Genomic DNA, 144179 nt, shown 5'->3' on the forward strand with positions numbered 1-144179 from the left:
CCTACTTCGGCCATTTTCCAGTGTTCTTTCGCTGGGGGTCACGTGCAGGAAACATCTGTGGGAGTTCCTAGAAACCTGGTCTACAGCGCCCCCCTGTGGCCAGACGCACAAGGTAACTGATCGAATTGCATACCTGTTTGTAAACCATGCTTTATCTGTAACTGTACTCTGACATATGTATATTCTGTAGATTCCCTATTGTATATATTGTAGTTCTAGTGTGCTTTAGGCTGATTAAATTATATAATTAATCTTGGGCTGTTCTGTTATCTCGATCTTGAATCCCACGTCTGTGTGTTCGGCTAATAGTTACCGTGAAGCGGTTGGTGGCAGCGAGTTGTGCCAAGGATTATTGTGGGGAGGCCAGTGAGATTCGGGGAGGTTTTATATATTCCGCCCGCGGAGGTCGGGGGAATATATACCCTACTCTCACTGGGGACCCTTCAATAATCGGCATAAGTAGTATAGCGGCCTCCTTGCTTATTGTCGGGCAATTCCATAATTGGCCTGACTATAAGAGGGGCGCTAGAGAGCGCGTCACGTGCTCTGTCTGTCGGTCGGGAGGTATAAAGGAGGGGTGACCCCCACTTGTTACCCCCCGATTGTGACGTACTGGTAGCCAGCGCGGGGGATTTCTGAGTGACCCCCCCGGTGGTTTGTGACATATTGGTGGCAAGCGGTGGGATCGAGATAATAGTGTGTGTGAGTGTGAGACCCATACTCCCAGACACTAAAGACTGCCTGCAGCAGCTGTGGCTGCTGGGGTCTTCAGACTAGCTCAACACTAGAGTGTCAGAGTGCAGATACTGTAAGGTGTGTGGAGGCATCAGGTGTCAGTTCTGTGTCAGTGACCAAAGTCTGCAAGAATGGCTGAGAGCACCAGGAGCAAAGCCAAAGGAATGGCCGATGCTCAGGCCAGAGACGATGAGGAGGTTGTCCACGAGCCCTCCAAGAGCCCGACGCCAGAGAACAGCTCTGCAGAGGACATCGCACAACCTGGCACTGCTGGACAAAATGAGGAGGAGCTCGCCCAAGGGTCCTCAACGAGCCAGATGCCAGCCCTCCGCTCTGCAATGGACAGTGAATCACCAGGCTCCGCAGCGGGCCGCAGATCACCACGTGCCATTCCACCGAGCCTGGGAGGCTCGGATAGCCTTCTTCAAATGGCTATGGCCCTTCTCCAGGCTGGAGACCAGGAGGGCTACAAGGAACTCCTGGCAGAGCGCAGGGCAGAGCGGCAGGCAGCGCGTGAAGAGCGCCAGGCAGAGCGTGAGGCTGCGGAGCGACGGCAACAGGCAAACCGTGACCACCAGCTGCAGCTAGCTCAGCTCCGGCCCTCATCAGCCACACGTGACCTTCAAGACACCAAACTTCCAAAGGTCCGTGTTGAGGACTTCCCAGTGCTGGAGAAGGATGGAGACTTGGACTCTTTCTTGACTGCTTTTGAACGGACTTGCTTGCAGCACCATCTGGACAAGGAGCAGTGGGCCAAATACCTGACCCCCCGTTTAAGGGGTAAGGCCCTGGATATCCTTGGGGACTTGCCTGCTGAGGCAGATCAGGGCTACGACACCATCAAGCGGGCCCTGATCCAACAGTACAACCTCACCCCAGAGTCCTACCGCAAGAAGTTCCGGAGCCTACAGAAGGGACCAAAGGACTCCTGGGCTGACCACAGGCGGGCACTTGCCCGAGCTGCCGACCACTGGACCCAAGGCCTGCAGCTTTCCACCGGACCGGAGATCCTGGACTTGTTCATCACGGAGCAACTCTTGTGGAACTGCCCTGAGGATCTCCGCCAGTTCATCCGAGACCAGAAGCCAAAGGGGTCCACGGCTACAGCTGCCCTGGCCGATGACTACACCAACAATCGGGCTCCTGAAGCCAGGAGAGCAGCCACCAGCAGCACCTGGAGAGGGGGTAAGATGAATTCTGCGACTGCCCCACCTGCCCCTAGACTGCAGGGGGTGTCCCCCTCAACTCCCCTCTCCAGGCCCGTGGCAGAACCAAGACGGTGCCACCAGTGCAACCTACCTGGACACTTCAAGGCCATGTGCCCTCAGCGTCCCAAGGCCCCGGCTCCGTCCCCGTCCCAAGGGCCGCCCAAGGTGTATTGTGTGGGTGGGGGTGGTGGTAGGTCCCTGGACAGCTTCCAACCTGTCACCGTCGGCCGGTCTGTGACCATAGGACTGCGAGACAGCGCCTCGGAGGTGACTCTGGTGCGGCCTGAGATGGTGTCCCCCCAAGACTTGATCCCTGGAAAAACCCTCGCTGTCTCCGGGATTGGAGGCATTGACCCGGCGCTGCCTGTTGCTGACATTTATGTGGACTGGGGCGCAGGGCGAGGGGTGAGGGAGGTGGGGGTAACTGATCGGATCCCCGCAAACGTGCTACTTGGGACAGATTTGGGGCAGATAACCTCCCAGTTTGGGCCCCAACCAAGGGCTGAACCTTCAGCCAGTACTGACATGCCTCCGGACAATGTTAATGTGTTATCTATGAATGATGTAAGGGAGGAGGGAGTGAACTCTGATATTTCTGCTTGCATAGACACCATAGACACACACACAGCTGCAGCTGTGACAGGGGAGGGGGTCAGAGAAAGGTGTGACAATGCCTCTACAAGTAATCAGCCTGTGAGCTGGGATCTGCTGCCCTCTGCAGGGATAAGCAGAGAGCAGGGTGCTGCAGGGGGAGGACCAGTGTGTGGGGTGGGGGCTACCACAGCAAATGTGGGGTCCCCAGAGATTTCACAGCGGGGTTCTGTTGCTGCAGGAGGGGAACAGGCAGGTGAGATTGGGGCCGGTCCAGGAGCGGAAGTGCTCCCAGGTAAGATCTCGGTGCATGGTTCCCCCACAACCGGGGTGTCAGGAAGCCAGGTAGGTCTGCCTGAACCGGCGACTTGGTCAGGAACGGAGGAGGAGCAGGCACGACCCACGGTCGCAGCGGCTGTGGCCGCTGTCACCCGCAGTGGGAGTGCTGGAAGCCAAGGGGCCTCCCGGAGGTCCGATAGCTCTTCCCCTTCTGACCAAGTGGCAGCCGAGTCAGGTGGAGGCCAGGACACAGGTCCCGGGGTACTGACCGAAGATGTGACAGTCTCGTCGATTCTGGCCACATCTAGTCAGGGGTTTCAGGCAGCGTTAGAAGCTGACGACAGCCTGAAAGCTCTTAAGGAGCAGGCGGCCCAGCCTCCCTCGGACTCGGACCCGGAGCGAGTGGTCTGGGACCAAGGACGGCTGTACCGGGCCACGGTCCAGCAGGGTTCACCGGAGGCGTGGCCCAGGGACCGACAGTTGGTGGTACCCTATCCGTTCCGGACGGAGTTGTTGCGGATCGCACATGAGATTCCGATGGCCGGACACCTAGGGATCGCTAAGACCAAGGCCAGGTTAAACCAGCATTTCTACTGGCCAAAAATGGGGGCCGATGTGGCTGCCTACTGCCGTTCGTGTGAAACCTGTCAGAGAGTGGGGAAGGCGGGGCCACACCCCAAAGCCCCACTAGTATCTCTGCCAATCATCGATGAGCCTTTCAGGAGGGTGGCTGTGGATCTGGTCGGCCCGCTGGCCATCCCCAGCAGCTCCGGGAAACGCTTCATACTGACGGTAGTGGACTATGCCACCCGGTACCCAGAAGCAGTGGCCTTGTCGTCCATTCGGGCTGACAAGGTGGCCACCGCATTGCTGGAGATTTTCTCCCGAGTGGGTTTTCCCCAGGAAATGCTCACTGACCGGGGGACCCAATTCATGTCCCAGCTGATGGAGGCCCTCTGTAAGCAGGTCCAGGTGCGACATCTGGTGGCCAGCCCGTACCATCCACAGACTAATGGCCTGTGCGAGCGGTTCAATGGCACCTTAAAGCAGATGCTTAAGATGTTGGTCGACTCCCATGGGCGTGACTGGGAGCGGTATCTCCCACACCTGTTATTTGCTTACCGGGAGGTTCCACAGGCCTCAACAGGATTCTCACCGTTTGAGCTCCTGTACGGGCGACGTGTGCGGGGCCCCCTGGCTCTGGTGAAAGAGGCTTGGGAAGGGGATTTGGCCACCCCTGGAGTGTCGGTTATCGAGTATGTCATGCGCTTCCGGGACAAAATGCAGGCCTTGCCGCAACTGGTACACGACAATATGGCTCAAGCCCAGGCCGATCAGAAGCGTTGGTACGACCAGAACGCTTGTGAGAGGACCTACCAAGTGGGTCAAAAGGTGTGGGTACTGGTCCCCGTACCACAGGACAAGCTTCAGGCAGCCTGGGAAGGCCCATACCTCGTGTACCAGCAGCTCAACCCTGTGACGTACCTGGTCACCCTGGACCCTGCCCGTGGAAGGCGGAAGCCCTTCCATGTGAACATGATGAAGGCACATCATGAGCGGGAGGCATGTGCGCTCCCCGTGTGCAACCTGCCCGAGGAGGGAGAAGCGGAAACCCTCTTGGATATGCTAGCCCAGGTTAGGGCAGGCGGATCCATTGAGGATGTGGAGGTTGGCCACCAGCTCTTGGAGGACCAACGGTCCCAGCTGTGGGCCACCCTACACCCCTTCCGGGGGTTGTTTACCAACCAGCCCGGAAGGACTGACTTGGCTGTCCATCACGTGGACACTGGGGATCATCCCCCGATCCGGCGTTCAGCATATCGGGTCTCCCTGGAGGTGCAGCAACACATGCGCCAGGAGATTGACGAGATGCTGAAGCTGGGGGTGATCCAGGCATCCAACAGCGCTTGGGCCTCGCCTGTAGTCCTCGTCCCTAAGAAGGACAGAACCACTCGGTTCTGCGTGGACTACAGGGGGCTCAATGCTGTCACGGTCGCCGATGCGTACCCAATGCCACGCATCGATGACCTGCTCGATCAGTTGGCCGGGGCTCAGTACCTGACCATCATGGACCTGAGCCGGGGATATTGGCAGATCCCCCTGACTCGCAAGGCCAGGGAACGCTCTGCCTTTATTACCCCATTTGGACTGTACGAGTCCACGGTGATGCCATTCGGGATGAGGAATGCCCCTGCCACTTTCCAGCGGATGGTCAACACCCTGCTCAAGGGACTTGAAGGGTACGCGGCCGCGTACCTGGATGACATTGCCGTCTTCAGTCCCACCTGGGAAGATCACCTAGAGCATCTAGCACAGGTGCTCAGGCGGGTCCACCGGGCAGGTTTGACCATCAAGCCGGGCAAGTGTCAGCTGGCCATGAGCGAGGTCCCGTACCTCGGTCACCGGGTAGGCGGGGGAACACTGAAGCCCGAGCCTGAGAAAGTGGAGGCCATCGCATCCTGGCCCACCCCCAGGACCAAGAAGCAGGTGATGTCCTTCTTGGGGACCGCTGGGTACTATAGGAGGTTTGTTCCATGCTATAGTAGCCTGGCAAAGCCCCTGACGGACCTCACCAAGAAGAAGCTGCCCTCTGCAGTCGATTGGACAATGGACTGCGAGACAGCCTTCCGGGCCCTAAAGGACGCCCTGTCCAGCCCGCCCGTGCTACAGGCAGCCGACTTCACGCGGCCGTTTGTAGTACAGACCGACGCCAGTGACTTCGGCCTCGGTGCGGTGCTCAGCCAGGTGGACTCTGCGAGCCAAGAGCACCCAGTCTTGTACCTGAGCAGGAAGCTGTTACCGAGGGAAGTGGCCTATTCCACAATGGAGAAGGAGTGCCTGGCCATAGTGTGGGCCCTGCAGCGTCTGCAACCCTATCTATACGGGCGCCACTTCATCGTGGAGACGGACCACAACCCCCTCAGCTGGTTGCACACCGTCTCTGGGACGAATGGGCGACTGTTGCGATGGAGCCTTGCGCTCCAGCAATACAACTTCACCATTCGCCACAAAAGGGGCCGTGACCACGGTAACGCAGACGGGCTGTCCCGACAAGGAGAGGTCGCGGACGGGCGCACGGGGGAACACCGGAGTGTGCTGCCCCCTAGCGCCCTCAAAAGGGGGGAGGTGTGAGGTAAATCCGGAGATATGACGATAAATCATGATATTCAAGTTATGTCAGGAAGCCCTCTCCTGGTGTCACCCCCCCTTTCCTTCACACAACTTGTTTAGCAACCCATCCCATGGCCATCTCCTGTGATATGGAAATTAGGTGATGTGGGAACAAAGGACACAGGATGACTCCCTGCCGTCACCCTGTAACAAGAGTTGTATCTCATTATAAGGCTCTGGAACTAGCCAGACAGAACGACTCCAGTAAAAAAATGGTTCATATCTCGCAAGCCATATTTCCGATAAATACGGCAACCATAAAAATGGTGTTTTCGCATGCGGACGATGCTGGCACACCTTTTTTATGGGAGCGGGAGCTTGGGAAATACCCCAGGCGTGATATCAGCCAATGTGGAACTAGTAGACAAGTCATGAAACCTCTCATTCTGTAGCTAAATTCATAACTGTCACAATGAGAGCATTGGCGTCCGCCTACGACGCTCCCAGGCCAAGTTATGGCCATATTCCATGTTGTGGATTTTGTCCATAACTCCAGCCAGGGGTGGAGCAGTGCTCCCTCTGAGGTCACGAAGGTAGGAGGGGACCTGGATTTGTCCAGGTTGATAACCCTACTTCGGCCATTTTCCAGTGTTCTTTCGCTGGGGGTCACGTGCAGGAAACATCTGTGGGAGTTCCTAGAAACCTGGTCTACAGCGCCCCCCTGTGGCCAGACGCACAAGGTAACTGATCGAATTGCATACCTGTTTGTAAACCATGCTTTATCTGTAACTGTACTCTGACATATGTATATTCTGTAGATTCCCTATTGTATATATTGTAGTTCTAGTGTGCTTTAGGCTGATAAAATTATATAATTAATCTTGGGCTGTTCTGTTATCTCGATCTTGAATCCCACGTCTGTGTGTTCGGCTAATAGTTACCGTGAAGCGGTTGGTGGCAGCGAGTTGTGCCAAGGATTATTGTGGGGAGGCCAGTGAGATTCGGGGAGGTTTTATATATTCCGCCCGCGGAGGTCGGGGGAATATATACCCTACTCTCACTGGGGACCCTTCAATAATCGGCATAAGTAGTATAGCGGCCTCCTTGCTTATTGTCGGGCAATTCCATAATTGGCCTGACTATAAGAGGGGCGCTAGAGAGCGCGTCACGTGCTCTGTCTGTCGGTCGGAAGGTATAAAGGAGGGGTGACCCCCACTTGTTACCCCCCGATTGTGACGTACTGGTAGCCAGCGCGGGGGATTTCTGAGTGACCCCCCCGGTAGCGTGACAGTGCTGCTTTTTGTTTTTTCTTCATTGAATTGGTCGGTGGTTGACCTCCACCTTGCTTTGCACCCCAATTTGGGATGTATTCCATCTGTCTAGATTTTGGCGGTTGGTGACTGTTCACATTAAGTCATCAGGCTTTGTCCACAGGCTATTTACTTCATGCAGCATTTGCTTGGACCTGTCCCGCCCACAGCCATGACTCAGTCATGGGTACGGGATTGAAATAGACCAGGTGAGTGCTGCTGAGAGCAGTTCTACTATTCATATGTGAGGCCGTATGGCACATTTTATAAAAATATTTTAGTGTAGGACTGCTTCAAATGAGATTTGCCGTGACGTGGCGAAGCAGCTCAAGAAATTGCAATTTTTTGCCAAAAATCTCAAAAATTTTTTAAAATAAGTACAGTTTGGAATGTTTAGTGCTGTAGTGCACATTTGGTGCTGCTTTTTGTTTTTTCTTCATGGCAATCCAGATTGTAGACAGAGGGTAATCCAGCAACAAAGTCCAAGGGATATTAAAATCCAAAAATTTTATTAAATCAAATTAAAATCCATATAAAAAAAAGGTCCAAACAGGGTATAAACAACTGTCAAGAGAGGATGCATTTCGAACCCAATGGCTCTTAGTCAGTCTCTACTGAATGAATGGAAATGGACTAATTAAAATAAGCTGTGAACCCAGTGAGGACAGAAGTGGGAGGAGAGTAAAGAAGGCAGGATAAGGAAGAAAAGAGAAAAAAAAAAAAAAACACCAAAAAGAGAATCAATGTAAGGGGGTATTTACAGGGTATAAATGTTCATGACGCCACCTGCGGGTTGCAGTAAGGGGAGTACCGCCGCCGCCGAAGGGAGTACCAGGGCTAATAGTGTGGGGCAGCAAGGTGTCAGTCCCTCCGCAGGTAGGGAAGGCCCCGGATAGTGGGGGGTTTGGTGAACAGGTGGCTTGGCCTTGGAAAAGCAGGGTGCAGGGGTCAGATTAGTCACTACTGTGGTCATGGTGCTGGATTAGGTGAAATAAGCAGACACACAGATGGTAAACCAAAGTCTCTAGGTACTGCAGTCTCTGCGGGGGAGCCCATCCAGTTCTCGCTCCCACCTGTGTCAATTGGTAAGTCCGGAGCTCTACCTCCATGCACAAATTGATTGACCGTGGTGGCCCTTCGGCTTGAAGTGTGGCGCCCCTGAGGCTTCCGTCGCCACAGAGACATTGCACCCCAGTCAGAGGTGTGATGTCCCATCCTGGGTAAGGAAAGGGGTACATGCCAGTTCACAGGTAAAACTGCACTACACCCATTGCTAGGCACACACTGGGACCAGGGACAGTGGCAGCAACCCTCCCATGCTGCATGCTGGGAGGGGTCGTAAGACCCTTCCCTGCTCCCATAGGGTGGTAGCTTAGCAACCGGGGGGTGGGAAGAGCGAGCCGAGTGTAGAGCAGAGAGGAAGGTCAGAGTTTCAGTTTACCTCAGAGAGTGAGAGAGTGAGGAGACAGCATGTAGTTGTGAAAGAGAAAGGAGCTCTGTGAGTTCAGAGTGTCTGCAACAGAGAAAGAAAGCAACAGAGAAGGAGATAAACAGAGAGTAGAAAAAGAGCTCTAGTCAGGCAGGAGCTAAAGAAAGAAGAAAGTGACGCTTCCTGGTGAAGACCCTGGGACTCAGGGGGTCCAGGTGACACCAAGCAGGGAACGAAGGGATTCCAGGGCCACAGATAGCTTCAGAGTTGGTGGCCTGTTTCACAGGAACATCGGTGGAGGGATCAAGCTGCATCAGGGGACGGTCCCTAGTCACTAGAGGAGGAGAAGTCATCTCCAAAGGTTAAAAAACCGAGGTCCAGGGAAAGCTGCATGCTCCCCGGACCAAAGCCCACAGCAAGTATCTCTGGAAAACGGGCAAATACCGACAGACGAGCTCCCAGCCCGGAGGCTGCAGTGGAGGTCGAGCCAGGTTCAGCCACAAAAGGCAAGGCTAGTGAAGTCAGCTGAGAAAGGACACAATTAGAGGGGTGCACTGGCATCAACCCCCAGATCTACCCGGGATCGGCGGAGGTCCCTGATGGTGGTCCCAGCAGTCCAAAGGCTCCTGCAGGCCTTGACAAGAACTGTGAGTAAAGACCTTGAAACTGCACCCCTGGTGTTGCCTCAGTTATTTCTCTGCATAGACACTAATAAGCACCAACAGTGTCCCCGGGGCACCGCTCCACCTGTGGGGAGCAGTACCACCATTGCTGCCATATCATCACCCCGGAGGCCTCACACAGCAGCGGCGGCTTAATAGCCGCAAACCACAGGTGGTGTCACGAAATAAAAAAACTTTAATTACTCCCAAGTCACCAGCCATATTTTATTGACACCCACCAGGGCCACGGAGTCGGGCCCCGCCACCACCGACGACCCCCGGACTAGTCCGGCCCGGCACCGGGTGTCCCATAGCCCTGGGGTGGGCGAGTCAGAAGCTTTCGGGGTCCCGCTACTCGTGTGTATGGCAGCTGTGAGCTTGATGGCTGGCACTTGGGATTTTAGTAGGTTGTGTACTCTGGAGAACCCTACCCCCACGTTGTGCTGATGCCTTCAATCTCTGAGCTCTTGGGGAAAGTTCATAAAGAGACTATCCTTCACAGGTTAATTATCAAGGCGCCTGAAGCTCTTCCCTGATCTAGCGTCCTGTACCCCACCGTGCTCGGTATCGGTAAGTTCTTTAGGGCTTGCTGATGCCGACAGTCCTCCAAGACTATGTCCGTTGCACCCTTTTCCAATGTCACTCCTATTGGTCCCTGACTCCTGTGGTCCCGGACCACCATCTGCGACCCAACCTGTCGCCTCCCAAGGAGCTACAACTCCCCAGCTTCTCACTCTTTGAGGGCCAACTCTCAACAACCCTGTCTCCCATCCCACCAGTCTGCCTGACCACAAGGTGGGTGGCCGTGCTCCAACTTGACCAACCCACTGGAGTGTCTGTACAGGTCATGGTGTGAGGTGTTGTTGGGATTTGTAGTACGGATGTTAGTGACACCATTGTTGGGAACCTGGAACCATGGGGGTAGGCCCTGCACCCTGGGTGACAGGATGCAGTTCCCTGTAGCACCCTGATGTATTCAGGAGCACTACAGACGCCTCTGATAGTCCTCACAGCAGTGTCTTCATTAAAATGGCACCGAAGATCACAGTACATACATGCGCGGACTCCAGCGCCATTTTAATGAAGACAGAATCATTGTGGTAATGCGCACGCGCTTCCAACAACAGCAATGGCTGCGCGATATTCAAATAAAGAAAAGGGGGTAAGCCAGGAGCATGCCGGGGGAGGAGTTTACAGCGAAGACCCGACCCACAAAGGCCCGACCCCGTTGCACCCGTCAAAGTGCTGTACATTTCTGCATCTTTGATTAAAGATATTTCTGCAACCAAACAACCGATCTTTATACAACAGGTATGCCTGGATTCAGCATCTTACTGCCTGTATGGCACTGCCTTTAGTTCATATCACAAAATTCTGGTGATTGCTCCTCTTTAAGTCTTAAAATTTTGTGTACGCAGTTCCTATGCAAATAAACCCCATGTAGACTGGTCTTGCAGCCATATACATACTTTATCCAAAACGTCTTCATCACCTACTAAATGAACATTGCATTTCTCTTCTAGATCTGTTAGCTTTCAGTGCACAATGCTCTCTAGTGTGAACAGTGCCAAGTGTCCTTCCTGTTCACCTAAACTTTTATATTCAGAAATCTAGTGGAAATCCTTCATAGAAAACTGTCAGTACTGTTAGGGATTAGTGAGTTCAGCCTGCAGCTCAAGTATACTGAAGAATCCACAGCATAAATGATGCAACAAAAGTATTCTGTCCTCACGAATTTCAAGTACACAATTCTACAAAACTACAGAACACATAAGATTTAATATTACGGTAGTAAATACTGTGCCAAACTTCTCTGTAATTTACGCTGTGTGATAGATTTGGTGCATATTGCTAGACATATCAGACAGCTTTATTTACTGCAATCCTTGGATGCATTACCTCTGATCAATATGTGTGTTGTCAAATTTTAGGTAAGTTTAAAGGGAATCTTTCAGCAGGTTTTTGCTGTGTAATCTGAAGACAGCATGCTATAGGGGTTAACAGAGATTTCAGGGATGTGTATCTTATCACACTGTGTGCTATTGTTTACCTGCAACATTTGTTTTAGCTTCAGGAGATTATCATTGTCGCACTAGGTCAGTTAGAGGTCAGCTAGTCCTTTGCTTTGATTAGCAGCTCACTGTCTATAGACTTTATACATAGAGAGCATGGTGTGGGCTGTGTTCCTTTTCTCAACTCTGCTGCATTGCTAAATCTAAAAACTCTGATTGTGTCATAACAGCTGCTCCCAGTAATCTAAGTGATACATCGTTTGATTCAGGTATCTTTGCATACATCATGCTGCTCTTAAATGAGGAAGCAAAAACCTGCTGACAGATTGTCTTTAAGAATTACACTTTTAAAAATTGTCAGGTAAGAGTGTGTCTAAAGTTATAATAAATGTATAAAAGGCAGGGTTTTTTTTAACACAAATTAAGTCAGAGACCTAATTTGCTTTGCAAATCTTCCCAAATGTTTTTCTACTAATTTTTGCATACATAATAGACTAATTACAGTAACTTCACAGTTGGAAACTACAGAAAAATACCCTGCATCTTCGTTTTATCTACTTTTTCAATTATTTTCTATAGCAGGGGTTCTCAACCTGTGGCTGTAGCAGATCTGGATGCACATATACTATAAATATGGTATGCTGGAGATAGGATGATACTGCTAGACAGAGGGGTGTTTGAAACGGGACTTGATAGTGTGGTAGGAGTACTTGATGTGAGAATACCGAATGTGGAGTAAGGTGAGTAGCACTGGATGCAAGTATGCTGCCTAAAGGGAGAGGGAGGTACAAAGTCTTGGTGTTAATTCTGTGGGGAAGGTTTAGCTATCATTATACAAGTAATGGGGATCTGGATGTCACAACTGGGGTCGAGGGTCTGTATTTGATGCACTTGGCTCGTGACCACCTATCAGAGCTGAATGTTGCTGTCAAGGAAAGAAACTTGTTGATCACTGGTCTATTGGTTAGATAGTAGACCATAGCTCTTGACAGTATTGGACTATACCACGGGGCTCAAACATGCTTCTAAGGACACACATTTAACTGAAGTAAAGCACTGGCGTTGGTGGCACCCTGGACCGGTCCGCGATCGTCAAAGGGGTCTTTGGTGCCTCCATGCCACATGTGCAGAAAAGAGGGCACTGAGGGAATGGAGGACAGGTGAGAAGAATCTTTATTTTTATGTTCATGTCAAGAATGGTACAATAGGGGACATTACTACAGGATGGGGACATTTCTACTAAAAGGGGACCAGGATGGGGACATTACAACAAGAGGGGGATCAGGATGGGACATTACTACTAGATTAGGACCAGGATGGGACAATACTACAAGAAGGGAACAAGGATGAGCACGTTACTTTAAGAAGGGGACTAGAAATGGCACATTACTACAAGAAGGTGACCAGGATGGGGCACTTTACTACAAAATGAGGACCAGTATGAGGCACAATACTGCAAGAAGGGAACCAGGATAGGCACATTACTTCAAAGGGACCAGAATTGGGCATCAAAGGGACCAAGATTGGGCATTACTGCAAAATGGAGGCCAGGATGGGGCACATTACTACAAGAATGGGGCCAGGATAGACACAATACTACAAGGGGGCCAGAATTGGACATTAGTACAAGATGAGGACCAGGATGGGGCACATTACTACAAGAAGGGGACCAGGATAGACACATTACTACAAGGGACTCAGAATTGGACATTAGAACAAGATGAGGAACAGGATGGGGTGCATTACTACAAGAAGGGGACCAATATGGGGCATTACTGCAAGTAGAGGACCAGAATTGGCAAGTTACTAAAAGAAGGTGACAGGGAAGTGCATATTACAACAAGGGGACATTACTTCAAAGGGACCAGGATTGGGCATTACTACAAGATGAGAACCAAGATTGGGCACATTACTACAAGAAGGGGACCAGGATGGGGCACTTTACTACAAAATGAGGACCAGTATGGGGCACAATACTGCAAGAATGGAACCAGGATAGGCACATTACTTTAAAGGGACCAGAATTGGGCATCAAAGGGACCAGGATTGGGCATTACTGCAAGATGGGGGCCAGGACGGGGCACATTACTACAAGAAGGGGACCAGGATAGACACATTACTACAAGGTGACCAGAATTGGACATTAGAACAAGATAAGGATCAGGATGGGACGCATTACTACTGCAAGATGAGGACCAGAATTAGACAAGTTACTAAAAGAAGGTGACAAGGAAGTGCATATTACAACAAGGGGACATTACTTCAAAGGGACCAGGATTGGGCATTACTACAAGATGAGAACCAAGATTAGGCACATTACTACAAGAAGGGGACCAATATGGGGGAGATTACTTCAAGATGAGGAACAGGATGGGGGACATAACTACAAGATAGTGACTAGGATGGAGGCATTACTACAAGATGAGGACTAGACTGGGCACTTTACTACAAAATGCAATCATTTGTTCATTTGTATGATACACTTCCCCACTTCTGTATAGTAATGTACTCTTATGTTACCGTTCTCCTACAAACCCCGGTCTATGGCTGCATTTAGTAGGAGTGCTAATAAGTCAGCTAGGGGATCTATGACTGCAATGACAACACCATCAGCACCATATGATCTTGCACATGTTGTCAGTGCATCTGGCATATATATTCAGCGGATTTCACCACGGTGTTAAAAAAGGGAGAAATAGTTATCAGCATCCAAGAGATCCGTGTGGCCAGGAACGGCCTCATCCAAATCTTTCTATGGCACTAACACCTATGTGTTACAGCCCTGAAAATCTATTTATCTGTACTGTATATGCAGATACCCAAAGTCTTGGTTTGAAGCTTCAGCAATGTAGTCCTGCCTTTGCAGGGAGTACGCACATTTCCTAGATTGCAGCTAGTAAAGATCTAAGCTCATTTCAGTAACATTAACACAGGCTACTTGGGCAACTCGCCATTTTGTACTGAAATAAACAGATGCACTAATAAAAGTCATCTTGTTACTGTGAGTCATCAAGCGGAGATATCCACACATCTCATCTATCTTGGGCTGGAATGCCGTCTGGTTATGTACATGGGAGTGTGGCACCCCAGGGTTGCCACAGTAACAACACAAAGGGTTAACTCCCCACACACAACACCAAGACCTCCTGGCCAGAAGGGGGAGACCAAGCTGCTTCCCTGTATATTCTGGTGGAGGGAGGAAATGGTCAGGAGTAGTTTCAGTTTGGAAGTTCAGTGCAGAGCACTGAGGAGACAGGATCTCTGCAGGTTGGAAGCTGGCTTTAGCTCACCTCAGGATCCACTGACCAATTCCAGGCCCAGCTGAGGGTCTGAGGAAAGGAGACAGATTACACAAAGGAACATTCCTGGGAGACAGAGCATTGCTGAGCTCATCCCCAGTGGAGCACACAGAACGGATGCTGGATCCGAGACTGCAGGTTACATGCTGCACAGTTACCACCAGAGAAGTGAAGATTCCAGATCTTTCACCTGTACCACAGACACAAGCAACAAACGCAGAGTTCAGGAACATACTAGTAAGGACTCGAGTTGCCTGTCAGGTCGGTACCTAGGAGCAGAGCAGAGCAGAGCCAGCTGCATAGTTCACTCAGCAGCGGGGCCACAGACACACAGTGCAGGCAAGGAAGCCAAAACGGCCCGGCTGGGTGGGAGAAGCCCTGAACCCCTCACAGACTCCGTGGACAGTACTCTGCTGAATGCCATCTACAGTAAAGGACAAAGAAACTGCAAAACCGTGAGTCTGCCTGTTTATTGTGCTCGTGTCCTGCACTCCCCCCATAGACTAACACACTGCCCCGGGGAAAAGGCTCTACCCGTGGGGAGCCGTCCCATCTCAAGCTGCCTTCCATCACCCCGGAGGTTCTGCAGCAGCGGTGGTCATCTCTGATCACATTCCACGGGTGGCGTCACGAACATAACCCCCCTTTTTATTGTGGAACCAGGGAGCACGGACCGGGCCACGACACCGTGATCCCCTTTCCAGAAGCAACCCCTTGGCCCGGTTCTGGGTATCCCCTTAACCCCTGGCGACACAACTTTGGCGTCACGAACAGGATGCGGACTGGACCCGGCTGCAACCCGGGTGACGTGCGCCTGTAAAGACTTATTGCATCGCATAAAAGACTTGCACTGTGAATTGTTGCAACAAAGAACGGACTTTAAACTTTGCAAAGATACCTGGAAAAATCCAAAAACATCATTGGTAAAATTTTCCAGGCGCCATCTTTAATCACGCCATTAGCTGCTACGCGCGGGAAAACATCGCGCCTAAACTAAGACTCCGCCCACCGCTTGCAGAGGAGGTGCGCTCGGTGCTGCGACCCGAACGAAAACGCAGAAAAGAGTCCCAGGCTTGCTGTCAAAAAGACTGGTGAAATTAACTAAGGGGGCGCAAAGATGTCGCAGCAGGGAGACGCTGTTGTACCCGGCGGTGCAGCGGCACCTATCATGCCGTTCCTGATGCCGTACACCCCGGGTGCAGTGTGGCTGCCGCAGTACTCAGGTGAGCCCAACACACTTAATGACTTTATCGGAAAGCTAAAAATCTACTACAGCATGTACCCCCTGACAGAAGCTCAGCGTGTTGGTATGCTTATGGGACAGTTAACCGGCAATGCCCAGCGGGAGGCTACATCCTGGCCGGACGATGCAAAAGACACTGTAGAGCATATAATAGCTGGACTAAAAGCAGCTTTTGAATCCACTGCTGGCAGCCGGGCTAAAATGAGGTTCTTTGGATGCAAGCAAAAACCTAGAGAGAGCGCAAGAGACTTTGCCTTAAACTTGCAGGAGGCGCTCAGAGCACTTAAATTAGCAGAACCTGCCTTAGCCCCTGGAGCAGATAAGCTGCTGATAGACCAATTCCTGGATGGACTCTCATCCCCTTCCCACCGGGGACAACTGAGCATGATGGTGATCCAGGATCCAGGACTAACATTTGCCCAGCTAAAGGATAGAGCCATCCGCCTCCAGCAGGTGGAGGAGCCGCAGGATATAGACTCTGTTCAACACCTTACAGTGGCACCCCAGCAGCCGGTAGTGCTGGTGACATCGGCCATGTCAGCGGCTGCTGCTAACCACCTGGAGCCCATCACTAATGAGGCTCTCCATCAAAAGCTTGAAGCCCTTACAGACACTGTTGCTTCCATGGCTAGAATCGTCCAGGAGCTGCGTGGATCCAAGTCTGCACCCAAGATTGAGCTGGCGACCAGCAAGGAGGATGTCCCATGGATGAGGCCTAGGAGATACCAAGCGACGAGAGGACGACCCAGCGACCGCTACCAGCCGGATGGACAGCCCATTTGCCGCCGTTGCAATGAGCCAGGTCACTTTGCCCGTGAATGTGCTTTAAATGGGGATCCCCTGGGGAGGCGGGCCGCTCCTCAGGAATGAACTCTCAAGGTCCTTCACCCTGGCACGACAAGTATGTGGGGGGACGTCCAGTCATCCCCATCGTGCTGGATGGCATTCCGCTCAACGCCTTGCTGGACACTGGTTCCCAAATATCATCAATTCCGCATGTCCTTTATAAGAGGTACTGGGCTGATTCAGACGTTAGCAGTGGTCCATCTAATGTTGCATTGAATATATGGGCTAGCAATGGTGAATTAGTACCACAGGTTGGTTTCAGAGAAATGACCATTAAGATTGGGAGAGTAGAATTGCAGAATCAGGGTATTATCATTGTTGATGTTGACCGACGAGAACGTGAACCAACTATGCTGCTAGGAATGAATGTAATTGAAAATTGTTTTGCAGAGGTAATTACTGTCTTGCAGCAGATCGTCGAGACTGCCAAACCTGGGCAACAGAGAGTCCTGCAGAAGGAAATTAAAGCCTTGATGCTGAAGCAGCAGGTAGAAATGTCAGGAGGTGAAATTGGCAGTGCAAGGGTAAGTGACCCAATACCTATTGTAATTCCTCCCAAAACTGAAATGCTGGTCTGGTGTAGAGCCGCAATAGGCATCAGAGGGCGAGACTATCAGGCCCTGGTAGAACCCGTGTACTCAGACAGTAGGCCCACTGTACTGACGGCCAGAGGAATAGTTGAGGTACATCGGGGAAGAGTGCCAATACGCCTTCTAAATTGTGGGGAAGATGAGGTCACCCTACCAAAGTATGCTACCATGGCTAAGCTATATACGGTTGATAACAACGCCATCACCATCGTTGAGCCCTTGAAGCCGTCAAATCAGGCGGAGGACAATGGCTCAGGGGGAAAGCTGGAGGATTGGTGCCAAAAGCTACATGTAGGTACCAATTCTACACCCTCCCATCAAAAGCATGGAGTATACAGGGTAGTGAAAGAATATGAACAAATATTCAGCAAACACCCCTTAGACTTTGGGCAGATCAAAGGGGTAGAGCACACTATACCCACTGGTAACCATCCACCAATAAAGGAGAGGTATAGACCAGTACCACCGGCTCACTACCAATGCGCCAAAGACATGCTCAAAGAAATGAAAGAAGCAGGGGTAATAAGAGACAGTTGTAGCCCCTGGGCAGCCCCACTAGTGCTAGTTAGAAAAAAAGATGGGACCATGAGGATGTGTGTAGACTACCGACAGATCAACCGCATTACACACAAGGATGCATACCCATTACCTAGGATAGAAGAGTCATTGGCTGCATTAAAATCCGCTACTTACTTTTCCACCCTAGATCTGACTAGTGGGTATTGGCAAGTTCCTGTGGCAGAGGCTGATAAGGAGAAGACAGCATTCACCACGCCGATGGGCCTCTGTGAGTTCAATTGTATGCCGTTTGGACTCTGCAACGCACCTGGAACCTTCCAGCGAATGATGGAGTGCTGCCTAGGACATAAGAACTTTGAAACTGTCCTCCTGTACCTGGATGACGTCATAGTCTACTCCAAGACCTATGAACAGCATCTACAAGACCTGGCAGAAGTGTTTGAAGCCTTATCCGGCTATGGCATGAAAATCAAGCCATCCAAGTGTCACCTTCTAAAGCCAAGGGTACAGTACCTGGGACATGTCGTGAGCTCAGAAGGGGTAGCACCAGATCCTGAAAAAGTTACCGTGATAAGAGATTGGCCGAGACCCACCAGCGTGAAAGAGGTGAGGCAATTCCTGGGACTGGTGGGCTACTATAGAAGATTTATAAAAGGGTTCACGAAGCTAGCAGCTCCCCTACAAGACATCCTGGTAGGACAGTCAAAGAAGTCTGCAGCCCGAAATCCTCCTTTCCAGTGGAGTGATGAGAGAGAAGAGTCCTTTAAGAAGTTGAAGTGGGCACTGACAGGAGAAGAGATCCTGGCATATCCAGATTACCATCAACCCTTCATTTTGTACACAGATGCCAGCAACGTAGGACTGGGAGCGGTATTGTCTCAAAAGCAGGAAGGCAAGGAGAAAGTTATTGCCTTTGCAAGCAGGAAGCTCCGGCCTACAGAAAGAAACCCAGAGAATTACAGCTCCTTCAAGTTAGAACTACTGGCAGTAGTTTGGGCTGTAACAGAGCGTTTCAAACACTACCTGGCAGCTGCAGAATTTACCATCTTTACTGACAACAATCCGTTGACCCACCTGGACTCTGCAAAACTAGGTGCGCTGGAACAGCGATGGATAGCCCGACTGTCAAACTACAACTTTGTCATCAAGTACAGGGCAGGCCACAAGAATGGGAATGCAGATGCCTTATCCCGGATGCCACACTCGGGGAACGTGGAAGAGGAACCGGAGGGACTGGAAGAAATTGAGCTGCCGGCCTTTCACCGTCCTAAGGTGGGACAGTACCAACCGAGTGTCTACCAAAAACAACAGCAGGCAACTCTCAACCCATTAGCACACCACGGATGGGCTGACACACAAGACAGCGATCCAGCTGTGAAGCTAGTGAAAGAACTGCTTACACAACAAGGTGCATACCCTAATCAGAATGCCCCAGCTGAGACACAACATCTCTGGAAAGAGAGAGGTAAATTGTTCCTGTACCAAGGGAAGCTCTGTAGAAGGCACACCAATCCAAAAACGCATGAGTTGGTCTGGCAGATCATTGTGCCCAAGAGAGACGTCAAGATGGTTCTGGAAGCTTACCACAACGGTGCTGGTCATTTTGGTTGGAAAAAGTTGGAAGTGCTCTTAAGAGAAAGATTCTACTGGGTTGGCATGAGAAAATCAATTGAAGATTGGTATAGAAAATGCGGACCGTGCAACCTCAGAAGAAAGGATCAACAGAACCAGAGAGCTCCACTCCAGTCCATAGTAACCAAGCAACCACTCGAGCTAGTCGCATTAGACCACGTCAAGTTGTCACCAAGCCGGTCTGGCTATGTCTATGCCTTAACCATCGTGGACCATTACTCACGCTTCTTAGTGGTGGTACCCGTGAAAGACCTTACAGCTAGAACAGCAGCTAAAGCATTCCAGACGTACTTTTGCAGACCCCATGGTTACCCAGAACAAGTCCTTGCAGATCAAGGTCCAGCTTTCGAATCACAGATCTTCCAAGAATTCTGCAACATGTATGGCTGTAAAAAGATCCGCACAACAGCATACCATCCCCAAACAAATGGCTTATGCGAGAAGATGAACCATATTGTGATTGACCTGTTGAAGACCTTACCAGAGTCAGAAAGAAATCAATGGCCAGAGAAATTGCCAGACTTGGTGGACTTGTACAATCATGTCCCGGTGAGTTCTACAAACTGCACCCCCGCTTACCTTATGCGTGCAAGGCCCGGTAAACTGCCAATTGATTTAGATATGGGAATTCTGAAGCCAGATGCGGAAGTTCAAGAATCCAATTGGGATACCCTATGTCAGCAGCAGTATCGCCAAGTACAAGAGTGCGTAGAGAAAAGTCTCCAACAAGCTAGGGGAAGACAGGAGAGAACCTTCAACCAGCATGCTCTAGCAACCCCATTGCAACCTGGTGACCAAGTTCTCAAGAGGAAACGGCGCACAAACAAATTGGATAATCAGTGGGAAACCACCCCATATACAGTCTTACCATCCAGTATGGATAATCCCAAAGTGTGTCTCATCAGTAAGGATGAAGGAAGGACATCAGCTGTCGTTTCAAGAGATCAACTCAAACCGTGTCCTGAAACCCTGAAGACACCAGAAGTCACCTTACCCATACAGGTACAACCTGTCAAGAAGGAAGAAGATGTGTTCCATACAGTCTTAGGAGATTTCCCAAAAACATGGCCAAATTACTATGGAGCAGTAGTAGTCCCAATGATCGCCTTCCCTCAAGTGGTGGAACCACAATCAGAACCCATTCCACAAGAAGTCTCAAGACAAGAAGAACTGGAAGTCGAAACCGTAGAGGAAGAACAGATTCCTGGTCCCAGTGAGCTTGCCAGTCCTACAGTCAGCCCCCCATCCTCACAAGTACCAGAAACACCAAATAGGTACACTTCCACCCACACCATTATGCTAAGTACACCCAGTACACCAGCAGTACGCAGGTCACAGCGTAGTACTCAGGGTCAGATACCAGCAAGATATAAAGACTAATGTGGAATTGCATATAAAATGTACATATGTTATAATGTTTATATGAAAAACCGTAACAGTTTATTGTACAGAAAAGGTGAGAGAAGAGTGGTGTAAGGTGGCAGCACGGAGAGTTACAACTTGATCACATGTTGGTGGCCCGAGGGCCGTGAGGCCTACTGCACTTACGACCAGAGTAGAGACACCTTTAAGAAGCGTTTGGTTGTTTAAATGTTTATATAATTGCAACGTTAAGACCAAAAGCCCAGTACCTACAGAGACTATACTGTATGAACACTTATATATTTTTGAACATTTTGGACTCTTTTTGAGCTTTAAGGTTTTTGTATTTTTCCTTTTGAGACTCTGTATTTATATATACACTTATTGTTGATAACTTGTTTGTTTGTTTCACAGTCCCGGAGTACTGTTCTTCACTAAGGGGGAATGTGGCACCCCAGGGTTGCCACAGTAACAACACAAAGGGTTAACTCCCCACACACAACACCAAGACCTCCTGGCCAGAAGGGGGAGACCAAGCTGCTTCCCTGTATATTCTGGTGGAGGGAGGAAATGGTCAGGAGTAGTTTCAGTTTGGAAGTTCAGTGCAGAGCACTGAGGAGACAGGATCTCTGCAGGTTGGAAGCTGGCTTTAGCTCACCTCAGGATCCACTGACCAATTCCAGGCCCAGCTGAGGGTCTGAGGAAAGGAGACAGATTACACAAAGGAACATTCCTGGGAGACAGAGCATTGCTGAGCTCATCCCCAGTGGAGCACACAGAACGGATGCTGGATCCGAGACTGCAGGTTACATGCTGCACAGTTACCACCAGAGAAGTGAAGATTCCAGATCTTTCACCTGTACCACAGACACAAGCAACAAACGCAGAGTTCAGGAACATACTAGTAAGGACTCGAGTTGCCTGTCAGGTCGGTACCTAGGAGCAGAGCAGAGCAGAGCCAGCTGCATAGTTCACTCAGCAGCGGGGCCACAGACACACAGTGCAGGCAAGGAAGCCAAAACGGCCCGGCTGGGTGGGAGAAGCCCTGAACCCCTCACAGACTCCGTGGACAGTACTCTGCTGAATGCCATCTACAGTAAAGGACAAAGAAACTGCAAAACCGTGAGTCTGCCTGTTTATTGTGCTCGTGTCCTGCACTCCCCCCATAGACTAACACACTGCCCCGGGGAAAAGGCTCTACCCGTGGGGAGCCGTCCCATCTCAAGCTGCCTTCCATCACCCCGGAGGTTCTGCAGCAGCGGTGGTCATCTCTGATCACATTCCACGGGTGGCGTCACGAACATAACCCCCCTTTTTATTGTGGAACCAGGGAGCACGGACCGGGCCACGACACCGTGATCCCCTTTCCAGAAGCAACCCCTTGGCCCGGTTCTGGGTATCCCCTTAACCCCTGGCGACACAGGAGCACAGGCAAATCTGCAAACTCAGACCTAGAGATAAATTGCATTGCTGTGTCAAAGTTATGCAGCAAAAAAAACAAACAAAACCAAAATAAAAACATATGCGGCAAACAACTCAAAACATTCACACTGATTATACTTTATTAATTAGATGCCTAATTGTTCTTCATGAATAAATTAATCATATTAGTAAATAGAGAGGAGACGGAGCAAATACTGTATATTAGAGTGTAATTACATTCTAGTGAAATATTACGAAAATCCACATGTCAAGGTACATAATTTTTGTAATACATTTCCGCGCATATTCAGCAAAATGCTGGAAACGGATGCCATTTTGCAGACATGTAAAGGGCCATCAAAAAGTTAAAAGATAAAAAAATCCTTAGACTCGCCTTACCGCTCACTTCTCCAACCATCACCACCTTAGGCCTCTTTTACACGTCCGTGAAAATCACACACGTTTTTCACGGATGTGTCAAAGGTGCGTATTGCCTCTGTGTGCCGTGTTTATGGCACACGTGTGTTCTCCATGTGTCATCCGTGATAACACACGGAGAACGGGAACTTTCTGCTCACCTGTCCCTGGCGTAGCTGTCCTTGGTGCTGATCTGCGGTCTCTGGTCCTGCCGACTCCCCGCTGCTGCAGCTTCCGGCCGCAGTGAAGTGAATATTCAATTAGCATAAAGAGCAGCGGTCGCAGCAAGTGACAGCAGTGGCAGAGACTGCAGGGCTGGAGAAGGTGAGTAATGTTTTGTTTTATTTCTCGCAGATGCATGTCTTTTCTCCGGTGCGTGTCACACGGAACACCTCCGTGTGGTCCGTTTGCATTACGTGTGACACGTTTGCGTTCCGTGTGACACACGTAATGCCGAAGAGAAAACGGACATGTTGGCATGAGAAACACACGGACACATGTAAGTACGGAACGGACACACGTTCCGTGCACAAATACTTACGTGTGTCCAAAACCATAGGAATACATAGGTCTACGTGTGTACGGTACATGAGAAAACTGCCAAACACGTACCGGAGACACGTACGTGTAAAAAAGGCCTTAGTCATAGGAAATTTGTCTAACTTACAAAAAAAAAACTACATTCCCAAACATTTTGTTGAAAAACGTGATGGAAATGTTTATTAATTTACCTTTTATGGATCTAAAAGAGTTAATTGGTCACTCAGAAGAGGTAACTGGCAAAAATAACTTTTATTAATGGAAAAATATTGGATTTAGAACCTGATACTTGACAACCAGATGTAATGATGTTTAACCTCTTAACAACCGCCATTACGAATAAAAATGGCGGCCATTAAGGGACCTTATTCTTCACTGCCATTGTAAAATTTCATTAAGCAGTAAGTGAATACCACCCACCACCCCCACAAGCCATAATACCGCGGGTGTTACTTGTGGCATCGGTCCGACTGGTTTTGGAACTGATCGGGGCCAATTAGCCTCTTAAAATACTGCTGTCAATCACAACAGTGGAAACTAAGTGGTTACTAGGGAGTTAAAAGATCCCCTTTGACAGGATTTGCCCCCTGCTATTCTAATCGCGTGTGCCAATCATTGTGATGGTTCCACAAGGTCATCTGATGACCCCAGGCTATGGTAGGCCTTTTAGATCCTGATCCTCCTATATGCAGTGTCTGAGTTAAGGATTCTTTCCTATGTGGCAATCCTTTCAAGCCTTAATTCCAGGTGCAGATCTTTGTGACCACTCCCTTTCGCAAATAGTCACGTGTCTTAACATCTGATGTCGGTTATAGATTCTCATATCTAAGCTGTCCACTTTGGAAGTAGCCTGGCTCAGAAACAAGCTGAAGTTTCGTGACAATTGCAACTGTGGTGTAAGTTGCATTGAAGTTGTTTGGAGTGTTTTCCTTTAGTGTCTATTTACATCTGTGTTAAATTATTGCAGAGGTGAGACTAGTGCTCTCATCGACCTTCTCACTAGCCCAAGGGAGTTTAGGACAAGGGAAGGCCAAGGTATGTAATCAGCGATGGGGTGAAAGAACCCACATAGGGATGTTAGGGAGTGCAGGGATCAGCCTCAGGTGAGTGCAAAAGGTGACCCTTCTCCCCTCTCCCTGGCCCACCGTTGTATCGTGTTCCTGGTGTACCCTGTTTGTTGGGGCTCTAGCTGGGGGTTCCCTTATTCCTGGCAGAACCATGGTAGTCACTGTATGACATACCCTTTTCACCACTAAAAATACAGTATTTGCCTTTAACCACTTCAGAACCTAGGTTGTATATGTACGTCACAGGCCACATCATCCTTGTTATTGCAGGCTTCAGCGGCTAGCCCGCGGCAACACTCACACATTTCTGCTGATCTCTGATCAGCAGACATTTGTGGCTAACAGGCGTGGGCAGATCGGAGATCCACCCATGCCTGTCAAACTCTGACAGCGCAATCTAACACGCTCCGCTCCGGCGAACGTGCACTTCTTTCTTCCCTGTTGCAGGCACAACAAAAGTACTGTAATTTGCAGGTGCAGGGAAAGGTCAAAGACTGACCGCGCATGCGCACTACAATACTTGATCTGCTCTCAGCTGTGCAGAGAAGTGCGCGTGTGCAGGAGGACAATGGAAGACACTGTGTGGATGATGTAGAATGTATCATCCACACAAAGCAAGAAGGAGGACAGCAATCACAAGAAGAGAGGAGCCGGATCAAGTTCAGCAACAAGACATAACTGTAAACAAAATGGCAGTAAATTTGTAAAAAAAAAATTGTGAAAAAATAGATATGTTTAAAAGATATAGTTCTGTTTATTTATTTTCTATATGATACAAAAGCTTTCATTTTTTTATGTATTTAGAAAGAGCCAGGGAATAAAGATAACAGCCAGAAAATATTACATTCTGAAGACAACACTGCATATCTGAAATCTCCCGCAAACTCATCCGAAGGCAAGCTCTGGTAAGTGGTAGAGCATGCAGTTACTCTGTATCAATGTACCCTAATTTACTTTTTAAGGACATGTCCACGTGGAGTTTTTTTAATGTGTGTTTTTTTTTTTAACATATCTACTTCAAACCCACATATAAAAACTCCATGTGAACGTAGCCTCAGAATTAGAGATGAGCTGCTCAATCTATATAGGATCCTTTGAGTCCAATTTCCTTATATTCAAAATTACACAAAAATTCAGATTCTCTGAGATGCAGCTTGGGTGTTTTGGCCCCCTCCCCCCAAAAAAACTCTATACTTGACACCATTTCGCACACTTCTGAAGCATTAAAGAGAAGTCCAATAACGTTTTGTGTGGCCATGAATGACCTTCAGCTATGACATCACATGGTCTATTCCAGCTTATCGAGCGGATTATAATTCCGTATTTCCGGCATATAAGACGACTGGGCGTATAAGACGACCCCCAACTTTTCCAGTTAAAATATAGAGTTTGGGATATATCGTATATACTCGAGTGTAAGTGTGATGCCCCAGGGGTGCTGATTCTTTTCGGGGATGCCACAGGGCTTATTCAAGATGGCGAACAGGTAATGTCAGTTTTTTTTATATATATGTCGTGACACCAGTCACGGCTTGCGGTCAGGGATGTGAATGACCGCCGCTGCAGGTTTTACGAGCGTCTGGGGCTGATGGGGTCTGCAGCCAGATGATGTAGCCTCCTGTGAGTGAGGCAGGCCCCAGGGGCTCGGGTGAGTAGGATAGCGGGTCCCGGAATAACACAGGCTGAGTCCTAAAGTCTTTCAACTGGTTTTTACTCACTTCAGATGTTATTGTGAGCTGACCCGGGCATTGCTGTGATTAACCAGGTAAGACCAGGGTTCCTTTGGGCCAGTCTGAGGGTAACCTGTTAGCTCGCCTTCCTAGCACTCTGTGTTCGGATAACCCCCTGACGTGGAGTACCGTGGGGGTCTATCCAGGGAGTCGCTACTGCCTTTTCTCCCCTATGTGCGGCCCGTTTGCCGGCAGCGTGGACCAAGTGAGATGGCTTCAGGCTCTGTCCCCTTATGGGTCCCTGCATTGCTGCTGAGGCTTGGACTCTGTGGATGGTGATGTACTTGTAGTTCCCCTCACCGGCAGGTTTAGCAGGTAGTTAAACTGGACTCTGCTCTAGGGACCTGTACCCCGTATGTGCCTAGTCTCCAGGTGCACCGTACTCTGTCTACCAGGTGACCGTTCTCCCCTGCTAACCGTTACTACCCCGTGCAGGGTCTGGCTAGTGGCCGCGCGCGTATCCCTCTCACGACCGCCGCTCACCACCACCAGACTGGCTCTCCTCTCTTCCTGACAACCTCTGCACTTTAGCTCCCAGCCCCTCCGCTTCACCCCTTGACAAGATGTGAAAGCCAGCCCCCTCCGGAGACTGCCCAAGGGTCCCATCTACTGGTGTGGGAGAACTGGTTGCTATATGTCTGTGCGTACACATCTCGTTCTGGCCCTTAGGATTACCTGGAAGTACTGTCCCAGCCTGGGTGCAGTACTCAGTGGTGCCTGACCGGGTCAGGGGCGCCACATAAGCCAACCCAAGTAATGTGCCCATTGTTTAGTGAAATCCCCTGCTGTAATGTCCCGTGCAGTAATGAACCCCTTTGTTTAATAATGCCCCCTGCTGTAGTGTCCCTATTGTATAGTAATGTGCCCTGCTGTAAACTCCCATGCAGTAATGTCTCCATTGTTTAATAATGTCCTCCTGCTGGTTCCCTTCTGACCCCTTTGTGCCGTTGTTTACACACAATAAAAGATATTCTCACCTCTCCTCCTTGCCTGCGCTGCCTCCAGCTGTTTCTTGCAGAAGTACACAGACTCCTCCTTGATAGTGTCCAGTTTAAGGAGTGGCCGCTGCAGGATGTCATCATGGCTTTACTACAGTTGAATACTTTACGGTACCACAAAGCATTCAACTGTAGTAAAGCACGTCCAATATACAGGGCTGCTGCTACTATCAGTGCTTTACTGCAGTTGAATGCTTTGTGGTGCCGTAAAGCATTCAACTGTAGTAAAGCCATGATGACATCCTGCAGCGGCCTCTCCGTGCAGCATTTTTCTGCAGCAAATCAGAGGCAAATCCACAGTAAAATACGCTGTGTGCGCACATAGCCTAACAATGAAGAGATTTTTCTTGTGCAAAATACTCATAGAAAGCATTTGCAGTTCACTCCCCAGCTTAGATTCGTGATCAAAGGGGTATCACCAGAGACAAGTTATGTTAATGTACATTTTTTAAAGCTCATGGTTTGCTTCCTTTTACTACAAATCTTGGGACTTAGGGGTATTTTACACGTTGCAACATCTCTAGCCGATTGTAGCGATGCCGAGCGCGATAGTACCCGCCCCCGTTGCACATGCGATATCTTGTGATAGCTGCCGTAGCGAACATTATTGCTATGGCAGCTTCACACGCACTTACCTGCTCTGCGACGTCGCTCTGGCCGGTGACCTGCCTCCTTCCTAAGGGGGCGGGTCGTGCGGCGTCACAGCGACGTCACACGGCAGGCGACCAATAGAAGCGGAGGGGCGGAGATGAGCCGGACGTAAACATCCCGCCCACCTCCTTCCTTCCTCATTGCAGGCGGGACGCAGGTAAGGAGATGTTCCTCACTCCTGTGGCTTCATACACAGCGATGTGTGCTGCCGCAGGAACGAGGAACAACATCGTACCTGTTGCTGCAGCGAAATTATGGAAATAACTGACACTACACAGATCACCGATTTACGACGCTTTTGTGATCGTTTATCGGTGCATCTAGGCTTTACACGTTGCGACGTCGTTACCGGCGACGGATGTGCGTCACTGTCGATTTGACCCCGACGAAATCGCAGTAATGATGTCGCAACGTGCAAAGTACTCCTAAGTCTTAAAATTCCGTTGTGTAATATGGCATTTGTACATTTTACTGTAATGAGCTCTGATTGTTTTATCTTCTTGTAAACATTTCAAACATAAAAAAAAATTAATAAAGAATGTTGAATCATAAAAGCACAGGGTGTAAATAACCCCACAGATATACTTTTATTAACACTTGTAGGATGCACTGTAATTCCAAAAATTATCATCAACAACCCTTGTAACAATGAGCCAGGGGTTCTCGAGCAAGAGAGACGCTGCTACAACCTTTTTTATTACTTGTTTTATTCATCAAAGTTTTTGCTACAATGTCTTTACTGTGGAAAAAAAGTTAAAAAGTAATGTTTTTTTTGAGCAGTGATAGTATACCATCAGTAGCCATTAGCGGAATGTGCTTTTTATTAATTGAGGCGCTGAAGGTGCCTTAAAGCAGTGTTCCCCAAATCCAGTCCTCAAGGCCACCAACAGCGCATGTTTTCAGGATTTCCTTAGCATTAGATGTGTTGGAATCATCCCCTGTACAGGTAATTAAATTATCACCTGTGCAATGCTAAGGAAATCCTGAAAACATGCCCTGTTGGTGTGCCTAAAGGACTGGATATGGGAAACACTGCTTTAAGGCACCTTCAGCACCTCAAATAATAAAAATGACATTCCGCTAATGGAGTTGGGGAACACTGCCTTAAAAGAATAACTAGAGATGATTGGTCCTTTAAAATCCAAATTTGCTGAATTTCCCTAAAAAAAAATTATTTTGCCACGAATATTTTCATGAAAATTGCATAATTAAAAGACTAATTGCCTAGAAAATTTGTGTAGAACATTGTATGTATTTGCCATATCCCTGTTTTTGATATGGACTCACATGCTGAACCGGCATCTTTAATCAGCCATTACGTGTTTCTTACAGCCACGGGTGGCATTGTCACCTCTAAGGTCCGTTTCACACGTCATTGAAAAACACAGACGTTCTTCACTGATGTGTAAAACACGCATATGTCCCTCCGTGTTCCGTGATTCACGGCACACGTGGGTTGTCCATGTGCAATCCATGATACTTGACCCATTATCTGTGATTGCACATGGACGTATGCTCACGTGTCCCGCTCCTGCTGTCCATGGTGCTGAACTCCTCGGCTCTGCAGCATCCGCCCACTGCTCTCTGCAGCTGCTCCAGGGTCGGCTCTGACTGCATTCATAAATATGCATGAGCTGGCCGGAAGCTGCAGAGAGCAGAGGCTGCACAGAGCATCGCAGGAAAGGTGAGTTGAAAATATTTATATATATTTATTATTTTAAATGTCAGTGTTTTTCTGGTCCGTGGGTCATCAGTGATGCCAGAAAAAATGGACATGTCTCCGTGCGGCAATCACGAACACTCATGTACGCCGCATGGAGACACGGTCAATGAAAAATCACTGATGTGTGCGCAGACCCATTGATTATAATGGGTCTGCGTATGTCAGTGATTCTGGTACGTATAAAAAAGCACAAACGTACCAGAATCACTGACGTCTGAAACAGGCCTTACACAAAGCTCCTCATTGATTCCACCCATCAGCAGAAATGTCACGTGACCACAGAGTGACGATGGGTTGTCTTGAAAGCAGGGGGTTAGCGGAAGACCCCAATGCCTGTCATCGTGATCTTCCTGTGAAAGCTGGCTGCGAGGCGGCATTCATAGGAGAACGTGGTTTGTTATACAGAGCAGTGCTGGTGCACTGCTCTGTATAGCACAAGCAATCGGATCATTGCAGCTTCAAGTCTCCTAAGGAGACTTTTAAATAAAGTAAAAAAAGTTTAAAAAAAAAATTAAAAATACCCAATAGTTCAAATCACCCCCTTTTGTCATCTTAACAATAAAACTATTTTTTTTTAAAAATGCACATATTTGCTATCGTTGTATTCAAAGATGTTTGATCTAACCAAAAAATGAAAAAAATTTGGCTCTTGGAAGAAAGAGAAAAAAAACTTAAACTAAAAATTCCTGGGGGTGAAAGCGAATATGATGATGGGGCTGACGACAATGAAAAGTCACTACTTGAAGGTGCAGACTGGTCACCAGAAGCATAATCGAGGAGAGGAAGGAGGATGGCTGGTTTCTTGATGGCTGGTTTCTTGATGGCTGGTTTCTTGCTCATCTTTCTGGTCAGTTGGTTTCCTGGTTGATTCATACAGTATATGCTAATGGAGTGAGGAAGTTCCTATTCGCTGTGTCTCAGGTTGTACCCAGCTTAATTTCTAATAGCACAGCCTGCACAATGCAATAGATTGGTGCTCTGGTAACATGGAAAAGAATTCTCCCATGTGAAAAAGCTACAAGTCCAACTCACGACCACCATGACCAGACCTTTCAGGCACTGTAGAGCCTCCTCCACCAAGAGCACATGCGGGCACGGTATTACCTCCTCTAGAGCGGACAGCAGGAAAAGCTAATTCTACCACAGAGGATGTTGTTGATATAATTCTCTTGCATTCTTGAGCTATAAATAAACCCACCCAAACCACTGATTTGAAGCTTTCTGTGGGCACTGTACACAGGCAAAAAAGCTGCTAATCAGTGTCGGGGGTTACAAAAATCAGGAGGACTACATGGCATGATACAACCAGTCTTCTAATGATAATCTCCTGTTGAAAAAACACTAGTTTTATTGAAACTGCAACAAAAAGTCCAGTAAGTGACACCCCGTTGGACGAAAACTTTCTGACCCTACATTATGCTGCTCTCAGATTAAATAGCAATGAACTGCTCACAGATTCTGTTTAAAGAGTAACTGAACTTTTGGCAACTTTTGTTGCCATTTTTAGGCATTTTAATTTTCTGCAGATTGATGGGCATTGATTACTTTTAGCATTCCCATGCCATTTTCAAGCAGCTTCAACAAAGTGGCAGCGCTGGGGGGACTGTGGCAACCCCCGCTCGTCAAATTTATGATGAGTGGTGGCATCCTTATAGCACAAATCTTACTCCAGTCCCCTACTGGAGTAAGATTTGTGGCGAGGTGTACACAGAGGTGCACATCACTTTACAGATGGATTAATTAAGAGGCATGCACATTTTAAGGATTCAGGAGCTTCTGACACCAGCCAGCATGCTTACTAATCAAGACCTGTTAAAAAAAACTCTGGTGTTGATGAATCAAGGCTAGTGATGAGCAAACCCAAACTGTACTCGACCATAGACTTCTCAGGGAAGTCCATGTTACTGTTTGGGTTCGGCCGCCAGGATAAAATAAAAAAAAGGGGTTAAAGCAGGACAATTATAATTACCGAGTTTCCGTGCGGCCTGTCACACTGCTTCCAGGTCCGCTCATTAAACCTCATCAATATTCACTGCTTCCCCCAGCCACCCTGTTTGACAGCGTCTGTGGTTGGTTGCAGTCAGACTGCCGGTGGGCTGGCGTCTGTGATTGGTTGCTTTCACAGTTGCTGTCTGGGTCCCAGAAGTAGAGTGTAAAAATAATAAAAATGGAAAAAATGGCGTAGGGTCCCCCATATTTTGATACCCAGCACAGATAAAGCAGACAGCTGGAGGCCACAGCCCTCAGTTGTGTGCATTATTTTGGACCCCCTGCGAGTTTTTTAAATTATTTAATGAATTAAATAAATAAAAACCGACATGGGGTCCCTCCAATTTTAATAACCAGCCAAGATAATGCAGGCATCTTGGGGATAATATTCTCAGGCTGGGGAAGCCTGTGGTTATTGGACCCTTCCCAGCCTAAAAATAGCAGCTCACAGCCGCCCTGCAATTAGCAAATCCATTAGATGCGCCAATCCTACCGCTTTATCCATCTCATCCCAAATGCCCTAGAGTGTTGGCAACCGAGGTAAAGTAAGGGGTAAATGACAGCTGTGATTTGTCAAGAAATCTCAGCTGTCATCAATCCCGAGGTTAGTAATGGTTAATAATAGGGAGAGGTCTATGAGACCCCTTCATTACTAATCGTATAACTAAAAAGAAATAAACACAAAACACAACGCATTTTTCTTTATTCATAAATACAACAAAAACACCCTCTTGCTCCAATTTATTAACTTTATTATCATCGTAGGACCTTGTGTGAGTTACGTCGGACCTGGAAGGGGGGGTTAATAAATTGGAGAAAGAGGTTGGGGGGGGTTTGTTTTTTTTAAATATAGGATTTTTCTCTGTGTTTTGTTTATTTCTTTTTACTTACACAATTAGTAATGATGGAGTTTCATAGACCTCTCCCCATTACTAACCTCAGGCTTAATGACAGCTGTGATGTTCTTATAAATCACAGCTGTAATTAACCTTTTATATTACCCCAGTTGCCACCTCTCCAGGACAATCGGGATGAGCCAGGTAAAGGACCAGGAATGGTACATCTAATGGATGTACCAATTCTTAAGCAGCTGCAGGCTGCTATTTTTAGGCTGGGGAGGCCCCAATAACCATAGGTCTCCCCACCTTGATAACACCAGCCCTCAGTGTCTGCGTTATCTTGGCTCAGTATCAAAATTTAGGGGGAAAGCATGTAATTTTTTAAAAATTATTTAGTTAAATAATTTTAAAAAAGCCACATGGGATCCCTCATATTTTGATAACGCACACAGCTGAGGGCTGCAGCCTGTAACTGCCTGCTTTATCTGTGGTGTGTATCAGAATATTGGGGACCCTACGCCAGTTTTTCCAATTATTTATTTTTACACTCCACTTTGGGGAGCCAGACAGGTAGTGTTAGAGCAACCAATCACAGACCCCGCCATGCTGGCAGTCTGACTGCAACCAATCCCAGACTCTGTCATAGAGGGTGGGAGAGGAAGCAGTGCATATTCATAAGGTTTCATGAGCATTCCAGGAAGCAGTGTGACAGCCACCCGGGAGTCTCGCTAAGTATAATTGTCCTGTTTTAATCCCCCATATGGCTTCCTTTTGCAGCCCCCTAGCCCTTACTAACACCATTTTAGAGCATTTAAGTTCAATTCCCTTAGCATTATATGGTCTTCGGCATCCAAAGTGAAGTTTGGGTTGAAGTCTGGAACCCGAACTGGACTTTTTTTTTAAGTCCAGCCGGACCTGCTGAACCCTCACATCTGCGGGCTCACCCATTTCTAATCAAAGTCATAGTTCACTCTTAGGGCGGCTTTGCACGTTGCAACATCGCAGGTGCGATGTCGGTGGGGTCAAATCGAAAGTGACGCACATCCGGCGTCACTTTCGACATCGTTGTGTGTAAATCCTAGATGATACGATTAACGAGTGCAAAAGCGTCAATATCGTATCATCGGTGCAGGCTCCGACTTTTTCATAATTACGCTGCCGCGACAGGTACGATGCTGTTCCTCGTTCCTGCGGCAGCACACATTGCTGTGTGTAAAGCCGCAGGAGCGAGGAACATCTACTTACCTGCCGCCGGCGGCTATACGGAAGGAAGGAGGTGGGCGGGATGTTTACATCCTGCTCATCTCCGCCCCTCCGCCGCTATTGGCCGCCTGCCGTGTGACGTCGCTATGACGCCGCACGACCCGCCCCCTTAGGAAGGAGGCGGGTCGCCGGCCAGAGCGACGGTCGCAGGACAGGTGAGTGCATGTGAAGCTGGCGTAGCGATAATTTTCGCTACGCCAGCTATCACAAGATATCGTACCTGCGACGGGGGCGGGGACTATCGGGTGCGACATCGCAGCATCGGCTTGCGATGTCGCAATGTGCAAAGCCCGCCTTAGAATGGAGTACAGATTCAATAAAAAGTTTTTAGTTCATATCGAGCCTTTGTCTCTACATCATGCTGCTCGCTGATTGCATAGCGAAAACCTGCTGACAGACTCCCTTTAGGGATAAGCAAATAATGGACTCAGAAGAATTGGTGAATGTGGAAGCAAGTCTAAAACATCTCTACATACAATCCACAAAATACAAAATATCCATAATAAACATTTAGCTGCACATTATATTGGTTAATACTCCTCTCTGCCCTAAAGGCCGCTTTACACGCTGCGATCTTGCTAGCATGAGTACCCTCCCCCATCGTTTGTGTGTCATGGGCAAATCACTGCCCGTGGCGCACAAAATCGCTCAGACCCGTCACACTACTTACTTGCCTAGCGACGTCGCTGTGACCGGCGATCCGCCTCTTTTTTAAGGGGGCGGTATGTTCGGCGTCACAGCGATGTCACTAAGCGGCTGCCCAATAGAAGCGGAGGGGCGGAGATGAGCAGGATGAACATCCCGCCCACCTCATTCCTTCCTCATTGCCGGCAGCCGCAGGTAAGGTGAGGTTCCTCGTTCCTGCGGTGTCACACATAGCGACGTGTGCTGCCACAGGAACGGGGAACAACATCGTACCTGCAGCAGCAACGATTTCTGGGAATAGGGGAGCATGTAAACGATAAACGATTTTGCACAATTTAACGACCATTTTCGATCGCACGTAGGTGTCACACGCAACGACAACGCTAACACGGTCGGATGTGCGTCACAAATTCCGTGACCCCAACGACATCGATTTTAGCGATGTCGTTGCGTGTAAAGCGGCCTATAAACTATTAGGGTTGATATCTCTTGGTATTATTTTGCATAAACATTGCATTCCTATATTACAGTTTGTGATTTATCTGCCCTGTTGTCTCTGTGGCTGTGCGTCCTTGATCAGTGTTTAGTGAGTTTTTGAAACTACATATTTGTGCTGCAACAAAGAAATGCAGCGTCTTACAGTTCTAGCGCAGTGGCTGATATGTATAGAGATCTCCTGCCCGCTGTGTGTCTTTTTTGCTCAGAGTAAGCTGACCTGTTTCAAAGACGCAACATGTGGATTTCTCTTGCGGGTACGCTGAGTTTTATGTGCTTATTTTCCCAATAGACTTGCATTAGATGCGGAAAATCCGCATGTCAAAAAGGCACGTGTTTTTAGTGCGTTTTCGCTGCAGAAACGCATCAAAAATGCTTCTAATCCAAACAAATGTATATCAAAGTTTTTCAAAACCAAATACCAGGAAGTATCAAAAACAAAGAAGCTCTGTTTAAAAATATGACATCCCTAAAAGAAACAAAAACCGCAGCATCAAAAACGCAATACAAAACGCATGTAAAAAAACCGCATGTAGCTAATTTGCATAATAGGTACAGAGATCGTGAAGAAATGTTCTTTCTGCCTATAGAAGGTTACAGTATTTGGCTGTGCAAAATGCTCCCTGACTTTCTATTGCACCTGCTGTCAGTATCCATTGTCGCAATTTTGGACCCTGCAAGAGCTCACCTACCATCCAGCTGTTGATTATCAGTATTCTCTTGGTGCTTAAATACTCCCGTCTTTCCTGGACTGGTGCTGGTGATATTATTCAGTTAATTCTAGCTCTGCTTGCAAGCAGGTGGCTTGCTCTCATCTGTGGTATTGTTGCTGAAGCTCTGCTGAACTCCTGCTTGTGTCATCTGTGGATAACTAGTTCTTTCTTTTCCTCCGAGTGTCCTCCTTGTGTCTTCCTTTAGCGTTTAGGGGGGGTTGATGAAGAGCTCATCCCATCCGTTTACTATTTAGGGTGCAGAACTAGGGATACCTAGGGTCAGGTATCCAGCTCGACCCATAAGTGCGGAATCTATCCAGGATGGTGAGGGACCTAGGGTCCAGCTGTAGGTTTAGTCAGGGGTCACCAAGGCTACTTTCACACATCAGTTTTTTGCCATCAGGTACAATCCGGAAAAAAAAGGATAAAACGGATCCGGTATCGCATCCGGTTTATCCCCATAGACTTGCATTGTAACCGGATTGTACCTGATGGCTTTGCGGTGCATCCGGTTTTTTCCAGATGCGGCAAAATAATTAAATGCGGCGGCCGGATAGAACGTATCATGTAACGTTTTTTTGCCCCTTAAAAAAACCGCATTCTGCCGGATCCGGTACAATGCGGCATTGTATAGAATGGTTGTCTATGCATGCCGGATCCGGCGCAATGCGGTTTAAACCGGATGCGGTGACCGCATCCGGTTTGGTAAACAGAGCATGCGCAAATTTTTTTTTTTCATCATCACAAAACTTATAAAAGGATCCAGCACATTCTACACACCTCCTGCCGTTGGTTCCTGACTTCAACTTCTGCTGTCCTCCAGTCCAGTGCTCCAGGGAAGAGGTAATGTCCACAGTACTGTCCACAGATAAGTGTTGTGAGCTGCGTACATGTACTTAGACATTTTTTTTTCTTTTTTTACAGGTGCAGTGTTGCGGTCACATTTTGGGCCTGCCAGTTGCTGGGTACGGTTCGCTTCAGTGCCAGTGCGAATTTATTTGGAGGAGAGTGTTCCTGAGGTAATGTCCACAGTACTGTCCACAGATCACTGCTGTGAGCTGCGTACATGTACTTAGACATTTTTTTTTCTTTTTTTACAGGTGCAGTGTTGCGGTCACATTTTGGGCCTGCCAGTTGCTGGGTACGGTTCGCTTCAGTGCCAGTGCGAATTTATTTGGAGGAGAGTGTTCCTGAGGTAATGTCCACAGTACTGTCCACAGATCACTGCTGTGAGCTGCGTACATGTACTTAGACATTTTTTTTTCTTTTTTTACAGGTGCAGTGTTGCGGTCACATTTTGGGCCTGCCAGTTGGTGTGCGAGGCCTGTAATAAAAACAATATGTCGTCTTCTGGTAGCCCGCCCTCCGGTTCACAAACTGAGGTATATTTTTTTTTTTGGGTTTTTTTTTTAAAAAAAAAAAAAAAAAATTTTTAAATAAACTACATTTACACAGGTGGCCGAAACATCACAGGAGATGCTGCCAGAAGAGGACGGAAGGGGTGGAGAAATACACGGAGCGGGCGGTCATAGTGTAAGTTTCATACAGGAATTGTTTACCACAGCACACCAAACACATAAGTAAATAATGTTTTGTTTTTTTTCTTCACTAAAGGCTTCAACTTCTAGGGCTCACGATAGAGCTCCCCCAAGACCGTCCCAGGGTCGTCGTCGAGGTGGCGGTGGTCATAGTGTAAGATTTTTTTTTTATTTTTTTTTTTTTTTTTCATGTCAGTGTGAATTTATGTCTAATATTTTTTTTTTTTAATTTCTTTTTTCTTTCTTTGAACAGGCATCACAGCGTGCTCCCGATTCTGACGGTGAGGAGGCCGGATTTATCAACATCGACCTCCTCATCGATGAAGTTAGAGAGAGGGAGCCGCTGTGGAACATGGCTGACCGCCGCCACGCTGATTCTATCGTAACCCGTCGACTCTGGGACGAGGTATGCCACGCAGCGATAGAAGGTTGGGGGGAGCTCAATTCTCGTGGCCAGAAGAAAGCGCGTAAGTATTCACAGTTCAGTAGGTTATGCTGCAGGATGTAATGTGTTGTATACTAACCACTTTGTGCTTTCCACTTTCAGGTGACAAACTTCAGAAGCGGTGGCGGTCTATCAGGGATCGCTTCAAAAAGGAGTTGAATCAAGAGATGCAGGCCCCGAGTGGATCCGGAGGACGCAGATCCAAATACCGTTACTTTAGAGCGTTGTCGTTCCTCCGGACAACTATGGTGTGCAGAAGGTAAATATTCCCCACAATATGTACAAAGTATAATATTTTATGTCTGATTTTTTTTGCCTTTTTTTTTAGTCAGTGCCAATGTATAGCAATTAAATTAATTATTGTTTTGTTTTTCCTCTTTTTAACAGCACCGTCTGCAGCACTCGGGAGCCTGCATCGAACCCGACAGGAGCGATCCCTGAACAGTCCGCCACTGGGGAACACACGCACAGACCCCACCCATCTGAACCTTCCCTTCCATCTACATCTGTCCCATCCACCTGCGCTGGAGCTTCACGTGAGACTTCATTACCTGAAGCTGCTGGTGACGAGATAGCTTTTCCCCTACCCCACCCCTCTGACACTGCTGCCCTCAGTAGAACACCTTTGGGTTCTGGGCGTCAGCGTCATAGGGGTCAGGAAAAGAGCTATGCGCCCGAGTTCTTGCATCTAAATGCAGCCTTCCAGAACGCCATTCAATTATTAGCCGAACAAAATCGTTCAAGTTTTAGCTTCATAAATGCCAATATGGAAAAAAATACACACGAATTGTGCACGCGTCTGGACAGGCTGCATTTAGATGCAAGTAAATCACCAAATCATTGTTTTTTTCAAGCCGTACTAGAGCGCATGGAAAAGCTATCTCCTGACCAGCAGATGCATGTAATGCAAGCCACACGGCAGGCTCTGGCGCAGGTTTCCTCCCAACCACCTCCACCCACCCCTCCTCCAGCACCTGCCCCCCCTCCAGCCATTGTCCCTACTCCCCCTGCTGCCCAGTACCAGCCTGCTGCCCAGTACCAGCCTGCTGCCCAGTACCAGCCTGCTGACCAGTACCAGCCTGCAGCCCAGTACCAGCCTGCGGCCCAGTACCAGCTCCCAACCACATCTGCCCCTACACTTCCTACCCACTACCACATCTCGCCTTCCACACCCATCATGACCCCAACTCAAGCCACTAATTCACCCGCCACCTCTTCTGTCTCACAATCCCTCCACTCCACCCCTCAATCCTTACCAAATCCCATCCCATCTCCTGGTTTCCCTCTTGGTTTCTCAACCACACCTTCACCTTCTGTTACTTCCCCACCACCACCACCAACACCACTTTCCACCCTCAATACTCCAACTGTGCGTGTGTTCCCACCTGTCAGCCCCTCCAGTACTATCTCCACCCCAAGCCCAAGATATACAAATTTATAATTTATGTATGTAATAAAAATAAAAGTTTTTTGTTGAAAAGTATTTATTTGTTCTTGTTTTTTTTGGGGGGGAATATTATTTTGCAAGTTAAGTTAATAATAAGGTAATACAAAAACATAACATGTTGTAATTTGACGGTGTAAAAATTACAAATTTTTAAAGCGAGTGAAAGATTAAAATTAACAAGGTTAACAAGATATTTTTTAATTTATTTTTAACTATTTTTATTTGTTATAAAACTAAACAAAAATCTTATACCATTTGATCTTGCCAATCTACTCTACCTTCTGGGGACACAAAATAGTCAGCATATTTGTCACGTATTGTTGAACAGGCAACACTACTCCTAAATCCAGGACTGGTGTAGTTAGTCAAAGAGGTGGATTCCAAACTCTGGTCATCCAAGGACAAAGGTTCCTTTGTTAAAACAAAATTGTGCAGTACCACACATGCTTTCACTATTTCATCAACAGTTTCAATGTTTAAATTAATGGCTGTTAACAACACTCGCCATTTGCTGGTTAGTATCCCAAAGGAGCATTCCACCATTCTTCTGGCTCTGGATAATCGGTAATTATATATTTTTTGTGTTTGCGTCAATCCACGGCTTGCATATGGCTTTAATAGATGTTGGGAGAGTTGAAAGGCTTCGTCGGCCACAAAAACAAAGGGCATTGGGGGCTCACATGTGCCAGGAAGAGGTCTTGCAGGAGGGAAATCAAAAGTATTCCCATAGATTCGCCGCCCCATTGGGGACATTTTAAAGACCTGAGAGTCATTGGATCTCCCATATGCGCCAATGTCCACTGAGATAAATTTGTAGTCCGCATCCGTTATTGCCATTAGGACAATTGAGAAATACTTTTTATAATTGTAGTATTCAGACCCCGAAGCAGCAGGTTTCACAATTCTTATATGTTTGCCGTCCACTGAGCCAAGGCAATTTGGAAACTGACAAATGTTATAGTATTGTTCAGCAATTGCAAGCCATCTGTCCCTGGTGGGCTGGGGGATGAAATCCTCATGGAGGCAATCCCACAAGGCTTGGCAAGTGTCTCTAATGATTCCCGAGATGGTGGAAATTCCTAGTCGAAACTGGTAGTGGAGGGACGAAAGCGACTCTCCAGTTGCAAGGAATCTGTAAAGGAAAGACAATAATTATAAAAAAATAATAGCAAACACATTACAGTTAAAAGTCAATTTACAGGAGGATACAATTAAAAAAAAAAAAACTTACCTAAGCGTAACCAGCAAACGCTCCTCGGGTGTTATAGAGTAACGGCAGAAGGTGTCCGTTTTACGTATGTTGTCCGCAACAAGGCCAAGGAGGACGTCAAAATTATTCACTGCCATCCGGACATAGCTTGTGAATTTTTCATGGTTTCCACGGAGCTCCAGGTATAGGGTTGAAAACACCCCACGTGTCAGTCTCTGGGCAGTCAGGGGATGGATCCAAAAGCGTCGATGTCGCTGATGCCTCAGTCGCTGTCGCTCCTTTTCTCTGACGATGATAGCCAAGCGATTTGCCTCAAATATAAAATCTGCAGTGATCTTTGTGTAATTTGCAAGAATAGCATCCATGGTTTCTGATTGTCTCTGTCTTCATTCTGTAATATATGCTTCAAAATACTGTATATATACTATATTTTCCCAATAGCCAATCAGAATACGGAACTCGTTAATTGTTTGTTTAGTGTTTAAAAAACGGATCCGTAAAAAAACGGACAAAACGGATGTAAAACGGATGCAAACCGGACCCACCGGATCCGTTTTATTCCGGATCCGTCCACAACGGATCCGCTTAAAACCGGATCCGGTGGGTCCGGTTTGCTCCGGTTTGCACAACAAAACCGGAAACGTTGGATACGGCAAAAAAAAGGACTGTACCTGAATACAGAAAACTGATGTGTGAAAGTAGCCTTACCTAGACGGAGGCGTCTCCATCCCTTTTGCCGCTTGCTTGGTACTTCCCCGTTCCTAGTGGGACACATTGTTGTTATATGTTTCTTGAGTCATGCAAATATTTGTGTGCCCCAATTGCCATTATCAATATGCTTTTTCAATTTAATTGCGCAGTTATAATTAACATCCTTTTTTTAGCAGTCAATTCACCACCTGAGGTAGTAGTATGAGTGCAACCTTACACTAATATAATGGGGTATCACCTTGTGATTGTATTGTCTGTTGAACAATGTCTATTCCCAAATTATTGAATTGTCACTTGTTGTCTTTAAGGCCTGTTTCAGACATCAGTGATTCTGGTACATTTGTGCTTTTTTTTATACGTACCAGAATCACTGACATACGCAGACCCATTATAATCAATGGGTCTGCTCACACATCAGTGATTTTTCACTGAACGTGTCTCCGTGTGGTGTACATGCATGTCCGTGATTGCTGCACGGAGACAAGTCCGTTTTTTTCTGGCATCACTAATGTCCCACGGACCACACTATGGTGTGATCCGTGAAACATGTGCCAGAAAAACACTTACATGTAAAATAAAAAATCATTTTCAACTCACCTTTCCAGCGACGCTCTGTGCAGCCTGTGCTCTCTGAAGCCTCCTGGCCGGCTCATGCAAATTCATGAATGCAGCCAGAGCTGACCCCGAAGTAGCTGCAGAGAGCGGTGGGCGGATGCTGCAGAGTCGAGGAGTTCAGCACCATGGAGAGTAGGAGCGGGACAGGTGAGTAATGTCCATGTGCAATCACGGAGTACGGATCATGGATCACGGATTGCACATGGACAACCAGGTGTGCCGTGAATCACGGCATACGGAGGGACATAGGCGTTTTTTACACGTTAGTAAAGAAAGTCTTTGTTTTTTACTGACGTGTGAAACAGGCCTAATAGAGATTGTCAATTTTTCCTAAATACTGGTCTGTCTTTTCTCTTTTGGATTGGGGTTTCCTTTAAAGTCCACTGATAAATGCTGCTATAAAGTCACATAGTCAATTTGTCAGACTTTTCAGTGACACCAAAATTTAGGGCATAATTACTTTAAAAACTTTTTTTTTCCATAAATGCTTTGACTTGTTTGATGTTTTAATCCGTCCAACTGCAGGACCTGTTAGTGACAGCCCGGAATGTCAAATTAATTATATTTAGGGTAAATTCAGGCAGCTTTGCCATTAATGTAAATGTACTATGAGTCATTACCCAGTAGAAAGTTCTTATTCTAATTTGATTAAGAAAAGAAAGTCAGACATTCGGGAAATTAGGTCATTCGCAGCCTGGGAAATAAGCACACAGTATTTGATTATTTTTTTTTTGCAGTCTCAAAGTATTTCACAGTTTATGTCCTAATCTGCCATGAGAGTGTGATTCTTCACGATGGATTTAGCTAGCTTGTATTAAAAAAAGAGGCCGAATAAGTAAAATTGTTAAAGTGTTTCAAATTTCAAATATTCCTTACTAAAATGTTCTTTTTTGGAGAAAGTTGACATTATTTCATATTTATGGTGCAATTGAAAAACTCTGATGATGATTCACAGCTGTCACTTTTGGAGCCACCAAGTTGATGTATTCACATATTCACTAATTACACTGGTGAACCTAAATCAGCTGCTTATCGGAGTTACGTTACATTGGTAACCAGCATAGTCCAATGTCTCCAAGGTTATAAGGTTATTGAACTTGTTTAAGCTCAGGTACCCAAGGGTTTTTTTTGCAGACAACTCTGGTGCCATTTTATTAAATACCCGGTGTCTTCGAATATCTGTGAAGAAAACTAGTGACTGATAATATTCCCAGAGACAGTGGCTTCAACAAAATGGCGCCAGAGTTTTTTGTATACGCACACACTGACTCCGGTGCCATTTTATTGAAGAAGTCAACTACAACGTGAAGTTAGCACTGCGCATGGGCTGTCCAAATGGTTCAATCTCGGCTTGGGACAGAAGAACGCTTTGAGTGTTATTTAGTATATATAGTGAACAAATTTATTTATATTTTATATATATAATATATAAATAAATTCAATGTATTGGCAGATAACAGAGAGAAGCTACATGCACCTTTGTGGTCGGCGCAGTGATGTCAGTGACCTTGCCCAGTTCCCGCACTGCTGTACCTGCTTCAGCAGCTCCATCACCTCCTGCTGTTCCCGGGCGTCCTCCTCTGAGACACCACAGCTGACCTCTTTAAACACACAGCACTGTGCATCCTCCACGGAGACCCCACACTCTCCAGTGGAGAAGCCAAACCCCTGCATCCCGCAACCCTGACCCGTACAGCCTGTCTCCTGCACCATAGCATGACGGTCAGCAGCCTCCATACAGGTGCAGCCATCTTCAAATCACGTGATGTCTGCATGCTGCTAACCTCTGTCATCATAACGCGTGTGATGTGGGTGGGCAGTTCCTCACCTCTCCCCTCCCTCACCATAATGCTAGTGTGGGCGGGTGGAGGTGACGGCCGGTGCGTGCTCAGTGCTATGTTGATGTGAACATAACATTGAGCACGCACCAGCTCGGTTTCAAAGACAAGGATGCGTTCAGCATTATATAGTGAATGCACATGAGGCAGAAGCTGTAGCATGGGTCACTGGTTGCTGATTACAGCAAATAAACAATTATAGAAGCATTAATCAATTAAAAACTTGACTATTCAGGCTTGACGTCAGTTAATCTCACTTTCCAGTGTCCTAACATTGGTTGATGGATGTCGTGGTGGTGAGATACCCTTTGATCATCAACAACCAGAAGGCATTTGGCCTCTTTTCTAAAATGAAAATCTCCTGAAAGTCAAAATCGGGTCTAAAATGCCAGGCCTCCGCAGAAGAGCATCACTAAATCTCAGATTAGTGGATTCCTGTGAACATTTGAGAGCAAAATGCAATGAGGAATCCTGATTTCTTGGAGTCACACCTGAATTGTAATGTTTTGAGTTACATGAAGCTTAAAAATGACAGAACCTTTCCAAGTCAGCATTTTCAACCGGTTACATAGTCAGCTTTCATTTCTCAAAGGGTTGCATATTCCGACCAGTAAACACTGGACTGATCTGGAGCGGCCAGATTCATCATCACAAGACACACATATAATGTAAGAAAAACATCAGTCCGGTTTTTCAAGTTTTTATGGGTTTCTCTCTCTACATAAGTGATGTTTATTTTTTAATTTATTTTACTTATACAGTATAATCATATTCCCCAGCACTTTACACACATTTGTTAAAACCCTTAGTATATATTAGTGAACAAACTGTTTATATATATTTAGTGAGCAAACTTGTCATTTTTTTTAAACAGTGACAATACGCAGTCAAAAACTCATTGTGAGCGCAGCTTTAGGCCCCCTTCACACGCACGTGTCTCCGGTACGTGCTGGGTAGAGATGAGCGAACCGGCCGTGGTTCGGCTCGAGTTCAGTTCGGCGAACGTTCGACGAACCAAACTCAAACCAATAGGATATAATGGGAGGCAATCACAAACAAATAAAAACGCATTATAAATGTACACATACAGTTAATAAACATTGCCATAACACTTACCGGTTCCCGCGATCCCTTCTGCACTCTGTTTCCTGCCGCTATTCCATCCGATGATCGCTGAATTCTCCCAGTGACCAGCACTGCCAGCAGTGATGCAGGACCTATCGTGACATCAAAATAGCCATGTGACCAGTCACGTGGCTATTATCTCATTGGCTACAGACTGGTCACATGGCTTTGACGTCATGTCCTGTCCTAGGTCCTGTCATTGCACTCTCCGGCACACGGTGCACATTTGTGTATCGCCGTGTACCAGCGACATGCTCTAGCACACGGTCGACTTCCCGTTCCATTAGGGACCGGCTGACACAGCCGGTCATTAACAGAGATCACCGTTGCCATAGCAACGCAGTTAGCGGTGACGTCACCGCTAACCGCGGCTTCGGGAATTACATGATCGGAGCACCGATGCTATGGTAACGCGTCTGTCAGCGTTACCGCTGTTACCGCTAACAGCCAGCAGCACTGATCACTCATGGAGTGAAGGCTGCACGCTGCTTCCCGTGCAGCCTACACAGAGTGAAGGCTGCACGGGAAGCAGCGTCTTCCCTCATGCAGCAGTGATGTAGCAGAGCTGCATTTGTTGAACGAGAAAGACAGAAGAGCAGGATCGTGGAGGGCTGACAGGGGGTAATAAAGATTGAGTCTCTAATGTGTCTGTGTATTTATTTCTATTAAAGTATTTTTTCTCTGTGTGGTGTCTTTTTTTTAACCCTTTATTGGAGATTCTTAATGGCCGGGTCAAACGTGCCTGACATTAGGAATCTCTGGCTTAATACTAGCTAGTAAAACAAAGCTAGTATTAACTCATTATTACCCAACAAGCCACCCGGCTTCAGGGCTGTTGGAAGAGTTGGATACAGCGCCAGATGATGGCGTTTCTATGAAAGCGCCATTTTCTGGGGCGAATGCGGACTGCAATTCGCAGCAGAGGCGCCCAGAAACCTCGGGCTAACCTGTGCTGCGGATTCCAATCCCCAGCTGCCTAGTTGTACCTGGCTGGACACAAAAATGGGGCGAAGCCCACGTCATTTGTTTTTTAATTATTTCATGAAATAAGTGAAATAATTAAAAAAAAACGGGCTTCCCTATATTTTTGGTTCCCAGCCGGGTACAAATAGGCAACTGGGGGTTGGAGGCAGCCCATGGCTGCCTGTTGTACCTGGCTAGCATACAAAAATATGGCGAAGCCCACGTCATTTTTTTGGTGGGCAAAAAACTTCTGCATACAGTCCTGGATGGAGTATGCTGAGCCTTGTAGTTCTGCAGCTGCTGTCTGCTCTTCTCCATACAGACAGACAGCAGCTGCAGAACTACAAGGCTGAGCATACTCCATCCAGGACTGTATGCAGAAGTTTTTTGCCCCCTGAAAAAATTATGTGGGCTTCGCCATATTTTTGGATGCTAGCCAGGTACAGCAGGCAGGTACGGCTGCCCCCAACCCCCAGTTGCCTATTTGTACCCGACTGGGAACCAAAAATAAAGGGAAGCCCTTTTTTTATTATTTCATGAATTTCATGAAATAATTAGAAAACAAATGACGTAGGCTTCGCCCCATTTTTGTGTCCAGCCAGGTACAACTAGGCAGCTGGGGATTGGAATCCGCAGCACAGGTTGGCCTGAGCTTTCTGGGCCCCACTGCTGTGAATTGCAGTCTGCAGCCACTTCAGAAAATGGCACTTTCATAGAAGCGCCATCTTCTGGCGCTGTATCCAACTCTTCCAGCACCTGCCTGCTATACCTGGCTAGCATACAAAAATATGGCGAAGCTCACGTACTTTTTTTGTAATTTTTTGGCAAAAAAAATAAAAAATGCTTCCCTAGATTTTCCATTGCCAGTGAAGGTAACACCAAGCAGTGGGGGTTAGCAGCCAGTAGCTGCTTGAATTACCCTTAGCTAGCAATACAAAAAATGCAGCGGGAGCCCATATATATTTTTTGTAATTATTTATTTAAATAACTAAAAACAAAATGGGCTTCCCTGTATTTTGATTGCTGGACATCACAGTGCTGTAAAAATAAATCTTTAAAAAAAAAATGACGTAGCGCTCCGCGGTATTTTTGATTCTTAGCGCAGATAAAGCAGACAGCTATGGTTTGCCACCCCCATCTGCCTGCCTTACCTTGGTTGGCAATCAAAATACAGGGAAGCCCATTAATTTTTTCTATTTAAAAAATAGTTAAAAAAAATGACGTTGGGTCCCCCCATTTTTGATAGCCAGCTAGGGTAAAGCAGACGGCTGTAGCCTGAAAACCACAGCTGGCAGCTTTACCGTGGTTGGGGATCCAATGTGGAGGTCCCCCCAGGCTCTTTTTTTATAATTATTTTATAAATATTAATAATTACACAAAAAAAGTAGGGTCCCCCCCAAATTGGATCACCAGCCAAGGTAAAGCGGACCGTCTGGTATTCTCAGGGTGGGAAGGTCCATAGTTATTGGGCCTTCACAGCCTAAAAATAGCAGGCCGCAGGCACCCCAGACGTGGCGCATCCACTAGATGCGCCAATCCTGGCGCTTCACCCCAGCTCATCCCGTGCCCTGGTGCAGTGGCAAACGGGGTAATAAATCGGGTTGATACTAGCTGTAAAGTCACCTGAGATCAAGCCCAGCAGTTTGTGATGTCATGGCGTCTATTAGATACCCAACATCATAAACTGTCAGTACTAACAAAAAAAAAAATCGACAAAAGAAATTTATTTGAAAAAACAGTCCCCAAAACATTTCCTCTTTCACCAATTTATTGTAAGAAAAAAAATAAAGGGGTCCCACGCCGACTCTGGACCGTCTAGAATATGGGGGGGAGACACTCAGGGAACGTATCCCCCCTTTTCTAGGAGTGCAGACGCTTCATGTGAGGAGTGTGGGTGCAATGAATCTGCACTCACTCTCCCCGGGTCCACAGCAGCAGAGTCCATGTCGTAATGGTTGCTACCAAAGCTGCAATGCCCTGCTCATGAGGTAAGGGCATGCCTAATCAGGAGAACTTTTATACATTTCCAAATATTGGTATTTGCTGATATTATTGCTATTCCACCTACTATATATTGGGGATAGGATCTTGGAGATGGAATACCCCTTTAAGTCCAGTTATCCAGCTGAATGAATACTTAACAACAGAGCTCGCTATTTAGATGTGTTTTCTTGTGGCGTATAACGGACTCTCATGTTTGGTAGTCATTCAGCAGGGAAACTATAAAAGCAAATCCCTTCATTTGGAAATGTAGTATATAGCTCTCCTGATCAATTATGTTCCTTACCTCATGAGCAGGGCATTGCAGTAACAAAAATAATTTATTCATTTATATAGCGTTATTAATTCCATAACGCTGTATGTCTTTGGAGTGTGGGAGGAAACCCACGCAAACACTGGGAGAACATACAAATTCCTTGCAGATGGTGTCCTTGGTGAGAATTGAACCCAGGACCTTAGCGCTGCAAGACTGCAGTGCTAACCACTGAGCCACCATGCCGTCCACTTAGCTTACAGATGCATAACCACCACTCACTGTGTCTGAACACAGGAAGCTGAGCTGACAGCCGCTCTGTGCATGCGGCAGCGTCTATTGTGAAGGAGAGGGCCGTGGGGGGATCAACGCTGCACAGGTACCGTGGGACACCGGGGAACACCGGTGGAGTTATAGGGGGTGACCTGGCACGGCCTGGGGAGGAGTTTTCTGTCGCATGTGTCATGGCACATGCAACAGAAATCAGAGGAGTAGGGTGAATGCTGTGCGCGCGGCCATCTTGGATTTCTGGGAGAGCATCAGGGGGGGCACTTTGGCGACACCGGGGGACCGGAGGGGACCAGGGAGGAGATTTACCATGTTTGTTCATGCCAGATGGGAGATAAATAATTTTTTACCGGCGCTGTCATTTACTGTAACGTGATCATCGGTGTACAGTGTATACCGGTGATCACGTGAGCGGGGACCAGAAAAACCGTCCTGAATCATGATCTCCAGGGTCTCAGCTAGCCCTGAAATCCCGGAGATTTTCTGACGCTGGGGGGCGTTAGTCACTTATTTCTGCCTGCTGTTTATAAACGGCAGATCAGAATAAGGCTACATTAACACGACCAATCCATTTTTGCGGTCTGCAAAAAACAGTCCGTTTTTTTTCACGGGTGCATCCATGTGGCATCCGTTTCCGTTCCGTAGACGGTCCGTATGTCATTTGTTTGTCATCCGTGTGCCTTCCGTTTTTTTTTGTGTACTGCAAAAAAACTGAAGGAGGGAAAATACATAAATTTACCCAGGATCCATAGCTTCATCCTACATGAGGCGGTCACATGTTCACTCCAGTGCCATTTTCTACTGCTTTTCACAGCGTAGAGCGCTCTGGTGATTTTCTTGTGCTTGTGCACTTCATATCAGTCTTTTCTGTCATTATAATGGCAGAAAGACACATAATGTCCCACTCTCCTGCATTTTGTAATTTTGCACCCTTTGGTGCCTTTCATGTGGCACTAAGGGGTGCTTAACTTTGTATTTAGCCAAAAAAATGAAAAAAAAAATGACGTAGGGTTCCCCCTATTTTTGTAGCCAGCTAGGGTAAAGCAGACGGCTGCAGCCTGCAGACCACAGCTGGCAGCCTCACCTTGGCTGGTAATCCAAAACTGAGGGCACCCCACGCTGTTATTTTAAATTAAATAAATAATTAAAAAAAAAAAACACGTAGGGGTCCCCCCAAAATTGGATCACCAGCCAAGGTAAAGCAGACAGCTGGGGTCTGATATTCTCAGACTAGGGAGGTCCATGTTTATTGGACTCTCCCCAGCCTAAAAATAACAGGTCGCAGCCGCCCCAGAAGTGGCGCATCCATTAGATGTGCCAATCCTGGTGCTTCGCCGCAGCTCATCCCGTGCCCTGGTGTGGTGGCAAACGGGGTAATATATGGGGTTAATACCAGATGTGTAATGTCACCTGGCATCAAGCCCTGGGGTTAGTGAGGTCAGGCATCTATCAGATACCCGACATCACCAACCCAGTCAGTAATAAAAAAAAATAGACGACAAACACATTTTTATTTGAAAAAACACTCCCCTATACATTCCCTCTTTAACCAATTTATTAAAAAGAAAAACAAATCCAGGTCTGGTGTAATCCAAGGGGTTGCCATGACGATCCACGCTGTCCCAGTCAATGAAGAGCAGGATGTTCCCCATTGGCTGGGAGAGCAGTGCAGTGACCTGAGCTAACATCAATGGGTCAGCCCAGGTCACTGCAGGGGATGACAAGTGCTGCTGTCAGCTAGGTACATTACCTGCGCTGATCTCCTGCACACTGACAGCACCTGTCACTGAGTTCAATGACCGCCGCCTTCACAGTCAAGTATCGCGAGCAGCCCGTGACGTCACCGCTAGTCAGTCTCGGGTCGGAAGCAAGAGAAGGTGATGTGACAAGCGGCGGCCATGGAGGACAGTGACAGCGCTGAGGTCGGGACTTCATCACCGCAGGTAAGCCGAGCGGGACCATGTGTGCAGAGTGCAGGTGGGCGGAGCCATGTGTGCTGGCGGCGGAGTGCGAAGTGGGTGGCGCTGAGGACGTCAGTGTCGTGGACTGCTTGGCTGGGGACAGGTGAGTGTGAGTGTGTGTGTGTGTGTGTGTGTGTACATGCCACGTGCAGGAGGGGGCGGAGTGAGCTGAGCGGGGAAGTGTGGGCTTCCTGCACGTAACTAGGATAAACATCGGGTTACTAACCAAAGCGCTTTGCTTGGATACCCAATGTTTATCTTGGTTACAAGCTTCTGGCAGGCTGCCAGCGATGGCTCCTGCACACTGTAGCTGTAAAAAGCCCTGCTTCTTGCTGCTAGAACCGTTCTCGAACGTATCTAGAACTATCGAGCTTTAGCAAAAAGCTCGAGTTCTAGTTCGATCTAGAACAGCCCCCAAAATCACTCGAGCCGCGAACTGGAGAACCGCGAACCGCGCTCAACTCTAGTGCTAGGTCCGTGCCCGCATGTATCGGAGACATGGGCACACGTAAACCCATTAAATCAATGGGTTTATGTGCACGCACGTGTGCAGCCATTGGCCCGTGCCTCCGTGTGGAGCAGACGTATGCCCGTGTGCTCCACACGGATGCATGTCCATTTTTCTCCGGCAGCACGGGTGTCACATGGCCCGCACCCGTACCACACGGATGTAGTGTGGATGCGGTCCCGTGTGACACGCGCCGGAGAAACACACGTGTCAGAGAAAAAAAAAATCTTTACTCACCTTCTCCAGCCCTCCTGTCTCTGCTGCTGCTGTCACTTGCTGCCGACCGCCGCTCATTATGCTCATTTAATATTCACTTCACTGCGGCCGGTAGCAGCAGCAGCGGGGAGTCGGCAGGGTTGGAGACCAAAGATCAGCACCACAGACAGCGAAGCCAGGGACAGGTGAGCAGAATGTTCCGTTCTCCGTGTGTTATCACGGATAACACACGGAGAACACACATAGTGCCATAAACACGGCACACGGAGGGGAAAACGCACCTTTGACACGTCCGTGAAACACGTGCGTGATTTTCACAGACGTGTGAAGGGGGCCTTAGACTAAGTTCATATGTCCATTTTTTTTATCCATTTTGGCATTATAAAACTAGAAATCAAATATAAATTTGAATGATAACACAAGTATACAAAATTTGGGTTTATGCAAATTGTTTCAAATTGAAACACTGATGACCAAGGTTTTCAGGAACTAGTCCAAATGGGAAAGTAAAAAAATGTAACGTAAATTCATCAGACAACCCAAGAGGAGCATTGCAGCTATGAGAATCCTCACCCCTGACAGCCAGATTGGTTTGTCAGTCTTCTCAAGGAGAAAAGTTTTCCCCTTAGACCTTAGTGTAGCTTCTCATATAGACAGATCAGATCTCATACTTTGCACTGACGAGGGACAATCATCCCAAAAAACCGTGCCTGCAAATTGAGGTTCTGATCTGGCATAAATCCTAGGTCATATGAAAAGGCTCGTTAAAGGGTCACTTTTGACTTTTAGTAATGCTAGAGACTAGAGTTCGTCTCATTCCTCCCTGAAGAGACAATTCAGACAACCCAAGGCTTTGAAATATTTCAGCATGCTCTCCACGATGGACTTAAATTTTGGATGTTTGTTGTTACCTAGAAATTTCTTCACTACTTTTTTAAAAGAATCCCAAGCCCCATTTTCAACAGCCTTCATTTTTGTTTCAAACATGTCATCTTTCATAAGTTTCCAAATATCCGGACCCACAAAAATGCCTTCCTTCAGTTTTGGTTCCGACAGTCCCTGGCAAGTTTCTTCTTTTTTCAGTAGAGATTTCACAAACTGCTTCATCAATCCAAGTTTAATGTGGAGTGGAGGCAGGAGAACTTTAGTGGGATCAACTAAAACCTTTCTGCAAGTATGTTCTTGAGTCCAGGTTGCAAAGATGTTCTTGTTGGCCAACTTTTGTGGCTCTGGTGATGATTCCTATCCTGGCTGTCCCATTCACACAAAAAGAATGGGTCCTTTTTGTATACATACTCCTTACTGCTTAAGGAGACAAGAGAGAACTTTTAGATCACCACATATTGACCATCCTTGATCCTCCCAGTTAAGTTTTTTATTATACACAAGACTAGGTGGGCACATATCAGCTGTGGTACACAAAATCCAGGATGGGCTCCAAGCAACAATATAAGCAGAAGGCTCGGCATTTACAAAAAATTCTTTATAGTTGCAGAATTTATTCCATATCTTTCAATCCATTTTCATTCCATTTTCTTTCAAAAATTATAGTTAAGCTTCTTGAGAATAAAGGCTAAATTTTCATAGCTTTCCCTCAAGTGCCCAGAATGCCCTTCAGGCACGGAAGTATACTTGCTGACATTGTGCAATAGCAACTTTCAGACCTTTTTTGGATGAATCACATTATACTCAATGTATAAGTTTTCCATCAGCCCAGGAACATCATTGTAATACATTAGAGCACCGTCTTGAGAAAAGTATGGAAGGAATTCCCTTTGGAATAATGTGGAATTCATTCTATTCTTTTGTAAGCCTATGGAGTTAGTGTTTGTGAAAAAACTGTATGTGATGGAATTTTTTCGATATTTTTACTGAATTCAGTGATAGGAAGTATATAAAAATCCCCCCTTACTTTTCAAACAATTTTACTTTTGCAGACCTGTGTAATGGGAGTATCATAAAATGGCTGTCGATTGCCTCTTTTACGGTTGCTATCAGTTTATTATTCTGGATCAAAACAACGTAGACTATACAACGTTTTGTCTGACCAGTAAAAAGGATAGCAGCTTTTTCTACATTGAAGTGTGAGAGGAAATGGATCTTAAAGGATGATGTCCACTTTGCATCCGTTTTTGCTCTTTTTGTAATAGATCCAGTTTTGTTTTTGCTTTTTACTACTGGATCAGTTACAAACTAAAGACAACTTGACATGATCCCAGATCCTTGGGAAGTTAGGAGGGAATAACTCAAATAGTGATGTAGAAATAAGGTAATTTTGATGAGTGTTGTAGTTTTGTCTGGACATAGAGTAAATGGACTTTTAAACTTGGCAATGAGCGTTAAAGTGGGAATCTTCATTACTGATCATTGCCCGGTATAATCATGTCCAGCGATCCATTGTTCAACAATAATTAGCTTTGCCATTCAAATCTGCTTTGATAACTCTGGATGATCGAATACCTCAAATATTCGGCTACGCCCATATTCAACGAATACAAATAAGAAAGCCGCGGAGACACCATCACGTGTTTCTCAACGCTGCCAGGAAACTAGCCAGGTCTTTCACCGGGAAGGACCAACCACGGGAAGGGCAGTCTCCAGTCAAGGAGACTGCCCTTCCCGTGGTTGTTCCTTCCCGGTGTAGTCTTTTACTAGGCATTGCCCCCACTAGCCAGATTCCTACTCCACACTGATGAGGGGCAAATACCCCGAAACGGCTGTCTGTGGATGGATACCATGTTTGGTATAGGTGGTCTCCTTGACTGGAGAGTGCCCTTCCCGTGGTTGTTCCTTCCCGGTGAAAGACCTGGCTAGTTTCCTGGCAGCATTGAGAAACACGTGATGGTGTCTCCACGGCTTTCTTATTTGCATACTTCCCAGGGGGTGTTGCTCTAGAATCACTGGGTTGAGAAACACGTGATGGTGTCTCCGCAGTGGATATGTTGATCTCCCTAAGGTCAACAATGCTTGCTTAAGTAGTCTTTTACTAGGCATTGCCCCCACTAGCCAGATTCCTACTCCACACTGATGAGGGGCAAATACCCCGAAACGGCTGTCTGTGGATGGATACTGTCAGGACCGGGAGGACTGGTAGACCCAGGAGGTGGATACGCTGGACCGAGCACCCCACCGAGGGGCAGGGTACACGGCAGCCGGAGCACTGGCGAGGCCGGGACGGGAGCCGCGTCCCACAGGGGATGGGAAGAACAAAGTCACTGGGGTCACGGAGTTCCTAAGACTGTACGGTATACTGGTACAGGTGCCATGTAGGAAAGACAAACAGTAGTCCAAGACACGGCACAAGGGGACCTGAGCACCTAGCTCACAAGACAAGGCTTCAAGACACGTTGATCAGGCGCCGCCCACATGGAAAAGCCAGTCTTATATACCCAGCACAACCTCATGTCATTTCCTGCTGCAGGTGTGCTGGGCCTATAAGACCAGGAGAGTGGGCGCGGCCCAGTCCTATACAGAACCATGTGGCTAAGAGTCAGAGTCAGACTCATCAGACCAGGAGCAGGACACAGCAGAGCACGAGCGGGAGCGGCAGCCATGACCGGTGGACACGTGGACTGGATCAGTGGTTAAGGAGCAGTGCAATGACGGTGAGGCCGGATCAGTTAGTACGGAGCGGTGCCGGGATTGTGCGACCGGATCAGCGGGTAAGGAGCGGTGCTGAGGCATTGGGAGCGTGACAGATACCATGTTTGGTACAGGTGGTCTCCTTGACTGGAGACTGCCCTTCCCGTGGTTGTTCCTTCCCGGTGAAAGACCTGGCTAGTTTCCTAGCAGCGTTGAGAAACACGTGATGGTGTCTCTGCGGCTTTCTTATTTGCATACTTCCCAGGGGGCGTTGCTCTAGAATCACTGCGTTGAGAAACACGTGATGGTGTCTCCGCAGTGGATATGTTGATCTCCCTAAGGTCAACAATGCTTGCTTAAGTAGTCTTTTACTAGGCATTGCCCCCACTAGCCAGATTCCTACTCCACACTGATGAGGGGCAAATACCCCGAAACGGCTGTCTGTAGATGGATACCATGTTTGGTATAGGTGGTCTCCTTGACTGGAGACTGCCCTTCCCGTGGTTGTTCCTTCCTGGTGAAAGACCTGGCTAGTTTCCTGGCAGCGTTGAGAAACACGTGATGGTGTCTCCGCGGCTTTCTTATTTGCATACTTCCCAGGGGGCGTTGCTCTAGAATCACTGCATTGAGAAACACGTGATGGTGTCTCCGCAGTGGATATGTTGATCTCCCTAAGGTCAACAATGCTTGCTTACATATTCAACGAACAGGTCGCCACTATTTGACTATTTGCGAATATTCGATGCACAATTTAAGTCTATGGGAAACCCAAATAGATGTCGAATAGCAACTATTCGGGCTTCCCATGGATTTACATTGCGCATTGAATATTCGCATAGTGGCGACCTATTCGTAGAATATTCACAAAGCTGAATATTGCTGAATATTTGTGATATTCGATCATTCCTATTGATAACCCAATGTGAGATGGCGACCGGCTACATTGCTAATGGCCGGTATGTACCATATAAGTGGTGTGAGCCTGAAGGTCCATTGTAGTGTCGTGTCTGTAGTTCATTTGGTCTGGCCACCTACATTCCCCGCCCATGGGTGTGTTTGACATGTGTCTGACAGGCCACATGGTTTTTTAATGGCGACTTTTGTTTGGCACCAGACGGAGAGACAGAGTGTGTCTAGAGCAGCCTGTGTGAGGTGCTCTAGACCAGAGGTCCCCAACTCCAGTCCTCAAGGCCCACTAACAGTGCCGGTTTATGGGATTTCAATAGTATTGCAAACGGGGGTTAATGTAATTACCTGCCCAGGTGCTGGTTCCAACAGCAGTGCAATGCTAAGGAAATCCTGAAAACATGCACTGTTGGTGGGCCTTGAGGACTGGAGTTGGGGAACCCTGCTGTAGACCATCAGAGTGTGAGCTGCACATGGAGATTGTGTGCTGGAGATCTCAGTCTGTGTGAAGACTGGAGAGAGACTTCTGGAAATCAGTCCAGGTGAGAAGTGGGAAAAGACTGCAGCCAGGCTGGAGAGTGCTGGGGCTGCAGGAAGGAACCACAGCAAGTGGTGCTCACTGGCAGGAGCCAATATGTGCAGACGCCGCACCTCCAATAGAGACTGGACTGGAAGCCCACGGTATGTGGATGTGCTGTTTTGCCTTAAGCCAGGAGAGGCTTTTGTGTGTTTACTTTAAGGCGCAGTTTATGCTTGGTTTTAAATAAACTGCTGGATTTAAAAACACACTGTGATGCTTGTGTTACCTAAGCCTCTCATCACTGCAAGCGAGTGAAACCCCCAGATTGCGGTGTGCAATCTCACACCAAAGATAACTGTCCGACAGCATGCGGCATAAATTCAGCTTTACCCTGTCTGTTGAAGAATGGCATTTTGTTTTACATTTTACTTTCCAACCATAGGTTAGTATCAGTATCTTAATATTGACATAATGACATTATACTGAGGCATAAACTTAAGGCCCCGTCACACTAAGCAACATCGCTAGCAACATCGCTGCTAACGAACAACTTTTGTGACGTTGCTAGCGATGTTGCTGTGTGTGACATCCAGCAACAACCTGGCCCCTGCTGTGAGGTCGTTGGTTGTTGCTGAATGTCCTGGGCCATTTTTTAGTTGTTGCTGTCCCGCTGTGAAGCACAGATCGCTGTGTGTGACAGCGAGACAGCAACAACTAAATGTGCAGGCAGCAGGAGCCGGCTTCTGCGGAGGCTGGTAACCACAGTAAACATCGGGTAACCAAGAAGCCCTGTCCTTGGTTACCCGATATTTACCTTCGTTACCAGCGTCCTCCGCTCTCACTGTCAGTGCCGGCTCCTGCTTCTTGCACATGTAGCTACAGCACACATCGGGTAATTAACCCAATGTGTGCTGTAACTAGGAGAGCAAGGACCCAGCGCTAAGCGGTGTGCGCTGCTCCCTGCTCTCTGCACGTGTAGCTGCGTGCGCTAGTAACCAAGGTAAATATCGGGTTGGTTACCCGATATTTACCTTAGTTACCAAGCGCAGCATCTTCCACGCGGCTCTGCTGGCTGGGGGCTGGGACACTGGTTGCTGGTGAGCTCACCAGCAACTCGTGTAGCGACGCTCCAGCGATCCCTGCCAGGTCAGGTTGCTGGTGGGATCGCTGGAGCGTCGCAGTGTGACATCTCACCAGCAACCTCCTAGCAACTTACCAGCGATCCCTATCAGGTTTGATCGTTGTTGGGTTCGCTGGTAAGTTGTTTAGTGTGACTGGGCCTTTAGCGAAATATTTACAAAGGCAAACCTGGCATAGAAACCACCTCAGCATGGGGTAACAGATTGTGAGACAGCTGAAGATACACAAAGTTGGTGGCTATGATACAGCCAGATACAGGCTGACTCAGCGCTTATTACTAAGGGAGGCCATGCTCTGTCTGGAAGCTTATTCCTTCCAAAATTAATTTCTATGCATGTCTTCCCTCCAGGAGAGCGCTCCAAACAGCTGGTACGCAACATGTTTTAAATTGTGTGCAAATTTGTCAAACCAAACTCCATTTCCAGTCTTTTATATAAAAATAAATTGCATCAGTTTTCTAATCCTGCATAAAATACTGCACCTAATGAGCACTGCATTTTCTCAGTTCTTTTCTCAACCTCCATTATTTTTTTCTACTTATCCAAAATCATGAATTGAGGTATTGATAAAGGCTAAAGTCTATCCGAAACACGTTCTTTTTGTTTGTACTGTGCTTTCATGGATTAAATCCTAATAATTTTTATTTCAAGTTTTTGAGTGCCGGTCTCATTGTTCATTTGTTATTTGGGTGTAGAATTGTAAGCTGGATACTAATAAATTGTAGACCCACTGTCAATATACAGTATATTAATTAGCAGAAAGGGTCAAGGAGACATGCAAAGTCCAGAATTTGGAACAACGACTCCTAAAACTTAACTTTTATTGTTGTGCAAAAATAAAAGTGACAAAGTCACATAAAAACGTGAGCATAAAAAGAACACACATGCTGGGTCACAGCAGTGGACAACAAGGCCCAGCATATATGTGGTAAGCACAGAAAAGACAAACAAACCCTGTGAATAGCTATATTCACAATGGTACTCAAATCCCGTGCTCACCCGTGAGGGAAGCCAACCCTCAACATACCATGGGAAAAACCGGGATTATTTGCAAAACACAGTGAGATCCAAGTCAATTCAGACCACTAGAGCATCATTTTCAAACTGTGACGGGTCATATTATAAAGTATGGAAAGATCTCACCCAGTTTGATTCATCAGAAGATTCCCATCACAGGATATTCATGTATGACCGACTCTCTCCTTCCTAGTCGCCACCACAATCCTGTTTTGATGGATAAAAGAATCTCTTTGCGGATCAAGATATACTTCCTCCTGTCATCACACCATGTGTGGGTCAATAAGGTTACCCCCGACGCGTTTCGTCATCACCTTCACTCACCAGGGGAGTTTTTACCAAACACCATACCATACCAGTGTCTCCCATCAAATCAACATCATGGGTTCTGCCACACAAATGGCCGCACTTATTCCACGTGTGTGTATATAGATTCTATGTCACTTTTATTTTTGCACAATAATAAAAGTTAAGTTTGTCGTTGTTCCAAATTCTGTACTTTGCATGTCTCCTTGACCCTTTCTGCTAGTTAATGTTATTTGGGTGTACCATCCCTCGACCGTGCACCTGCAGTTTTGAGTGCTGCCTGGACACTACCTCCTACTATCCAAAATCATGGTGACATCTGTAGCGGTGTGTAAGACCCTGTGCAGTTTTATGCTATATGTTGTCAACCTGTACTACGAAAGGTGTTATATTATAAACATATAATAGTAGTTGATATACATGTATATTATTTATAAATGCAGTTAGCGGAGTGTAGGTTTTCAATGTAACAGAGTAGAGGTTGTTTGCCAGTAGGTGCCATCTAGCGGGTAGGCTGGAACAGCAGTAGATTAGGTATAAGATAGGATAGGGTTAAGTCAAGTTGGAGGAGGAATGAGAGCTGGCAAGTGGGTTGCGAGATGTGACTCTCTTGGGGTGACAGTTCTGAATAGGATTCAAGGAAGAGAAGGCGTGTCTACTGTGTCAGGGCCAGTGAGGTAATGTAGAGAGGTCCGGAGCCTACGGCTCACTCCAGTGGGCTCAGGGAAGTTAAATGATTAGACACCCGTCATGGCCCAGAGGCAGACGATAGGGTAAAAAAGATGTGGATTGGAGTCACAGACCCGACAGCTTGAGATAGCGGAGATATGTCAAGAAAGTGCCCTACAATAACAGAAACAGGAGAACTGGGAAAAGTGAGGCCTTGTCTGTCATAACGGTGTGAAGAATGAACTGTACAAGTTTGGTTTGCCAAGAGATCTCGGATGTCACATGTTTTACTACATTGTCTACGACAGGGACCAGCAATAGGGTAATGGACTCCGGCCTGAAGAAATCAGTAAGTGGCACTTACTTAGCTAACCTGTACAGCCCGGTGTCCATGCCTTCCTTCACATCACTGATACAGAAGACAAAACATTGTCAGATATAAGAAAAACCAAGTCACTGATTCATTCATCAAGATGAACAAGTTTCTTGCAGGTGTTCTTGACGGGGCATGGTACAATCAAATGCTCCTAATTCATGAAGACGTGTATGCCTGGCAAGTGATGAGCACCTCTGTGTGCCTTACCAGAAATCATACACTAGCCTCTGAATGGTGTAAGATTTCTGGCATACGTAACGCCCCATCTTGTCATAAATGGCATCTCATCCCCCACCTTGCGCCCCCATCACACCCCACCTCTGCACAGTTTGATGTAGCGGCCGGAAAGTAGAGTTGGAAGACCAAAAATTCCCAAAATTTTGTAGAACTCCTAGTTGTGCCAACATTTTGTGACTTTAAGTAATTTAAACAACAAATAAATAAAAACACCAAAAGTAAATAAATAACAATATGTTTGCATTCACTTCCCATAGACTGCAATGTTTTAACAGATGGATCTGTTTTTATATATTTTTTAAAGGATGAGAAAGCACAGCAGATTGTTATTTTATCAACACTATCATGTGGTACATATGACATTTAGTTTGCATTTTGTTTTTTTGATTGCAGTTTAAACATTCAAAATGTCGCTGTCAGAGATTGGAGCAAGCTCAAGTCACTGCAGTCACATGCAGATGCCGGCTATGTAACACAGCCGACATCTGCCTGGTACAAAGTAGGCTCAGCGCCAGAACTGGCTTCATATTTTCTTTAGTGACCTACGTAAAAAATGTACATCATAGGTTGTTAAGCTGTTGAATATGATTTTTTTAACACTACAAAAGTATACATCAAGTTCACCTCAAAAACGTGGTTTGAAAAAGGTCTAACTTTTTGTGCTCTATGCAGAAAATTTTCAGTAGTCGCATTATCATCACAGGCAGGATTTGACATGACATATGACAATATGTGATGTCACAGCTCCTCTCCTCCCTTCTCTGCTCTATGACCTTTGCCCTGATGACAACATGCTCGCTAAATGTCAATACAATAATATAAGAATGTTACAAGATTTTTTTTCATATAGATAGTAATATGAAAAAAACTTCACAAACAAATTAGCAAAGTTTTTTTTAAATACATAACAAAAAACCTGATTTACCAAATATGTAATTATCTGATGCTAGTGAGTCGCCCCTGGGCCACGGCAGCCGCCTTCAGGACTCCACTCCACTTCCAGGGATGCCGCGGGGACTTCTCTTTGGGGAACTGCTCTCGTCACGGCTTGTTTGTATTGGAGTCGTGACGCCACTCACGGTTTGCAGTCAGGGTATGGGTGACCGCAACTGCAGCTTTAACGAGTGTCTGGGGCTGGTGGAATTTGCAGTCAGATGGTGTGTCCTCCTGTGAGTGAGGCTGGCCCCAGGGCTCGGGTGTATGTGTGTGGAACAACAGGTCGCAGAATAACTCAGTCGCAGTCCAGAAAGTCTTTCAACCTGTTTACTCACATTCAGCTGGTTGTTGTGAGATAACTTGGGCGATACTGAGATAGACCAGGGAGAACCAGGTATCCTTCAGGCCGGTATAAGGGTAACTGCTCACTCGCCTTCCCAGCGCTTCTTGTTTCAGATAACCCCTGACTTAAAGTACTGTGGGATTCATCCAGGGAAATCGCTTCTGCTTTTTCTCCCCTTTCTGGCCCATTTGCTGGCAGCATGGACCAAGGAAGATGGCTCCAGGCTCGATCCTCCTTATGGGTCCCCTCGTTGCTGCTCATGCTCGGACTCTGTAATGGTTGGTGAGGGACCTCCAGCCCCTGCACCTGCAGGATTTAGCAGACCACTAAATGGATGTCTGGGTCTAGGGACCTGTTCCCCGTGCGTGCCTGATTACCAGAAGTCCCCGTACTCAACTGCCTGTTTTTCCTCTCTTCAGGTGCCTTTCAGGCTGACTGTGTGGCAACCGATCTCCCCCACCAACAGCTACTTCACATGCAGGGTCTGACTAGTGTGTCTGCACTACTGCTCCTTTCAGCAACTACTGCTTCACCGCTCTCAGACTGGTTTGCTCCTTGCTCGATTCTTGACTGCCACTGCAACACTAGCTTCCAGCTTCTCAACAGCACCCCCTAGCTGAGATGTGGAGTACACGCCCCCTCCTGGGTCTGCCCAGGGGTCCCCTCTAAGGTGCGTGAGACCTGGTCACTAGGTGTCTGTGCGTACACACCCTATTCCAGCCTTTAGGATTACCTAGAAGTACTGCCCCAGCATGGGTGCAATACTCAGTGGTGCCTGACCGGGTCAGGGGCGCCACAGTAGATTAATTTAAATGCCTTAATGACTGCAATAAGATGAATGTTTAACAATTTAATTAATTAGTTGCACAGTGTGGATGGAGAAGAATGAAGGACATTTGTTACTAGCGAGACAACATAAGAGAACAAGTTAAGAGTTAAACAAAATCCATTTTATGTGTTAAAAATGGGAGAAGATTAAACCCCTATTCATATAGGATATAGTAATGCAGCCAGTGGTCATCCATGGATAACTACATATAATTATTATTTAAAAGCCTTTAGCTCTATTTCGATCGATGGTGACTTGATAGGTCCACCAGGGTCTTATCCGCTGTTAAAAGGAACCTGTCACCAGATTTTTGCATTGGAAACCAAAACTAGGACCTTAGGCAGCGCCTGTGGTGCATTCTATAAAGATGCATGTTGTCCCCTGACTCCCCCTGTACACCCCACAAATACCTTTATAAAATCTCCCGCCATACATGCTAATTGTTGGGTCCAGTCTGATGGCCATCCTATTTTGTGGCTCTTGTCCCTCCTTTTGGCACTGATTACCATCCTTCTTTGATGATTGACGTGGCTGGCACCAGTAGCTGGATAAAATCTCGCACCTGCGCAGAGACATTTTCAGCTCACAGAGGCACACTTTGCTCTGCCCTATTGTGGGCAGAGACAAAAACATGGGCACGCCTGCACAAGCCGGCGAATTCTCTGCACAGGCAAAAGATTTTGACCAGCAATGTGGAAGGCGTCACCTGTATAACCCACGTAGCTGGCAAAATTTTGCAACTGTGCAAAGACGCTGCCAGCTCACACAGACACGAGATTTTGCCTGGCTACATGGATGGCATCAAAGGAGGGTCGCGATCAGCGCAGAAGGAGGAACAAGAGCCACCAAATAGGACGCCCATCAGACGGGACCCAACTATTAGCATATATGGTGGGAGATTTTATAAAGGTAGGAAGATAGATCTTGTGCAAGCCTACTTACAGCCACCAGGGTCTTATCTGCTGTTAAAGGGAACTTGTCACCAGATTTTTGCATTGTAAACCAAAACTAGGACCTTAAGCAGCACCTGTGCTGCATTCTATAAAAGGTGTATGTTGTCCCCTGACTCCCCCTGTATACCCCACAAATGCCTTTATAAAATCTCCCACCATATATGCTAATCATTGGGTCTGGTCTGATGGGTGTCCTATTTTGCGGCTCTTGTCCCTCCTTTTGGCGCTGATCGCCGCCCTCCTTTGATGATTGAAATGGATGATACCTCCGGCACCATTCTCGTAACCGGGCATAATCCTGCGCTTACTCGAGCTGGCAGTGTCGTTGCGCAGATGCGAGGTTTTGCCCAGCTACGTGGATGTTGAAGGTGACGTCATACACATTGCTGGGCAAAATCTTGCCCCTGCTCGGGTAACTCGCCAGCTTGCGCAGGCACACCAATGTTTTGGGCTCTGCCCGCAATAGAGCAGAACAAAGAGCGCCAATGTGAGCAGGAAATGTCTCTGCATAGGCGCCAGATTTTGCCCAGCTACTGGTGCCAGCCACATCAATCATCAAAGGAGGATGGTGATCAGTGCCTATAGGAGGGACAAGAGCTGCAAAATAGGACACCCATCAGACCGGACACAATGATTAGCATACATGGCAGGAGATTTTATAAAGTTATTTATGGGGTCTAAAGGTGCAGTCAGGGGATAACATGAACCTTTATAGAATGTAGCACAGGTGCTGCTTAAGGTGCGAGTTTTAGTTTAGAACGCAAAAATCTGATGACAGGTTTCCTTTAACTTGATTGAAACAAGCCATCGGTTTGCAAGTCTTCCTCTTCGCCGTGTTCCTTCTATTCTTCCACCATGATGTGATTCTCCAGTGATTTCTCTCTTCTTTTTATGTTTCCAAAGTAGGCAAAGTAGGTGATCCTTGCTTTGAGTGACATGTCTGTCTTGATTTGTTCCAAAATTGATTTGTTTGTTTGTTCTTCTTGCCATCCATGGTATTGCAGATGGCAATGTAGGAACGGTAAATTTTATTAAGTCAACCCATTTTAGATGTCTCCTTCATCAGGACAAGAAATCACATTACACTTAGATATACGTACAGATCAGGGCTATACAGTATACAGTATACAGTATACCCGCCTCAATTTAAAAAAAAATTCAAAAAGGGCGGGCAGGTACCAATTAGAAAAAGTGACATCATTAGACACATAATTAATTCAAAACCCATTTAAAAACTTGATATGACATAATACATAACCCTATCAGAATGTTAAAATAATGATAAAAATAAAATAGTATTAGTGTAATAGAAAAAAAAGGAAGAAAAAAAAATGAAACAAAAAAAAAAAATCACAATTACTGCGGTTGACACTAAAAGTGTCAAAAAGACATTTGAACTTGTGGAGGGTGGGGTGGGATGGGGTGTATAGTTGATTAATGGTCTTGAGTAGTGATGGGCAGACCCCGACTGTAAAAGTTCAGATCCACGTGGGTTCAAAAGTATCCGAGCACCGACCCGTTCTCAGGGAACTCTGGGTAATGATCCGGGTCTGGCAACAGCGTGAGATATAGTTCTGACACATAGTAAATTTTGAGCCAGCAACCCTATGACAATTCCCCTCCCTCTACGAGGGGCCTCTGAATTCTCAGGACCAGGTCTCTTCAGATGACAACGATGGAATGCCCAAACCAGACTCTCTGAATAGACACCAGTGGCAGGCACCCAAGTCCTTTCCTCAGTACCATAACACTGCCAACGAACCAGGTACTGTAGATAGCAACAGACAAGCCGAGAATCAACAATTTTCAATACCTGTTATTCCAAAGAACCATCAACCAAGACCGGAGGTGGGGGAATGGGAAGAGAAATTCCTGAACCCACAAATTTCTTTAACAGAGACTTGTGGAAGGCATTATGGATTTTATATGATGATGGTAAGGCCAGACGGAAAGTCAACGGGTTGATGACAGCCGTAATTCTGAATGGACCGATGAGACGAGGACCTAGTGTACCTTCACTTAGGGTGCCTTACGCTTAAATGTTTTTTGTGGATAACCACACCAGATCACCATGCACAGGTCCACACCTGGCACACGTCCACATTCAGCCACACGCTTATACTTAGAGCCCATGCTAAGCAAGTGTTGTTCAATCTTTTCCCATGTAGAAAATAATGCAGAGCCCAATTGGTCCTCTGCGGGTACCCTGGAAGAGTGTTCTTTATGAAAAGTACAGAACTAAGGATGGTGACCATAGGCACAAAAAAACAGGAACACACCAGAAGACTCGTGGCGGTGAATATTGATAGCAAATTCAGCCAGAGAAAGAACCACTCCTCCTGATTAGAGTTGAGCGCGGTTCGAGGTTCTCCAGTTCGCGGCTCGAGTAATTTTGGGGGCTGTTCTAGATCGAACTAGAACTCGAGCTTTTTGCTAAAGCTCGATAGTTCTAGATACGTTCGAGAATGGTTCTAGTAGCAAAAAGACAAGCTAATTACTAGCTGGCTTTCCGCTGTAATAGTGTAAGTCACTCTGTGACTCACACTATTATGAAATTTCAGTGTATAGTGTGCGGGAACAGCGCATTCAGATCACTGCTGTTTGTATAATGGCCATTCGCCATTTTTTTTTTTCCTTGTCTTCCTTCCCTAAGTGCGCGCGTGTAGTGGGGCGGACCAGCATGTCAGCCAATCCCAGACACACACACAGCTAAGTGGACTTTTAGCCAGAGAAGCAACGGCATGTGTGATAGGATGTCCATGTCACATGTCCCTGCATTATAAAAACGAGTATCTGCCCGTCCGGACGCCATTATCTCTTCTGCGTCTGAGTGTCAGTCACCGCCGGCATAGCTCCTGTCTCCGATACTGCTGTGTACGCTCTATACACAGCGCTATACAGAATAGGGATAGAAGTTTCTTTCAGCCCTTCTAAGGGCTAATACCGGCAGGGTCAGAGCCATAGGTGACAGTCAGGGCAGTGAAAACAGATTTTAACAGCTACACAAGATGACAGCGTCTGTGTAGCTAAGGTCAGGGATTTCCTCGCTGCATTTCCCCATTAGGAGGGATAGAAAGGGAGGCTTCCTTTCCTCTACCCAGACCCACAACCCTGCCACTGTACCCTCCTGCCCTTTGCACACTCAAACTCATTGTTACTAAGCCATTATACTAGCAAACACTGAGTAAACTTAGTGGCATCCTAAACGTGGCTGTTGGACTTCTGTATTGTCCCACTAGTGCAAAGATATTTGCAGCACGTCTGCCTGCATTGCACACTCAAACTCATTGTTACTAAGCCATTATACTAGCAAACACTGAGTAAACTTAGTGGCATCCTAAACGTGGCTGTTGGACTTCTGTATTGTCCCACTAGTGCAAAGATATTTGCAGCACGTCTGCCTGCATTACACACTCAAACTCATTGTTACTAAGCCATTATACTAGCAAACACTGAGTGAACTTAGTGGCATCCTAAAAGTGGCTGTTGGACTTCTGTATAGTCCCACTAGTGCAAAGATATTTGCAGCACGTCTGCCTGCATTGCACACTCAAACTCATTGTTACTAAGCCATTATACTAGCAAACACTGAGTAAACTTAGTGGCATCCTAAACGTGGCTGTTGGACTTCTGTATTGTCCCACTAGTGCAAAGATATTTGCAGCACGTCTGCCTGCATTGCACACTCAAACTCATTGTTACTAAGCCATTATACTAGCAAACACTGAGTAAACTTAGTGGCATCCTAAACGTGGCTGTTGGACTTCTGTATTGTCCCACTAGTGCAAAGATATTTGCAGCACGTCTGCCTGCATTGCACACTCAAACTCATTGTTACTAAGCCATTATACTAGCAAACACTGAGTAAACTTAGTGGCATCCTAAACGTGGCTGTTGGACTTCTTTATTGTCCCACTAGTGCAAAGATATTTGCAGCACGTCTGCCTGCATTGCACACTCAAACTCATTGTTACTAAGCCATTATACTAGCAAACACTGGGTAAACTTAGTGGCATCCTAAACGTGGCTGTTGGACTTCTGTATTGTCCCACTAGTGCAAAGATATTTGCAGCACGTCTGCCTGCATTGGACACTCAAACTCATTGTTACTAAGCCATTATACTAGCAAACACTGCTGCCAGTTTAAGGGCCGTAGTTGCATTGTCAGGGATAATTATTGTTGTTTATTCTGCTGTTAATAAAGCTAGACCACCGCTGAAATCTACACCACCTCTCAATTTTTACTACCACATTTTAAGTGCACAATCTTGTCACAATCAAAATTAGTGGCAAAATGATAGATGCTGGTGGAAAGGGGAAGAGGCGTGTTGGAAAAGGAAAAAAAGGGTTTGTCCATGGGGAAGGTGGCAAAGCTCCATTAACATCTGCTGAAGATAGACCATCTTCCAGCAAAAGTAAGATGTCTACTACTTACCGTGGACAATCCGATGTGCTCCCTTTTTTACGGACACGAACAACTGGAACAAAAGTAGATGATGGCCAAAAACGGAAAATGCTTGAATGGATCTCAAGTGGTTCAACAAGTGCCCTCTCCGCCACCTCAACTACCGCATCCAAAAAACACCAGTCCTCTGAGTTGTCAGCCCAATCACACTTGCATTCTCCCAGCTCTGAAGTCTCCATCCGCCCTGCACAGTATGGTGGAACTGAGATGGCTGAGTCTGCAGAGCTGTTCAGTCACACTATAGCCTGGGAATCAGAGGTCTGCTCCCAAGCTACTACAGTGAGTACAGACCAGGAAATGGTCTGCAGTGATGCCCAGAACCTTTGTGACTCAGATTCAGGCCGTGATGACCAAGTTTCTGAGCATAATGTTGACCCTTATTCACAAACTGAAACACCTGTGGTAATAGACAATGAGGAACATACTGATGACGATGAGACGCAGATACCAGATTGGGATGACAACTTAAATATTCGGTCAGGGCAAGAAGAGGCTCGGTCTGAGGGTGAGGGGAGTGCAAACACAACAATTGATGAGGAAGTTCTAGATCCCACCTACTGTCAACCCACAGTCAGGCACTCGAGGAGGTCAACAGAGACGGTGGAGGAGGATGCAACTGACGACGAAGTTACCTTGCGCCTTCCTGGACAGAGTCGGAGTACTGGTAGCACGTCTACAACTGCATCCTCAGCCACCACTGTGCCTCTGAGCACTAGTCGGGGTGGATCAGCAGGTCGCATGCCCTCTAAGCCTTGCCTAGCCTGGTCCTTTTTTGACATAACAAAAGATCGCCCAAATTATGTGATCTGTAAAATTTGTCGTGATTCTGTTAGTAGAAGGCAAAACCTCAGCAGTTTGACAACTTCTTCCATGAATCGTCACATGAATAAATATCATATGACCCAGTGGGAAGCTCACCGTGCTGCAATGCGGCCTAGCGGAGCGAACCATCCACCGCCTGCCCCTTCCAGTGCATCCGCGCGCTCTTCATCTTCTAGGACTGTGGGGACAGCTGTTTTCCACGCACAACTTCCACCACTGTAACCGCAACAGGCAGTTTGCTTGGTAGGTCGTCAGTTGGTTTGGAAGGGGAAACAAGTACGTGTGTACAGCTCTCTCAGACATCGATAGCACCAACGTTGGATGAAGGCGACATCATGTCTACGCCTGCACTTTCCTCACAAAGCTGCATTTTTCCAGGGACACCCTACTCAACACCGTCTACACACAGCAGCCAGATCTCTGTCCCTCAGATGTGGACAAATAAAAGGCCATTTCCTGCGACCCATGACAAAGCTAAGAGGTTGACTTTATCCCTCTGTAAGCTCTTGGCTACCGAAATGCTGCCTTTCCGCCTGGTGGACACACAGGATTTTAGAGACCTTATGTCTGTCGCTGTGCCCCAGTACCAGATGCCCAGTCGCCACTACTTCTCTAAGAAAGGTGTGCCCGCGCTACACCAGCATGTCGCACACAACATCACCGCTTCCTTGAGAAACTCTGTGTGTCAACGGGTGCATTTCACCACCGATACTTGGACCAGTAAGCATGGACAGGGACGTTACATGGCAGAAGGAATCACGCACCCCTCATTACTATGCTGGCAGCAGAGCGCAACGGCATCAGGCGGTCTTTAGCTTGACATGTCTTGGAAATAGGAGTCACACAGCGGCTGAGTTGTGGGCAGCTCTGCAGACTGAGTTTAATAAATGGTTGTCTCCACTCAACCTGCAGCCTGGTAAGGCCGTGTGCGACAATGCTGCAAACCTGGGTGCGGCCCTTCGCCTGGGCAAGGTGACACACGTGCCTTGTATGGCTCACGTGTTGAACCTTGTTGTCCAGCAATTTTTAACACACTATCCCAGCCTAGATGGCCTTCTGACCAGGGCACGAAAACTGTCTGCTCACTTCCGCCGTTCAACTGCCGCAGCTGAGCGACTTGCATCGCTCCAGAAGTCTTTCGGCCTGCCGGTTCATCGCCTGAAATGCGATGTGCCGACACGCTGGAATTCGACTCTCCACATGTTACAGCAACTGTGGCAGCACCGCCGAGCCCTGGTGCAATACGTCATGACGTATAGCCTGGGCCAACGAGATGCAGAGGTGTGGCAGATCACCCTGATGGAGTGGTCTCAGATCAAGAACCTATGCACCCTTCTGCTCAGTTGTCGACATGGCGACGAATATGTTTAGCGCTGACAATGCCATTATCAGCATGACAATTCCAGTCATTTACATGCTGGAGCACACGCTAAACACTATTCGGAGTCAGGGAGTGGGACAACAGGAAGGGGAGGAACTACAGGAGGATTCATATGTGCAAGACACAACAACATCACCAAGGTCCAGACGTTTATCATCACCAACGCGACAGGCATGGGGGACAGAGATCAACAAGGGCGCATGGTAGCAGGCGAAATGTTGAGGAAGGTGCAGGAGAACATGAAGAAATGGAGGACGAACTGTCCATGGACATGGAAGACTCAGCGGATGAGGGAGACCTTGGTCAAATTTCAGTTGAAAGAGGTTGGGGGGAGATGTCAGAGGAAGAAAGAATGGTTAGCACCTCTATGCCACAAACACAGCGTGGACTTGGTCCGCATGGCTGCGCAAGACACATGAGCGCCTTCTTGCTGCACTACCTCCAACATGACCCTCGTATTGTCAAAATTAGAAGTGATGATGACTATTGGCTTGCCACACTATTAGATCCCCGGTACAAGTCCAAATTTTGTGACATAATTCCAGCCATAGAAAGGGACGCACGTTTGCAGGAGTATCAGCAGAAGCTGTTACTCGATCTTAGCTCGGCTTTTCCACCAAACAACCGTGCAGGTGCAGGGAGTGAATCTCCCAGTTGTAACTTGACAAACATGGGACGGTCTCGTCATCTTCAACAGTCTACCCGTACCAGTAGCACCGTATCTGGTGCTGGTAACAGCAATTTTATGGAATCTTTTCATAATTTTTTTAGACCGTCCTTTGCAAGGCCACCAGAGACAACAAGTCTGACACATAGTTAACGGCTGGAGAGGATGATACAGGAGTATCTCCAAATGAACATTGATGCCATGACTTTGCAAATGGAGCCTTGCTCATTTTGGCCTTCAAATCTTGAAAAATGGCCAGAGCTCTCCACTTACGCCTTGGAGATTTTGTCGTGTCCAGCTGCCAGCGTTGTCTCTGAACATGTCTTCAGTGCTGCTGGGTGTGTGCTGACAGATAAGCGCACGCGTCTGTCCAGTGACAATGTGGACAGACTGACGTTCATCAAACAAGTCATGGATCCAGAAGGAATTTACTACCCCTGTATCATCCTGGGGAGAGTAAATTGTGGATTTGGAATGTGCTTGATGCAAATCAAAACATCCTGTTTGCAACTGGGGCACAAGTGCTGCCACTGATGGGGTGTCTGTGTGGCCCAATTTTTGGAAAAAAGGGAGACTCTGCTTGGAGTAACCCTTGCTTACATTGTTTTTAAAAATGATCCAAGATGAACAGAGCTGGGATCAGGAAAGACTTTGCTACCTACCCCGGGGTCATCCTGGGGACGGTTAAGTATGGCATATTTTTGAATGTGCTTGATGCAAATCTAGCTGTAAAGTGTACAACTGGGGCACAAGTGCTGCCACTGATGGGGTGTCTGTGTGGCCCAATTTTTGGAAAAAAGGGAGACTCCGCTTGGAGTAACCCTTGCGGTGTTTTACATGATTTTAGAAGGGCGTGCCATGCCTATATCTGTGTCTCCTCCTCTTTTTCCTTGTCCAGCTCTTTTGTTTTCGCATGAGTATATTTCCTTGTCACTTTCCCATGTGTTTGTGTTGTGTTGTGAGTTGTTTGTCACCTTTTGGACACCTTTGAGGGTGTTTTCTAGGTGTTTTTATGTGTTTGTGATTGCCTGCCATTGTTTCCTATGCGGTTCGAGTTCGGTTCGTCGAACGTTCGCCGAACTGAACTCGAACGAGACCTCCATTTGACGAACCGAACTCGAGCCGAACCACGACCGGTTCGCTCATCTCTACTCCTGATTATCCAAAACAAAACAGCGCAAATACTGCTCCAAGTTTTGATTCATGCACTCTCTTTGTGGATGGAACGCTGATGAGTGAGATAATTTCATCTCTAAGCGAGATCAGAATGCCCTCCAAAAATTGGCAATAAATTGAACACATATACATCAGATACAATATCATATGGGAGTCTGACAATTTCACAAATAATTACCTGCACTAAAATCTTAGCATTGGGTAAAGATGGTAGGGAGATAAAATGTCTTATTTTGGAAAACCTGTCAACTACAACAAAAATAACAGTATTACCAGCAGAGGGAGGAAGATCTGTAATAAAATCAATTGAAATATCCGTCCAAGGTTTGCGGAAAACACTCAATGGTAGCAAACAACTTTGCGGATAAGAGTACGTTGCTTTAGAACGCATACAGGTGGCACAAGTGTGGTGCCTCTGAGGCTTCGGTCGCCACAGAGTATTGCAGCTCATTTAGTTGCAGTATTCACCTCGAGGTAAGGAGGGGGTTAATCACCGGTGTCCCACAAAAACACTTTACATAAAGCTTAGGAGCCTCTCTCTGGGGAGCTATACTAGGGTAGGCAGGGGGTTGGCTATCGCAAAGCATGGGAATTCCCCAGTCACTAGGACAACCAGCCGGGGGGCGGGTTCCACTTGGGGTAGAAATAGGAGCACACTCAGACAATCACTAGACAGTAGTGATGGGCAGTCCGGCTCTTTTTGGTGATCCAATTCCCATGGCTTCGCTCACCAAAAAGAGCCGGATCTTTCAGCTCGTTCTCGGCTCCTTTGTTAAATATGTGTTCACTGCAGGTGAACACATATTTAAGATTATAGTAACGGCGTAAAAGCCCCGCCCACCCGTGGATAAGCCCCGCCCACTTGCAAGCACCCAATTATATTGCTGAGTAGGCGGAGTTTAGCTGCGGGTGGGCGGGGTTTTGATGGCGAAAAGAGCCGTTTAGATATTTTAGTGGCTCACACTGGTGATCCGACTCCTGTCCTTCACAGCGGGGAGCCGGATCTTTGTGTCAGATCGTTCGCGACCGAAACATCACTACTAGACAGTCTACTTGGGACACCAGTTCTGGGACACCTTCGCTTCCTTCTCTCTTCACGGGGCCTGGGCCTGGGGGTGTACCGCTCAACCCAGGTGCCTCACAGCTACAAGGACCACTCTGACAAGGGACTTTTCTTCTTTCCAACACCGGTGACTTCTAACTTATCCGGGGTCAGCGGAGCCCATCACAGCGGGCGACAAGTACTAACAGGGCGAGCAGCACAGCACAAAAAGTGAGTAAAGACACCTGGAACCGCAGCAATAGACTCTGTCTCTTGATTTCCGCCGCCGCCGCCCCGTGCCTTGGCGCCAAGTACCAACACTACTCGTCACATCATCTTCTCTGGGCCCCGCTCCACCTGTGGGGAACGATACCATCCCTGGCTGCTACTACCATCCGCCCCGGAGGACAGCGACAGCAGTGGCAGTTAAATCCCTGGCCGCATACCACAGGTGGTGTCATGATATTCATCCTACTACTACTCCCATAATCTTCCCTCTTTATTGCTGTACAGTCATGGCCAAAAGTTTTGAGAATGACACCAAAATTATATTTTCACATGATCTGTTGCCCTCTGGTTTTTAATTGTGTTTGTCTGATGTTTATATCACATACAGAAATATAATTGCAATCATATTATGAGTACCAAAAGGTTATATTGACAGTTAGAATGCGTTAATGCAGCAAGTCAATATTTGCAGTGTTGACCCTTCTTCTTCAGGACCTCTGCAATTCTCCCTGGCATGCTCTCAATCAACTTCTGGACCAAATCCTGACTGATAGCTGTCCATTCTTGCATAAGCAATGCTTGCATTTTGCCAGAATTTGTTGGTTTTTGTTTGTTCACCCGTCTCTTGATGATTGCCCACAAGTTCTCAATGGGATTAAGATATGGGGAGTTTCCAGGCCATGGACCCAAAATCTCTATGTTTTGTTCCATGAGCCATTTAGTGATCACCTTTGCTTTATGGCAAGGTGCTCCATCATGCTGGAAAAGGCATTGTTGGGCGCCAAACTGCTCTTGGACAGTTGGGAGAAGTTGCTCTTGGAGGACATTCTGGTACCATTCTTTATTCATGGCTGTGTTTTTAGGCAAGACTGTGAGTGAGCCGATTCCCTTGGCTGAGAAGCAACCCCACACATGAATCGTTTCAGGATGCTTAAGAGTTGGCATGAGACAAGACTGGTGGTAGCGCTCACCTCTTCTTCTCCTAATAAGCTGTTTTCCAGATGTCCCAAACAATCAAAAAGGGGATTCATCTGAGAAAATGACTTTACCCCAGTCCTCAGCAGTCCACTCCCTGTACCTTTTGCAGAATATCAGTCGGTCCGTGATGTTTTTTCTGGAGAGAAGTGGCTTCTTTGCTGCCCTCCTTGAAACCAGGCCTTGCTCAAGCAGTCTCCGCCTCACAGTGCGTGCAGAAGCACTCACACCAGCCTGCTGCCATTGCTGAGCTAGCTCGGCACTGCTGGTAGTCCGAGCCCGCAGCTGAAACAGTTTTAAGATACGGTCCTGGCGTTTGCTGGTCCTTCTTGGGCGCCCTGGAGCCTTTTTGGCAACAATGGAAGGTCTCTCCTTGAAGTTCTTGATGATGTGATAGATTGTTGACTGAGGTGCAATCTTTGTAGCTGCGATACTCTTCCCTGTTAGGCCATTTTTGTGCAGAGCAATGATGGCTGTACGTATTTCTTTAGAGATAACCATGGTTAACTGAAGAGAAACAATGATACCAAGCACCAGCCTCCTTTTAAAGTGTCCAGTGGTGTCATTCTAACTTAATCATGACTGATTGATCGCCAGCCCTGTCCTCATCAACACCCACACCTGTGTTAATGGAACAATCACTGAAAAAATGTTAGCTGCTCCTTTTAAGGCAGGAATGCATTGATGTTGTAATGTGTTTCGGGGGTTGAAGTTCATTTTCTTAGCCAATATTGACTTGGCAAGTAATTACTGTTAAGCTGATCACTCTTTATGACATTCTGGAGTATATGCAAATTGCCATTAGAAAAACTTAAGCAGTAGACTTTGTAAAAATTAATATTTGTAGCATTCTCAAAACTTTTGGCCATTACTGTACACCTCGGGGCACGAAGCCGGGCAGGCCACCGCGACAATCGAGATTATCACACCAGCCCGGTGACGAGTAACTCAGGTATGATACACCCCCGTGCCTGAATACCCCTGCCCCTGGGTGCTACACAAGCTGACACATAGGACACCATATCCCTCCGGATTTTGGGCCACCAAAAATGACATAATACAAAATCCAGAGTTCCATTCACCGCAGGGTGACCAGCCAGGACCGAATCATGATGTTCCCCAAGAACCTTAAGACGAAGATTCAGAGGGACAAATAGCTAGTTAACTGGGACCCCTGATGGTGCCTCGTCCTGAGCTTCTGCAATCTTAGATTCCACCTTGGCACTGAGCGCCGATGCCACTACCTTTTGCAGGACGGGCACCAATTCCTCACAAAGTTTCCCACCCCGGAAAACTCCTGAACAGAGCAGCAGCCTTCATGTTTTTGAATCTGGAAAATAAGTAACAAAAAATATAAACCTATTAAAAAATAAAGACCAATGGGCTTGTCTCAGTGTGAAATGTTTTGCTGACTTGAGATAAAGGAGATTTTTATGGTCCATAGTTACAGTAACCGGATGATTAGCTCCCTGCAAAAAAAAGTGTCACCACTCTTCAAATGCCAACTTAAAAGCATGTAACTCCTTATTACCAATTTCATAATTATGTTTGGCCGGAGATAACTTCTTGGAAAAGGAGGCACATGGACAAAGTTTGCCAATAGATGGACACTGAGACAATATAGCTCCCACCCCCACCACTAATGCATCAACTATCAACTTCCACCATGCAGGGATGAGATAAATCAGGCTGGATCAACACCGGTGCTAATGTGAAACATCTTTTAAGGCAATCAAAGGTGATGTTAGCACACTTACATGCTGCGACATCTCTCAAGCGATCTCGTTGGGGGTCACGGAATTTGTGACGCCCATGTGGTCGCTTTAGCGATGTCTTTGCGTGTGACACCTATGAGCGATTTTGAATCGTCGCAAAAACGGTCAAAGTCGCTCATCGGTGACATGCCCCCCTATTCTCGAATATCTCTGCTGCTCGGTGTACGAAGTAGTTCGTTGCTCCTGCGTCAGCACACATCGCTATGTGTGACACCACAGGAATGAGGAAACTCACCTTACCGGCAGCCGCCCGCAATGAGGAAGGAAGGAGGTGGGCGGGATGTTACGTCCCGCTCATCTCCGCCCCTCCGCTTCTATTGGGCGGCGGTTCGGTGACGCTGCTGTGACGTTGCTTTGATGCTGAATGAACCCCCCCTTAGACAGGAGGCGGTTCGCTGGTCACAGCAACGTCGCTAGGCAGGTAAGTAGTGTGACGGGTCAGCGCGATGTTGTGCGCCACAGGCAGCGATTTGCCCGTGTCGCAGCGTGTAAAGCGGCCTTTAGACCAGTTTATAAAGTCTGTACCTTTTTTTGTCATGTCAGTCAGCGGTATTGCAATGGCAGAATTTTTTTTAATAAACTTTCTGTAATAATTTGCAAATCCAGAAATGTTGCATCGCTTTCAGGTTCTCAGGATGGTCATAATAGAGTGCAACTTACAGGAATCCATCCTAAAACCAGAAACGGAAATTATGTAACCCAGAAACGGAAGTTCCTGAACGGCAAATACACATTTCTCTAATTCTGCATACAATTTGTTCTTCTTGAGAATCTGTAAAACCTGTTTGAGATATTTCAAATGTGAGCAAAAGTCCTGTGAATAAATGAGAATATCATCTAAGTAAATGATTTAAAAATTTTCCCAACAGGTGAAGAAATACATAAATCACAAAGTGCTGAAAAACTGCAGGTGCGTTAGTCAGACGAAAAGGAATCACCAGATTCTCATAGTGACCCTCCACTCATCTCCCTATCGTACCTGAATCAGATTATAGGCCCCCTGAGATCAAGTTTGGAGAACCATTTAGCATGGGAAATCTGGCTAAATGGGTCCGGAATGAGTGGCATCGGATACGGGTTGCAAACCATAATCTGGTTAAGCTCGTGGAAATCCAGACACAAACACAGTCCACCATCCTTCTTTTCGACAAAGAAAAAACTCGCAGCCACAGGGGATGAAAAAGGCCTAATGTGACCATTAGCCAAACTCTCTGTTATGTAGTCCTTGAGAGCTTTTCTCTCAGGGCCTGACAAATTATGCAATTTGCACTTGGGCAACTTGGCTCCTGGCTTTGACCTTCTGGTGCAGTCCTAAGGTCTGTGCGGTGGCAGCTCTTGACATCCCTCTTCAAAGAAAACATCATAAAACTCAGAAAAAGGCTTTGGAATACTTCTGGTTATCACAGGAATACAGATCCCTAAACAGTGCTGGTTACAGAAAGAGCTCCTTTTAGTTATGTCCTGGGTTTTCCAGTCTACAACCGGGTTATGCAATTTAAACCAAGGGAAGCCTAACATAATTTGTGCAGGAAGGTCTTTGAGTATATAACAAGTAATGCGCTCTGAATGGAGTACCCATATATGGAACTCCAACCCCAATACACATTCCCTAAAACCCTTGGGAGAGAGGTGATGACAGGACTGGATAAGTTATCCACCTCTAAACCTGATCGTCGATTATATTTGCACTTGGGCCACTATCAAGAAAAATCTTAACAGAGACCTCTTGGTCCCTAATTTTAACCTTGGCAGGTGACAAATACTTAGACACCATGGTAAAGGAAATACGTAGGCCCAGGTTGGAAGCCCTCAATCCCCCTGGACCTAATAGTGTTCAGATGTCCGATCTCTCTTAGGCACCAAAGGACAGGTACTAATAAAGTGTCCCTTTTTACCGCACTAAAAGGAAGTATCTCTCCTTTTAGGAGTAGGGGAATTGCTCCTAACGTAAGACGTCCCACCAAGCTGCATGGGCTCAGGCAAGGCCTCAAATGGTAATGCAGGTACAGCCACCCTGTCCCAGAGAGTCTTGGTACTATGAGACCTTTAATGGAACAGGCCGTCAATGCAGATTACCAAGGACATAGACGCGTCAAGAGAGTGAGGCGTCTCATACATATCCAACACCTCCTTTACCCTCTCGGGTATGCCCTGAAGAAACAGATTTATGAGAGCAGGGTTGTTCCACAGTGTGTCCATAGACCAGTGCTGGAATTCAGAGCAGTAATCCTCTGCCAGCCGAGTCCCCTGGTGCAGTGTACAGAACTTAAGGGGGCTTTACACACTGCGACATCGGTACCGATATCGCTAGCGAGCGTACCCACCCCATCGGTTGTGCGTCACGGGCAAATCGCTGCCCATGGCGCACAACATCACTTACACCTGTCACACGAACTTACCTGCCCTGCGACGTCGCTCTGGCCGGCTATCCGCCTCCTTTCTAAGGGGGCGGGTCATGCGGCGTCACAGCGATGTCACACGACAGCCGTCTAATAGAAGCGGAGGGGCGGAGATGAGCGGGACGTAACATCCCACCCACCTCCTTCCTTCCGCATTGCCGGTGGAGGCAGGTAAGGAGATGTTCATCGCTTCTGTGGTGTCACACACAGCGATGTGTGCTGCCACAGGAACGACAAACAATCTCGTTACTCACCAGACAATGATATTTGGTGTTTGGATAACCTCTCCAAAACCAACGATTTTTACCACTTTTGCGATCATTGTAGGACGCACGTACGTGTTACATGCTGCGATGTCGCTAACGACGACGGATGTGCGTCACAAACACCGTGACCCCGACGATAAATCGTTAGCGATATTGCAATGTGTAAAGCCCCCTTTAGACTTGGCTAGCAACCAAGGACGGAGAAAAACCAATCTACTTATACAAACACAGGTAACTCAGAAGGCAAGAAAAAAGACCATGCTTGAGGATTACCACTTAGAAGCAAGATCACAGTACCCACCTCACTCCTGGAGGAATTAGGATGCAGGCAAAAATACAATTTACATGCCTCCCTGCAGGTGACAAACTGGCTGTGATCTCCTGAAAACCTCTCTGGGAGTGGTAGCTTGGGTTCTGGAGCTCCGGCAACCAAAACGTATTGCGCCGGGCTAGCAGACTGAACATGTTGCTGAACTGGCCTCCCTTAATTCCATCATCTGGAGGGATAGTGTAGTGCCCCTGAATCCTTCAGCGAGCTACAAACTACTGCATCCCTCACCAGGATGCAGGGCCTACCCCTTAGGGACTCAGAAGACCAGTGCTGGTATCATCCAAACACTCCAAAAATCGCTTTTTTCTCCAACATGCCCCATAGAATGGTGTGACGCCCTGGACTAGCCAGGTAGTCACATACATAACAACATACACACACCCCCACCCTAGGCAGTTACAACAGTCAACCAAAAACCCTTGTTGCCTCCCTCCAGGGTCTGATGTCCATACCAGGTGGGGCGGAGCCAGGCAGTTGGCCCCACCCACCAAGGAGTTCACAGGCCTGGAGGCGGAAAAAGTGTCAGATGAGTTTTGGAGGTGAAAGTGAGAGGAGTAAACACTTCAGGTGTTTGGGTAGGAGCCCAGGCACTGACAGCAAGGTTGGCAGACGGTGGTGGCCGTCTGCAGAAGTTGGTGGAACTCCGCAGAGCCGTAAGGACCGGGGTCCGGTGTCGGCCCGCCGGTACCGGACCGGGGAACGGAGTGCAGCTAAGCACGCAGGGCCATCGGACTCCGACCAGGCTTGGAGCCGACGTCAATAGTCAAATCCGAATGTGACAGGAACCCCAGGGGTTTCCTAACAACCAAGTCCCGATTGAAGGCAACAGTCCACCCAGAAAGGATGTACAGCCACCGCCACAGGCTAGAGATCCAAGGGCCAGCGCCTGCGGGCAAAACGGGCTCCTACGGCACCTATATGCCGGGGAGCGGACTACCGGTGGGCAACCACAGGAGTCAAGAATATCTTCACAGGTGCAGGGAAAGACAGCCACCATCAGCCGTCCGGGGAGAGCACAACAACAACACTGCAGCCGGCTGCGGGACCCGTCCATCCGGGCGCTTTTGGCTTACCAACGACTCTGTCAGTGATTTTCTGAGTGAGTACACCAGTGCCGTCCGGCACCGTGCCGCGCAGTCCCTGCACCCCAGCCATCCGGCCTCCCCGTTACACCACCGGGCCCCGGGATCACCAACCCCCCTACCCACGGCGGGGACAACATGCTAGATGCACCCTACCATCTCTCCCGGGATCCCCGTTACCAGCAGCGGTGGTGCCATCATCACCATGTACCGTGGGTGGCGTCACGAACAATCTCCCTAAACATACCACCCCCTTTTCACTCACGGGTGAGGAGCGCTGCTCGAGTCCCCGGGTCCGGTCCACCACTCGAGCCACCGAGCAACAGCAGCAGAAGCCCCGGACCCGAGCGTGGCGAGCGCGTCCCCTCCGCCCGCGACAATTGTACCAGGCTAGGGTTGGACCAATGGATGGCCGTCTAGAGGTGGAGCCAGTCCACTAGACAACCAGGTGGGAGGGGAAGACAGTGGACAGCCAGAACACAGTTGAGCAGTGACCGTGAACGTGAACAGACGCACTGACAGGAGTAGACAGTGACCTGAGGGCCCAGTCGGTTAGTTGCCAGTGGAGTACGGTGGAGTACTCCCGAAACTAGGCACAAATGGGGTACAGGACCCTAGGTCAGGCAGAAGCTCCTGGCAGGCCTGATAACACCTGCACAGTGAGGGGACCATCAAGGACCTCATTGACCTTGAAGTTCGGCACTCAGTAGCAAGGGGAGAACCGGGGACAGGACCAGAGACTCCAACTCCACAGGGTTCACGCTACCACACTTTTTTCATATGGACTGCTGTAGAAGACAACCAGGAGGGGACCCCCAGCTGCTCTATGCCACGGGGACCCACCAACCAAAGGACAGGTGCAGGAGAAGAAGCCAGCAGGTCACTAAACCGGCACTGGGACTAAGGGGACCTGAAGATGAAACCAGCCAGCCTCGGGTGACCAGTTACCATCAGAAAGTGAGTAAAGAACCAGTTGCACTGAAACTCCTTGTGTGGCCTACCTTGTTCCGACACCCGTTACATCACCTACCCTCTAGGACCTGGCCGTGCTTGCGAAGGGCCTAACATCCAGGCTGCCACTAACACCAGCAGGAACTGTGCAGTGGCGGCTCCATCTACATAGCCACAAAACCACAAGTGGCGTCACGTGTGTGTCGCGGGCGGGGATGACGCCGCTGCTGCTGCGCTCTCACTAACGCTCGGGTCCGGCGCTACTGCGGCTGCTGCTCGGTGGCTCGAGCGGTGGGCCGGATCCGGAGTGAAAGGGGTGGTTGGTTTGGGGGATTTAGTCCATGACGCCACCCACGGGTCGTGGTGAAGATGGGTACCACCGCTGCTGGTGACGGGGATCCCGGGAGCGATGGTATGGAGCAGCTGGGATGTTGTTTTCCCCCTCCGTGGGTAGGGGTCGGTGGTCCCGGGGCCTGATGATGTGACGGGGAGGCAGGGTTGGTGAAGTGCAGGGTTGCAGGGACAGCGCGGCGCGGTGCCGGATGGCACGGGTGTACTCACTCAGTAAGAAACGTACAAAGTCCTCAGTAAACCAAACGGCTGGATGGACGGGTCCCGCAGCCGGCTGCTGTGTCTCTCCCTGGACAGGTGATGGCGGCTGTTTTTCCCTGCACCTTGATGTTCTCGTTTGACTACTATGGATCCCCAATGGTAGTCCGCTCCCCGGTATATGGGTACCGGAGGAACCCGTTTGCCCGCAGGCACTGGCCCTTGGGTCTCTAGCCTTATGCGGTAGCTGTATACCCTCACAGTGTGGGCGGTTGCCTTCAATCGGGACTTTTGCTGTTAGGAAACCCCTGGGATTCCGGTCACATTCGGATTTGACTATTGTCGGCGGCTCCAAGCCTGGTCGGGGTCCGATGGCCCTGCCTGTGTGTGCTGGCTTCACTTCGCTCCCCGGTCGGTACCGGCGGGCCAACGCCCGACCCCGGTCCTACGGTTCCGCATTGCTTCCCCACTCCTGCAGACGGCCACCACCGTCTGCCAAACGTGCTGTCAGTGCCTGGACCACAAATCCAGACACCCCAGTGTTCACTCCTCACTCTTCACTGCTCAACACTGAACTGTCACTTTTCCCGCCTCTGGGCCTGTGAACTCCTCGGTGGGTGGGGCCAACCGCTTGGCTCCGCCCCACCTGATGTGGACATCAGACACTGGAGGGAGGCAACAAGGGTTTTGTGTTTGGCTGGTGTCCCTGTCTAATGGGGGTGGGGGTGTTTGTGTGTTATCTGTGACCACAAAAATAAACAGATGGGGATAACCAAAACTCAAACTCACAGAAATCACTAATGGAGGTATAGACCCTACGGGATTTGGATGAAACTAAAGGAAATGAGGAAATAATCAGGCAAGAGTATTTCCACAAAACACCAAACAGCACATAGAAGTTCACCAGCAACTGGATAACTAAGCACAAGAACCAGGTTCGCAAAAAGCAATCATTGGCATGGCAGAATAGGCTCCATTATCTTAAAAAGGGTGGATGTGACTGTGATAGGTCTCCTGCAACATGTAACTCAAGCAGCAATCCACAGGTTAGCAGAAATTAAGTTCTGCAAGCCCGATTGCTAACAAGAGCACAGCTGGTTGACACCCAAGCCTGTCTGTGCAGCTCAAAAGCACCATTATGTGGCGTGTCCTAATCTGCTGTGTATGTTTTAGCCATGATTTCACCATTGCAGCCAATAAGGCTGCTTTCACACTTGCATTCAGCGCAATCCGCCGCTATGGAGAATATCTCAGTCCGTTAACGCACCATGCTATTCTCCATAGACTTGTATTGATGACGCACCGTAACGCAAGTGTCTATGTTGCATCCGCTGGACGACGCTGCGTCGTTATTTTGACGCAGCATCGAGTGGAGAGAACGCTGCATGTAGCGTTTTTTGGGTTGTTAAAATAACGCACTTTGACGGATTCCGTTAGAATCCACCAAGGTGTCTAATGATTGTCTATGGGGGCGTATTCCGCCGCAATGCACTAAGCAGCGGAATCTGCTGACGGATGCCATCACGTTCTACTGCGCATGCTCAGCATGTCCAGCAAAACGATCTAAATAATTTAAAATTACTCCTGGTCTCTCACCTCCCTCTCACCCCCTCTCTTATACTCACCGATCACCGGCGTGGTGCTGCACAGCTGTCACACTCCTCTGGCGGCTTCTCCTGCTTTTGAAAATGCCGGCCGCTCATTATTCCATCTCGTATTCACTGCTTTCCCCATCCACCGGCGCCTATGATTAGTTGCAGTCAGACACACCCCCACGCTGAGTGACAGCTGTCTCACTGCAACCAATCACAGCCTTCGGTGGGCGGGTCTATATCGTGCAGTACAATAATAAATAAATATTTTAAAAAAACGACGTGCGGTCCCCCCCAATTTCGATACCAGCCAAGTTAAAGCCACATGGATGAAGGCTGGTATTCTCAGGATGGAGAGCCCCATGTAATGGGGAGCCCCCCAGCCTAAAAATATCAGTCAGCAGCCGCCCCGAATTGCCACATCCATTAGATGCGACAGTCCCGGGACTCTACCCGGCTCATCCCCAATTTCTCTGGTGCGGTGGCAATCGAGATAATAAGTTAATGGCAGCCCATAGCTGGTTAATCATGGCAGGCGTCTATGAGACACATTCCATGATTAACCTGTAAGTGAAAGTAAATAAACACATACACCAGAAAAAATACTTTATTTGGAATAAAAGACAAAAAAACACCCTCTTTCACCACTTTATTAAAATCCACAAATACCCCTCCAGGTCCGACGTAATCTACGCGAAGTCCCGCGACGCATCCAGCTCTGCTACATGAAGCTGACAGGAGCGGCAGTAGAACACCGCTGCTCGCTGTGAGCTCCATGCAGCAACTGAAGGGAGTCACGCTGTCAGCGGGGACGTCACTGAGGTAATGCCTGTGTTTGTGCGGTGATGATGGGTGCGGTAGTGCCTGCGTGTGCGGTGATGATGGGTGCGGTAGTGCCTGCCTGTGCGGTGATAATGGGTGCGGTAGTGCCTGCGTGTGTGTTGATAATAGGGGTAGTAGTGCCTGCGTGTGCGGTGACGATGGGGGCGGTAGTTCTGGGGTGTGTGCGGTGATGATGGTGCGGTAGTGCCGAGGTGTGTTCAGTGATGATGGGTGCGGTAGTGCCGAGGTGTATGTGATGATGATGAGTGCGGTAGTGCTGAGGTTTGTGTGATGATGATGAGTGCGGTAGTGCTGGTGTGTGTGCGGTGATGATGGGCGCGGTAGTGCTGAGGTGTGTGTGATAATGAGGAGTGCGGTAGTGCCTCCGTGTGCGGTGATGTAAGGGGTGGTAGTGCCTGCGTGTGCGGTGATGATGGGTACGGTAGTGCCAGTGTGTATGATGATGATGAGTGCGGTAGTGCCTGCGTATGCGGTGATGATGGGTGCGGTAGTGCTGGGATGTGTGTGATGATGATGAGTGCGGTAGTGCCGGTGTGTGCAGGGATGATGGGTGCGGTAGTGCCGGGGTGTGTGTGATGATGATGAGTGCGGTAGTGCCTGCATGTGCGGTGATGATGGGCTCTCTCTCGTGGCTAGAAAACTTAACGCAACGCGTTATTTCCCAGGAATGCCTTTATTATCACACTATTTGCAAGGCATCCATCAGATGCGTCACACAACGCAATGCAACGGATGCCGTTCAATGCAAGAGTGAAAGTAGCCTTAGCAATAACTGGAAGCAGTGACAGAGAAGGGCCAGGTTTATTTTACCCATTGGAAGCCAAGGGGGTAAATAAATAAATAAATAAAATCAATCAATCAATCAATCAATCACAGAAGACCCCTTTAAAGCAATAACAGCATATGAGATAACAGACTAATCAAACCCCTAATAATAATATATACCGGCCATCGCATTCAGAAGATAATTTATTACTGGTTACTTGCAACAAATAGATTCCTTGCGGCTTCCTAATACATTACATCTGGTATTAGAAACCAGTTTGACAAGATCAGCTTATTATCATGTCTCTGGAAACTAGACTCCTAGTCTATGTAATTAGATGGGAGTAGTATACTGAATGTCCTTGAGAAAGAATGCATGTACTCTCCAAACTGTAATTGCTATATCTACAGTTACAAAGTGTGATGCACATGTGTGCAATGGTCAAAACCTCTAGGAAGAGCTTAATGGTAAACCTGACAAATGTACCAAACCAGTGCCGAAATATGTTTTTCTATCTTCAATAAATTTGTCTCATCTGTAGTAGGAGTTCTCCGAGACAGTCTTCAATTGGCAGCTCTTGGTAAGTGTGATTTGATAATTGTTCTAAAGGTGATCGAAGGAGAGCTTGCACATCTTCTCTCAAAAGCGCACCTCACCACCTGAGCACTTGACCCCATCCCATCCCACCTCCTCCCCAACCTCACCGCTATGCTTATTCCAGCCTTAACCCATCTCTTCAACCTATCTTTAACAACTGGTACCTTCCCTTCTGCCTTTAAACATGCAACAGTCACACCCATCCTAAAGAAACCTTCCCTCGACCCAACCTCTACTACCAGCTATCGCCCCATATCACTACTCCCATTTGCCTCAAAACTCCTGGAACAACATGTCCATGCTGAACTTTCCTCACACCTCTCCTCTAACTCTCACTTTGACAACCTACAGTCCGGCTTCTGTCCACATCATTCCACTGAAACTGCCCTGACTAAAATCACAAATGACTTACTTACTGCCAAAGCTAACAAGCACTTCTCCATACTCCTACTTCTAGACCTATCCTCAGCCTTTGACACTGTTGACCACTCCCTCCTACTACAGATCCTCTCTTCCCTTGATGTCAGAGATTTAGCCCTCTCTTGGATCTCTTCATACCTCTCCAACCGCACTTTTTGTGTCTCCCACTCCCACACAACCTTTTCATCCCACTCTCTTTCTGTTGGCGTCCCTCAAGGCTCTGTCCTGGGACCCTTACTCTATTTCATCTATACATTTGGCCTGGGACAACTCATAAAGGGCCATGGCTTCCAGTACCACCTATATGCCGATGACACTCAGATCTACCTCTCTGGCCCAGATGTCACTTCTCTGCTGTCCAGAATTCCAGAGTGCCTATCGGCTGTATCTTCCTTCTTTTCCTCTCGCTTCCTAAAGCTCAATGTGGCCAAAACTGAACTGATCATCTTTCCTCCATCTCACCTACACTCTCTACCTGATCTACCTATTACAATAAATAACATCAAGCTCTCCCCAGCACCCAAAGTTCGGTGCCTCGGAGTGACCTTTGACTCTGCCTTGTCCTTCATACCACACATCTAATCCCTGACCACCTCCTGCCGTCTTCAACTCAAAAATATTTCCAGAATCCGCCCTTTCCTCAATTCTCAATCTACAAAAATGCTAGTGCATGCTCTCATAATCTCCTGCCTCGACTACTGCAACATCCTCCTCTGTGGTCTCCCTGCTTACACGCTCACCCCTCTCCAGTCCATCCTTCATTCTGCTGCCCGAATGATCCACCTCTGTCCTCAATACCACCCCGCTTCTCCTCTCTGCAAATCCCTCCATTGGCTCCCAATCTTCCATCGTATCCAATTCAATCCAATACTAACACTGACCTACAAAGCCATCCATAATCTGTCTCCTCCATATATCTCTGAACTAATCTCTCGCTACACACCAAAACGTAATCTCCGGTCCTCCCAAGGTCTCCTTCTCTCCTCCTCTCTCATTCGCTCCTCACGCAACTGACTCCAAGACTTCTCCCGAGCATCCCCAGTCTCCTGGAACTCGCTGCCTCAACACGTCAGATTATCTGCTACACTCGCAAGCTTCAAACGCAACCTGAAAACTCATCTGTTCAGAAATGCCTATAACCTTCAATGACCCCACCATCGTGCGGAGCTGCCGCCCCACCACCGTGCAGAGCTACCGCCCCACCACCGTGCGGAGCTGCCGCCTGACCACCGTGCGGAGCTGCCGCCCAACCTACACCCCACCTACTGTCTCCTCCCCAAAATCCTTTAGAATGTAAGCCCGCAAGGGCAGGGCCCTCTTCCCTCTGTACCAGTCTGTCTATTGTAACTTGTATATGTATTCTGTATGTAACCCCCTTCTCATGTACAGCACCATGGAATCAATGGTGCTCTATAAATAATAATAATAATAATAAATAATAATAATACGGTGATTGTGCTAATACCATGCTAAAGTCCACTTTTGGTTGAGACAGGGATGGATGGTGAAGCGTGCCAGAAGCCATCAGGGAGCTACAAGGCACTCCATCCCCATGCAGGGCCTACCCCAGGGACCCAGAAGACCAGTGCCGGTAACAACCAAACATTCCAGTTAATCCCTGTTTTTCCCCAAATTCCCCAAAAGACTGGTGACAGACTAGGGTTGGACCCAGTGGATGGCCATCCAGGGGTGGAGCCGATCCAGTCCACTAGACAACAACCAGGTGGGAGGGGATGAGGAGTTGGTCAGTGACCGTGAGAGAGTGTGGAAGCACTGACAGGAGTGTGACAGTGACTTGAGGGCCCAGGCGTTTGGTTGCCAGTGGAGTACTCCCAGAACCATAGCACCAACGGGGTACAGAATCCTAGGTCAGGCAAGCGCTCCAGGTAGACCTGATAGAATCTGCACAGTGAGGGGACCATCAAGGACCTCACTGACTTTGAAGTTCGGGACACCGTAGCAATGGAAGTACCGGGGAACCGGACCAGATAAACCGACCCCACAGAGTTCACGCTACCGTCATATAGACTACTGATGAGAGACTAGCAGGAGGGGACCCCCAGATGCACCAAGCCACGGGGACCCACTAAACAGTGACAGGTGCAGGGGAGAGAAGCCACCAGGTCACTACACCGGCACTGGGACTAAGGGGACCAGCGGTCAAGACCAGCCTTCCTCGGGTGACCAGTTTCCATCTCACTGTGAGTAAAGGAACCAGTTACACTGAAACCCCTTGTGTGGCCTACCTTCTTTCTGCGCCCATCAACATCATCTATCCTCTCGACCTTGGCCCTACTTGCGGAGGGCCCAACATCCAGGCTGCCACCAACACCAGCCCCAGTAGTGCGAACTTTGCAGCGGCGGCTCCACTAAATAGCTGCAACCCGTAAGTGGCGTCAAGATATAAACTTTTCTCTAATCTCCCCCGTAAATATACCCGTTTTAAAAAGCGTCCCTAGGGTCACGGAACTGGGCAACGGCCACCCAGTGACACCTCCCCAGCAATACACCGCCTGGCACCGAGTACCCCATAGCCCTGGGCGACACAGTGGCGTAATCTGACATTGAGAACACTAGAAAAAACAATTTTACCGAAGGTAGTAAATTCAAATTTGTCTCCAGAAGCTACATTAAAACATATATAAAAAACACATCTTTATTATACTATTATATATTAAAATCCCACAGTGTGAAAAATAAAATTAAAGGACCACAGGATGCCACAAAAATACAAATTCCAACATTATCAGGTTATCAAGGGAGGATTCACCTAATAATTAATCAGGTTTATTAGATAGCCCTAACCAAATCTCTCCACTACCTAACAATGGAGATGCGACTTGCGTCACTCACACCCTAAAGGTGATTTGGTGCCCCCATTCCTTGGCGGTTCTCCCTTGAAGCTGTCCCTGAGCTCACTCCCTAACTGCACAGGGTCATGACCAGCTGAGGGAGGATTCTCCGGTCGTGATGTCTGTGTTACCAAACCCCTTATCCTCTAAGAATAAACACACGGACTGCATGCGACTTGGTTCAAAATGGCCACAGCAGCCTTTTATTGCCTATTGTTTACAAACTAACACCTTAGGGATGCCGTCCAACGGGCAACCCCAAACAACAACATAAAGGTAACAATAGACAATAGCATTTACAAGACCCCCCGGGGCAGGCTCAGTCCAATAACTACTACTCCCCCTGTCCCTGGCCGCAACACACCGACCCAGAGACGAGGTGCCAATCACCCACGGATTGACTCCCCACACTTTGGCAGAACCCCGTGCCTGCCACATCCCAGAACCAAGAGCCACCATACCAAGAAAATGACTCCCGGTCCAGCCACCAATCACTTCCAAACCTCTGGACCAGACCTACCCCCCCGACACAGGATAGACCACGTGACACCTTACGTGGCCTGGACCCGCCACACACCAAAAGCACGCTCCACACCATCCTGCAGGCCCAACGCCCATAAATCCGCACCGATGTCGTTGAGGTGCACACCATCACGCCTCCGAAATCGCCAATCTGCCGGCTCCAAATCCCTGTGCCTTACCACAATCCCACCATTCCTGGTCACAAACCGAGCAACCACCCGATTCACCTGGGCCTTGGCCTTGTTGACCTTCTCCACCGACCGAGCCCCCTCCACGCCAACCTGGTCACTATGTCGCACCATACAACCATCAAACCAGGGTACTGCTTCCACAACTGCAGTAAATCAATCTTTATATCACGGATCAGATCCCGCGACGCCCGGGCACCAAGATCATTATCCCCCACGTGTAATACCAGCACATCCGGGGGTCGCTCAACTTTACAATGGAAACGAAATTCCGGGACCACCCTGTACCACTCCATGCCCCGAACAGCGATCCACCGAACAGTCGCCTGCGTGCGATCCAAACCCAGCTGCCGACCATTCGGGCGAACCTCAGCCCGACGGGCACCCCAAAATATGAAGGAATGCCCCAAGATCCAGATCAGGCACTTCCCTACAACAAAATAAAACAGAACGAAAAAATCAAAACCAATAACATCACAACCACCAACACAGCCAGAAACACCCCTGTCACAAACCACCCGCATGTGACCAAATTACCACATTACCACATACCGCTGAAAACAAGAAGATTCCCATCTACCAATACGCTTTACCACCTCATCACCAAGCCCCCATCGAGCTGCCTCTGTAGCTGCACCAATCCGGAATGAATGCGACCCGAATTCCTCCGGGCGCTCCCCCGCGTTATGTAAACTTCGCCGCAGAACCGCCACAAACTGAAACCTCGATAAGAAAGACCCATTCAATGCAACAACGGGCCAGGTAAGCCCCCCCTCACGGCCACAAATCTCTCGACTAAACGCACAGGGCACAATTCCTCTCCTGGAACCGCATATAACACCACCAACCTACCACGGCCCATCTGATCCGTCTTTGACCGACGAATTCGGCACTCCACCTGACTACCGCTAACTCGCACATCCTCAAGCATCAAACCGCCACCCGTCACCCTGGATGGGCTTACCAGCTCACCGAGCCGGAAAGCCCTATAAAAATCAAGACCGAAAGCTGTTGTAAACAAAACCGTCTCGTATGCCGACTCACAAATGCCACTCAGGCCACCCACCATCCATCTCAATAAACCGAACGATACAGGACGCCTCTTGTCCCTCACCCGTACGCCGCGGCGAAAACCCCGCAAAGCCTGACGAACCCGAAAATCCTGCAAAACATCGCACTCCCCTCTCATTTTCAACCAAAACGCCACCGCCGACACCCGGTGTGCCACAGCTGATGCCGATCACCCGACCGAGAAATCCGTACTCACCAACGACAGCAAAGCCACCAAGTAATCCACGCTCACCCCACCAAACATCAGACACAACTCCTCCCATTCAGCCCACACCTTAGCATACCGGCACCAAGTCACCTCAGTCACCGAGTTCCGAATCAAGTCTGAGATCACCGCCTCACCAGATTCCACATATCCTTGGGACACTCCACTCTGACTTCGTCCGCCCATGGCAACAGCGCCGAAACCTGCCGAACTGAAAACGGAGACAAAGTGTCAGCCACCTCGTTGTCAACTCCCGGAACGTGCTTTGCCACTACCTGCACATTCAACTGCAGACATCTCAACACTAAATGCCGCAAATATACCACCACCGGCTCCGACTTAGCAGACAAGTTGTTGATCGCGTGCACCACCGCCTGGTTGTCGCAATGAAAACACACCTTCCTCCCGGCAAAGTGCGACCCCCATAGTTCCACTGCCACTACAATGGGGAATAGCTCCAACAGAGCCAAATTCCTAACCAATCCGCTCTCCCGCCACGCCTGCGGCCACTGCCCTACGCACGAATGACCTCGAAATACGGCCCCAAACCCGGCCGACCCGGTCGCATCCGTGAACAGCTGCAACGCTCCGTTAGACACCACCTTCTCCAACACCAGCGCCCGGCCATTAAAATGCTGCAAAAATTGATCCCATACTCCCAGATCGTCCTTGATCGCCTTCGTGATTCACACAAAATGCGCCGGCGACCTTACACCGGCCGTCGCCGTTGCCAAGCGCCTCGCAAATACTCTCCCCATCGGCACGATTCTGCAAGTAAAATTCAATTTCCCAAGCAAGGACTGCACGGCCTTAAGCCGCACCTTCTTCGCCGCTTTCACCCCCGCCACCGCGGCCCTCAAATCACGAACCTTCCCCTCCGGCAACCTGCATTCCATAGCAATGGAATCAATCTCAATTCCCAGAAAACACATCACCGGTGCCGGGCCTTTCGTCTTATCAGGTGCAAAAGGAATTCCGAAGCTGCACGCGACTTTTTGCAACGCAAACAGCAAACTCGCACAAACCATCGAACCCACCGGCCCGACACAAAGGAAATCGTCCAAGTAATGAATAATGGACGTAAGCCCGGACACATCCCGAACCACCCACTCAACAAACGAACTAAACGCCTCAAAGTACGAACACGAAATGGAACAGCCCATTCGCAAACAACGATCAACATAACTGCCATCCCACCAGCAACCCAACAAATGCTGACTATCTGGATGAACCGGTAACAACCGAAACGCCGCTTCTACATCCGCCTTCGCCATCAATGCACCCCGACCTGCCGCCCTGACCAGGTCCAACGCCTTATCGAACGACACATAATATACCGCCGATAACTCCGGTGCAATGCCATCATTCACCGATAACCCTTCCGGGTAAGACAAATGATGAATAAGCCGAAATTTGTTCTGCTCTTTCTTCGGTACCACCCCCAGCGGCGAAACCACCAAATTCAAACACGGCGGGGCTACATAAGGACCGCCCATCCTGCCCAAAGCCACCTCCTTTTTCAGCTTCCCATCCACCACTTCCGGATGATCCCTAGCGGAACGCAAATTACAATATGGCGGAACCGATGCACTAACAACCGACGGAATACGAAAACCGTCCGAAAAACCAAAACATAACGCCGCAGCCTCAACATCCGGATACCTATTTAAAAACGGAACCATCACTTCTACCTTCACCGGCGGCGTCCCTCTTACCAGCCCCGTCACCAGCCTTTCATTTCCCCTTTTTAAAACACTTCAACAGGCTATGTCCTCCCCCACATCCGGAGCATTCATGCTTAAAATGGCACGCCGCTCCAAACTTGCACTGCCCTTCATTGTATTGCCAGCAGAAACCTCTTTTGTGACTTGCCGGGGACCTGGCCCCCGGACCCCCGTCACCCCTCCGAAAGGGCTGAGTCGGTGCCGCCATCAGTCGCATCCATAAGGAAATATCCTTATGGTCCCATCGCATACCCGGCTGCAGCGCCTTCCGCTGCCTGAATTGCTCGTCGTAACGCAGCCACGCCAGCCCGCCGTAAACCCGATAAACCTCCCCTATCGCATCCATGTAACCGAACAAAGCCGAACAATGCTCCGGCTCCTTCTCCCCGACCACGCTCGCCAAAATCGCAAACACCTGTAACCAGTTTGCAAAAGTCCGAGGAATAAGCCTATAACAGTGCTTTTCCTCCTCGTCCTTCTCCTTTTTGGAGTCGCTCGGCTTAACCCTATCCAGATTTAATTTCTCCAGGGGGAGCAGAGAAAATATCTCTACATATTCCCCTTTCCAGATTTTTTCCCGCACCTCCTTCTTTAAATGGGCCCCCAGCGGGCCCTCAAAACAAACATAAACCTCACTTCTAGCCCTATCATCCAAGCGCACCACTTCGTCCTCCTTCTCCTTTTCTTTCTCCTTTTCCCCCCCACCTCCCTCCCCCCCTCGCCCCACCCCTTCGCCGCGCCCGCTCCATCTCCCTCCGCCACCGACGCGGCCCCCCGACCGGCCGATCCCACCCACGCCGGCGCCTGCGCCCCCTCCCCCGCTGCCCCTGAAGCCGCCGCCAGCCCCTGCAACAGCCCCAACAATTGGCTCCACACTGCAAATCCGCCGGGCGCTGCCATAGCCGCAGCCGCCCCCCCTCCCCCAAAACACCCTGCCAGCACAGCACCTGCCGACTCCGCGGCCGTCTCACCCGACCGCAGCTCGCCGTCCCCCGAGACCGGCGCCTCGCTGTCCTCCGTCTGTCGTCCATCCGACTCCTCTGAAACGAAATCCTCTTCCTCCTCCTCGCCGCTGGCCTCATCTTCCATCCGACATCTGGGGGGCGCCACCGCAGCACCCCCCCCACCATGGCCGCCAGACCGGGCCGCCGCGTGGGCAGTTATCCCAGCTCCGTCTCTTGCCCTGGGGCGACAACCCAGGAGACCGTCCTGTCCCCTGCGCCGGCACCCCGGGCCTCGATCTCTTACGCCCGCGCCCGCCCCCTTGCCGACTGCCAGGGGCCTCTGGACACGGACGGACAGACGCCAGGCTCTGGATCCCAGCCGTCTCCGCCTCTGGCCATCCTGGGCCACTGCTGGCCTCCTGTCGCCGGGTCCTCCCGCTCCCACAGAAGACCGCCACATCCGGGGTCTGCACAGCGGTCCTGAGTGACACGGCGGTCGCCACAGGGCTCACACCGTCACTCCTTCCCTCTGCCACACCAGGGTCAGGCACTGTAGACCTCCCCCTGGCGCTGGACCTACCGCCACCTGCAGCCCGCGGTCCCCACGCCGACTGCAGGGGGATCTGCTGGCCTCCCTCCCGCGCCGAGCGCGCTCCCGACCTGGAGGCCCAGAGGCCGGGAACGGAAGAAGACCCTGTGCTGGCCACTCCCACCTCCCGACCGCCGTGGCTGGAACGAAGATTCCTCTTGCCGGCTTCCACAGCAGCCAGACGCCGCTGCTGCACTGCACTCTGCGGAGGGTGCCTAGAGGGGCTCTTGCATCTTCTCCTCGCCCCCCCCGCACCCGGGGAATACCTGCGGGGGGGGGGCCGCGACTGGCGTCCGCTGCTGCTGGGGGGACGAGGGGCAAGCGCCGACGGGTTAACCCCGGCAGCCCTGATGTGGGTCCACACTGCCAGGGGCCTGTCGCTGCTACCGCTGCCTGGATCAGACGCTGGAGTTTTTGGAGGTCCGCCATGGAGGTACACGTGCAGATCGATCGGCGTCTGGAAGCAGAAGAGGAGGTAACTCTTCAGTCTCCCAGACTAACCCTTTCCCTACTCCTCCTCTTCCTCCCAGGCTAAGACCATCCTCTAATGCCATATTAGGCATACCTACAACTGTCCCTATTAACCCCATCACTCCCTACCTCCCCCTTGGACATGTCGCCCCTCCCCCCAAGGGGGTCCGTGGCTTTCCTCCGTGACAATAACCTGCAGCAGTAGAGAGTCATATTGGTTTCACTTATCTGAAAATTAATCCAAGGTAAATTCTTTCCACTCCTTGATAATCATTCAAAAGGGGCATTCCATGGTTCAAAATTCATAATCAACCACTTGACACGTTTCCCCCCAACACAAATATAATTCATAAGCAATGTCTGATTTTCATTAGTTGATATTCAGTAAATTTAAATTGAAAACTACTTTTGACAGTTTCAAGTTATTTTTGTTGAGCATTGTAGTTTTGTTTTTTTTACTTTACCAGACAGGTACCAACAATTTTGTCCATATGTGTAATTTGAGAACGCAGGTCAAAATGGTTACATAATCTTTTGTGTAAGTTTCCCTACCTAAAATTAAAAAGAGCTTTTTAAGAAATCAGCTGTAGACAGATTCATAAAATGCTCGGTTTAATTTTGACACAAGCATGGAATGCAATGTAAGTACATCAACCTCATGAGATCTAAGATTGTTATCTATAATGTTTGCAGTTTATATTATGAAATCTGGTGACAGATCGTATCAACTTTGGGTACTGGAAAAAATACAGCAGACCAAGACAAGGAAAAGCAATAAAATCTTATAAAAGTGTTGTAAGTCGGCTGGCTTGTGGCGAACTATGGAAGTAGCTTTCCACAATGAATTCCAGCATCATGATAAAAGAATGATAAAATGCTACAAAACGCAATGTGTGCACATACTCTTCAATATAACTCTTAAATTCCATTCAACCCCTAATAATCATTTACATTATATCTGATAGGTTGTGGTCTGATTGCTGGGGGTATGATTGACATGCAATGACTCCCTCTCCATTAGCTACTATTTTAACCCCTTAATGACTTATGTCTGTCATAAGTCCCCTCCCTGCCTTTGATGTGGGCTTGCATGCAGAGTCCACATCTTACCTGACAGATGATGGCTGTGATAATCAGCCATCATCTGCCTCTAATGACAACGTGTGTGTTAAGGTGGTAAATGCCGCTATCAATCTATGTTACATCAAATAATAAAATGGATGATGGCATTCAAAAGTAAAACTCATCCCGCAAAAAGCAAGCCCTCACATGACTATATCATAGTGACATTCATTATTTTTGACTGTGAAGAAGAATAAAATAGTTTCTCTATCTTCTCCATTCTGTCAATTCATGAAAATTGGACTCACAGTGCAGTCTGATTTTTTTCATGGACCCATAAGGCCCCGTTATACGCAACGACGTATATAACAATATATCGCCGGGGTCACGGATTCCATGACGCACATCCGGCATCGTTAGCACATTCGTTGCGTGTGACACGCACGAACGACCGTTAACAATGGAAAATACTCACCAAATCGTCCATCGTTGACACGTCTTTCATTTTCAAAAAATCGTTGACTCTTGAGGATGCAGGTTGTTCGTCGTTCCCGAGGCATCACACATCGATAAGTGTGACACCGCAGGAACGACGAACTGCAGCTTACATGCGACCACCGGCAATGTGGAAGGAAGGAGGTGGGCGGAATGTTACGTCCCGCTTATCTCCGCCCCTCCGCTTCTATTGGGCGGCCGCTTAGTGACGTCGCTGTGACGCCGCACGAACCACCCCCTTAGAAAGGAGGCGGTTTGCCGGCAACAGCAACATCGCTAGGCAGGTAAGTATGTGTAACGGCTCCTAACGATATTGTGCGCCACGGGCAGCGATTTGCCCGTGATTCACAAACGACGGGGGCGGGTGCTTTCACCAGCGATATCGCTGCGTGTAATACCCCCTTTAGACTTGTATGGCTGAGTTCCATCTGATTCTTGGAATCAAATTGCACATGCTATGATTTTGTTTTCTTTGGACCACTCGGGGGGGGAAAAAAACAGTCGTGTGCACTGCCTCATTGAATAACATTGGTCCGAGTGTGATCCAATTTTTTAATCGGTTAGCACTCGGACTGGTAATATGGTCATGTGGACCAACACTTGCCATAAGGCTGGAAACACATCTATGCGAGTAAAATCGGTCCGACTGGGCTGAAAAAAACTCGGCTGATTTTAGTTCTCGTTAGGTCCGAGTGCAACGCAAGTGCGATGCTTTTTCTGAATAAATTAATGATTTTACTAGCGTGTGTAATGCGTATTTTTTACTATGTCATCTGCCATTCAGCTCTGCTACATGGCCGCTGACAGCAGACACAGACAGCCATGTAGCAGAGCTGAATGGCAGATGACAGCAGACACAGACAAAGCCGCACAATCAGAATGAACTCGGGTGAACTTCACCCGACTTCATTGTCATGCTGCGGCTCTGTCTGTGTCGCGTCCTGATTAGCGGTCACCTGTGAAGGGCTCACCGGTGACCGATAATCCCCTGAGTGACTGAAGTTAGCAGCCCTCTCTCATACTCACCGATCCCCGATCCCCGGCACAGCGCTGCACGGCGTTCACACTGCTGCGGCGGCTTTTACTATTTTGAAAAAGCCGGCCGCTCATTAAACAATCTCGTATTCCCTGCTTTCCCCGCCCACAGGCACCTATGATTGGTTGCAGTGAGACACGCCCCCACGCTGAGTGACAGATGTCTCACTGCACCCAATCACAGCAGCCGGTGGGCGAGTCTATACTGTGCAGTGAAATAAATAATTAAAAAAAACGGCGTGCGGTCCCCCCCATTTTTAATACCAGCCAGATAAAGCCATACGGCTGAAGGCTGGTATTCTCAGGATGGGGAGCTCCACGTTATGGGGAGCCCCCCAGCCTAACAGTATCAGTCAGCAGCCGCCCAGAATTGCCGCATACATTATATGCGACAGTTCTGGGACTGTACCCGGCTCTTCCCGATTGACCCTGGTGCGTTGGAAAATCGGGGTAATAAGGAGTTAATGGCAGCCCATAGCTGCCACTAAATCCTAGATTAATCATGTCAGGTGTCTCCCCGAGATAACTTCCATGATTAATCTGTAAGTTACAGTAAATATACACACACACACCTGAAAAAATCATTTATTAGAAATAAAAAACATTAACAAATTCCCTGGTTCACCAATTTAATAAGCCCCAAAAAGCCATCCATGTCCGGCGTAATCCGTAATCTGATTATTTACACGCTCCCATAGACTTGCATTGGGAGACTCGCAGTAGAAACTCGCAAAAAAGCAACATGCTGCAATTTTTTTCTCAGTCCGATTTGGACTCGCAAATGCGAGCTGAATCATTGACTAACATGTGTCCAATTCCAATGCGAGTTTTTCTCGCATTGCTCTACTGCGAGAAACTCGCAAGTGAGAAGTAGCCCTTAGTAAATTCGCTCTATCCATTCAAGGAGGTGGAGACAAGTTAAGATGTCCATGCCTTATTGCCACGCTATGTGCCCTGACGACAGGGAATGTCATCATCTGACTTCAGAGACAGGTTGTTCCTAAGTGAATAGTGTATAACTTCACTGATGGTCATCTTACATTTGATATATCTATATATCTACACACACACACTTTTTTATTCTAGCTCTATAATTTTATGTGTTCCATGAATCATTAGTAACAATATGTGAATGTTCTTTTATGACACCTTTTACATGGTTATTTAAAAAAAATCCTGTTAAACCAGACTGTCAGATGTGAAGATTTTAATGGCAGCGACAAGAACAAGCAAATGAGTCAGTGGCACTGAAGCTGTGGGATTCTGACTACAGGTAGTGATTGCTATCATTAGCACAAGAACTCTGTATTTTACTGGATGCACAGATCCCAAGCTAGAAAATAGATCTGAAAATAAGGAGCGCTGATAGTGTAACACCAAAGTGATCAGTGGGGTATACCTGGAAAATATACACTCACCTGGATCAGTTGTGACAGTCACAACCACTAGTGCGCATGAGATAATGGCGTCTGCTGCAGCCCCACGTGGATGAGCATACAAGATAAGGCAGAAAAGGGGTTAATGCTGCGCATCAGCCAAATGAAGACGTATAATGTTGATGAAGATGAGTATTCTTTTATTTCATAGGTCTACGCGTTTCAAGGTGACAACCTCTTCCTCAGGACCAATGCATCAACAACAAGTACAACATACATGAAGATGACAGATATATATATACACACAACTGATGGAAAGAAACGCCCACTGAAAGAAAGAAAAAAAAAAAAAAAAAAAAATCAGTGGGAAGATCCTCCAACTGCATGACATGGCAAATTCATAGTAGTACATCAAATTCACATATATTCAAGGATAACATATTATTATGCAAAAAATAAATAAATCTATAAACGTTAATAAAGAAAAATAAAAACATAATAAAGAAAGAAACAAAAGACAAAAGTGTATGTGTATGTGTTTATAAAAGGACTAGAACCCTTATATGGGTGATAGCCCTATAACTAAAAATCAAGTCACCATTCTAGTGGTGATCACCACCAATAGTTCCACAAAAAGAACAAGAAAAGAAGAACCAAGAAGGAGCAGAAACAAAAAGAAGAAATGTGAATCGGACAGACCTCTTTATTAAGGTCTCCAAAAAGTGATTAAAACACTTGAGGTGAACCGGACAAGGAGTTCACCAGTGCCACAGGAAAAAACATATACTGAAAAATGCATGTTCGCGTGTCTGAAGGGGTGTTAACAAGAAAAAATATATATATATGACTATTTTTTTATCTATAAAAAAAAAAATATATATATATATATATATATATAGTGATAATATGTTCATTTATATATACATGTGTATACACCTAGAATTAAATGTGTAAAGACACGTGAAAAAAATATGTATCATAGAATTATGTAAATATATATGTGTATCATAAAATATATTTATATAAAAAAAAAAAAAAAAAAAAAAAAATTATAAAAGGTCCTGATGGATCATAAAAAGTGAAGACCAGAAAACATTAATTTCTTTAAAAATTTACTATAAAAAATATATATAAATATATATTATTAAAATTACACTATTAAGAACTAACTATTAAAAACTTCCTGTGACAAAAAGATTTTTTACACTGAAAAAGTATTAGATCCACGGAGGAGGAAGAGAGACAGACAAATACTACTGAATCCGTATTATACTCAAAGCTCCGGAGCGAGCGCTATACCAAAGCGTTGATCAGATCAGGTCACATAAGTTCAGACCATGAGAAAAAGATTAGTGCGCATGCCCTGACCGGTAACTAAAGTGCAGGATTCTATCATATAGAAACCAAGTGACAGAAAACCCGAAAAACAAAAAATCCTGAGATAAAAAACAGTGCAGGCATATCATTCAATGCTTCAAAAATGCATACGTAGCCCAAGAGAAGAAAAAAGGTCATAATTAAATAGTCTTTCACTCATGTTTCAAGATGCAAAAAAGCAACTCGAAGAAACTACAAGGGAGGACAATCATGTATGTGAAAGAGCAGATGACTGATCGACAAAAAGGCAATCCCAAAATGGAATGGAACCAAAAATACAAAGTATCTACATAAAAGGATCACTCATATATATCAAGGATCACACCACACTAACATTTTCATTAAAATAAATAAAAATGCTTATAAAATACATTAAATAAAAACCTATGAGTATGGGTATAAATACAGAAATTAAAAAATCAATCAAATAAAAACAATTATATAATTCAATAAAATAAATCCGTCACTTCATTAAGACCCATGGGACTAAGGGTGTTCAACTTGTAAATCCAAAAAGTTTCTTTTTTACTCAACATTTCAAACCTGTTGGGAGTGTTAATAGAGATCTGTTCAATGGGAGTAATAGTGAAAACGACCTTTTTATCATGTTCCAATGTACAATGACGGGAAAGTCCATGAAGAAGGAAGCCTTTTTTGACATTATGTCTGTGTGAATTTAGACGGTTATGTAGTGCCTGTATCGTCCTCCCCACATATTGTTTCCCACATACACAGTCAATCAAATATACCACAAACTCAGATTGACAGGTCATGTGTCCCTTTATAGAAAAAAGTTCTGGCTCCCCGTTGGGGCCAAATCTCCTTCTCCGGTGCCTAATAGTGTCACAGCATAAACATTTATTTGAAAAACATTTGAAAACACCCATGGGAAGGTCAACCGCTTTATTAGTAGTGGGAGTTTTGAGTCTACTCGGTGCCACCACATTTCGGATAGTGGGCGCTCTTCTATAGGTGATACCAGGGTGATCAGGGATATTGTTTCTCAAGACCGGATCATTTGTGAGAATATTCCAATATTTGGTTAAAATTCTCCTAATGGACACATTGTCCTGACTAAAAGTAGTGATAAAATTTGATGTAAAATCATTTAAAGCAGGTTCCCTTGTATTGGGTAAAATCAGGAGTTCCTGTTTCAAAAATCGGGTCTCCTTAAAGGCATTCTTGAGAAGTTTTTTAGGATAATCCTTCTCCGTAAAACGGTCCAATAAAATTTTTGCCTGGATTTCAAAATCCTCATCCATGGTACAATTTTTTCTGATTCTCCTATACTGGTTTTTGGGTATATTGAGAAGCCATTTATTATAGTGGCTACTATTATAGTGTATATAGCCATTAGTGTCGACTTTTTTAAAAAAGGTTTTTGTAATTATACGGTTCTCTTTATGTGAGATAGTAAGATCCAAAAAATCAATAGTATTGTTGTCCATACATGGTGAGAAAGCCAAGCCCCAACTGTTATTATTAATATGTGTAATAAATTCGGCGATATTATCATCCCTATTATCCCAGATCAAGAACAGGTCGTCTATATATCTTTTATAAAATACAATGCAGTTTTTAAAAATAGAATTATAGATAAAAATAGACTCAAAGATCCCCATAAATAAATTAGCATATGTAGGTGCTACTTTACTACCCATCGCGGTCCCAAGGGTCTGCTGATACAAAACATCCAGAAAAGTAAAAAAATTGTTCTTAAGAATAAAACCCATACTCTGCAGGACAAAATTTTTTTGCATACGTGGAAGTCTAGGGTCATTATCAATAAACAGTGAGAAACATTCTAAACCCAGATCATGATTGATATTCGAGTATAGTGCAGAAACATCCATAGTAAGGAAATAGTAAGAATCCCTCCATTGTATATCTTTGATCAATGTAATCAGATGTGCCGAGTCTCTCAAATAACTGGTAAGTTTCAATACATGTATATGCATAATCTCGTCAAGATAAGCCGCCAAATTGGAAGTCAGTGCATCAATCCCAGAAATGATAGGTCTCCCAGGAGGATTGACCAGGTCTTTATGAATTTTGGGGAGGTGATACATAAATGCCATTTTTGGGTTTTTAATCTGCAAAAATTTTTTCTCTTTATCACTAATAATATTGTTATTACTCGCTTCCAGTATGAGATCATTATACTCTGAGCGTGCCTTTTCATATTGCACCATATCACACTTGCAATATTGCAGAGGATTTGAAAGAATTTTCATTGCCTCTGCAATATAATCCTGCCTATTTTGGATCACAATACCGCCTCCTTTATCAGCCGACCTTATTACAATATCAATATTTTTCTTAAGTTTGGTGAGGGCAGCTTTTTCTGCTTTGCTCAAATTAGGTTTCCTGTGATGACCAGTAGCATCCAGATCAAGATTTTTAAAATCATTTAAAACCAAATCACAGAAGGTCTTAATGTGGTGGCCTTTACTCGTCGTAGGGTAAAATGAGGATTTTGCTCTTAAATTGGTATGAAGGAAACCATCAGCAAGGTCAGGCACATTCTTGTTATCGCCGGACCGGGTACTCTCTTGTCCAATATTACCATTATTACTGGGGGCTTTTTTCATTAAGAAATGCCTTCTCAAAGTAAGTTTCCTAATGAAAGCTTGGAAATCAAGATATAGATCAAAATTATTGGACTGTGATGAGGGACAGAAAGAAAGACCTTTACTCAGGACCGAAAATTCATCCTTAGTGAGCTCATAGTCAGAAAGGTTGAAAATATTCCCCATATTTATTATTTGGTTCTTTTTCCTTTTTTGGTTGTATTTGACTCCTGCTCTATTTCCTCTTGTGCGCTTTTTCTTTTTATAGACCTCGGGGTGGGTTGCTGTGTTATTGTCTCTCTGTTGTATATCGTAGCTGAGGGTAAAAAAGGCACTGAGGGGGCCTTTATGTTACTATTGTCTATCGTAATTTTATTATGATCCTTCTTATTCTGCCCAAAAGAGGTAGTAGTATTAGTTGATGATAATTGTGAGTCTCCCATGTTATTAGTAGTAACTTGAGATACAGGAAGGGAATCAGGTACTTCATGTACCGTTAGATCCAGTAGATCGATGAAATCTCTATCGTTCTCTTCCTCAAAAACTGATAGAGTCTCAGGGATGTTTAGAGCAATAGTGGATCTTTTTTGCCTGATTTTTTCAATCTGGCTCTTGATTTGGGCTAATTGCCTTTTCGTTTCCTCTATATTTATGGTTTTGGATATAATACTCTTTTTGTCACAATTATTACTGGTTCCTTGTAGGGGACTTTTGTCAGTTATACATATCGGGGATTGAGGAGTATCAATATTATTCCCCATATTGGCCTTAAGGGAGAGGTGTGGCTCACTCCTAGGAGTATGATCCTCAATCAAACCAGCAGTAGTGCTTACTTTCTCCAAGGGCTTATTACCGTCAGATTCTAAACCAAGGTCTCTAGTAACATCTTTGGGTTTGTGATATTTACTATTGAAAAAGTTCCTATTGTAGCTGTTTCTTCTCTTGGGATTTTTGTATTTATTATTAATATTGCCAGGATAAAAATGATCATTATTGGTATTCTCATTCTTATTATCAGGGTGAGTTTTATCGAAGCGATCCCTTTGTAATTTTTTACACTTTCTCATAATGGAATCATGTTCTAGCTGAGCTAGTTTTGTGTTCATATCTGTGTTCATCCGTCTATAATCAGGATGAAAATCATAGCAAGATAGATTAGTATATAGTTCAGTAATAGAAGCAGTCGCAGTCTTTGCGATTGCTAGCCTTTTCTTATACAGGCAATTAATCATACCTTGCATGCAATTATTCAGGATGTTGTCCCATTCTTTTGTAAAGTCCGAGTCATTTGGAAAAGGGGAGGTACGGTTAATCCGCAAACCCCTTGGACATAGTTTTTCCTCCAAATAGATTGATAAAAACCTGGCATCAAGGCCATAATGCAGTTCATTTTTAAGTGTTTCCTCGAGCCGGGAAAAAAGCTTTCTCATGTTTTCAGTTTCTTCCTCCGTAAAGGGTATAGACATATCCAAATCACATACCAGATTTTCCTGTGCTCCAACAGTTTGTATGATCAATCGTTCTCTGGATGAAAGTCTCTGGTTAAAATATTCCATATTGGTGATTACCTCCGCAGCTCCAATATCCAAGGGAAAAGGTCCAGCCCAATCCAAAGTGTACGTATAGATCTGAAAATAAGGAGCGCTGATAGTGTAACACCAAAGTGATCAGTGGGGTATACCTGGAAAATATACACTCACCTGGATCAGTTGTGACAGTCACAACCACTAGTGCGCATGAGATAATGGCGTCTGCTGCAGCCCCACGTGGATGAGCATACAAGATAAGGCAGAAAAGGGGTTAATGCTGCGCATCAGCCAAATGAAGACGTATAATGTTGATGAAGATGAGTATTCTTTTATTTCATAGGTCTACGCGTTTCAAGGTGACAACCTCTTCCTCAGGACCAATGCATCAACAACAAGTACAACATACATGAAGATGACAGATATATATATACACACAACTGATGGAAAGAAACGCCCACTGAAAGAAAGAAAAAAAAAAAAAAAAAAAAAAAAAAAAAAAAAAAAAAAAAAATCAGTGGGAAGATCCTCCAACTGCATGACATGGCAAATTCATAGTAGTACATCAAATTCACATATATTCAAGGATAACATATTATTATGCAAAAAATAAATAAATCTATAAACGTTAATAAAGAAAAATAAAAACATAATAAAGAAAGAAACAAAAGACAAAAGTGTATGTGTATGTGTTTATAAAAGGACTAGAACCCTTATATGGGTGATAGCCCTATAACTAAAAACCAAGTCACCATTCTAGTGGTGATCACCACCAATAGTTCCACAAAAAGAACAAGAAAAGAAGAACCAAGAAGGAGCAGAAACAAAAAGAAGAAATGTGAATCGGACAGACCTCTTTATTAAGGTCTCCAAAAAGTGATTAAAACACTTGAGGTGAACCGGACAAGGAGTTCACCAGTGCCACAGGACAAAACATATACTGAAAAATGCATGTTCGCGTGTCTGAAGGGGTGTTAACAAGAAAAAATATATATATATGACTATTTTTTTATCTATAAAAAAAAAAATATATATATATATATATATATATAGTGATAATATGTTCATTTATATATACATGTGTATACACCTAGAATTAAATGTGTAAAGACACGTGAAAAAAATATGTATCATAGAATTATGTAAATATATATGTGTATCATAAAATATATTTATATAAAAAAAAAAAAAAAAAAAAAAAAAAAAAAAAAAAAATTATAAAAGGTCCTGATGGATCATAAATATGGGGAATAATATTGATACTCCTCAATCCCCGATATGTATAACTGACAAAAGTCCCCTACAAGGAACCAGTAATAATTGTGACAAAAAGAGTATTATATCCAAAACCATAAATATAGAGGAAACGAAAAGGCAATTAGCCCAAATCAAGAGCCAGATTGAAAAAATCAGGCAAAAAAGATCCACTATTGCTCTAAACATCCCTGAGACTCTATCAGTTTTTGAGGAAGAGAACGATAGAGATTTCATCGATCTACTGGATCTAACGGTACATGAAGTACCTGATTCCCTTCCTGTATCTCAAGTTACTACTAATAACATGGGAGACTCACAATTATCATCAACTAATACTACTACCTCTTTTGGGCAGAATAAGAAGGATCATAATAAAATTACGATAGACAATAGTAACATAAAGGCCCCCTCAGTGCCTTTTTTACCCTCAGCTACGATATACAACAGAGAGACAATAACACAGCAACCCACCCCGAGGTCTATAAAAAGAAAAAGCGCACAAGAGGAAATAGAGCAGGAGTCAAATACAACCAAAAAAGGAAAAAGAACCAAATAATAAATATGGGGAATATTTTCAACCTTTCTGACTATGAGCTCACTAAGGATGAATTTTCGGTCCTGAGTAAAGGTCTTTCTTTCTGTCCCTCATCACAGTCCAATAATTTTGATCTATATCTTGATTTCCAAGCTTTCATTAGGAAACTTACTTTGAGAAGGCATTTCTTAATGAAAAAAGCCCCCAGTAATAATGGTAATATTGGACAAGAGAGTACCCGGTCCGGCGATAACAAGAATGTGCCTGACCTTGCTGATGGTTTCCTTCATACCAATTTAAGAGCAAAATCCTCATTTTACCCTACGACGAGTAAAGGCCACCACATTAAGACCTTCTGTGATTTGGTTTTAAATGATTTTAAAAATCTTGATCTGGATGCTACTGGTCATCACAGGAAACCTAATTTGAGCAAAGCAGAAAAAGCTGCCCTCACCAAACTTAAGAAAAATATTGATATTGTAATAAGGTCGGCTGATAAAGGAGGCGGTATTGTGATCCAAAATAGGCAGGATTATATTGCAGAGGCAATGAAAATTCTTTCAAATCCTCTGCAATATTGCAAGTGTGATATGGTGCAATATGAAAAGGCACGCTCAGAGTATAATGATCTCATACTGGAAGCGAGTAATAACAATATTATTAGTGATAAAGAGAAAAAATTTTTGCAGATTAAAAACCCAAAAATGGCATTTATGTATCACCTCCCCAAAATTCATAAAGACCTGGTCAATCCTCCTGGGAGACCTATCATTTCTGGGATTGATGCACTGACTTCCAATTTGGCGGCTTATCTTGACGAGATTATGCATATACATGTATTGAAACTTACCAGTTATTTGAGAGACTCGGCACATCTGATTACATTGATCAAAGATATACAATGGAGGGATTCTTACTATTTCCTTACTATGGATGTTTCTGCACTATACTCGAATATCAATCATGATCTGGGTTTAGAATGTTTCTCACTGTTTATTGATAATGACCCTAGACTTCCACGTATGCAAAAAAAATTTTGTCCTGCAGAGTATGGGTTTTATTCTTAAGAACAATTTTTTTACTTTTCTGGATGTTTTGTATCAGCAGACCCTTGGGACCGCGATGGGTAGTAAAGTAGCACCTACATATGCTAATTTATTTATGGGGATCTTTGAGTCTATTTTTATCTATAATTCTATTTTTAAAAACTGCATTGTATTTTATAAAAGATATATAGACGACCTGTTCTTGATCTGGGATAATAGGGATGATAATATCGCCGAATTTATTACACATATTAATAATAACAGTTGGGGCTTGGCTTTCTCACCATGTATGGACAACAATACTATTGATTTTTTGGATCTTACTATCTCACATAAAGAGAACCGTATAATTACAAAAACCTTTTTTAAAAAAGTCGACACTAATGGCTATATACACTATAATAGTAGCCACTATAATAAATGGCTTCTCAATATACCCAAAAACCAGTATAGGAGAATCAGAAAAAATTGTACCATGGATGAGGATTTTGAAATCCAGGCAAAAATTTTATTGGACCGTTTTACGGAGAAGGATTATCCTAAAAAACTTCTCAAGAATGCCTTTAAGGAGACCCGATTTTTGAAACAGGAACTCCTGATTTTACCCAATACAAGGGAACCTGCTTTAAATGATTTTACATCAAATTTTATCACTACTTTTAGTCAGGACAATGTGTCCATTAGGAGAATTTTAACCAAATATTGGAATATTCTCACAAATGATCCGGTCTTGAGAAACAATATCCCTGATCACCCTGGTATCACCTATAGAAGAGCGCCCACTATCCGAAATGTGGTGGCACCGAGTAGACTCAAAACTCCCACTACTAATAAAGCGGTTGACCTTCCCATGGGTGTTTTCAAATGTTTTTCAAATAAATGTTTATGCTGTGACACTATTAGGCACCGGAGAAGGAGATTTGGCCCCAACGGGGAGCCAGAACTTTTTTCTATAAAGGGACACATGACCTGTCAATCTGAGTTTGTGGTATATTTGATTGACTGTGTATGTGGGAAACAATATGTGGGGAGGACGATACAGGCACTACATAACCGTCTAAATTCACACAGACATAATGTCAAAAAAGGCTTCCTTCTTCATGGACTTTCCCGTCATTGTACATTGGAACATGATAAAAAGGTCGTTTTCACTATTACTCCCATTGAACAGATCTCTATTAACACTCCCAACAGGTTTGAAATGTTGAGTAAAAAAGAAACTTTTTGGATTTACAAGTTGAACACCCTTAGTCCCATGGGTCTTAATGAAGTGACGGATTTATTTTATTGAATTATATAATTGTTTTTATTTGATTGATTTTTTAATTTCTGTATTTATACCCATACTCATAGGTTTTTATTTAATGTATTTTATAAGCATTTTTATTTATTTTAATGAAAATGTTAGTGTGGTGTGATCCTTGATATATATGAGTGATCCTTTTATGTAGATACTTTGTATTTTTGGTTCCATTCCATTTTGGGATTGCCTTTTTGTCGATCAGTCATCTGCTCTTTCACATACATGATTGTCCTCCCTTGTAGTTTCTTCGAGTTGCTTTTTTGCATCTTGAAACATGAGTGAAAGACTATTTAATTATGACCTTTTTTCTTCTCTTGGGCTACGTATGCATTTTTGAAGCATTGAATGATATGCCTGCACTGTTTTTTATCTCAGGATTTTTTGTTTTTCGGGTTTTCTGTCACTTGGTTTCTATATGATAGAATCCTGCACTTTAGTTACCGGTCAGGGCATGCGCACTAATCTTTTTCTCATGGTCTGAACTTATGTGACCTGATCTGATCAACGCTTTGGTATAGCGCTCGCTCCGGAGCTTTGAGTATAATACGGATTCAGTAGTATTTGTCTGTCTCTCTTCCTCCTCCGTGGATCTAATACTTTTTCAGTGTAAAAAATCTTTTTGTCACAGGAAGTTTTTAATAGTTAGTTCTTAATAGTGTAATTTTAATAATATATATTTATATATATTTTTTATAGTAAATTTTTAAAGAAATTAATGTTTTCTGGTCTTCACTTTTTATGATCCATCAGGACCTTTTATAATTTTTTTTTTTTTTTTTTTTTTTTTTTTTTTATATAAATATATTTTATGATACACATATATATTTACATAATTCTATGATACATATTTTTTTCACGTGTCTTTACACATTTAATTCTAGGTGTATACACATGTATATATAAATGAACATATTATCACTATATATATATATATATATATATATTTTTTTTTTTATAGATAAAAAAATAGTCATATATATATATTTTTTCTTGTTAACACCCCTTCAGACACGCGAACATGCATTTTTCAGTATATGTTTTTTCCTGTGGCACTGGTGAACTCCTTGTCCGGTTCACCTCAAGTGTTTTAATCACTTTTTGGAGACCTTAATAAAGAGGTCTGTCCGATTCACATTTCTTCTTTTTGTTTCTGCTCCTTCTTGGTTCTTCTTTTCTTGTTCTTTTTGTGGAACTATTGGTGGTGATCACCACTAGAATGGTGACTTGGTTTTTAGTTATAGGGCTATCACCCATATAAGGGTTCTAGTCCTTTTATAAACACATACACATACACTTTTGTCTTTTGTTTCTTTCTTTATTATGTTTTTATTTTTCTTTATTAACGTTTATAGATTTATTTATTTTTTGCATAATAATATGTTATCCTTGAATATATGTGAATTTGATGTACTACTATGAATTTGCCATGTCATGCAGTTGGAGGATCTTCCCACTGATTTTTTTTTTTTTTTTTTTTTTTTTTTTTTTCTTTCTTTCAGTGGGCGTTTCTTTCCATCAGTTGTGTGTATATATATATCTGTCATCTTCATGTATGTTGTACTTGTTGTTGATGCATTGGTCCTGAGGAAGAGGTTGTCACCTTGAAACGCGTAGACCTATGAAATAAAAGAATACTCATCTTCATCAACATTATACGTCTTCATTTGGCTGATGCGCAGCATTAACCCCTTTTCTGCCTTATCTTGTAAGCTAGAAAATAGGAAATACATTATGGGTTTTCTTCTGTGTTTTGGGGTTTTTTGTTTTGTTTTTGCATTGAAAGGTCATTTTTATTGTAAGTTGGAATAGGAATGCATTTTTTACATTATGATGTATGGATAGATATATATATATACCGTATACAGTGTGTCCACCCATATCCTGTCCAGATGTGCATTGCAGCTGACTGTGGCTACTTTGAGCATCAAAGTTAAATGAGCGCCATATGCGTGACCAGCATTCAATGTTTTGGGGGGGGTCATGGGTTTCATATCATAGCATTTCTGTATGCAAGGTGTCGATTTGTATTGAATTGATGATGCCCTACAAGTTTTTAATTCACTTTTTTTCCTCTATCTTGTTCCGTTTTCAAGATAAAAATGCTAACTCCGTTGTTTTCCACCAGGTGGCGCAATAGGTGGTTTCATTGCGTAGCGCATGGCTACTTTACTATACCTAGACACCACTTCTATGCCTATAGCTGCCGCCGTTCTCAAGTTAATGGCGGTGGACAGGATATGGGTGGACACACTGTATGTGTGTATATAAAAATATATATATACATATATATATATATATATATATATATATATAAAATTGAAAATAGACAATGAATAAAAATAAATGAAATAAAAATATATATTTTACAACATATATAGTGTCTTCATGGGAAACATTTCCAATGGGTACATCTGTTTTAGACCTCTTTCAAACGTCAGTCAAAAAACACACACATTTTTCACTGACATGTTAAAGATGCATTTGGCCCTCCGTGTGCAGTGATTTTGGCACACGTGTGTTCTCCATGTGCTACCCGTGATAGGACACGGAGATCAGGCACTTCTATACTCACCTGTCCCTGGCGTTGCTCTCCCTGGTGCTGATGTCTCCACCTGCTGCTGTCTCTCCTCTGCTGTTACTTCCAGATCCGCGGTGCAGTGAATATTCATGAGCATAATTAGCCTGGAAGCAGGAGACAGAAGCGGCCAGAGACAGCAGCGCTGGAGACAGTCAAGTATAAGAATTAATTTTATTTCAAAGATACGTGCTTTCTCTGGTACGTGTCATACAGATCCAACCACTGTGTGGTTTGTGTGACATCAGTGCTGCCAGACAAAAACAGACTTGTCTACGTGCGGAACACACGGACACACGTGTGCGCCGCACGGGAACACTGTCAATGTGAAATCATTGATGTGTGCGCAGACCCATTGATTTTAGTGGGTCTGTGTATGTAAGTGATTCCGTTACGTGTAAAAACAGCAACATACGTACCGGAATCACTGATGTGTGAAGGAGGCCTAAGGCTGAGTTCACATGTCCTGTAATCATCCATTAGAATAGATCCTGCAGAGATCTGTTGGGACTCTGACTTCTGCCGTATCCATTTTTTTTTTAACATTGGAGTTTATGGAGAAAGGATCTGTTACCGGATTGCTATTTATCGTTCATTTAAAATGGATCCTGTAAGAAAAAAAATGGATCCATTATAAATACAAGAATAACAGATGGCTATATAGTAATCCGTTAATGGGTCCGTTCTCCATAGACTCTAATGTTAAAAAATGGATCTGGCAGAGATCAGTTATTTAACAATGGACAAAAAAGTTGTGTTTCCTGAACTTTTCTTCCCAATGGATCTCTGCAGAGTTTGACACACCCACCAGGGCCGTGGGGTGCTCGGAACCCGTCCGCTGTTCTGGGAGGATGTCATGGTGGCAGGGCCCGACTCCGTGACCCTGGTGGTGTCTTTTATAAATGAGTTGGGGGACATTTACAGGGGATAATGAATCGTGACGCCACCTGTGGTCTTCGGCCAGGTATGGCCAATGCTGCTTAGACAGAACTGCTGGGGCAGATGGTGACGCAGATGAGATGATACAGCTCCCCACAGGTGGAGTTGGGACCCCAGGGCAATCGTAGGCAGTTTTTAGCCAGTGGGATATTTGGAATAGCACGGGGCTGGCGGTGCAGGCAATGAGTCCAGGACACAGCGAGAAGCAGTCACAAGTTCTTTACTCACGGTTGCCAGTTCCAGATTATCATGGCCGGCCGGTCAAATGCTGCCCTCGGAGTGCTGAGTTCTGCAGTGATGGAATCCAGTCAATCCCCAGTTAATTTGGAGGCACAAGACCAGTGTACCTTTCTGTGTCCCTTTCCTGGTCATCTTCCTACGCTGGCTTCACCTTCCTGCCCTGCGTCTCACACACAGTGCCCTGAGCCAGTGTCTGCGGACTCTGTTTTGGGAGGCTCTTCTGCCTAATCCCTTGGCCCTCTGTGGTCACCTTGTCAGCCAGTAGATGTGGTTTCAGCACATGAAGTTACCTCAACCTCCGGTTTTGCTAGCTAAGCCTTGCAGTTCTCCACTAGTCATGGGGCCGGTCCCCTTTACAGCCTAGTCCCTCCACGTCAGTGTGTCTGATGTGGATGCGAGTTCACGGGTGGATCTCTCACTTCCTGTGGCTCTAGGACCCCTTCTCCCTTTCTTTCTTACTTGTCCTAGGACGAGCTCCTCCAGCTCCAGTCCTTAGGACCTCTCCCCTCCGCTCCTACTTCGTTCTGCTCCTTCCTTGTTCTGTGGCTAACTTGTTCTCCTTAGTTTATCTTTCCTTCTCCACACTCCATTCTAAAGTGTCCACCTACTAAGTAACCCCACCTCCAGACTGGCCCAAGTACTGTGCTCTGCCTAAGGAGCAATCTCGCCCTAACCATGGCCTGAAGTGGTGTAGCTGTACTAAGAGTCTAAGGGATACTTTGCACGCTGCGACATCGCAAGCCGATGCTGCGATGCCGAGCGCGATAGTCCCCGCCCCCGTCGCAGCTGCGATATCCTTGTGATAGCTGCCGTAGCGAACATTATCGCTACGGCAGCATCACATGGACTCACCTGTCCTTGGACGTCGCTCTGGCCGGCGACCCGCCTCCTTATTAAGGGGGCGGATTGTACGGCGTCACTGCGACGTCACACGGCGGTGGCCAATAGGAACGGAGGGGTGGAGATGAGCGGGATGGAAACATCCCGCCCACCTTCTCCCTTCCGCTTCTCCTACGGGAGCCGCGGTGACGCAGGTAGATGTTCCTCGCTACTATGGCTTCATACACAGCGATATGTGCTGCTGCTGGAGCGAGGAATAACATCGGACCATCGCGTCAGCGTAATTATGGATTACGCCGACGCTACACCAATGATACGATTACGACACTTTTGCGCTCGTTAATCGTATCATCTAGGCTTTACAAACTATGACAACAAAATAGGTGTGATCCAGCACCACCGCATATCACCTTGCAGTAACGCACATGTGCTCATGGAGGGCTGTAAATTACCATATCCTGGGTGGGGGTGCTTGTCCAGAGAAACAAAGTCCAAATGTCGATGAACTGAAGAAAGGAATGAGCTGGCTCCCAAGCAACGGACGACGGCCGTTTCGCCTTTTGGACCCGTGGAAGCCTGATTAGGCGAAACGGCCGTCGTCCGTTGCTTGGGAGCCAGCTCACAGTGTGTCCCCGGCTTTTTACCCTGCACGTTTAAATAAATCCTATTCCTGCACAGTGGATGGAGTGCGGTCCTTCATTCCTTTCTTCAGTTCATTTACACACTATGATGTCGCCTGCGATGCCGGATGTGCGTCACTTTCAATTTGACCCCACCGACATTGCACCTGCGATGTCGTAGTGTGGAAAGTACCCCTAAGAGTGTGTGTGCTGTGATCTGTGTGCTCCTTCTTACCAGGGTGGGGTTACACACCCCTGGCTGAGGTGCAGTGCCTCTGTGGCGACTGAACCCTCAGGGGCACCACAGATCCGTTCTAACAGATGATTACAGGACATGTGAACTCAGCCTTATAATGTGTAGTCTCTGTATCCAACTGACCAGTTTGTATAAGAAGTCAATGTCTGACAGCTCTCTAAATCAAGCAATATATCAATGAACCTGGGAGATCTGAATGCTCATTAATTTACATCTAGGTCTCAAAGACCAGATTAGACCTGACAAGTCTGATGTACTTACTTTAAAAATCTTTGTTCTTTGTGAAAGTTTCCCTAATAGCAAAATGAGCACTATCTAGACTCATAAAATGTTCATTTTAATTTGAGGATTAAACAGCTATTCTGCCATGGATTTACAAAGTAAGTACATCAGCCTCATGAAATCAAAGAAAATATGGTGACAGAACCGGTTTAATGCAACATACGGTAGTTATCTTTGATACACTAAAACCCTATGATCTTCACCAAAATCATTGAGCAGACTGACAATCTGCATATGGTATCAGGAGCGGACACAGACAGCGCAGGGCCCCTGTGCAGGAACAGTATATGGGCCCTCTGCAGTCCAATAGTTCACCATAATACACAATTCCAACTGCTTTAGTGGTGGACATCGCCCCCTACCTCTCCTGCCTCTGTGCAACTGCACAGGTTGCACCAATGATATGTCCTCCCCGATATAGAATCATATATAAGGCCACATGCACATGTTGAGTGTTTGGTGAGATTTGCCAGGTGTGATTTGTTTTTTTAACATGGCTTGTTATGTATTTGTCCCTTTTTAATCATCTGTGAGATGTGTTAATAAATTTTGTTAATAACAATGCCCATACATCTTGTTATCCCTCTTTGCTTTTGGCGTATTGGAAGCTATATGTAATGATCGCGGGTGCTCGCGAGGAGTGGACCCAGTGGGCCGCAGCACACAGTACACCTGAGAGACTTGACAACGGTGCACAACAGGTTTTCACCAAAGCCTCTAATGGTGAGGGTGAATTTGGCTGTAGTAGGAACCAGGTGCCACTAACGGAGACACAGTGCTGTGACAGCTGACCCCAGAGTATGGACACTGCCACTCTTATAAGGCAGGTGCAGCCAGGAAGTCTGATGAGGCAGGCTCATCCGATATGGAACGATGCAGCAGCGGCCAGTACAGCAGGTTTATCCGATATGGAACAATGTCGCAACAGCCGGTACATCAGGATCAGCTGATATGGAACGACGTGGCTGCAGCCAGTAGAGCAGGTTTGGGCAATATGGCATGATGCAACAGAAGCAGCCAGAACTGCGAAACAGATAGGTGTAAGTAACACAGCACCACATAGGTAAGGGACCTGAACAGCTAGCAATGCGTATCTAGGATTAGACTACATTGTCCAGGCACCTCCCATAAGGGGAGGGTGCCTTAAATACCTAGTGCTTGCCTTAGGCTGTGAGGCACTTTCAGGGTAAGGCCATGCTGGCCCTTTAAGAATAGTTGTGCACGCCCTAAGTGTGCTCACAGGAGACCAGGGCAGCATGCACAGGTCCTGGGAGCTGGCAGCAGGGACCAGGGACAGAGCAACCACCAACGGGCGGCTAGGATGATGAGTCTGCCGACATCCCCTTTGGAGGAGGGCGGCAGGACAGTGCGGTGACGTCGGTGGTGGTGTTATAATAAACCCTCGGTGTACAGTATATGTCAGGAACATTTAATTATGTAGATACTGGATATAGTAAACAAACAACATGTGAATCCAGCTTTAATATTGTCTGCTACGCAGCACAATATCTCAGTCTATTACCACATATTCTGCTTGCTTTGGTCAATTTTTCTGCCGATCGAATGATGATAGGAACATTTCTGAAACCTTCTCTATTACTGCACAGAACACTGTGTGACTTTCATTTTCCTAAACTAATGTTGGTGATTAAAGTATTGATGGAAGGAAAATAAAAAGAAGGTGCTATTTGCTGCCTACTGCACTATAAAAGCCAAAAACACTATCAGTACCCAAAATTGTAAATAATACGGAAAACCACTGTTTGAAGGCATAGATACTAAACATCTTGTCTGCGCAAAGACTACAATTTCCACATTAAAGTGTAATTTACACTGAAAAGAAAAGTCAAATTAGCATTATAAAGGGGACATCCATCATCCAGGGTAAGATGAATGCTGTGGACACAAATACAAGACATTAACAGACTTCAGTTTGTCCTACTCTGGATTTAAATGCTGAAATAGCTCAGCAGAGATGCCAGGCATACCCAATGTTAAAAAAAGATTGCTGACTGAGTAGCTGTATCTGAAACTACAAGACCATCAAGGTCACCAAGACCTCTGCTGTGTGGGATAATAATGTCAGAATACTATTATTATTATTCATGCTAGATGCCACTTGCTGTAATGTTATATTAGGCGACCTATGTAAAGTTATTGGGCACGTATGATAAACCAGGTTGTCACAATTCCATATCTCTGATTGTTTATTAAGGAGATATGGGATTTATGTTTCCAGGAAACTGTAGGTGGTAAATACCAGCATGTTTTTGAAAAAGGGTATTTGGGGCATGGTAATTATTGGGAAAGGCTCAATTTTCCTATGTTATTGTATTTCAGAATTGTTCTCTCTAGCAGCAGAAACATTCAGGGAGCAATGTGAAACATCTAAATCATTACAGTTGTCCTCATCAGCAAATCAATAAAAAGGGTAACTAAAATTTCAAGCAAATTTTCAGAATAAGTAGTCATTACTATATACATGAAAAATAAAACTTTTACTGACCATTGTAGGTCTTGATTCCTGCACTCTTACCAGTTTACCTCTCTAGATGCTATATCTGTAATTATCCGTTGTCTCTGAGCTGGTATCATGGGGTAAGTAATAACAAGACAGGGGCCTCTAGGCTGGCCCTCAGACTTGAGACCATGCGCTGTCCCTTATCTCGGAGGTAGGCTTGATGGTAGCCAGGTCCGAACCCCCCGCATGACCCTGACTCCTGTTCAAGCCCTGATCTTACTCCCCCCTGTCCCCTACATTTGGGGTGGGCTGGAAAACACAATAATAAAAGGATGCGGACAAGGGGGAATGTCAACTCGTACATACTGCATTCAAACACACAGGAGCATATAAGTGTACTGGGGAACAACAGAAAAAGGAATAAAGTAACACACAACAGGGGAACGTTCACACCACTCAATATCGCAAGAAAGATCACCAAAAACAGGTTCACCAACAAGACCGGAATTTCTGGAGCCTATGCTAAAGCTATAATCGGCGCTGAGTAGTAAGATCCAGGATCTTGTATAGGAAGTAGATGACTTTGCTTGGCAATTGCAACCTGAGCTCCTAGCAGAGTTCCCCAGGTCAGCAGGAATTAACTTCTGCAGGACTAAGCAACAGAGCACATTAAACAGCCGACGCCCAGCTCTGGCTGAACAACTAGGAGACATCAGGTTGCCTGTCAGGCACTGACTGCAGTGTGAACAGATCCTGACGCCGCTGAGACACCTAATGAATTTGGACTTGAACACCGCATGACAGCTGGTGTGTGCAGACTAGCTGCTTTGATATTTCCAATACACAGTACACAAACATGAGAGATCCCTGCTCTTCTTTCTTTAGGTAGCACAGACAGAGAAGCAGCAGAGGCATGGAGAAAATTACACAGCTGTAAGCTGGAAGATATATTACAGACTTTCTTATTTTCGCTTGTACTATTGATTTATGCAAAGTCTGTTGAAAGCACAGTTCCCAATTACACAATGTAAAATCCAATATTGTATTTTGGAAAGGTACAGGTTGAGTCAACAACTCTAAGAACAATGGTCGGAACTCCATTACTTTTAAGCTCTGTTCACATATCTAAAAATTCCATTTCAGAAACAGATCAATTAAATAAGTGATCTGTTGTATCTATTAGGAAAATGTAAGCAGGGGGACCCTATTAATTATTATGGGGTTTTTCTGGGTTCCGTTTTTAGAGTAGTAGAAAAAGCTCTGTACAGATGACAATTTTTTTATGATTCTAGCCTAATCCTTTATTTGCATAAATGATGTAAGAGATCCTAAAGTGGAACAGACAAGCACAACATACCAAATGGAAGAGAACCTAAAGGCCACTTTACATGCAGCGACATCGCTAGCGATGTCGCTGCCGATCGCACCCGCCCCCGTCGTTTCTGCGTCACGGGCAAATCGCTGCCCGTGGCGCACAATATCGCTAGGAGCCGTCACACATACTTATCTTCCTAGAGACGTCGCTGTGACGCTGCACGAACCGCCCCCTTAGAAAAGAGGCTGTTCGCCGGCCGGTGAACAGCCTCTTTTCTAAGGGGGCGGTTCGTGCGGCGTCACATGGCAGGCGTCCAATAGAAGCGGAGGGGCAGAGAGCGGCCGCATGGAAGTCACGCCCACCTCGTTACCGGAGGACGCAGGTACGGTGTTGTTCGTCGTTCCAGGGGTGTCACACATAGCAATGTGTGCTGCCTCAGGAACGACCAACAACCTGCGTCCTGAACCAGCACTGACATTTGGGAAATGAACGACGTGTCAACGATCAACGATTAGATGAGTTATTTTGATCGTTAGCGGTCGCTCGTACGTGTCACACGCAACGACGTTGTTAATGAGGCCGGATGTGCGCCACGAATTCCGTGACCCCAACGACATCTCATTAGCGATGTCGTTGCGTGTAAAGCCCCCTTTAGTGTTGTCGAAGGAAGGTGCAAGATCGCACATTGCTTTACACAGATCATCCAAATGAGTGGGGTTTTTTTAAAAGTTAATTACCAATAATTGGTCTGTGCAAAAAGTGCAGCGATCAGCTGAGGAGCAAGCAAAGGACATGTTAGTTTGCTGGTCACATCTTTTATAAAGTCTAAAAGCCAATAGTTTTTGGCAGCACATCTCTCGGCAATGCACGGGACCTGCAATAGGGCATTGTCTTAAAGGGAACCTGTAACCATGAAAATGCAGTCCAATCTGCAGAAAGTGTGTTATAGAGAAGGACAAGCCGAGTAGATTGATATACAGCTTTTTGAGAAAAGATTCAGTATAAGCTGTTTTCCATCATTTAAACCGTCACTATCTGGAATTTTCGGCCCAATGAGTGGTCCAATCATTGACTGACAGCTCTTTATGCACATTTATATAAACAAAGCTGTCAATTACTGTTGGACAACACACTGGATCTAAATTTCCAGTAAGAGCAGAGAATTATGGGAAGGAAGGAATGTCAGGTGATTTTCTAGTACAAAACTATTGACATCCTGGAATAGCGCTTGGGCAGCCCATTCAGATATGTAACTTTTATTGCTGTAGCTTCTCCTGTTATCTTGCTGTAAGCCTTGGAGAATTCAGTGTCATGCTGGCTAGTCAAGCAGATGAAATTTCAAACTGTATATGCACTGCTCCCCACAACCACCTTTCAGCAGTGATAGTGTTAAGGTGAACACGTAAACAGGGTTTGTGTTGCCTACTGCCTGATTCTAATTAATGTTGAATCGAGTGCATTTTTGAAAAATGACATCAGACACACACAGTTGGGTATTCATCTTTCCTCGATCGAGGTTGGCCCAGAACAGAGAGATTTATTCCAAGAATATGTCTTTATATAACGTAGGAAAGGGGCATGGTTGACTCTACAGTGGGCATGCCCGGATGTGTTCATTGGTCAGTGGGTTGAACAATGTGTTAGTCCATGAGCTGATTGGTGGGCGTCATCATAGGCGGGTCTATGATGTCATCTGAGTGGATCTGCGGTGATGCTGATGGGCAGGTCTATGACGTCCTCTGCGATGATGCTGATGGGCAGGTCTATGATGTCATCGGGGGCCATCTTGGGATCTCTGAAGACTAAAGGCCCAGTCACACACAAGGAGTTTCAGCAATCAAATATGCTTTCATCAGGTATAACAGGAGCAATGTTTAAAACTTCTTAATAACTTGATAAGAAGTTTTAAACATTGCTACTGTTATACCTGATGAAAGCATATTTGATTGCTGAAACGTGTTGTATTAATAGGAGCTCAACAATAAAAATACAACATTTAAATATCAGCAAATGGTTCCTGAAGCGCTATAGCAGACCGAAAAAAATCTTTCCTATATGCATACTCCCTACCTGGGATTTCGGTAATAGCTGCATAGGACCTGACAATCCATTAGAGAATCCAGCTGGAGAACGGAGGATCGCAAAGGAAAACCTGAATCCCAAGGTGCCGGTGGACTTCAAGAGCCTAAAGCGATACCAAAGTCTGGATCCAACAAGCACGGATACAGCAATCAGAACGGAGGATCACCCCGGACTGTCACACTTTCACTGGGGTTGAGCGGGGGCGCACAACCTGCAAAGGTGAGCAGAATTTAATTATGCCTATTTGGGATTTATCCACGGATGCTTCTCATATTGCGCCTGTATCTATTTTTATTCAGTCACACACAACGACTTACCAGCGATCCCGAAAATGATGCGACCTGATAGGGATCGCTGGTAAGTCGCTGGGAGGTCGCAGGTCAGATGTCACACAGTCAGATCTTACCAGCGATGCAGGAACAATACAGGTCGCAGTAGTGATCTATATAACGATCTCAGCAGTCACTGTGACCCTGTCACACAGTGTCAAACGCAGTGATGTGTCCAGCCCAGCAGGACATCGCCTTTACGACTAGCGATCTCACAGCAGGGGCCTGATCACTGGTAGATGTCACACATAACGAGATCGCTAACGGGATCGCTACTGCGTCACAGAAACCGTGACTCAGCAGCGATGTGACGGTACCTTAACTGGCTTATGTATAGAGAATCAATTTCATTGAACATACTTTTCACAGTCCTCTATGTCCATAGGTTAATTAAGTATTTAATCTAATAGCTCTCCTCAATAGTCCCCCCTAAATACTTTATTAACCTCCTGACCCTACCGTGGTCCTCTAACACATCAGCTTAAATGCGCATCTCCCACCCTTTTTATGCTGTCTGTTAGATAAACAATGTTAAGCTTTTGTCCTCTTCCATGACCAGTTCTAGGTATATCAGGAGGTATATAGGAGCACGCTACCCGTGTCCTCGGGACTTTCCTACCTGCTGCGCCACAGTTCCCTACCTGAATACACATAATTGTATCACAGCACTAATGAGTCTCTTCTTGTCTTGGTTCCATATTCCATGACTAGGAGATCTTTGACAGGTTTTTCCTGACACATGGATCCGATCACCTTCAGTAACATAGAGTAGCACTTTTACGGTTTTATAAACCATCAAATAGGACAATACCAGTTGCATACAGGTGTGTGTTATCCTTAAAAGTCACTTAAACTCTTAAACTAATTGGTTGGTTCAGGTCAGATAATGTTTTTCCCACCGTGAGTCCTTATTTGTGTAATGTTCCTGCACTCATTGTTCCCTTATCATGATTATTTCTCGTATATCATCCCCAATCCAGAAATTCTCCATAAGGTCTTATGTGAGATAATCCAGCACTATGTGTGTTGTGACCCTCATTCTGTTGGTACAATGACTCTTTACAGCGGCTGTTGTCTTCTGATGGGTTATCCTTCAAGCTTCATGGAAGTTGCTGTGGTTGGGGAAAAGTTGGATCGGCCCATCTGATTTTAACTCATGGCTCTTTCTCACATGTCTTTTTAGGATCACCCAGTCTCCTGGCTTGAGACCATGTGCTCCTGACACTGATTTAGGATCTGGAATTGGAGAATACAAATGTTTAACACACTATATAGGTAGTTATATAAGGCTTGTACATCACTGGTCAGGATATCACACTGCATCTATGGGAAATATAATCACGTTCCAGGTGCTAAACTAAAAGTATTTTATATAAGAATCTACTTATTAAGAAAAAGGAAAACAAGCATTTGTTACATGATTTACCAGCGTCCACCATTATCTTGTGGATTGTTACATTTTGATGTTCATTCAGCCTTTCCATATTCCCACAGCTCTGTGGAGGGTGAGGCGTGTGGAAAGCCACTAATCCCCAGATACTGTAAGATCTTGATAATGACCTTTGCTATGGAATATGTACTTTTTCCGCTTTTAGGAACTCAAGTTTTACATACCACTACCATCATGAGTTTTTCAGTAGTAACGTTTTCCATACTGGATATTTTTCAGAGCAAGCCTGAAAAGAAAGTCACACAACACGTACAACCTCATACAAACCACGTGTAGGTTTATATGACTAATCTGCAATCACCGGAGCAGTAGAGCAGTAGCTTCTCTACCTTGTATTAAGCACAGGTCTTACAAGACTGGATATGTCTGGAAACCTGGGTACTGAGCAGTGGTGCCACCCATATCTTGTCCACCACCACACTTATAACGGTCTTTGTCACATGTGTACATGGGTTACCTGGGCCATTATTGAGTAGAGAACTCATGGCAGATATAGTTTACCTCCCTTTATCCACAGACCTTCCTCAGTCAGCTGGCTCCCTGCATCTCAAACTCCGTTCCTTGCTGAATCGCTTGTTCCTGTAGGGATTTAAGAACACAAGGAGTGACACCTGGCACAGAAGTGACAGGTGCCACCGAGGTACTGGTCTGCATTGGTAAAGGACTCTCAACTCTAGGCCCATTCACTGCTTCTTTGTTATCTGCACCTGTGAGAGCATCTCCTCCGGCTCCATCAGTCACCGGCTCCTTTGATAAAAGGAGAGCCTCCAACTGGGCTCATAACCACTCTACGGTCTTTATAGGTTTATCACGTCACACTAGAAAAGATCTGCTGCCTATATCCACATTTGACTATCTTATCCCTTTCCGCTATAGGAGAGGAGTGAGTGGTTCGATTTTTATTACCTCATGTGGCGTAACCTCAGCATATCCAGTGTAGAATCAACCAGCATATTAGTATCTGGATCCATCTACGGAAAAATTCAAAATCTGCATTAGCAATGGGCTCATCTGAGACATATTCAAAACCTGACAGTTCTTGTTACATCAGAGCAATCATGAGATATATGTACAGTGCCTTGCAAAAGTATTTGGCCCCCTTGAATTTTTCAATCTTTTGTGAAAAATAATAAACTGAAAATTGGGGCGTGCAATATGATTCGGCCCCTTTACTGTCAGTGCAGCAAACTCATTCCAGAAGTTCATTGAAGATCTCTGAATGATCCAATGTTGTCCTAAATGAACTGTTGATAAATATAATCCACCTGTGTGTAATCAAGTCTTTGTAAAAATGCACCTACTCTGTAATAGTCTCATTGTTCTGTTTAAAGCACAGATAGCATCATAAAGACCAAGTAAGAACATAAGGCTATGTGCGCACTAGAAATGTGAATTTTCTCAAGAAAATTTCTTGAGAAACTTCTGGGAGTGGAAGATTTCCGCACCTGCGGAAAAATCCGCGGCAAAAACGCATGCGGATTTGCCGCGGATTTGCCGCGGATTTGCCGCGGATTTACCGCGGATTTACCGCGGATTTACCGCAGGTTTGTCCCTGCAATAAATAATAAAGATAATCGATAGACAGATAATGGATAGAGGGAAAGATGGATAGATGAATAGATAGATAGATAGAGGGATAGATAGATAGATGAATAGATGAATAGATAGATAGATAGAGGGATAGATGGATAGATGAATAGATAGATAGATAGAGGGATAGATGGATAGATAGATAGATAGAGGGATAGATGGATAGATAGATAGATAGATGGATAGATAGATAGATAGATAGATAGAGGGATAGATAGATAGATAGATAGAGGGATAGATAGATAGATAGATAGATGAGAAAAACCTATATAATGTTCCACCTCCCTGCATTTTCTAAGCTGGCACCCTTTAGTGACTTTCATGTGGCACTAAAGGGTGCTTAGCCTTGTATTTAGCCATAAAATAAATAAATAATTAAAAAAAACGACGTGAGGTCCCCCCATATTTTGTAGCCAGCTTGGGTAAAGCAGACGGCTGCAGCCTGCAGACCACCGCTGGCAGCTTCACCTTGGCTGATAATCCAAAAGAGTGGGCACCCCACGCTGTTATTTTAAATTATATAAATAATTTAAAACAAAAAACGTGCGGTCCCCCCCATATTGGATCACCAGCCAAGGTAAAGCGGACAGCTGGGGTCTGATATTCTCAGACTAGGGAGGTCCACTGTTATTGGACACTCCCCAGCCTAAAAATAGCAGGCCGCAGCCGCCCCAGAAGTGGCGCATCCATTAGACGTGCCAATCCTGGCGCTTTGCCCCAGCTCATCCCGCGCCCTGGTGCGTTGGCAAACGGGGTAATATATGGGGTTGATGCCAGATGTGTAATGTCACCTGGCATCAAGCCCTGGGGTTGGTGAGGTCAGGCGTCTATCAGATACCCGACATCACCAACCCAGTCAGTAGTAATTAAAAAATAGACAACAAAAAAAGTTTTATTTGAAAAAACACTCCCCACATAGCCTCTTTAACCAATTTATTGAAAAGAACAATCAATCCACGTCCGGCGTAATCCAATGGGGGGGGGGTCCCACGGCGATCCATACCATAGTCGCTGTCCCAGTCAATGAAGAACAGAATGTTCCCCATTGGCTGGGAGAGCAATGCAGTGACCTGAGCTAACATCAATAGGTCAGCTCAGGTCACTGCAGGGGATGACGAGCGCTGCCATCAGGAGCATAGGTGAGATCATTACCTTCTGTGATCATCTCCTGTACTGCTGACGTCAGCGCTGTCACTGACTGCGTTGTCAGAAGTATCGCGAGAGCCCGTGACGTCACCGCTAGTGACAGTCTCGGGCCGCTCGTGAGACGGGCATAGACAGCGCTGACGTCAGGAGGCAGGAGATCGTCACAGCAGGTAATGATCTCACCTCCTGACAGCAGCGATCGTCATCCCCGTGGCTCCCAGCACTGCAGGATGTCAGTGTCTGCCTGCGCTGCCGCGTGACAGGCTGCGGACACTGCGGGCAGACACTGACACCCTGCAGTGCAGTGTCAGTGTCTGCCTGTGTCAGTGTCTGCCTGCGCTGCAGCGTGACAGGCTGCTGACACTGCGGGCAGACACTGACACCCTGCAGTGCAGGCAGCCGCGAGGCCGGAGCAGGACACAGACTGGCACCTGGAGGTCGCACGGAAGTGCTTCTGTGCGGCGTCCAGGGAGTGTGACGTCTGCTCCGCTTCCTCTTCCTGGCATAATGACATCGCTTCCTGCAAAACCGCAGGCAGCGATGATCATTCCCGCAGGTAATTCGCGGCTATTCCGGGGGTATACCGCACATCATTGCTACCTGCGGAATACCCCCGGAATACCCCCGGTACCTGCGGAAATTAATGGACATGCACATTTTCTCAAGAAAGTTTCTCGAGAAAATTTTCTCAAGAAATTTTCTTGAGAAAAATCCGCACAGTGCGCACAGCTATTTTTTTTTCTCATTGAATTTCATGGGAAATGTCTGCACAAAGATTGCAGACATTTCTCAAGAAATTTCCGGGGCAAATCCGCGGGTAAATCCGCAGGTAAAAAGCTCTAGTGCGCACATAGCCTTACAGGCAGGTCTATGATGCTGTTGTGGAAAAGTTTTGGTTACAAAAAGATTTCCACAACTTTAAACATCCCAAGAAGCACTGTGCAAGCGATCATATTGAAATGGAAGGAGTATCATACCAGTGCAAATCTACCAAGACCCAGCCGTCTCTCAAAAATGTCATCTCAAGCAAGGAGAAGACTGATCAGAGATGCAGCCAAGAGGCCCATGATCACTCTGGATGACCTGCAGAGATCTACAGCTGAGGTGGGAGAGTCTGTCTATAGGACAACAATCAGTCGTACACTGCACAAATCTGATCTTTATGAAAGAGTGGCAAGGAGAAAGCCATTTCTCAAAGATGTCCATAAAAAGTGTCGTTTAAAGTTTGCCACAAGCCACCTGGGAGACACACCAAATATGTGGAAGAAGGTGCTCTGGTCAGATGAAACCAAAATCTAACTTTTTGGGCACAACGTCAAACGATATGTTTGGCGTAAAAACAACTCAGCTCATCACCCTGCACACACCATCCCCACTGTCAAACATGGAAGTGGCAGCATCATGGTTTGGGCCTGCTTTTCTTCAGCAGGGACAGGGAAGATGGTTAAAATTGATGGAAGATGGATGGAGCCAAATACAGGACCATTCTTGAAGAAAACCTGTTGGAGTCTGCAAAACATCTGAGACTGGGACGGAGATTTGTCTTCCAACAAGACAATGATCCTAAACATAAAGCAAAATCTACAATGGAATGGTTCACAAATAAACGTATCCAGGTGTTAAAATGGCCAAGTTAAAGTCCAGACCTGAATCCAATCGAGAATCTGTGGAAAGAGCTGAAAACTGCTGTCTACAAACGCTCTCCATCCAACCTCACTCAGCTCCAGCTATTTGCAAAGGAAGAATGTGAAAGAAATTCAGTCTCTCAATGTGCAAAACTGATAGACACATACCCCAAGTGACTTTCAGCTGTAATCACAGCAAAAGGTGGCGCTACAAAGTATTAACTTAAAGGGGCCGACTAATATTGCACGCCCCAATTTTCAGTTTATTATTTTTTATAAAAGTTTAAAATAAGCAATAAATTTCGTTCAACTTCACAATTATGTCCCACTTGTTGTTGATTCTTCACCATAAAATTTAAAAAATTTTTTATCTTTGTTTGAACCCTGAAATGTGAGAAAAGGTTGAAAAATTCAAAGGGGCCAAATACTTTCGCAAGGCACTGTATGTCTGCGAAAATATATAAATAATGTAAAGAAAACTTAATAGAAATACTCATTCGATGAACAAATGAAAAACTTGAAAATAGGTGGCTGATTTTTCATATTATCTTTCCCCCTCATTTTTAATCGAATTATCTAAAGCATAATTAGATTCAAAAAGTGTGTGGCACCAGAGTTCTAGGCATAAAAGTCACATTGTGTAGATTGTACCTAACCGAGAACACCATAAATATTGTGTTATGTGTAACCTTATAATGGAAAACCATTTCAATAACTTTTCAACCTTCTCTTGAACCACAGAAATCTGCATTACAATCTTTCTTTCTATAAAAGAAAACAGATGATTCAAGACATTAAGTATCATAAACACAGAATGCCGTAAATCATCCACATACCTTAAACCAAATTATTGTAATTATTAATAAATTAGATTAACCCCATAGCGACGGCCTAACGTCTCAAGGCGTTGGAAAAACAGGGTACTTATTCTGTTCCGACGTCTTGAGACGTCAGGCTGGAAAAAGCTTGTAGCGCCCCCCAGTGACGGAAAATCTCGAGGGTTTCAGCTACCGGGGGTAGCTGAGACCCCCAAGATTATGAATCGGGGTGTTTTTTTTTTACCCCGATAATGTGATCACCGGTATACACCGTGTACCGCCGGTCACATTAAAAAAAAAAAATGGCAAATAATACTGATTTCTTTCTCATCTGACATGATCAAACATGTCAGATGATAAAGAAATATAAGCCCCTAGTGCCCCCAAAGCCCCCAGTACCAGAGAAATCAACCCCCACCCCCCCCACCGGACATCCAAAATGGCGCCGATGCGCGCCGAAAACTGCCGCCGCTGCCGGCTCTGCATTAATTTCCCTCTGATCTGAAATGATGAAACATTTCAGATCGGAGGGAAATGTCCTCCCCCTGAGCCCTCCTCCGGTACACCGGAGATCTCTGGTCCCCCGGAGCCCCGTTCGGTTCTCCAGAGCCCTCCCTCCGGAGCATTTAGGATGACGTCACCGCTGGCTCTGCATTCATTTCCCTCCGATCTGAAATGATGAAACATTTCAGATCGGAGGAAAATGTCCTCCCCCTGAGCCCTCCTCCAGTACACCGGAGATCTCTGGTCCCCCGGAACCCCATCCGGTTCTCCAGAGCCCTCCCTCCGGAGCATTTAGGATGCCGCTGGCTCTGCATTCATTTCACGCCGATCTGAAATGATGAAACATTTCAGATCGGAGGGAAATGTCCTCCCCCTGAGCCCTCCTCCGGTACACCGGAGATCTTTGGTCCCCTGGAGCCCCATCCGGTTCTCCAGAGCAATCCCCCCTCCTCTCCAGAGCATCCAAGATGGCGACGCGCACAGTAGCGCGCGGCCGCATTTATCCTCCTCTCATTTCTGTCGCATGTGACATGTCACATGCGACAGAAAAGTCGTCCCCACGTCCTGCCAGGTTACCCCCCCGTCAGCCCCAGCCCCCGGTCTTCCCCGGTACCTGGCTGCCGCTCCGTCCCTGCGATCACTCCGCCTCCCTCTGAAAAGCGTGAGGCGCATGCGCAGACAGCGGCTGTCAGCTGGCTCCCTGCAAGCAGGGACGCTGAGCTCACTACCGCAACTGCTGTACTATGGACCGGGGGAGTGTGAGTGCAGTAATCTGTAGCCACACTCCTCACATGGAGGGCCTGCTGTTCGAGAAAATGGGGGATACGTTCTCTCAGCGTGCCCCTCATATTCTGGAATGAGGTTACTGCAGGTCACTCTGCCCTAGGTTGGACCGGGGCAGTGTGAGTGCAGTATTCTCAGATTACTGCACCCACACTGCTCACAGGAAGAGCTTGCTCTTCCAGAAAATGGGGGATACGTTCCCTGAGCGTGCCCCCCATATTCTAGAAGGTCCAGAACCTCCAAAATGGATTACGGCGGACCGGAATTTTTTTTATTTTCAATAAATTGGTGAAAGAGGGAAAGTTTTGGGGAGTGTTTTTTCAAATAAATTTTTTTTGGAACCAGCTTAAAAAATGCAGGGGGTAGGACATTATATATGTGTTAGACATCTATCCATCCATCGATCCTAGCTCTTTAGGCTATGTGCCCACAATCAGGATTTGCAGCATTTTGGATGCAGAGTGTTTTCACTGCATCCATAACGCTGCGTTGTGCAGTACAAGCACAGTGGAAGGATTTTTAGAAATCTCCTGACCACGTCACTTCTTTTCCCTGCAGCATAAATTGACCTGCGGTGCGGCTTCCTGACCAGCAGGATGTCAATTTATGCTGCAGAGACTAAAGTGTTCTTCGAAGGAAGAATAAAGTCTGCAGCGGTCTGAACCTGGAGTGTACACACAGGTAGCTGCGTTCTCCTGTGGACAACACTCACATCTCTGCAGGAGGGCTCGCACTGCATCCTAGACAGTGTCGCCAGATTGTGGGCACATAGCCTAAAAGTGAGAAATTTGGTGCAACAGCAAAATTTTTGTGAAGTACCTGTAGATTTAAAATTCTCACTATACACCTGAATAAAGTGCTTGAAGGGTCTAGTTTCCAAAATGGGGTCACTTGTAGGGGTTTCTGCTGTATAGGTGACCTAGGGGCCCTGCAAATGCGACATGGTGCCCACAATTTGTTTCAACTTTTACAAAATTCAAATCCTGCTCCTTCCGTTCCGAACCCTACTGTTCGTCCAAACAGAGCTTTTTTCACCACATATGGGGTATCACTGCGCTCATAAGAAATTGGATAACAAACTGTGTGCTCCATTTTTTGGTATTTCCTCTTGAAAAAGTGAGGAATTTTGTGCTAAAGCAACATTTTTCTGAAAAAAAAAATCAAAATTTTCAATATGACTACCTAAGGTTATGAAATTCTATGAAGTATCTGTGGGTTCAAATGCACTATACCCCTAGATAAAATCCTTGAGGGGTCTAGTTTCCAGAATGGGGTCACTTGTGGGGGAGCTCCACTGTTTAGGCACCTCAAGGGGTCACCAAACGCAACATGACGTTCGCTAATAATTCCTGCCAACAATTTTGCAGTCAAATGGTGCTCCTTTCCTTCCGAGCCTTGCCGTGCACCCAAACAGTTGATTTCCACCACATATGATGTATCAGTGAACTCAGGAGAAATTGCACAATACATTTTATGGTGCATTTTTTTCCTGTTACCTTTGTGAAAAAAAAGCTACCTGGCTAAAATAACTTTGTGGTAAAAATATTTTTTTATTTTCACGGCCTAACATTATAAAATTCTGTGAAGCACCTGGGGGTTCAGGGTACTCAACAAACATGTAGCTAAATTCTTTGAGGGGTCTATTTTCCAAAATGGGGCCACATGTTGGGGAGCTTCACTGTATAGGCACCTCAGGGGCTCTCCAAATGCAACATGGCATCTGCTATTGATTCCAGCCAATTTTGCAGTCAAATGGCACTCCTTCCCTTCCGAGCCCTGCCATGCGCCCAAACAGTTGATTTCCACCACATATAAGGTATCGCCAAACTCAGGAGAAATTGCACAATAAATTTTATGCTGAATTTTTTCCTTTTACTCTTGTAAAAAAAAGCTACCTGGTTGAAGTAACGATTTTGTGGTAAAATGTTATTTTTTTATTTTCATGGCTCAACGTTACAAAATTCTGTGAAGCACCTGGGGGTTCAGGGTAGTCACTAAACATCTAGATAAATTCCTTGAGGGGCCTAGTTTCCAAAATGGGGTCACTTGTGGGGTGTTTCTGCTGTTTAGGTACCTTAGGGGACCTCCAAATGCGACATGGTGCACGCAATCTTTTTCAGCCAAATTTCCTTTCCAAAACTCAAATACTGCTCCTTCCATTTCAAGCCCTCCCATTTGTCCAAACAAAGGTTTCAGACCACATGTGAGGTATCACCGCACTCATAAGAAAGTGGGTAACAAACATTGAGGTCAAATTTTTGGAATTACCTCTTGAGAAAGTGAGAACATTGATGCTAAAGCAACATTTTTGAGAAAATTATTAAAATTTTCAATATGACAACGTAACGTTAAGAAAATTTGTGAAATACTTGTGGGTCCAAAATGCTCACTATACCCCTAGATAGAGGCCTTGAGGGGTCTAGTTTCCAAAATGGCATCACTTGTGAGGGGTTTCTTCTGTTTAGGTTCCTTAGCGGACCTGTAAATGCAGCATGGTGCCCGCAATCTATTTCAGCCAAATTTGCTTTCCAAAATTCAAATATTGCTCCTTCTGTTCCGAGCCCTCCCATTTATCCAAACAGAGATTTTTGACCACATGTGGGGTATCGGCGCGTTCATAAGAAAGTGGGTAACAAGTTTTGGGGTCTATTTTGTTGTGTTATTTCTTCTAAAAGTGAATACATTTGGGTTAGAGCAGCATTTTTAGGTAAAATTTAATTTTTGCTTTCTTTCCATTCCACATTGCTTTCATTCATGTGAAGCACCTGAAGGGTTAATAAACTTCTTGAATGTGATTTTGAGTACTTTGGGGGGTGCAGTTTTTAGAATGAGGTCACTTTTGGGTATTTTCTGTCACCTAGGCCTATCAAAGTCACTTCAAATATGATGTGGTCCCTAAAAAATGGTTTTGTAAATTTTGATGTAAAAATGAGAAATCGCTGATAAACTTTGAACCCCTCTAACTTCCTAACAAAAAAAATTTTGGTTCCAAAATCGCGCTGATGTAAAGTAGACAAGTGGGAAATGTTATTTATTAACTATTTTGTGTGACATAACTCTCTGGTTTAACGGTATAAAAATTAAAAAGTTGAAAATTGCTAAATTTTCAAAATTTTTGCCAAAATTAAATTTTTTCATAAATAAACACAAAAAATATTGTACTAAATTTGGTACTAACATGAAGTCCAATATGTGACGAAAAAACAGTCTCAGAATCACTGGGATCGGTTAAAGCATTCCAGAGTTATAAACTCATGAAGTGACACTGGTCAGAATTGCAAAATTTGGTCTGGTCATTAAGGTGAAAATTAGCTCCGTCACTAAGGGGTTAAACAATTATCCTTCCTGCATATATTCTGTAGTCTGTACTTTATACAACACACATATATTTATATATATTATATACACATACATACACAAATATACACATATCCACAGTCCTGGTCCAACTACAGTTAAAAACACTAATTTTTCTGTCCAATTATGTAGTACTCCATCCAATCCATTGTTCAGACATTCAAACAACCTATGGTCTTCTGGTTACCTTACACATCCCCCCCACTCACTCTGTCTTTGTTTCAACCATGTCTCGGCCACCATGTGCTTCGTCCACCATTTTGCATCCGTAGGAGCATGTGACAGGGAAAAGGGAAAGCTGACCTCACATCTGCTCAAACTCTTTCTCCCCTATTTTCTGTAGTCTGTACATTATATATTTAATATAGACACACACACACATAAATATGTCCATGATTTTAGTCTACTTATAGATAAAAACACTTATTTTTCTGTCTAAGTATGTAGTAGTCCACTCAGTCTATTGATCAAACATTTACACAGCACATGGTCTTCTTCACACATCCCCCATTCACTTCATTTCTTTGTCTTAACTATGCCTCGGCCACGATTTTGAAATCTGAAAATGACACATGCTGAGATGGCCTAAAATGGCTGCCACCAGGAATAGCACATAGTTTATCAACACAGTATTGCGGCCTAGAGTCCCCACATCCACAACAAAGTTTACTCTCATCCGGATTTTTCCAGTCACAACTAGAACAGGCCCATACCACACCATCGCCATTATATGGTGGTGGTCGCTCACAAGGTACATTTTTGTAACATACATAACTCGAAACTCTGTCTTTTTCTTTTCTCCTCGTACCCAATTCTCTCTGTATAAACACTATATAAACTTTCAGAAACCCTTCTCCATGCCAAGCTGCAGATAACAACCCATTGTCTTCCAAAACACCCTTTTCCTTCAAAACAATTTCTTCCACACTGTAATCTTCCCCTTCTGCCATTCCACATTACTTCATAAGCTTATTACATTGTTTAACATGACTTTTCATGAGTCTCAACTGATGTACATGGGTCTAATTTGCCATCTGAATTTGGCCTAGCGCCAAAACGACACAACTACATCAATTTATCTTTTTCTGTGCAGACCAAGATAAAAAACACCAACAAACAAAAAGACTGGGGAGATGATCACAACTGAAAACATTAAGTAAAGTTTTGTTACGTCTGCAGCAGGCGCCTTGTCACGGTGTCCCTGCCCAGTTCCTACATAGTCTGTAATTTACAAAGACACCCAAGGCCCCAAGACTACCCCGAGCCACACCACGCAACTTAAATGCTATGCCCCAATGGTATCCGTGCCAGACATACCATGCTATACTGCGCTAGGCCCCAAGATTACCATGTACCAGCAGTCCTACGCATATCCTCACAGAACCATAAACTGTACCATAGGCGACAACCGTAATCTATATCACAGACAATATCCTTTACATGTTTTCAGACACCACTCAAAAACCCACTTGCTCTCTTAACTACCAGTCAATCTCCCCTCGAGACAACACATTACAGGTAGCAGGCAACAAAACATGTGACGGTTCTTCCGCAATCAAAATCGCCAACAGCCGTGAGGCCCGTCTGCAGTCTACAGATACCCAAAGTCACTGGTTCATCAGGATTTCGGGCATCTTCGTCTATTGGCCCCATGTTTGGCACCAATTGTTAAGGTGAACACGTAACCAGGGTTCACTTGTGTTGCCTACTGCCCGATTCTAATTCATGTTGGATCGAGTGCATGCTTGAAAAATGACATCAGATAAACACAGTCAGATAGTAATCTTTCCTTGATCGAGGTTGGCCCAGAACAGAGAGATTTATAGAACATTCCTTTATATAACCTAGGAAAGGGGCATGGTTGACTCTACAGTGGCCATGCCCGGATGAGTTCATTGGTCAGTGGGTTGAACAATGTGTTAGTCCATGAGCTGATTAGTGGGCATCATCGCAGGCGGGTCTATGATGTCATCTGAGTGGATCTGCGGTGATGCTGATGGGCGGGTCTATGGCATCCTCTGCGATGATGCTAATGAGCAGGTCTATGATGTCATCGGGGGCCATCTTGGGTTCTTTGAAGACTAACTGGCTTATGTATGGAGAATCAATTTCATTGAACACACTTCTCACAGTCCTCTGTCCAGAGGTTAATTAAGTATTTGATCTAATGGCTCTCCTCAACAGTAGTAAATGACAGTGAGGATTTTTACTATCACTGATGCCAGCATGGAAGAGGTGAGCATGGGACGCAGTGTATAATCAATTTGGAATTACATCTTCTTGACTAGCTGGTGCACGACCGTGAATTCTCCCGGGCTTACAGCAAGATAACAGACGAAGGTAGAGCAATAACAGTTATTGATTCTGATAGGGCTGCCTAAGTCCTATTCTAGGATGCTATTAGTTTTGCACTTTAAAATCACCTAACACATTCCCTTTAAATTGTGAAAACACAAATTAGACTTAATCTTTTCTCACCAAACTATATATCAATCTACTCAGCTCTACCTGCTCTATAACATGATGCATGCAAAGTAGACTCCATTTTTATGGTGACAGGTTCCCTTTAATATTATACTGGCCATTACAACCCTCATTATCATGCCTGTTGTTCAGATTCCTGGGTGGGCACAGCTATGCTCTCAAATGACGGCATGAAAAATTTAAATACTGAAAAAGATCTTCCACTTAAGAGTCTAGAAAATATAGGTGACAGTCCTGACTCCTGATCATGGCAGCCATCCTTGTAGTGACCTACCTACCGCTGAAAACTCAGTAATTATATGTGAGGTGGACAATGAAACCTTGCCTGTTCTTTGAAACAATAAGAACACATTTGATCATGCATACAGTAGATAAGGTGCAGTAAAAAACTGTATACAGCTCTACACATGGCCTAATGTACAGGAAATAAAACTCAAAAAATTAATTTATGTGCGGCCTTCAAGACTAAATTGTCAGTGAACATTAGTGAATGCAAATCTCCTCCCATGTCAGAGATATATCAGTGGATTTACAATATATTTTGAGAGAATGGAAATTCTACAGCTATTATCATGTTTGGACCTGATAAAGGAAAGATAAACGACCCGGATTGGGGTCAAATTTCAGTCCAGCCAAGAAGCAGTCATCCGATGTCTGGCAGAATGTAGCCTCGGACCTCAGTGACTTTGGCTCTCACTCCTAGTAATCAGTTTATGAGGAGTGCCGTGCCATCCTTATAAATGACCATTAAAGCTGGTTAATGATCTTATGGGAGCACTTCAATTACTAAATACCTTTTCAGTATCTAATGCTGAGTGATGAAGCAGAATATAGTACAACTCTACAATTGGTAACATTAATAAGCATCATTGCTAATGTAGATTCATTGCTGCTGGAGCACAAGAGGTTGTGTCATTGTAAAACCACAATTGATTGAAAAGTAGAAGAAAAAAAGTGTTAATCTCTCAAGGAATTTATATTTTAACACTCATAAAAAAGGAGACAAAAATATGGATTATTAAAAGGGATATTCCTATCTATATAAGTTATCACATATTCCCCTGGTTACCATATTTTTGGGATGCACCTGACCATAAGACACTCCTAGGTTTTAGAGGGGGAAAATAGGAAAAAAAATTGAAGCAAGAACTGTGGATATGAAACATGCTTGGGGGGGGATCAACTGCTGACTCTGTTATGGGGGTAATGTTCCCCAGTTCTGTACTAACGTCCCCCTTCCTTAGTCCCCTTCTGGTACATATGTTCCCCTTCCTGGGCCCCTTCCTGGTATATATTTTCCCTATCCTAGTATATATATATCTCTCATCCTGATTTATATATGTCCCTCATCCTGGGCTCCTTCTTTGTATATATGTCCCCAATTCTGGGCCCCTTCATGGTATATATATCCCCCATCCTGGTATATATGTTCCGCACCTTGGGCTGCTTTATGGTATATATGTTCCCTATCCTGGTAAACACTACAGTTCAAAAGTTTGGGGTCACCCACACAATTTTGTCTTTTCCATGAAAAATCATACTTTTATTTTTCAAATGAGTTGCATAATGAATAGAAAATATAGTTCAGACATTAACTAGGTTAGACATAATGATTTTTTACTTGAAATAATATAATTTTCTCCTTCAGACTTTGCTTTCATCAAAGAATGCTCCCTTTGCAGCAATTACAGCTTTGCAGACCTTTGGCATTCTAGCTGTTAAGCCTCCGTCACATTTAGCGACTTACCAGCGATCCCGAAAACGATGCGACCCGATAAGGATCGCTGGTAAGTCGCTGGGAGGTCGCTGGTGAGAGGTCACACAGTCAGGGGTACTTTGCACACTACGACATCGCAGGTGCGATGTCGGTGGGGTCAAATCGAAAGTGACGCACATCCGGCGTCGCTGTCGACATCGGAGTATGTGAATCCTTTTTACTACGATTAATGAGCGCAAAAGCATCAAAATCGTATGATCGGTGTAGCGTCCGTCATTTCCATAATTTCAGAAGGACCGATGTTACGATGTTGTTCCTCTTTCCTGCGGCAACACACATCGCCTTACCTGCGTCCCGGCTGCAATGAGGAAGGAAGGAGGTGGGTGGGATGTTTACGTCCTGCTCATCTCCGCCCCCCTGCTTCTATTGGCCGCCTGCCGTGTGACGTCGCTGTGACGCCGCATGACCCACAGCCTTAGGAAGGAGGTGGTTCGCCGGCCAGAGCGTCGTCGCAGGGCAGGTAAGTGCATGTGAAGCTGCCGTAGCGATAATTTTTCGCTACGGCAGCTATCACAAGATATCACAGCTGCGATGGGAGCGGGGACTATCGCGCTCGGCATCGCTACCATCGGCTTGTCGTAGTGTGCAAAGTACCCCTCAGACCTTACCAACGACTCAGTAATGATACAGGTCGCAGTAGCGACCTGTATAACGATCTCTGCTGTCATTGGGACCCTGTCACACAGTGTCAAACATAGCGATGCGTCCTGCCCAGCAGGACATCGCCTTTGAAGAAAATGGTCCCAACCATTCAGCAACGACTAGCGATCTCACAGCAGGGCCCTGATCGCTGGGAGGTGTCACACATAACGAGATCACTCCTGCGTCACGAAAACGATTTCATTAGCGATCTCGTTAGCGATCTTGTTGTGTGTGACGGGGCCTTTAATTTGATGAGGTAATCTGGAGATATTTCACCCCCTGCTTCCCCCCTCCCACAAGTTGGATTGGCTTGATGAGCACTTCTTGCGTACCATAGGATCAAGCTGCTCCCACAACAGCTCAATAGGGTTGAGATATGGTGATTACAAATAGAATACCAGCTGCCTGCTTCTTCCCTTAATATTTAATGCATAATTTGGAGGTGTGCATTGGGTCATTGTCCTGTTGTAGGATGAAATTGGCTCCAATCAAGCGCTGTCCACAGGGTATGGCATGGCATTGTGAAATGGAGTGGTAGCCTTCCTTATTCAAAATCCCTTTTATCTTGTACAAATCTCCCACTTTACCAGCACCAAAGCAACCCCAGCCCATCACATTACCTCCACCATGCTTGACAGATGGTGTCAGGCACTCTTCCAGCATCTTTTCAGTTGTTCTGCATCTCATAAATGTTCTTCTGTGTGATCCAAACACCTCAAACTTTGATTCTTCTGTCCATAACACTTTTTTCCAATCTTCCTCTGTCCAATGTCTGTGTTCTTTTGCCCATATTAATCTTTTCCTTTTATTAGCCAGTCTTAAATATGGCTTTTTCTTTGCCACTCTGCCCTGAAGGCCAGCATCCCAGAGTCACCCCTTCACGGTAGACGATGACACTGGCGTTTTGCGGGTACTATTTAATGAAGCTGCCAGTTGAGGACCTGTGAGGCGTCAATTTCTCAAACTAGAGACTCTAATGTCTTTTTGCTCAGTTGTGCAGCGCGGCCTCCCACTTCAATTTCTACTCTGGTTAGAGCCTGTTTGTGTTCCTCTGAAGGGAGTAGTACACACCGTTGTAGGAAATCTTCAGTTTCTTGGCAATTTCTCGCATGGAATATCCTTCATTTCCAAGAACAAGAATAGACTATCGAGTTTCTCATGAAAGTTCTCTTTTTCTGGCCATTTTGAGAGTTTAATGGAACAAACAAATGTAATGCTCCAGATTCTCAACTAGCTCAAAGGAAGGTCAGTTTTATAGCTTCTCTAATCAGCAATACTGTTTTCAGCTGTGCTAACATACTTGCACAAGGGTTTTTAAGGGATTTCAAAACATCCATTAGCCTTCTAACACAGTTAGCAAACACAATGTACCATTAGAACACTGGAGTGGTGGTTGTTGGAAATGGGCCTCTATACACCTATGTAGATATTGCATTAAAATCCAGATGTATAGAGTGTATTTCTGTTTAATTTAATGTTAGCTTCATTGAAAAAAAATGTGCTTTCCTTTCAAAAATAAGGAAATATCAAAGTTAGCCTAAACTTTTAAACTATAGTGTATATGTCTCTCATCCTGGTATTTATGTCCCCATCCTGGGCCCCTTCCTGGTATATATGTCCCTCATCCTATTATATACTGTATGTTACCTATCATGGGCCCCTTCCTGGTATATATAGATTTCTCACCTGGTATACATGTCCCCATTATGGTCCCATCCTGGCATATACACCTCCCATTATGCCATGGTCATAAAAAATAAATTATTCTACTCACCTTCCCTCTGCTTCCCCAGTGCGCAGTATCCTCTTCTGATGTTGGCAACTGACTTATGTGTGTAAGTGACGGGCACCAGTATTGCCGCTAAACCAAGCCATCAACAGCAGGATCAGTGAATATTCATTTCTCCATTAAAGAGAAATGAATATTCACTGCTTCCTGTGCCCATAATTCCACCTACCTCTTGATGGCGGCGTCAATAATAGAAAAAATCTTCAGTACTTTACTATCACTAACCTTGATGCCTAGAGGTGGGTGGGATTATGGGCGTGGGCAGCAGTGAATATTCTCTTCCCTTTAATGGGTAAATTAATATTCGCTGCACCTGCCACCACCGGCTTCTTGCAGCAGCGACCCTGCTCTTGCCTCCTGTGACCCCATGTTTATTGATATAGTTATGTACAGATTGCATAAGTTTTTGATGCTTTTCTGCTTTTTTTCTGCATCTGATGCAAGTCAATGGGGTAAAGCTGCACAAAAAACTCAGCATACTTGCAAGAGAAATCAACATGTTACAGATTTGAAACGTGCACCACAGGTCATGTTACGCTGAGTAAAAAAAGAAGCACAATGGGCAGGAGATCTCTAGAAATCCCATCCACTTTGCTGGAAGTATTATATGCTGCATTTTTGACACAGTGAAAATATGTAGCATCAAAAACTCACCAAAAACTCATCATGTGTACACAGCCTAAGGATTGGCGCACACAACTATTTTCTCATCATCAGAGTTTGATACATTTTTCGCAGAATCCGGAAGAGAAAAGAAAGTTTTTCCATCTTCTCCATTCTGTTAGTTCATGAAAATTGGACCACACTCGACTGTCATCCAAGTGCAGTCCGATTTCTTTTTTCTCACTGACCCATTGTCACAGTGGTCTTTCCAGCGAGAGTCGTCCTCATTTTTTCCTTTTAGCATCTGAGGGGTTAATGCTTCTTTTGCAAGTTTGCTTGGAGGTATTCCCTCAGGTGCTCTAAGTTACTAATTAGGCTGGTCCTTTAAAAGGTCCCAGCATCCTTCACACAGGGTTGGTTATTTTCTCTCCTCAGCTTACTGACACAGCCTGTGTGTGGTCGTACCATATCCCAATTCCAGTAGCCTTCTGCAAACAAGGAGTCGTTTGCAGAAGCGATTGTAGTTTTGTTATTTCTATTTTATTTTTGTCCCCTGAGGCGTCCCGCTAAACTGGTCGGGGGTCTCTAGACCAGGGTCCGGGTAGGAGCCAAGACAGGTCGGAGGGTCACGCCTTGCTACCTTCAAGCATACCCGTGGCTTCAGCGTAAGTCAGAAAACTCTAGCGTACAGGGTAAAAGTAGTCCCCTGTCCCTGGGTAGCAGCCTTACCCTTGACACCCGTAGACTTAAATGGCCATCCCATTCTTGGAGGAAAATCATGAATGCTGCAATTTTTTTCACATGTCAAATTGGTCAGTGAAAGAAATCATTCATCTGCACTGCCCCATGAATAACATTTGGTCTGAGTGTGATCCATTTTTTTTAAACTCCTAGCACTTGGACCAAAAATATGGTCATGTGGATGAGCCCTAGTAGTCAGAATGGAAAGGCAGAATTCTAGTGTAAATTTCTTTCAAAAGTTGCTAAATTTTGGCGCAATTTGCAATTATGTGACTTTTGCGTGCACTTCTTAAAGCACCCTTCCGGTGCTCTTTTTTATTTCCCCACTGGAGTGATGCTATAAATTTGAGTCCACTGGCCCCGTATTAAAATCACCTGTTGCTGTATTCATCCTTTTCAGCACCGGTTTGGTTAGTTTCCTGTGATTTGTGACCCGCCGGCAGCTCCAGTGTTTCATGGAGCACACCGGATGTCACAAGTCAATGTAACTCTATGGGAGCCTTGTTCTGGCCTCGTTCTGGCTCTCATAGACTTGTTTTGAGACCTGGTAATGTAACTTCTCACTTTCAACCAGTCAGAAGTTCTGGGCCCAAAATGGCACCACAGGACTGGTGAGGCACTGAAAAGCGATGAAGCCGCCGTAAAGTGAGTATAAGACTGGGGGCAGGGGACTTACATTTAAAGCACCACTCCAGCTCTGAAAAATAACAAAAAAAACCCTGGAGTGGTGCTTTAAAGAATCAGGTGTCTGACACCAACCACCACATTAAGATCTGTCACGTGTGCAATTTTGAAGACGTTCAGGCAAAAAATAACAACTAATACAAGACAAAAAAGGAAAGTGACTTAAAGAAAAAACAAAAACAGAATGATGAATCACAGCTTAAAGGGAACCTGTCAGGTAATTTATGTGTTCTAACCTAACACAAAGCAGTGTGATGTGTCGCCTAGTAACCCCTTCCTACCCATCCCTGTGTTGTAATAATGTGTAATGTGAATGTTTAAAAATGTGTTTTATTGCTTATGTGTCCCCTATATAAATGAGCAGGGGCTCTAGCCGCATGGGCGTTGCATCGCCCTGTGGGTATTCGCATGTTTTCCATGGTATCACGCCCCTGTGGGCGCAATACCATGGATTTACATCAGCAATGTGACCGTTGCTACTTCAGATCCCGCACATGCGCACTTACCATTCCCGCAGCCTTGTTATCCGGGTGCTTGATTCTCATCTACAGATGCGCTCTGCAGATGACCGGAACCGCACGAAGCTTCTGAGCATGCGCAGAGCGTGTCTGAAGACGAGAAGCAAGCAAGGCTACGTTAATGGTTAACTAGTGGAATTTAACACTAGTGTCACTCTTTCGTTGTTAACAGTAAAGGATAAAAGCACGGTCTGATAGAGCGCTAAGGAGGCCACAATATGGAAATCCACCTGATGAAGATATTGTGTATATCGAAACGCGTTGTGGCTGATAGAAAACAATAAATTCTACAAAAATAATATAATATTGTGGCCTCCTTAGCGCTCTATCAGACCGTGCTTTTATCCTTTACTGCTGATTTTTTTCCCCCCTGTGGGTTCACGGCAAGAGCTGCTTGGCACGGAGGTCAGTTCACAACCATTACCAGTGGCGCCCACTATCCCCAGTAACCTGTCACATGACTGGTCTTCAAGGACTTCGTTCCCCTGGATGGACATCACGGGCTAACATCCTGGCAGCGTACTAAGATCATACTCTCGTCTTAGGGGTACTTCACACACAGCGAGATCGCTGCTGAGATCGCTGCTGAGTAGGGATGAGCGAGCATGCTTGTCACTACTCGGTACTCGCACGAGTATCGCTGTACTCGGGCTGCTCGGCGGGGACCGAGTAATCTCGCGATACTCGTGCTGTACTCGTGGTCTTCATTTCTGCATGTTGGCGCTCTTTTGAGAGCCAGCCCTCATGCAGGGATTGGCTGGCAGACCACTGCAATGCCACAGCCCTGTTAGTTGTGGAATTGCAGTGATTGGCCGGCCTGCACAGCGTGACCGAGCCTTTATACCGGCCGGCGCGCTGTGCTCTGCTCACAACTATCCAGACAGTCAGTGCAGGGAGAGTGTCGCTGATTCAGGGAAAGCTTTGCGGCCCTTTATAGTTAGTTCCGGAGCAGGGCTGCAAACAGTGTGACCAGAAGTCCTTCTCAGGACTATTCTAGTTGTATACAGGCAGGCAGGGTATAGCCAGGTCGGAGTACAGTAGCAGAGTCCTTCTCAGGACTATTGTTGCTATATACAGGCAGGGTATAGCCAGGTCGGAATACAGGCTAGTGACCAAAAGAGTCCTTGTCAGGACTATTGTACCAGTATACAGGCAGGCAGGCAGGCAGGGTATATAGCCATTCCTAGTGGTGACCGTATACCAGCCTTCATCATATCTGGGGCTGGTGTACACAGTGTAAAACAGTCCAGATAGTGTCAGACTTCTCAGTAATTGTCGCTCCTAAAAACCAGTTAGGTTCTTATTGCGTCCGTGCTTGCATTTAAAAACAGCACGTGTGTGGCAGTCGGTGGCAGGGTACAGGTGCGCGTTTTGCACAAACTATTATATAACGCACAAGTCTAGTGTATAATACACGTCAGTCAGCAGTGTCTGATAGTGTCAGACTTCTCAGTAATTGTCGCTCCTAAAAACCAGTTAGGTTCTTATTGCGTCCGTGCTTGCATTTAAAAACAGCACGTGTGTGGCAGTCAGTGGCAGCGTACAGGTGCGCGTTTTGCACAAACTATTATATAACGCACAAGTCTAGTGTATAATACACGTCAGTCAGCAGTGTCTGATAGTGTCAGACTTCTCAGTAATTGTCGCTCCTAAAAACCAGTTAGGTTCTTATTGCGTCCGTGCTTGCATTTAAAAACAGCACGTGTGTGGCAGTCGGTGGCAGGGTACAGGTGCGCGTTTTGCACAAACTATTATATAACGCACAAGTCTAGTGTATAATACACGTCAGTCAGCAGTGTCTGATAGTGTCAGACTTCTCAGTAATTGTCGCTCCTAAAAACCAGTTAGGTTCTTATTGCGTCCGTGCTTGCATTTAAAAACAGCACGTGTGTGGCAGTCGGTGGCAGGGTACAGGTGCGCGTTTTGCACAAACTATTATATAACGCACAAGTCTAGTGTATAATACACGTCAGTCAGCAGTGTCTGATAGTGTCAGACTTCTCAGTAATTGTCGCTCCTAAAAACCAGTTAGGTTCTTATTGCGTCCGTGCTTGCATTTAAAAACAGCACGTGTGTGGCAGTCGGTGGCAGGGTACAGGTGCGCGTTTTGCACAAACTATTATATAACGCACAAGTCTAGTGTATAATACACGTCAGTCAGCAGTGTCTGATAGTGTCAGACTTCTCAGTAATTGTCGCTCCTAAAAACCAGTTAGGTTCTTATTGCGTCCGTGCTTGCATTTAAAAACAGCACGTGTGTGGCAGTCAGTGGCAGCGTACAGGTGCGCGTTTTGCACAAACTATTATATAACGCACAAGTCTAGTGTATAATACACGTCAGTCAGCAGTGTCTGATAGTGTCAGACTTCTCAGTAATTGTCGCTCCTAAAAACCAGTTAGGTTCTTATTGCGTCCGTGCTTGCATTTAAAAACAGCATGTGTGTGGCAGTCGGTGGCAGCGTCAGGCTCCATATTGTCCCTGGATAGAGACGTGCATGATGGCCTGTAAACATGAAGTGCCCATTGTAAGTAAGTGGGTCTATTGTAGTATAGCCCTTAGGCAGGGCAGCCAAAAATTGGGAGGCTCCACGTTGTCCCTGGATAGAGACGTGCATGAGGGCCTGTAAACCTGAAGTGCCCATTGGAAGGAAGTGGGTCTATTGTAGTATAGCCCTTAGGCAGGGCAGCCAAAAATTGGGAGGCTCCACGTTGTCCCTGGGTAGAGACGTGCATGAGGGCCTCAAAACATTGTTCCCATTGCAAAGGAGCGGGTCTCCTGTCGTTGTAATGTCCATTCTGCAAAGAATGGGTGAAAAAATTTACCACTGGGGGTATACCTGAAACAAAGGCCTAAGTATTGCAATTTGTAACGGTCATCATCATGGTGGCGCATGAGGAGAAGGAGGAGCAGTCCAGCGATTATCCAAAGTCCAGAAGTGTGTACCCATGGGTGAGTGGAGGTACATGGCAAACTTTAAATTCCGCTCTCATTTGCTGGTGGTGTGGTGAAGTCTGGCCCAATCCAACCCTTGTTCATCTTGATCAGAGTCAGCCTGTCAGCATTTTCAGTTGACAGGCGGGTGCGTTTATCTGTAATGATTCCACCTGCGGCACTAAAAACACGCTCTGACAAAACGCTAGCAGCAGGGCAGGCCAGGCCTTCCAAGGCGTAGAGAGCCAATTCATGCCACGTGTCCAGCTTGGATACCCAATAATTGTAAGGCACAGAGGAATGTCGGAGTACAGTTGTTCGATCTGCAAGGTACTCCTTCAGCATCTGGGCAAACTTAGGATTTCTTGTGGCACTACCCCGCACCTCAGGGGCTGTGGTACGTGAGGGGCTGAGAAAACTGTCCCACATCTTAAAGACTGTTCCCCTACCTCTGGCGGATTGGACTTGTGCCTCTCTCGGCTGTACGCCTCGGTTGTCCACTGATTCATGACCTATGCCGCTAGCGTTTTGTGAGGGGAATGCTTTGCCTACTTCCGTGACTATGGCCTTCTGGAACTGCTGCATTTTGCCTGACCTCTCCGCCTCGGGAATAAGAGACATAAAGTTCTCCTTTTAGCGTGGGTCTAACAGTGTTACCAACCAGTAATGATTGTCGGCCAAGATGTTCTTAACGCGAGGGTCACGAGACAGGCAGCTTACCATAAAGTCAGCCATGTGTGCCAGACTCTTAACAGCCATCACTTCAGTATCCTGACCAACATGATGACTGAACATGCTGTCCTCCTCCTCCTCCTCCTCATCATCTACCCTGTCCTCTGGCCAGCCACGCTGAACCGAGGATATGACTGCATGTCATATCCTCAATTTGGCCAGAGAGTTGCTCCATGTCTTCATCCTCCTCCTCGTCATAGTCCTCCACTGCACGTTGTGATGAGACGAGGCTGGGCTGTGTGTTATCATCACCCACACCCACTACTGTTTCTTGCTCAAACTCATCGCGCTCCGCCTGCAATGCATCATGGTTGTTTTTTGAGCAGAGACCATTTTAGAAGGCAGAGAAGCGGTATGGTGACGCTAATAATGTCGTCATCGCCGCTCACCATCTTGGTGGAGTCCTCAAAGTTTTGGCGGATGGTGCATAGGTCGGACATCCATCTCCACTCCTCAGGTGTTATGTGTGGAGTTTGACCCATTTCCCGACGGCTTAGGTGATGCAGGTACTCAACAACTGCCCTCTTCTGCTCACATATCCTGACCAACTTGTGCAGAGTTGAATTCCAACGCGTGGGGACATCACACACCAGTCTGTGTGCCGGAAGATGCAAACGGCGTCTTAAGCCGGCAAGGCCGGCTGAAGCAGTAGGTGACTTTCGAAAATGTGCAGACAGGCGGCGAACTTTTACCAGCAGATCAGACAGCTCTGAGTATGACTTTAGAAACCGCTGAACCACGAGGTTGAGCACATGGGCCACGCATGGAACATGTGTCAGCTGGCCTCGCCTCAAAGCCGCCACCAGGTTCCGGCCATTGTCACACACGACCTTTCCTGGCTTTAGGTTCAGAGTTGTGAGCCAGTGATCTGCCTGCTGTTTCAGAGCTGTCCACACCTCTTCTGCATTGTGGGGTTTGTCACCTATGCAGATTAGCTTCAGCACTGCCTGTTGCCGCTTCGCCGAGGCAGTGCTGCAGTGCTTCTGTGTCGCCCTGGACAAGCCAGGGGCCACAGAGCACAACACTTAAACACCCCACACTCCCTGCAGGCATATCATAGTCAAAACACAAAATCCTTGTTGCCTTCCCCAGGGGCTGTTGTCCACACCAGGGTGTGGAGCCAGGCGGTTGGTCTCCACCCACCGAGGAGGAGGGAAAACACAGGCAGTGAGAGTTAAGCTAAGGAAGTGGAAGGAGGAAAGTAGTAGAGAGGAGAAAAGTGACAGCAAAGAGCCTGAAGTTGGTCCGGGTGTGTGGCCTGGACAGGACAGCAAGGTTGGCAGGATGTGGTGACCGTCTGCAGTGGAGGCCGATTGGAGTCTGCCGTAAGGACCGTGG

General features: G+C 46.2%; 1 protein-coding gene across 1 annotated transcript; it reads left to right on the forward strand.

Moving 5' to 3' along the window:
• The first annotated feature begins 36779 nt into the window (after window positions 1-36779).
• On the forward strand, window positions 36780-98784 carry LOC142312666 (uncharacterized). Its single transcript, XM_075351662.1, has 7 exons — window positions 36780-36853; window positions 36935-37012; window positions 37112-37325; window positions 37406-37562; window positions 37691-37839; window positions 75653-75693; window positions 98659-98784. Exons 1-7 carry the CDS (start codon window positions 36797-36799, stop codon window positions 98782-98784), a joined length of 822 nt encoding a protein of 273 aa, XP_075207777.1. The 5' UTR covers window positions 36780-36796.
• The last annotated feature ends 45395 nt before the right edge of the window (window positions 98785-144179 follow it).

This window comes from Anomaloglossus baeobatrachus, chromosome 5 (genome assembly GCF_048569485.1).
Source record: "Anomaloglossus baeobatrachus isolate aAnoBae1 chromosome 5, aAnoBae1.hap1, whole genome shotgun sequence".
In the NCBI taxonomy this organism is placed as follows: domain Eukaryota; kingdom Metazoa; phylum Chordata; class Amphibia; order Anura; family Aromobatidae; genus Anomaloglossus; species Anomaloglossus baeobatrachus.

Excerpts from the sequence above, each read along its gene's own strand:
- LOC142312666 (XM_075351662.1), top strand. The coding sequence starts at position 36,797 with ATGCTGCCAGAAGAGGACGGAAGGGGTGGAGAAATACACGGAGCGGGC. Across the intron at positions 37,013-37,111 it reads GAGGTGGCGGTGGTCATAGT|GCATCACAGCGTGCTCCCGA; the intron begins GTAAGATTTTTT and ends TTCTTTGAACAG. Across the intron at positions 37,326-37,405 it reads TCGTGGCCAGAAGAAAGCGC|GTGACAAACTTCAGAAGCGG; the intron begins GTAAGTATTCAC and ends TTCCACTTTCAG.